Here is a 144,179-nt window from a genome sequence, read left to right on the forward strand (position 1 = left end):
ATTTTGGTAACATCACTTCCTCTGTATATATTTTGAATGATAGCATCATGTATCTGTGACACACACACATGTTAATTTATTAATTTGTTTTGAAAGTGTTAATGAGGCAATTCCTTACTTTCCCAAGACTTGTGGACTATAGATTAGGAAACCCTGGCTGTCCTCTTAGTGGCATGTGATTGTCTCCCAATTGTGACTTCTCTTCTTCCCCACTGTGTGGCAATCATTGGTGGACCCTGAGCTCCATCCCTCTACAATTTAGCCAACTCTGAACTTCACCCTCCCCTGGAACTAACAGTTATGTGAGCCAGTAAATTTCCTCATGTTTAAGCGGTTTGAGGTGGAATTTCTGATCTAAAGCTAAAGGGATCCCAACTGATGTAGTAATGCAGAATTAGAATGTAAGGAAATAAGAGGGTTTTTCTTTACTTTTTTCTTTCCAACTTTTAGGTTCAGGGGGTACATGTGCAGGTTTGTTACATGGGTAAATTGCATGTCGTTGGTGTTTGGTGTGCAAATTCTTTCATCACCCATGTAGTTTGCATAGTACTTGATTAATAGTTTTTCTATCCTCACCCTCCTCACACCCTTCACCCTCTAGGCCCCAGTGTCTATTTTTACCCTTCTTTGTGTCCATGTGTACTCAATGTTTCGCTCCCACTTATGAGACCATGTGGTATTTTGGTTCCTAATCTTAGGATAATGGCCTCTATTTGCATTCATGTTATTGCAAAGGACATGATTTTGTTCTTTTTAATGTCTGCATGGTACTCCATGGTGTATATGTGCCACATTTTCTTCGTCCAGTCTACTGCTGATGATGGGCATCTAGATTGATTTCATGTCTTTGCTGTTGTGAATAGTGCTGCGATAAACATAAACGTGCATGTGTCTTTATGGTAGAGTGATTTATATTCCTTTGAATACATACATGCCCAGTAATGGGATTCCTGGGTCAAGTAGCAGTTCTGAGTTTTTTGAGAAATCTCCAAACTGCTTTCCACTGTGACTGACCTCATTTACATTTCAACCACCATTGTATAAGCATTTCCTTTTCCCTGCAGCGGCACCAGCATCTGTTATTTTTTGACTTTTTAATAATAGTCATTCTGATTGGTGTGAGATGATATCTCACTGTGGTTTTGATTTGCATTTCTCTAACGATTAGAGATGTTGAACAGTTTTTCATATGTTTACTGGCCATGTGTATGTCTTCTTTTGAGAAGTGTCTGTTCATGGTCCTTTGTCCATCTTTTAATAGGGTTTGTTTTTTGCTTGATGATTTGATAAGATTTTTATGTTGGGTATTTATAAGTTGAACACCAAGATACTGCTAAATAGGCTAGTCTCTCAACCTGGCGTTTAGAAACTGCATAAATTTAGGAGTCAGAGGACCACCTGGGTTTTAGTTTCTACTTTGCCACTCCCTACCTATATCACTAGACCTAAATTTCCTGAACAATAAAAACAAGGAGGTTACCCTCAATAAACCGTAATTTACTTTTTATCTCAGATATTCTTTAATTTTGGAACCCATGTAAAATATCTGGTTAAATTTAATTAGGAGTTAAGAAGGTGAGGATTTTGCAGAACAGGCATCTCAGATCTTTAATGTATTTATTATGGTTTCATAGTCTAGTAGCCCCAAGATGTTCTGTTTCTGCAACTTTTCTGTAAATAGCACTGGCAAAGTCTTTTAACAGTGTTTTAGAAACTTTTTCTGACCAGGCACGGTGGCTCACGCCTGTAATCCCAGCACCTTGGGAGGCCAAGACAGGTGGATTGGAATTCAAGACCAGCCTGGTCAACATGGTGAAACCCTATCTCTACTAAAAATACAAAAATTAGCTGGGTGTGATGGTGGGCATCTGAAATCTCAGCTACTCGGGAGGCTGAGGCAGGAGAGTTGCTTGAACTCAGGAGGCAGAGGTTGCAGTGAGCCAAGATTGCACCACTGTACTCCAGCCTGGGCCCAGACTCTGTCTCAAAAAAAAAAAAAAAAGAAAAACTTTTTCTCTCAGGTGCTTAAAACAAGTAGTTTTTTTTTTTTTTTTTTTTAAACTCTCAGATCTCCCTCCCTCCCTTCCTTTTTCTTCCTTTTTTAAAACTCAGATCTTCCTCCCTCCCTTTTTCTTCCTTTTTTTTATTGTGGAAAATTTCTAATATATGTAGAAGTATAGATAGTGTAATGAACCCTCATATACTCATCGTCTAACCTCAGTAATTATCAACATTTTGACAGCCTTAAAACCAGTAGCTTTAAAGTGCTTGCATTTGACTCTTCTAGATAAGAGACTTTTTTCCTGCTGAACTCTAGACTTAAGCTAGGCATCTCTTGCTTCAGTGTTTCAGTTGCCTGCATGTTTGTTTAAGGTACTGTTCTTTTTAGCATCATAAGAAGGTATAGCACTGTGAAAACTAGTCTTTATATTAGCAGTTCTGGCCAAACGATTATGAATATTTAGGCATTCATATTTGTACATATCAAGGTAGGATGAGTTATATTGTGCTAACAATCTACCCCAAAACCTCAGTGGCTTAAAACAGTCACAAGACTTGTTGATTGACTGCGGCTTCTGTTCTGCCTCACCAAGCTGAAAGAGCAGTTACTGTCTTGATTGTTGCCAGCACCATCGTAGAAGGAAAGAGAGCAGGGCAAATTGTGTGCGGTCTCCTAAAGCTTCTGCCTGGAAGTGAATCATGGCATTTCTGCTCATGTTTGACCAAAACAAGTCATATGACTAACCTGTATTTCTAGGGGACAGAAAAGTTCAGACTCATCTTGTGTTGGTGAAAAGAACCAGAAATGTTTGGTAGGCAACACTAATGACTATCACAGTATTGTGAGAAATATAAAATTTCACCTGTCTTTCAACTTGATGTATAACAGCTAAGGCTTCAAGAATTGTTTACCCTCATTCGACGAGTGTAGGTAATAGTATTAAAGTTACCCTCATTATTTTCTTAGCTGTTATTTTAAAGCCAATTTTAGACTCGTTAATTAGAAGTCCTCAGAGAGGGAATACCAATTTCTAGATTGGATCCCAAATTCTTTCTAGGAGGTACAGACTTTTCCCTTCTCCAAGGTGATACAGTCAGTATACCAGAGAAGGGGCAGAATAGTTACAGCTTCTTTACTTCTTATTATAGGAAGACCTTGCCCATCGCTGTCCCTCTTCCTTTTTAAAGTAGGATTTTGATTCAGTTGTGACATGAGTAAAATCCCTGGTCAGACTCTTGGATGTTTCAAGTGGGGTTTGGGATTCCAGATCAGATCTCTTTGTTGATGTCTTTTGGGCTGGGATTTGTAGATTGTGACCATCCACTGTGAGAGACATAGTCGTAGCACTGGCCATATTTCTATCACATTCCAGAGGAATCTGCCTGACCCCCACAATTCCTGCTCAGAGGTGTTCTTGGTCATATTTTATACCCTCAGAAGTGAGCACCAGACTCACGGCAGCCAGGTCAGAAGCACCTGCTGTGATATGACCTGGCTTGAAAAGATATGTAGGCCGGCCACTCTGCCCTCTTCCTGAGAATTTAACTTCCCAGTCTAAGACAGAGGCCCTGAGTCTAACACAGTGCATGGGAGAGTAAAAAAGCCATTATCACTCATAGGCAGTTTGAGGAAATCAGAGGAAAAAAGTGAGGGCGGAGAAAAAGGAGAGAGCAGAGTTGACTGGGGATGAAAAGAGAAAGAAGAAGCTCTTGGAGTGTTGTCCTCATGGAGTCCTTGAGAGACACTAACCCTTCTGCTGGGGTCCTTGGTGGGGCCTTGTGTTCTGCCAGAGCTACTGCATTTTTGCTTCCTTCTGTGATGCCTTACTCTATGGTTGTTTCTGCCCTGTTTGGCTTGGGATTCCTGGTTTCCTTGCATGCATGCTATAGGATAGGATTGGGTGTTGGTACTAGTTTCATGCAGAGGCTTAGTGTAAGAGTAGCTGAAGCAAGGAAGAGGTACTTCTCTCTCATGTCTAAATCTGGACTTACACAGCTCATATATGAGGCTGGGGGCTGGTATGGTGACTCCATGGTTTTCTGGGATCTTAGTTCTAGCTTTCTTATTTGCTGACTCAGGGGTTGGTCTTCATCCTCATGGTCTCAAACGAAACTTCAACTATCATATTCATGTTCCATGCAGTGGGATGGAGGAAGGGTGAAAGAAGGGTCATGCTGCAGTCCTTTTTAGACACTTGTGTGAAGTTACACTCAAGGCTTCCTCTCATGTATCAACTAGAACCTCCAACTAGTCATTCCAAGGGTAACTTGGAAATAATATATCTTTATTCTGGTGGTCCACGTACCTAGCAAAAATTGGGGGTTCTGTAACTGCTGAAAGGGACATGAATATTGGGGGATGTCTTGCAGTGTGCTTCATATATGTTTTAAAAATTTTTTTGATATAAATTTAGGGTCACTGCCAATTTTTATTTTAAAAATAGGGATTTGGGGAGAATTATCTCGAATCTGTACAGCAGTTTTTATATTTTAACAATATCAAATCATCTAATCGCTATTTCTTAGATCCCTCTCTTTAGATATTTTAAAATTTTTCTCAGTAATATTTTTTATTTTTCAATGAAGTTGTCTTACTGCTAAGTTTATTCCTACAATTTTGTGGGTTTTGTGCTATTATGAAAGGATGTTTTAAGTTGCATTTCTAATTGTTTGCGGCTAATCTGTAGAAATGCAATTGATTAGATTATGTTGATCTTTTACTTTGCATGCTTATTAAATTTAATTTTTTTTAGATTTCTAAGAATTTTGCCCATAAATAACCATGTAATTTATAAATAGAGATAGTTTTATTTCTCCCATGCTTCCTGTATCTTAAAAGTAAACTCCCTGTTGCTTGAGGCCACCTCTGTGCCTTGGTATGAAAAGAGTGTAAAACACCACTCAGAATCTTCTTGTTTGATTTAATGCCTGTTTGTACCTGAGTTTCTGCTGTACTGATTATTTCAGCCAAACTAAACAAAGATTCACTTTGTTTCTTCATTTAATAAACGTTAGTGTCTATTATGTACTCTAGGTGTGGTACTAGGTATTGTAGACACAAAAGAAAGACACGAAAATGAAATACGTGATCTTTTCCCTCAAGGAGCTCACAGTTTGGCAGAGAGACAAATGAGTAAGTAAAAATAATATAGTATGATAAATGCAGTAATAAAGATCAACATTCAGGGTATAAAGTGTACATATACTACTAGAATGATGGAAAAGGAGGACTAGCTTTCTGCATCTTCCAGCTGTCTTATTTCTTCAAGACAGGAAATAACTAAGCACTAGCTATCACAGGAGCACTGTAAGTCCAAATGCAGGTGTTCTTTCTTACAGGAGCTTTCCAGTTCTTCCTTATTAGTGAACAGAGTAAAAGCTTTCTCTAAACAAATCCCTAAACCTACCACAGTAGAGAGCAATCACATATGTATAATGCTTTATGTTTTAGAAAACTCTTCTCATTACAAACCTAGTTTTCCAGAAATCCAGTTACCCAGTTTTGTCAGACTAAGATATCTTTTGGCATTTTTAAAATAGCAGTCTGTGTTTATTGACCGGTTTGCCACTGGTGGTGTGTTTTACTTTATATCTTATCCCTCTTTACTTTTTTTCTGCCTTTGTCTTTAGAAAGTTGGTCTTTGATTGATATTTTGGTGCTTTAGAGGATAGGTTCGCTAAGCTTAGATTGAAATGGAATTTTAATGCAAAAAAGAATTAGGTCAGTTAAATCTCTGTCAGTTTATGCAGAATATATGGGATAACATGAGATTAATAGAGCATTGTTTCTGCAGCCCATCTCTTGGGATGTGGAAATAGCTTTGCTTTTTAGACCTCTTGTTTGAGGGGGTGTTTTTGCTCTTGGATAATTTTGTCTGGAGCACCTTGCTGCCCTTGAGCCTCTTCTGTGTGTGCTGTCATAGTATGTGTTAAATGTGTGAACTGAAAGCACTGCTATGCGTGATAGTTTACTTAGATAAATTGTAGCTCTAAATTTTATGTTTTAATTCTTCACTGTCTTGGCATCATAGATGTTGTTGGACAGTCCAAAAAAAGGAAGTTTTCCTATAAGATAATTATTTTTTAATGGAGGTTGGGCACAACATTTCATCAGAAGCATATTTCATCAGAAGCATTTGGGAGAAAACAGTGACCAGGAGACAGAGTGAATTAAAAAAAATATATTGACTGTAATCATCTGCCCACTCTTTGCTTAGTATTAATATCGTTAGATTCTTTACATTGAAGACATATATTTTAACACTGACATCCCAAATAATAATTCATGTTTTCATTATTTAAAAATGAAGTTAATCCCTAGGATTTGGTTATTCTTCAGTATACATTTGATCCTTTCAGATCGAGGTGGAAAATAGTTCTGAAAACCATTTTTCTGAAATGAGTGGAACACAGATCATTTCAATTTTTTTTTATTTTTATTGTTCCTGGAACAATGAAGATACACTTTCATGGATCACAGAGTGTTCAGATTTCAAGGAATAGCACAGCTATATAATTTGTGAGGCCATTTCAGACAGGGAAAGCAACACCTGTGCAGACATGAAAGTCAGAGAAAGCGCGACATAATTGGGCAACTGGGAATGGTTGGATATGAGTGAAGAGCAGGGCATGGGAAAGAGGTCCAGAGTGGAGCCAGGGTGTGGTCGCAGCTGTGATGGGCAGAGTTCCAGAGGCCTCTGCCTAGAAGGCCCTTCTGCAGGATCTTCCCGTGTCTGGCTCCCTGCTCTTCCAGGCTCCTTCTCGTTGCCTTGCCTCAAAGAAGCCTTTCCTGATCACCTAGGATAAAGTAGCCACCAGTCACTTGCTAACAAGCCAACTCCTCTTTTTGTTTGTTTATGGAGCATTCCTTACTGGCTATCAGTTTTTGTTTATTGTCTGTGTCCTAGTGCTTCACTACAGTTCCATGAGAGCAGCGACCTTGTCTGTCCTGTTTATTGCTGTAGATCTAGAGCCCAGCATAAAACTGGCATTTAATAAAGGTTTGTGATGTGAATATAAGTGGATTTTTTTTTTTTATTATGGATTTTGAATTTTAGTCTGTGGGCTAATTGTTCTCAGTCATGTAGTTCTCTAAACCCTTTTACACTTTTAGAAATTACTGAAGACCCCAAAGAGTTTGTTTTGTAGGTTTATATGTATTGATATTTACCGTGTTAAAGATAACCTAGACATTTAAAAATAATTCACTTAAAATAATAGACTTGTGATATGTTAATGTAAACTTTTTTATGAAAAATAACTTTTACAAAACAAAAAAAGTGAGAAGTGTGGCATTATCTGACATTTGTGCAAATCCCGTTAATGTCTGACTTCTCATAGGTGGATTCTCATAGGTGGATACCTTCTGTTTTCCATTCAGTCTGTTGATACTGCATATCATGTAGACTCTGGACCTCAGCCACATACTTAGGAGGGAATGAGAGTAAACAGGCAAATGGTGACTTGGCATAGTATAAAAATAGTCTTGACCTTGCAGACCTCTTGAACGGGTCTTGATGACCCCTTGAGTTGGATAGGGTGGGGGGTCTTTGTACTACATTTTCAGAACTGCTGCTGTAGGTGGATGATTTTCAAACTTTATAGTAGCAGGAGTATATTTTCAAATATCTCCTAACAAGTTCCAATGCGTAGAACAGATAAAGGTGGAGCTGTTTTGGTTAAAGTGCATATGTGGTGGGAGTAGGGATTCGGGAGCAGGGGAAGTTCCCTGGAACCATGCTTTCCCTTTCTTTCTGTTTTTTGGCTGAGCTACTAAATTGGCCATGGGATTAATACCTTTACGGCAGGAATACTGTGTGAGAGAAAGTGAAGCAGTTGAACATACTGCAGAGAGTTTCCACCCTGTGCCATAGTTTAACTTTCAGTTATTTAATAGCTTTTTAATATTTTATATGTCAGTAGAAAACTTGCTGTAATTTGCAGCAACCTTATAGAAATATTTATGTAATCAAATATTATCTAACTCAGGTTTTTAAAAGACAGTTTGCTCTCTTTGTCCATTTGAGAGTATGTAAAATAAAATTCAGTCAAGGTCCAATACATAATCAGACAAACATAAGGATGTGGAGGAAGTTTAATATTGGGAATTGGTCATCTAATTGTATGTGCCAAATGGAGGAGGAATTCTCATGGTCTTGTGAGTGGAGGGAATGGCAGCTGGCCAGAGGCTGCCTAGAGCTTGGACTGTGTGGTAGGCAGCACCACCACCAGCTGATGGTAATACATTGTTGTGATAAATGCAGTGTTTAACTGCCTTGGGAAACATTCTCAGCTCAGTCTATTTTGTTTCTGTGTGAAACTGTTTCTAATCTTTTTTGTCTCCAAAAAAGGATCCTGACAAAAGTTTCCCATAAAGCTTTTTCTTTTCTTTTTAACACAGTAATCCTATCTCTAAGTTTTGTAGGCTTTGCCCTTTGGGAGTTTTATCTGACAGGCAACGTGAAGTGGCCTCATTACCATCATTATTTATTACCTGTATCATTAAAAAAAGAGATCATTTATTGTATATAATTATATTACAGTGTTTATATAAAATATGAATTCTAGCTTTGTTGTCTGCCTTTTAAGAGAAGGAAAAATTGAGAGATAAAGAGAAAAGTAATGAAAATAATTACAAGGCTGCAAAATACTGTCTTAGGTTTGGACTTAAATATTTTTAAGATGTGATTTAATAATTTCACACATGATTCTTATGAAAAGATAGAAAACCTGTTTTAATGAGTTAAAAATAGGGTACATCTCCATAAAAGATAGAAGGAGATATAGTTGGACAATTTGCCTTCTGGATTAGGTTTAAAATTCAAAAGAACTTTGATACTAATTAAATTCAAATTATCTTCAGAAATGTGAAAGATAATTCTGCTAATTTAACCATTTTTTCAGTAAAGGCTTCACTCTAAGCCTATTATGTTTATTTTTATATTTCTTTAATTTTTTGAATAAACAGCATCATAAGTTTCCAATTAATATTAAAGTGTGCCCCAATTTCTTTTGAAGTAGATGGAGTCATGTAGTATTAACATATCTGGGCCAGGCACAGTGGCTCACGCCTGTAATCCCAGCACTTTGGGAGGCCAAGGCATGGATCACCAGACATCAGGAGTTCAAGACCAGCCTGGCCAACGTGATGAAACTGTGTCTACTAAAAATACAAAAAATTAGCTGGGCGTGATGGCAGGTTCCTGTAATCCCAGCTCCTCGAGAGGCTGAGGCAGGAGAATTGCTTGAATCCAGGAGGTGGAGGTTGCAGTGAACTGAGATCACACCATTGCACTCCAGCCTGGGCAACAAGAGTGAAACTCTTGTCTCAAAAAAAAAAAAAAAAAAAATTCTGGAAGCAGCTCTCCATCGTACCTCAAACCAAGAGAGGAGGGAAGTACCCATAGTTTCTTAAAATTTTATGTTTAATAAAAATTAATTAGTGGTATGTTATAGGGAAGTAAGAAATGTTTTAGTAATAGCTATCTTGTTTAAGATCGCAGCTCCTATCCACCAGGCACTCGTGGTCCTCCCTACCTGACTACTCAATTTTTTCTTTCTTTCCATTGCAATACCTTCTGTGCTATAATCTAGTTTACTTATGTTTATTATTTCCTGTCTTCGACTCTCCTCCTACAGAAGTGCTTTGAATGCGTTGATCTTTGTTTAGTTTACTGATATGTACTTAGTGCCTAGAACGTATTTGTTAATTCAATGAATTATTTTTCCCTTGGCTTCTAGAAGTAGATGTACATTTCTTTTAGGGAAAAATACTCAGCAGACTATTTAAAACTTTAAGAGGCTTCTGTTTTTGGCAGCGTGGCAGAATAGAGGTTAAAAAAAAAGGTCCCACATTATGAAATGTTAAAAATACTGGACTTAATATTCAAAATATCTTTTAAGTGCATTGTTGAGCTGACAAGAAGTAAGGAAACTTTCCAGAGACCCAGAACAAGACATCTTGAATCCAGGGAGGTAAGTTAGTAGTGATACTGGCTGCCGTGCTAAGGGTTCTGGTATTTGTAAATCCTTGGAGACCTAGAACTTTGGCTTTTGGAGGGTGGCCACAGGGTACCAGACGATGTCTAGGGATCAAGCAGTTGCTAAGTAAGATCCAGAGACCTTTGTGTAACGCTGAAACTCCCTGAAAGGTGTCAGTGGGTAAACTAGGAAAAAACAAAAAACCTGTCCCTCAGGGGTTGGAAAAGTATGGGGTAGGTAGAATAGGAACAAGGTTGCCTGTTTCAGCTTTTCACCAGAAGGGTAGAATAACCTTCCCTGAAAAATTGTAACTGCACTTCCACTGTAAACTGGATTTGGGGTCGGAGTTCATACTACCTTAATGGTGCGGAGAAGGGGAAACAAAGCCAAGAATTTAGTGAAAAGTAGTCTCAGGTCTCAGGACTTCGAATCAAATGAAATCCTCGCTGGAGAAATATGGGAACACAGGCCTCAGAGAATTGACACAGGTAAAGTTTCTTCCTAGAAATGCATTCACAATTTAAAAAGCCAAAAACACTTTAAATAAACCATGAGTTAATCAGAAGAGCAAGGAGACCATGTAATGAGGCATTCAAACATGGCAGATATTGTAGTCGTCAGATATGGAATATAAGGTAAAGGCTTAATATGTTTAGAGAGTGTAAAAATATGTCTAAAGAGCAAAAGACTGTCAAAAATAATTAGGCAAGTTGAATTCAGCAATATATAAAGGAAATACTGTATATTGAACAAAGGGTTTATTCCAGGAAGGTGAGCTTGGTTCTGCATTAGAAGGACTATTAATGTAATTATCCACACAAGCAGTTTAAAGTTAAAAAAACTATATCATCCTAAAATATGCAGAAAAAGAATTTATTAAAATTCATCTCTCTTTTATGGTAAAAACTCATAACAAACTAAGAACAGAAGGGAAATTCTGTAACCTGACAAAGGGCATCTGTGAAAAACCTACAGCAAACATAGTATTTGATAGAGAAACATTAATGGCATTCCTTTGAAAAGCAGCAGCAATATAAAGATGCCCACTGTTACGCTGCCTCTTCACGATTGCCCTGGAGATACGAGTTAGTGCAGTAAAGCAACAAAGAGCTACAAGGCTATGAGGAATGAACAGAATGATCATTCCTTAGAGTGAATATAAATACCTTCATAGAAAATTCAGGAGTTTATTAAGTTGCTAAATATATGATTGATATAGTAAAATTTAAGGACTGATACCCAGAATCTGCAAGGAATGCCAATTAATCAGCAAGAAGATCAGTATGGTAAAGTCAGTTCTATTACTCCAAACTAGCAGCATGCAATAATAAATGTAATAAAAATATTTCTCAATAGTAAAAAAAAAAGCCACGTAGGAATAAATAGAAAAAGAGAGGGCAAGACCTTTAACTAGAAAGGTATAGAAATATATCGAAAGACATTAAGAAGACCTAAATAAATGTGAGGACATACCGTGTTCATAGAGAGAAAGATGGTTTCCTATAAACATATCAGTTAATCTGTCTTTAATATATGAATTTATCGCTGTTTTAAAAAACACCCAGCAGGGTATGGTTTTGTTTGTTTTTGTGGAATTTGACCAGTTAATTCAAAAATTTATTTGGAAATACAAAGGGTCAAGAATGGCTAAGACATTCCTGAAGCAAGTACTTGTCTTACAAGATTTTAAGGCAGTGTAAAACTTTAATCATTGAGATGGTGTAATATTTGGACAAGCATAGACAAATAGATAATGGAAGGAAATTAAGGCATAAACCACTAAGTACATGGAAACCTAATACATGACAGAGCTAATGTTACAAATCAAGGAAATGGAATACTCTTTAAATGGTGTTGAGATTATTAGCCACATTTTAAAAAATGGTAACACTGTATTAGAAATAAACAATTTCAGATGGATTAAAGACTAGATTGTGAAAGGCAAAACTTAAGCCTTCAGATGAAAATATTAGAGAGTATTTTAGACCTCAGGCTTTGGAAACCGAAAGCACAATTGTTGAAGGAAAAGGTTTATTAATTTGGCTGTACTAAAATTAAGATCTCGTGGGTTTTTTGTACACGAAAAGGAGAGCGTAAAGACTAGTCACAAACACGCAAGTAGAAGATATTTCTCATACAAAGGACAAGGATTTTTAAAGTCACAGTAATGCACACACCCTTTTGTCAGTACCCATACATACGTAAGTGTGAAAACAGTTAACGGCAAAAGAAAGCAAGAACTGTTTCTTAGGAGAAAAATGAATAGCCAGTGTTGTTTTCAGGGAAATACAAATTAAAGCTACATTGACAAAATTGTAAAAATTGGACATTGTCAAGTATACCACCGCACTACTCCATGGCAGAGGTTGGCAAACTTTTCTGTAAAGGGCCAGATAGTAAGTATTTTAAGTATTTTAGCCTTTGCAGGCCATACAGTCTCTGTAAAGGCCAACAACTTTGATGTTGTAGTGCAGAAGCAGCTGAAAAACCATACATAAATGAATGAGAGTGTCTGCATTCCCATAAAATTTTATTTACAAAAATACTAGTTTGCCAGCCCTTGCTCTATGACACCACAGTTAGTGAACTACATCAATATGGATGAGTCTTAAAAACATAATGTTGGATTTAAAAGGTCGCAGAAGAATACATTATAATATGATTTAATATATGTAAATTGCAGAGGTAGACAAGGTAAAGGATACAGGTTTGTGGGTTTCATCATAGTTGCTGGGACATGACTAATTTTGAATTCTGGCCTTGATGTTTATAGTCTATGTGACGCTGGCCAAATTACCTAACTTTTTAAAGTGTCAGTTTTCCTGTCTGTAAGATGGGGCACGTGATAGTACCTGGCTTACTGGATTGTTGGGAGGATTGTTAGACAGTGCCCATCAAAGTGCTCAGCACACAGTAAGTGCTTGGTAATTGTTGTTATGCTTTTATTCTCCTCTTTAATTTATATCTCTATTAAAAGAAATATAGCCATTATTGCTTTGGAAACTCTGTTTTTTGTTTTTTTTTTTTTGTCTGACCTGCGTTGCATATGGCTAATGAGAAGTACTAAGACTTGAAATATCCTCACCTGAAGTCTCGAGTAATGTTTGATTTCTTTTGCTTAGCACAGGTTGTAAAAACCTTCTAGTGTTTTAGTGTTGTGTTTAAATCTCCACGTTCATGGTAGCTTGCTGAATACTTGGCAGAAACAGCTTCCAGTGTCACGTAATCTTTCTCTGTGGCAGTTAGCATCATCCCGGACTCCTTTTTCAGAGCTCTGTCCTCCTTTGTATTGGCACCACTCTTCACATTCCGTGAGTTCTCAGACCTTCCAGTCCTCTAGTATGATCCACCCCTCAAACTTCTGACTCTTCAGCTTCCTCAACTGAAAACGAAGATAAAACCCACTTGAAAGGGTTGTTATTACGATAAAATTCTCTCTGTAATGCCTAATCATCCACCGAGGAACCTTGTAACCATAGATCCTGACTCATTTATGCCGGAGTGAGGTGTGGTGTGAAAACAAACAAAACTTTATGAGTAGTTCCTTCCCCATTTGAGCAGCAGTGATGGGTGAATGTAATGCAAGCCGCACATTGCAGGCATTCAGACAGCTCCCCCCTCCATTTCCTGTCTGTGGCTACTCTTCTCTAGGCTCTTCTCTCACACCACCAAGAATCATTTATTACAGGTATTTATATTGACCATTTCCTCCCTGAAGACAGTGACATTGTATAACTCATCTTTGTTCTCATATGGTCTGGTAAAATGCTTGGCATATAGTAGGGCACTTACCAAATTTGTTAACTGAACAAATGTCTACTATATGCCTTGATTTTGTTCACAGAACACCAGTGTATGCAGTATTTGGCCTGCCAAAGTAAGATGTTAAATCCACTGATAATCCTAATTTAGCTTTTAGCTCTCTGAAACAAGTTTAAAAGTTACTTCTTTGTTTTAACATCGTATTCCGAGAAATTCTAACATATATAAAAGTAGACAGAACAGTGAAACGAGTCCCCTTAAACCTGTATCCATCCTCCACATTCAGCAAACACATTTTCCCACTTGTGCTCCACCTCTCAATCTACCCTCACTCCCCTGCTCTCAAGCCCAAGTATTTTAAAGCAGTAGAGATCATCATGTCATTTTACCTCTAACCTCCTTCAGTACAGATCCTTTAAAATGAGAACATTTTGAATATGACCACAATGCTGCTATCATTCCTAATTAACAGTGATTTTTTAGTAGCATCTATAACCCAGTTCATAATGGTATTTCCTCAGTGGTCCCTGAAGTTTCTTTTTAAGTTGATTTGTAGATTCAGAACTCAAACAAGATCAACATAGTACATTTAGTTTTTTTAAAAAAAGCTTTCCTTAAAAAGAAATAAAACAATACCTATTTTAAAAATTATTTCTCTCCTTGTCTCTTCTTCTTTTCTTTGTGATAACTCTTTCTTCAGGTTAGGGTTCTTTGTAATGAAACCATAAACTTTGCTCTAGCAGGTAAAGGTGTCATCTGTTAAGACTGCTTTGCTGTTCTTTTTTTTTTTTTTTGATAGCCAAGCACTTAACATGTATAGAGAGCACTACTGCAGTTAACAGCACAGCAAAATGCAAAACTGTTAACTGTTTTCTGATCTTTCTTGTTTCAATGAGATAGCATTATGTGCAGTACCGTTAGGAAAATAATTTTACATCATTTTCATTCATCATAATTTTACATTATTTACATTAAATGCAGTCTAAACCTGTAAAATAATCTTGTATTCATTAAAGAGTATATGTTCTTTGGTATATTTAAATAGTTTAAATATATCTGTAAAATTTTTTAGTTATTCCTCTTGAATTTATGGTTAGGGTCTCAAGAAGGAAGTTTGAGACTAGACTAATGTGTGTTTGAAAAAGACTGCTCCTGGATGAACTTAATTTTTAAATTCTCTAAAGCTCAAATGGAGAAATGACATCTGCAAAAAATTTATCTTTTCATTACATTATAGGTAATAAAGACAAACATGTGTAACTGTTTAGTGTATTTAAAAGGAAAGGAGAGATAGCCCAAGTGATTAGAGGGTTTAGTAGAATACAGTTTTGAGAATTAGAATTTTAAAAAATAATGCAGAAGAAATGTTTGAGTTATTGATGTGAATTAAATAGCAGGTTTATTTCAGAGGATTTTTTTTCCAACAGTTTACTTAACTTTCCTATTACATTGTTAAGATGTCAACTTAATTGTACTGTACTGGTTTTGTTTGTTTGTTTGTTCTGAGAGCAGGAACCAAATCCTATAATCAGCCCCCTAAAGAGCTGAAACAAATATCAAGAAAAGACACTAGAGATTATCCCCTGGAATGGATCTTAACTGATAGCAATGCAGAAGCAGTCTGAGACTACAGGGCAGACCGAATTGAAGGAGAGAGGCAGAGAATAGCTTTTCACAGGAAAATCAGCAGGCAAGAATACAGAACAACCAGTAACGCTATAAACTAAGAGAAGCTAAATGACATTAGGGAGAGACTAGTAAGAGAGAAACCAAGTTAGAAAAAACAGCACCTCAAAAACTGATACACCAAATTACTGATTAGTTAAAGGAAAAAGGAAGGGTATGGTTGTTTTGTGGTGTGTGATACCTGTGATAAATCTGTAAGGTAGAATTTGTGACTAACCAGAACACTGTCTTTCTGTAACATGCTAATAAATGAAAAGGTGTTTTGTTTTGTTTTTTCAATGGTAACTAAATATTTCAGGCTATTATTAGGGCCAAAAGTCTAAAATCTGCCCTAACTCAAGTTTTGGTTTTTATTTGGTCTGTTTAGCAAATCTGAAAACTTTCTAGATCTCAAAAGTTGCTTGTCAGTAACCAAGTAACATCAGACAGTGTATTAAGGAAAGTAGTTCTCAAAGGAACCTTCATGCATACAAATGTAAAAAAAAAATTTCATCTAAGGGTACTACTGTCCTTTGAGATTTTTTTCTTCTTTTTCTCCTCACAGATGATCCAGTTGTGGAGGAGGAAAAGTATGGCACTGAGCTCTGGGGAATGCATGGAAAAAAAAAAGAAAATTGGGAAAAGGGAGTGACAACAGAGATTTCCATTTAGTCTGCAAATTGTTTTTGGTCTTTCTCATCCGTAGTGCAGCGCCAAGAGACTGTGGGATCATACAGTCTTGTTTGTTATCCAAACTGGCAGTGGCAGTACTGATGACAACAGTGTAGTAACTGTCTGCGCTCAGTAGTGTCGTTGGCAAACTTCTAGTGAATTCTTTATCCACTCTGGTGGGCCACCTCATGGAGTATACATGTTGTCTTTGCTTTTTAACTTGATCTATGGACGAACACTTGTTTGTGGGTAACATTTAAGAATCTCTGTTTAAAGTTTAGAAAGTAAAAGGTTTTTTGAAATAAAAAATGTAAAGCCTATACAAAAGTACCATTAGCAGACGATAAGGAATAAGCCATGAAGCCACCTCTCCCCTATGTCTTGTCTTATTTTTCTGTTTTGACTGATTTCCTTCTGTGTTTGTTAGCATTAGGTTTGGCAGCATGGAAAAGGTCCCTGTATTTCCTCTTCCCCCACAAAAAAGGTGCTTTAAACAAGGTAGAGGTTTTTTCCTCTCAGGAAATGGCAGCTATGTGGTCACCAAAGACCCAGCTCCTTTTATCTTTCTGTTTTGCATTCTTTAGCTTATGAATTGCCTTCTCAGGGGTATCTCCTGGTTGCAAAGAAGGTCCTTGCAGCTCCATCTGTTGTGTTTGTTTTCCAGGCAGCAGAATCAAGGAGGGGTGAGGGCAAAAGGGCCCTTCTCGCCGTGAAGTTGGTCCCTTTAAAAATCTTTCCCATATTCCCACCCAGTGATTTCTGATATTGGCCACCCTAATCTTCAAGGCAGGCCAGAAGATGTAAATTGTCACTTTTAGTAATACAGCAGTTTGATTTGTAAAAAAAAGAAGAGGAAAATATTGAATGAACAACTAGCAGTCTGCCACAATTTAGATCTTTTATATAAAATAATTTCTGATATAGTTGAAGTCCTTCCCTCCCTCCCTCCTCAGAAACAACCACTAGTAAGAATTTGGTAAATTATTCTCGTGCATATTATTTTCTACAGTGTTTGTGTCCATAAGCAGTCTGTTTTATTTTAATATGTTTTAAAGCTGTATATTAATGGAACATACTGTACATATTCTGCAAATTGCTTTTGTCTCATTCAACATTGTTTACTGATAGTGATGCACATAATTCTAGTTTGTTTTTCTTGCTATATAGTAATCTATTATATAGTTCATGTGTACATTTAGGTTGTTACTTTTTTTTTTTTTTTTTTGCCGTTGTAAACAATCCTGCAGTCATTTCTCTTTATACTCATGTGTAAGAGTTTCTCCAGGGACTGCAGCTAGAAGTGAAATTAGTGAGTGAGAGGGTAGTGCTTTCTTCAGCTTTATGAGATATTTATGAGATAATATTGCCAGATTGCTCTACAAAGTGGCTGTGCCAAATTACACTTGGAACAACAGTGTTTGAGTGTCCCATTTCCTTGTTTCTTACTAGTTGTGTTTTTGCCGGTTTGATGAGGTCACATTCATTTTCCTGAGTACTACGGAGATTGAGCATATTTTTATATCTTGTCTTATATGTTCTGTGTTTATGATTCTTTGTCTGTGATTTGCCCATACATATCTTTTGGCCATTTTTCAATTGTGTGTGTCTTTGTTGTTTTATTTATTTATTTATTTTTTAGAGACAAAGTCTCGCTCTGTTGCCCAGGCTGGAGTGCAGTAGTGGGATCCCAGCTCACTGTAGCCTCAGCCTTCCAGGCCCAAGTGATCCCCCGACCTCAGCCTCCCAAATAACTGGGACTACAGGTGCATGTCAACACACCTGGCTAATTTTTTTTTTTTTTTTTTCACTTTTTGCTTTTTGTAGAGATGGGGTCTTCCTATGTTGCCCACGCTGGTCTCGAACTTCTGGGTTCAAGTGATCCTCCTGCCTTGGCCTCCTACAGTGCTGGGATTATAGACGTGAACCACCGCAATTGGCCTGTTGTTTGTTTTGGTTTGTAGAAGTTTTTAATACATTTGGATACTAATCTTTTGTTCATTATCTGTATTATGAATATTTCTTCCCAGGCTTTCGCATATCTTACGATGTCTTTGGTTATATCAAAAATTTTAATTTTTATGTAGTAGAAATTATTCATTCTTTTGTGGTTTGTGCTTTTTGAATATTGCTTAAGAAATTCTTCTGATGTAATGATATGACAGTAGTTGCCTGTAGTTTAGAGTGTTAGAGATTTATGCCTTTAAGCCTTTAAAATGTTTTTTTTGTATGGTATGAGGTAGGAATTTTACTTTTACATATGAATGAACATTTACTGAATAGCCCCCCCTTTCACATGGATTTATAGTGCCATCTCTGTCATATATGAAGTTTGCATATTCATGTGGGTCTGATTCTGGGCTGTCTTCTGTTTCATTGGTCTTTTCATCTGTGTCTGCCTGCGTATCACACTGATGTAGTTACCATATCTTGATGTATGGTAGACAGAGTTCTCTCACCTTGTTGTTCAAAATTGTAATGGCTTTCTTGGCTTTCCTCTTCCATGTAATTCTGGGATCTACTTTTAAAGTTCTATTTAAAAAACTATATTGAGATTTTGATTGGAACTATAGTAAGTTCACAGATTAATATAAGGATAGTTTTTTCTTTACTATAGAAAACCTTCCACACGTAAGGATAATATTCCTTAATTTTTTGATAGATCTTTCTAAGCAATTTTCTTCTTTTTCTTTTATTATTATTATTATTTTTTTTCGTTAAGAGACAGGATCTCTGTCACAGAGGCTGGAGTGCAGTGGCATAGTGACAGCTCACTGCAGCTTCGACTTCCTAGGGTCAAGCAATTTTCCCCCCTCAACCTCCCAAGTAGCTGGGACTACAAGCATGTGCCACCGTGCCTGGCTAACTTCTGTATTTTTTGTAGAGACAGGGTCTCCCTGTGTTGCCCAGGCTGGTCTCGAACTCCTGGACTCAAACAGTACTCCTGCCTCAGCCTCCAAAATGTTGGGATTACAGGCATGAGCCAAAGCACCTGGCTTAACAATTTTCTGGTTGTTATTGGTACAGAAGACTTTAATCGAATTTTGTATGTTCATCTTGTATCCAGCAACCTTGCTGAATTGTCTTTATTTTCTTGGATTTTCTTTTATTTTTTGTTCGTTTTCTTCTTTCTGATTCTAAATCTTTTTTTTTTTTTTTCTTATTGTACTGTGCTAGATAGGGTCTCTAGTACATTTTTGACAGGAAGAAGTAATAGAAGACATTTATCTTTGTCTTTTTCCTAACTTTAACAGTGAGTAGTTTTTTTAACTGTAGATTTGGGGCAGATATCTTTTGTCAAGTTAACCAAATTCTTATTTCTAGTTTTCCATGAGTTCTTTCGTTTTAAGTGTCATAAAGGACTGCTGAGTTTTACTATTTTATATAATATGTAAGTTGTTTACAGCTATATATTATAGTTCCTCTTACCTACACCTCCTTTCTTTGTTCTAATCTTGTCATCTTTCACATCTTCATATAAGTTGTACAACACAGAATTATAACTTTTGTTTTAATTGGTTATACAACTTTTAAGAAATGAAGAGGGAAGAAATCAGGCTTTTATATTTATTCATATATTTACTGTTTCTGGTGTTCTTCGTTCTTTCTCACAGATCTGAGTTTCCATCTTGTGTCATTTCCCTTTTACCTGAAGAACTTCCTTTAGCATTTCTTATGGTACACATCTGTGAGAGATAATTTCTTTTGACATTTCTTTACTTGAAAATGTCTTCGATATGTATAATGAGAAGTCATCCTTTTTTTTTTTCCTGTACATAATTTTTTTTTCCCTGTGGATGCTTTGAATATTTTCTCTCTATCTTTGGTTTTCAGCAGTTTAAACAAGATGTGCTGTGGTTGTGGTTTTCTTTGTATTTATCTGCTTAGGTTTCACTGGACTTAGACTTGCAATTTTGTTCTTCCCCAAATGTGGCCATTATCAAGGTTTTTTTTTTCCATGTATTTTTCTTTGTCCTGTTTCCTCTGTTCTCTCCTTCTGCAACTCTGATTTCACATATGTTAAATTTTATGCTATACCACAGCTCACTGAGGCTCTGTTCATTAAAGATTTTTCTTTCCTCTTCAGATGGGATAATTTCTTTTGATCTGCCTTTAAATTGACTAACCCTGTATTCTGTTGTTTATAATCTGCTGTAATCCCATCAAGTGAATTTCCCATTTCAGACTTTATATTTTTGTGTTTTACGTGATTCTGTGTGGTTCTTCTTTTATAGTTTTAATTTGTTTGATAAGAGTTTCCTCTGTTCATTATTAATTTCTTGAACATATTTATAGTAGGTACATTGTAGTCCTTGCCAACTGATTTCCACATCTGGGTCATCATCTGTTCAATAGCATTGACTGCTTTTTTTGACTCAACTTTTCTGTTTATTTTCATGCCTAGTAATTTTTTGTAGACTGGATATTGTGGATAATATGGTTTTTTTTTTGTTTGTTTTTGTTTTTGACCCTCAGTTCTTTCTTCTCTTAATGAATATTGATTCCTTGCTGGCTAGATTTAAACTCCGAACTCTGCCTCCCTAGCATTGGGCAACATCATGGATACCTCTGTTCAGTTCTTTCAGCCATCTAAATGTTCCTTTTCTTTGGAGCCTCTGGAGTCTGCCCTGTGTTGTATGATTCAAAGTCCAACTAACGATGGTAGTGAAGTTTACATACATATTTTAGGGTTCTTACTTTTCTAGTATTTCCTCCCTCACTTTCCAGTTGCCTGCTAGTTCCAGACCTCATCCTTTGATGCTTCAAGCCAATTTGATTGTGACTTCCTTCTTGAGTTTCAGTAACTCTGCACAGTGGAGGCTGGTAACTGCCGTTATTTGTGAGTAGGTTAGTCTAGAATAAGCTCCTCTGCTTTTCTGTGTGTAAGTCTCTCATGCTTTCACTTTCAGCTTTTCTGAATCCTTATGTTTTTGGTGTTTGTTTCGTAAATAGCATTTAGCTTGTTTTTTTTTTTAATCCAATTTGACAATTTAGATATATGTAGTCATTTTGTCTTAATTTTAATAACTGATGTTTTGGGTTTTATTTCTACCATTTGTGCTGTCTATAGGTGTGGTTTCTCTATTATTTTAAATTCCTTTCTCATTTAAAGTGATTGATTTTCTATTTCCTCCTTTTTCAACTTTGATTTTTAACTTACACATTCTGTTTTTTTTTAATTCATTGTTACCTTTTAATTGTCAACATATTTGCTCTTTAAAAAAGCTAAAATTAATCTTTCTACCCTATCCCTAAATACAAGGACCTTAAAATGCTTTCATTTCAATTGCCTTTCTTCCTTCTCACATGATACTGTTTTCTGGCATTTTTATTTATTTACTAAATAATTATTGAACTCTTCTATCTTGTGCCAAGTACTGTTCCAGATGATGTAGTAATAACATTAAACAACATAAAGCTCCTGTCATTTTGCAGCTTACAAGATAATTAATAAATTAATTAAGATACATTTTGATGTAAGTTAGTAGTTGGTGCTACAGTGGAAAGTAAAGCATTAGGAAAAAATAAAGAATAACATTGGGGGTGGAGATGCTGTCTTGTAGATGAGTTTCTGCTCTCTTCAGACATTTCGTAACATCTTTAGGGCTCAAGTATGAAAAACATAATTCCCATGCTGGGCATGTTTACAATCTAACCAAAGAGTCCTGGGGAAAAGATACAGATATGGAAGCCACTGGCACATGGCGGGTGAAGCTGTGCCACTGATGAACTTCCCAGGGAGGATGTGTATAGTGTTAGGGGGCTTGAGAACAGATCCGGAGAAGTGTGGGGAGCCAATAAAGAAGACTTCAAAGCGTGGTCAGAAAAGTAGAACAAGAAATGACCCTGGGAGCCAAGAGAAGAGGCTTTATTTTATTTATAGCCTGTCTATGCTAAAAATAATTTAAGACGGCTAAGATATCAAGTAGAATGAAGCTGAGAAAGAGACTTGTGTTGCTGGGTAGGACATTACAGTGACTTGATTAACAGATGGTTTCGCTGAAGTGAAGACTTGCCTTAGGGATAGAGAATAAAGATTTCTTGTGCAGAAGATGGTAAAGGAAGGAAGAACGAATAGAATGATAATTGGAGAGGTTGGTGTTATATCAAAAACATACAGAAAATCTTAGAGATTTGGGGGATTCCATGACCAGAAAATAACATGGGCCCCTGGCCTGGAAGAAGTTCCTGCTGAATCCTTTACTTCCCAGACACTGTTCCCCTGGTAGGCAATGTATTTTCCTGTGTCTGAGTTCAGAGTGGGGAAAAGATGCATATTTTTCTGAAACTCTAACGCAGTGTTCTGTTGTAATGATCTGGCATTCATCTTCGTGCGATTAAAAATTAAAATATGAGAAGAAATTAATGACTTACCTGGCCTTTGCTCTTCATACTCCTTAGCATGACAGTTAAGATTTCCTTTGTTCTGAACACACCCCTTTAGTTATATCTCCCAATTAATTCTTCTGTTTGCTGTTCCCCAGACACTCCCTGCAATTTCTTGCCTCCCTATTTTAACTCACACTATTTTGTTGACTTGAGATATTATTTTGCCTTTTCCTAACTCATACCAATTCTCCAGTCATTCTCCCCACCAGTTTCTCTTTTTTGTGCACTATAGCCCATCACAACTCTTGGCATCTTTTGCAAAGATTTAAGTTGTGAAATGACATGCAAACTCACTTTATTATCTCTCCTTCTATATTGCAAGCTCATTGAGGATAGGGACTGAACATTTTTTATGTTTGTGTGCATCAGACTGCTTAGTGTAGTGTTTTGTACATATTGGAGAAAGTTTGAGTGAATTAGGGATATGTGATTCTGTGATAGACTAAGTAATGCCATGTCTGAGATGAGCAGGTCGTATACCAGGTTCTAGTTTGTAGCTCTTAAAGTTTATGTTGAAGTTCTGCTTCTTTGCAGTCTCCTGTAAAAGTAGAGTCCTTAATTTAGGCCCTCCACTGATTTGTATCTTCATTTTTTTCTTGACAGGATATATACCTATATAAATCAGTAATTGTAGTTGTAGATTGGTGTATCAGGATGCTTTTCACTGTAGTAGCAGAATACCCACTGTAGTAGCAGTTAAATCAGTGAGGGCTTTATCATCTTGCATAACAAGAAGTTCAGACGTGGGGAGGTCTGGTCTTAGGATTGGTCTGGCTCCATGAAATCATGAGCGTCCGGTGTGCTCTCCATTTTTTCAATTTGTCATCCTCAGCATGTCAGTGATGGCATGTTGGTGATGACTTCCTTCATGGCCTCAAGATGGTTACATTACTTCTAAGCATACACTACTTCTGTACTCTCCAACAATAACCAAAGGTTGAAAAGTGTAGTTTCTCCTTCAACATCTCTATGAGAGATATAACTTTTTCTGAATGCTTCCTAGCAGACCTCCCTTTGGGTCCCATCAGTCAGGATTTGGTCACTTGTATTAGCTAGAGGAATGGAATGACCGTGGTTGGCTTGGGCCAGTCAGGAATAGGTGACCTAGCAGAGAATAATCACTTGAATTCAGCTGGGGGTCCAATGCAATGAAAAATGTCAGGATGGGATAAGGAACAGTGTCTCCCACAGTGCTGTGTAGGTGTCTTTGGCCTTCCCACCTGGAAAGTTAAGATCCTCACAGTTTTCTAAGAGGGAGAGAGATAATTTTGTATTTCCACTGAGCTTGGCATTGGATCTCAGTAATAATTTATTTATTAACTCACTCATTCATGTAATATACATTAAACACATTTTGTGCCACGTACTGTGCTCAGTTTTGGGGAAGTAGCTGAATAAGGCATGATCCTGGCATCAAGTGGTAGCTGCCTATAGTTAAGTGTAACAGGGTGGCTGACTAAGGGGGGAGAATAGAGTTATTCTGAGACAAACTGATTTTAGGACGTTTATTTTTCAACAGGAGATGTGGGACATGTGGATTTGGGATATGAATTCATTTGAAAAACCACTTTGGGGTAAGTTGATAGTTGGGAGTGAATGACTTTAGGGCTCTCCTTCCCTTACATTAGGGTTTGATCTTACAGCCAGCTTCTTAGGTTTTAAAAATTATGTTGATTGGACTTTATGCCTCATAACAAACAAGAGAATGGCTTGTGCTAAAATCCCAGTTTAGTAATTTGAGAAACGTAACAATAAAGCATAGTCCCAATACTAATTAATTAGTATACACACTTCTGATTAGGGAGGTCAATCTGAAGGCTAAATGAGGACCAGGTTCAGAAATTGAAAATACTTGTTTTATAGGATTTAACCTGCTTGAACTTACCCAGTAATCCTGTCATGTGATCTGGAAATCATTCCCAGAGCCAGTGTTGAAGATACAGGGTGAAAGTTTGTCTATGAGCTTTGCTTTGCAGTGTTCCAAATGACCATTTGAGTTCTTGTTGCATAAGTATACATGAGAAAGGCTCTCCATTGTTTATTTAATCTGAGAAGGTGCCTCTAGAAATAATACCATTTAAAATTTACCAAGTGTGTACTGTCATGTATGAATGTGTTGTTCATTTTCTCATTTAGTTTAGTGCAATGGGACTATAAGGAAGATATGTTTTTCTCATTTAAAGGAATGAAGAGGCTCAGGTTTTTGCAAATATAGTAACATTGCGAGGAGTCACATAACTAATAAGTGTTGGAACTGAAATTTGAACTCATATTTAAATTTCAGCATTTGGCCTAATAGTCACTTACTTCTGTCTTAATATGCTGATTTTGTGTGGGTTCCCAAGACCCACCCCAGGTTCAGTGATTGGCTAGAAGGACTCACACGATCCAGCATACAGTTGTACTAACAGCTAAGATTTATTACAGCACAGGAAAAAGGTGCACGGGGTGAAGTTCAGAGGAAAACAGGCACAGGCTTCCAAGACTCCTCTCCATGTGGCGTCACACAGGATGTACATAATTCCTCCAGCAATGAATCGTGACAACATGTGTGAAATGTTATCTACTAGGGAACCTCATTAGAGAGTCAGTGCCCAAGATTTTTGTTGAGGCTGGTCATGTAGGCATCTTCTGCCTAGCACATACCAAAATTCCAGATTCCCAGAAGGAAAGCAGGTGTTTATACAAACAATGTTGTTTCTAAAGTTTAGGCACAGTGAATCACACTTATCTTTTAGGGAAAGTTTTATATCAGTGTAGGGAACTGTTCACCATTCAAGCGTCCACATGCCAGCCAAGGGCCAATCTCGACAACCAAGTCCTTCTAAGGATAGCAGTCTTACGCCTGTTAACTTTTTTCCTCTATGCTGATTTATTCATTTGAAGAAGTTGTGATTATGATCATTCAGCTTCTGACAAGTAATGAGAAAAGTAGGTATGATGACAAACTAAATTCTTTAATGGAATCTGTTTTGTGGAGGGTGGAGAGGTCCCAGTTGCCACTGATTTTCTGGAAGGATGCACGCAACATAAAGTTGTTCTCATGACTCAGGTTTATTACAGCAAAGGATACAATGCAGGAAGAAGGTAAATGGTAGAGAGGGTAGGCATAGGCTTGCAAGTCCTCTCTCTGAGAATCACAGGGACATGCTTTTCTCTCCAGCAGTGAGTGATAGAGACACATGCAAGATGTCTCTAGCCAGAGAAGCACACAAGTGTTACAGTCCAGAGTTCTTACAGGGAGCTAGTCACATAAGCACATTCCTACCATATGACCAGCTCTGGTAACTGATACTTGGGACCCCACACCAGACACCAGGTACACATCATAAATCTTAATGATTACTTTAAAACAATGCTGACAGCCTGGTACATCGTGACTCACTGCCTGGAGCACACACAAAAAGATCATTAACAAGTGACTGTGAACAATCCAGGAACATAGTTCTCAGAGTTTGGCTAGGGTCATTGCCGTGACTCCAGGAATCCGCTAGAGATTAGCACGACCTAAGTAAAATGGACCTCCTGTGTTAACTCTATTCACACAGTTGAAATACTGTTGGATTTGTTGAATGCAATATTTAATGCTAGATATAGTCTTTATAATATGATATTCTAAACGTAGAAACAATAATTGATAGTAAAATAGCTGACCAATTTTATTTCTCTGAGAAGTTTGTAGATTTTTTTAAAATTAGGGATTTATAGGTTCTTTTCTTTTAGGGTGACTTTTGGATTTCCTATTTTTGTCCACAACTATTTGTATTATATAATGATATGTGTTATGTTGAAGGGTAATACAAAAATATTAACTTAAAGACAGTTATTTCAAAATTAACCTTCACTTTGTGAAGGTCTTCCTTGTGATTGGCTTTACAACACAATGGGATCCTTTTTTACAGAATTTCCAGATTCGCAGAAATACCAGTTTTGCAGAAAGCACATCAGCCATGTTTTTTTTTTTTTTAAAAAGAATGTCTGATTCTAGGATATGGAGTCAATCTTTGCTGCTTTATTTATTGCTAGTTGAAACCTGCTTTATGTTATACAAAAACAACAAGGAGGATGGGGACAATCCCATGCTTAAAAATGGGACATTTTGAGTTAACATAGTTAAATAGATTCCTTTACTTTTCCTTATTGCAGAACTTTACAGACCCTTTAGTAGGACAATATGCAATGTGAATCTACCAGGACAAATAGAGTATAAACTGTATCCTCGTCTTACTTGACTCTGGAATCTCTTTAGTGAGAACTGTCTCAGTTATTGGTCCTGCAATAACAGTGTTCTTTAGAACAAAATGGACCAGAGGGAAAGAATGTCTTAAGGACAGGGAAAGTCCATTAGAGGGTTTTAGGTCAAAGAGAGCCAGAAACAAAATAACTGTAGAAAAAACTTACTTTAAACAAACAAAACCTTGTATCATATGCTGCTTTCTGGTAAAACCTTTTCAGAAACTTCCCTATCTTGATGTTTCTTTTCCTGTCAGGTTTCCTTAGTTGATATTTCTCTTTTGTAATGTGAATGACATGTCTCTTACATTGGTGTTTTAACTGTGATTAGATGTGGGTCATTACCTTCATGCTTGTACCACCTGTAGTACCTGATGCAGTATCAAGAACATCATTTGCCAAGACTTAATAAATATCTGGAGAGCATGAAATGAGTTGTGACTCAAAAATACAGGCATGTCCATGTTATTGTGCTTTGTTTTATTGTACTTCACAGATACTACTTTTTTTCCCCCCCCAACAAATGGAAAGTTTGTGGCAACCCTACACAGAAAAAGTCCATAGGCACCATTTTCCAACAGTATGTGCTCACTTTGTGTCTTTATGTCACATTTTGGTAATTCTTAGAGTATTTCAGAGGTTTTCATTATTATATCTTTTGTGGTGATTTTTGATTAGTGATCTTTGTTGTCATTATTGTAATTGTTTTGAAGTGCCACAAACTTGTGCCCATACAAGACGGCAAGTTTAATCAATAAATGTGACTGCTTTTCTGACTGCTCCACCGACCTCGACCAGCCGTTTGCCTGTCTCTCTCCCTCTCCTCGGATCTCCCTGTTCCCTAAGATACAACACATATACCACCACACTCTGCTAAGCAACAGTATTGAAAGGATGCAAATTAATAACCCTTCAGTGGCCTCTAAGCATTCAAGTGAAAGGAAGAGTTATGTGTCTCTCACTTAAATCAAAAGCTAGAAAAGATTACACTTAGTGAGGAAGGCATGTCAAAAGCAGAGATAGGCCAAAAGCTGGGCTTCTTGCGCCATATAATTTGAAAAGTTCTGAATGGCAAGGAAGAGTTCTTGAAGGAAGCTACGCCAGTGAACACACAAATGATAAGAAAGCAGAACAGCTTTATTGCTGATAAGACAGTTTTAGTAGTCTGCATAGATCAAACCAACCACAATGTTCCCTTAAGCCAAGCCTAATCAAGAACAAGGCCTTAACTCTTCAATTCTGTGAAGGGTGAGAGAGGTGAGGAAGCTGCAGAAGAAAAGTTTGAAGCTAGCAGAGATTGGTTCAGGAGGTTTAAGGAAAGAAGCCATCTCCACAACGTAAAAATGAGTGCTGATGTAGAAGCTGCAGCAAGTTATCCAGAAGATCTAACTAAGACCGTTGGTGAAGGTGGCTACACTAAACAACAGATTTTCAGTGCAGACAAAACAGCCTTCTATTGGAAGAAGATGCCATCTAAGACTTTCATAGGTAGAGAGGAGAAGTCAGTGCCTGACTTTAAAGCGTCAAAAAACAGACTGACTTTGTTAGTAGGTGATAGTGCAACTAGTAACTTTAAGTTGAAGCCGATGTTCAGTTACCATTTTGAAAATTCTGGAGCCCTTAAGAATTACAGTAAATATCCTCTGCCTCTGCTCTATATATGGAACAACAAAGGCTGGATGACAGCACATCTGTTTACAACATGGTTTATTAAATAATTTAATTCCACTGTTGAGACTTGCTGCTTAATAAAAAAGATTCCTTTCAAAATATTACTTTTCATTGAGAATGCACCTAATTACCTAAGAGCTGTGATGGAAATGTACGATGAGATTAATGTTTTCATGCCTGCAAATACAACATTTATTCTGCAGCCCATGAATCAAAGAGTAATTCTGACTGTCAAGTCTTATTTAAGAAATACATTTCATAAGGCCATAGCTGCTGGGTCTGACCCTCAGACCCTTACCAAGCGACACACTCAGACACAGGTATCCAGTGAAAGAGCAGGCTGGGGGACTGGGGCTGCTCATGGATCCCAGGGAGGGTGTTGTAAGGAGTTGTAGCAGCCGTGGCCATGATAAACTGGTGCTGCAGGCATTTATTTAGTACAGATTTATTGACAAAGGCCTTGAGTCAACATACCTGTGGGTAATTAACATGGTGTCATCCCCCCCCAGAGCAGTCCTGCACTCAGATGATTAAAGGCAAGGTTCCAAGGCCTAAGTAAACTAACTTATCTAGATCAGTTTCTTTACATCTCCTTGTTATCTAACCTAAGCTTTCAGGCACAGGGTAAGAGAATCTGGCTGCCTTCAGCCAAATCCTTTTCCGAAGCTTTTATAAAATCTCCCGGCCTTCCAAGAAGGTTTGCATCTTTATACAATTTTTCCCACCACATTGACCAACACATAGCTGCCACAGACAGTGATTCCTCTGGTGGATCTGAGCAAAGTAACAGAAAAGAGTTTCACTGTTCTAGATGCCATTAAGAACATTTCTGGTTCATGGTAGGAGGTCAAAACATTGACAGGAGTTTGGAAGAAGTCCAGTTCAACTGCAGGTGTGGTGGCAATAGCAAGAGAACTAGAATCAGAAGTGGAGCCTGAAGATGTGGCTGAATTGCTGCAATCTTAAGATAAAACTTGAATGGATGAGTAGTTACTTATGGATGGGGAAAGAAAGTAGTTTCTTGAGACAGAATCTACGCCTTGTGAAGATGCTATGAACATAGTTGAAATGACAACAAAGGATTTAGAATACTCCATAAACCTAACTAGATAAAGCAATGGCAAGGGGTTTGAAAGAATTGACTTCAATTTCGAAAAAAGTTCTACTCTGGGTAAGATGCCATCAAACAGCATTGCATGCTATAGAGAAATCTTTCATGAAAGGGAGAGTTGACGTGGCAAAGTTCATTTTTATCTTATTTTAAGAAATTGTGACAGCCACTCCAACAGCAACCACCCTGAACAGTCAGCAGCCATCAACACTAAGGCAAGACCCTCCACCAGCAAAAAAGTTACGATTCACTGAAGGCAAAGATGATTGGTAGTATTTTTTAGCAGTAAAATTTTTAAATTAAGGTATATATATTACTTTTAAAGACAGTGCTGTTGTGTACTTACACTACTATATAGTATCAACGTAACTTTTATTTGTACTGGGAATCCAAAATATTTGTGACTCATTTTACTGAATATTTGCTTTATTTTGGTAGTCAGGAACCAAACCTGCAATATACCCGAGGTATACCTGTAGTGAAACTTTGTTTTTTTAAGGAACAACAATATAGTAGACATAAAAGTTAGGTGCTATGCATTTATTTTTAGTAATGATATCATTTTGAGAAACATTTTTGGAATTTTATTTTAAACTTCTCTTAGACTTCTCTTGAGTTCGGCTCTTTTTCCCATCAACATTAACTTACTTCTTGTGATCTTTATGCTTGTTTGATTTGTAGAATTGTTCCACCATAAATATTTAAATACTTCTAACTACTAGATTTCTTTCTTTCTTTCTTTCTTTTTTTTTGGTCAGATGAAATCTTGCCCTTGTCTCCTAGGGTGTAGTTCTATGGCGTGATCTCGGCTCACTGCAACCTCCACCTTCTGGGTTCAAGCAATTCTGCTGCCTCAGTCTCCCGAGTAACTGGGATTACAGGCGCCTGCCACCACGCCCGGCTAAGTTTTGTGTTTTAAGTAGAGACAGGGTTTCACCATGTTGGCCAGACTGGTCTCAAACTCCTGACCTTGGGTGATCCGCCCACCTCGGCCTCCCAATGTGCTAGGATTACAGGCGTGAGCCACCATTCCTGGCCTTAACTACTAGATTTCTTTTGCAATATTTGTATTATTATTTTAAGTAATTAAATGATCAATCATAGCTACTGCATTTTTTTTTTTTTTTTTGCCTTATTAAAACTTACCCTTTAAGATCAGGAATAAAACAAGGATGCCTGTTGTCACTTTGCTTGTTCAATATGATGTTAATACTAGAAATCTTCGCAAGGTAGCAGAATTTAAATTCAATAAATAAAAGCAGAGGTGCATTTCTATAAATCAACAATAAATAAAGTGATACCGTTTCAGGTAGGAAAAAATACAAAGTATCTAACCAGTATTTTGTAACAAAATTTGTGTTAAACCTTTAAAAGAAAATTATAAAATTTTATTGGAAGATGTTAAGAAAGGTATAAATAAATGGAGAGAGAGAATATTTTTATAAATTTGGCGGTGCTATTAGAAAGATAGCAGAGCTCTCCAGTTATTTATATTTTTATATCAATCTAGTCAGAATCATGACAACTTTTCTTGTTGGGTTGAAAAGTTGATTCTAAAATTTTTGAGGAAGACTTAACAGGTCAGGAGTAGCCAAGGCACTCCTGAAAACGTTGTGATAGGTGAGAAGAATTATTTTCACCATATATGAAGAATTAGTATAAAACTATAAAAGTTAAGATGACAGTATGGTATAGGGAGAGGTAGAGCAATAGAAGAGAATATGGAAACCCACAAACTTGGCTTGTGACAAAGTTGGTATTGCACTCCTTTAAAGACAGCTTTTCATAAATAGTTCTTGACAACTGGTTATCCCCATAGGAGGGAATGACATTGAATCCGTACTTACATGGGAAAAGCAAACCTTTAACATTTTTAGATATTAAAACATTGTTTGTAATGATTTCTAGATAGAGAAGATTTTCTTAAAACACAGAAAATATGAACCATAAAAGATGCTGCTTTTTTTGTTTTTACAGATGGGGGTCTTGCTATGTTGCCTAAGTTGCTCTTGAACTTCTGGCCTCAAGCAGTCCTCCCAACTTGGCTTCCCAAAGCGTTGAGACTATAGGCATTAGCTGCCATACCCAAACAAAGATACTTCTTTTTTATTAACATTGGGAAAAGGGCTGGGGACGGTGGCTCATACCTATAATCCCAGCACTTCGGGAGGCTGAGGCGGGAGGATTGCTTGAGCCCAGGAGTATGAGACCAGCCTGGCCAATATGGGGAAACCCTCTCTCTACAAAAGAAAAAATACAAAAATTAGGTGGGCATGATGGCGTGTGCCTGTAGTCCTAGCTCGGGAGGCTGAAGTAGGAAGGATTCATTGAGCCCAGGAGGTTGAGGCTTCAGTGAGCCATGATTGTGCCACTGCACTCCAACCTGGGCAATAGAGGGAGACCCTGTCTCCAAAACCATGGGAAAAGATATTGCAGTACATTTAACTCACACAAGGCTACATTAGGATCTTCACAAGCTAACAAGAAAAACACAAAACAACACATCTAGTAGAGTAGTGGACCAAACTTCAGTAGGCACATTAGAGAAGAGGAAATGGAATGATCAGTAATGTCAGAGATGGTGGGGAAATGCAAATTAAAACTATATTAAGATACCAATTACATCAGATTGTCAAAAATAAAAATGTCTGACAGTAAGTGTTGTCAGTGATATAACACATCCACCACATCCAGTGATATAACAGTTCACATCTGGTGGGTGGTTTCAGCCACCCTGGGAAAACAAATTAGTGGTATCTGATCATATTGAAAATATGCATACTGTGTGACCTAACAGCCATACATATATACTTTAGATCAGGGGTTGGTGTGATGACTCATGAGTTAAGAATGGTTTTTAGCATTTTTAAGTGGTTGGGAAAAAATAATATTTTGTGATTTATAATGTGAAAATTATATGAAATTCAAGTTTTGGTGTCCAAAAATAAGCTTGGAATATTGTCACACTCATTTATATACCTCTTACAGATGCTTTCATGGTGCAACACTAGAGTTAAGTGGTTGCAACAGACATTGCATGGCTCAAAAAGCCTAAAATCTTTATCATCTGGCCCTTTGCAGAAAAACTGACCTCTTCTCTAAATAAATAGTCTTGCACGTACGTACTAGTAAACATGTTCAGGAATGGTCATAGCAGTATTGCTTGTAATAATGGAAACCTAGAAAGAACCCAAATGTCCGTTAAGAGTAGAGTAGAGAAATATGGTTTGCTAAGCCAGTGGAATACTATTCAGTAGTGAAATGGAATTGGATGCATGAATGGATCCAAGCATACGGGTGAATCTCAGAAACAGTGTTAGAAAAAAGCAAGTCAGGTTTTTCCACTTATAAGCAGTTCAGAAACAGTGAAGTATAAACAAGGGATTGTTAAAGATACTCGTGAGGTTAAATTATCAGGACAAGGAAGGACCGTAAGTTAAGAATAGGGATTGCCTTTGAAGAGTTGGGGAAAGGTGGGATTTGAGAGGGAATTTTAAAAGTCATGTTCTTATTATTAACCTAGGTGCTGGTGATGTGTGTTGTATTGTGATCATTTATTTCTGTGACACATTTTATATGTCCTCTTTTGATATTTTATAAGTTTTTGTGATCTGGGGCATTAAAAAGTATCTTTTCAAATAGTATAGTCTGTCTCATAATATATAATTATGACCCACAGAGGGGAAGCTCATCAGCAGACTAGAAGCTGCTTTTTACCTATAGCCCCCTCTTCCCTGGTTCCCCAAGCATTCTGGTTGTATCAGGAACCCAGTTCAGATTTTCTTAAGCAGAAAAGGGAACTAATAGGAGGATTCCTTGGTGGGTCACCGAAGCCAAGGAAGAGTCAGGGACTTGGTCACTCTCAGGGCGCTTGGCCTCGTTCTTTTTAGCTGCAAGTGGCCTTCTGCACGTCGGGGGCAGTGTGACTGAGTGCAGTCCTAGAGCACAGCCTTCCAGGTCTGCAACTCAAGAGGCCAAGGAGTCAGGTCCTGTGGTTAGCCTGGCTAGGTCATTTAACTATACTGTGGCCAGACAACTGGATCTGTTACCAGAAGAAACCCTTGAAGGAGGGGAGGAGAGGTTAAGGGTCAGAATCATGAGCCAGGGAGCCACCTTTGTTTGTAACTGTTACATATGTATTAAGTGTAAAGCAATATGTGTGGCATTTTGTCACACCTTTGTGTGGATATTAGGGCTGTTTTGCCATTAACACTAAGATGCCGTGATGTTGCCTAAGACATGACACTGAGACATGGCTGAGGTGGGAAGAGGGGTTAGAAATGTCTGTTGAGCGTATTACCTGTTAAAAATCAAAATACAGCATGATCAGCTCTCCTACCACTTTACAGTCACACCCGTCTCCTTCCCTTCTTCCCATAAGGACATTTAAGGCATTAAGTACTTGAGTTTAAATAGATGTTACAAACTTGGTTTAAAACATAACATGTATCTGGCCAGGCACGGTGGCTCACGCCTGTAATCCCAGCGCTTTGGGAGGCTGAGGTGGGCGGATCACGAGGTCAGATTGAGACTATCCTGGCTAACACAGTGAAACCCAGTCTCTACTAAAAATAACAAAAAATTAGCCGGGCGTGTTGGTGGGCGCCTGTAGTCCTAACTACTCGGGAGGCTGAGGCAGGAGAATGGCGTGAACCCGGGAGGCGGAGCTTGCAGTGAGCTGAGATCACGCCACTGCACTCCAGCCTGGGCGACAGAGTGAGACTTCGTCTCAAAAAAAAAAAAAAAAAAACGTAAAACATAAAACAAATCTACTATTCTGAATGATTGGAAGGGCATTTAACCCACTGATGTTTAATTGAGATGCAAATTTGTAGGTAGTTTGTATCTTCTGCTTTTCTGTTTGCCAGGTTCTTTGCTTTGAACATACATTACTTTACAAACAGGAAAAATATAAACTTTTAAAGGTATTGCTGGAAGTCAGTTTATCGTCTTAAAAACTAACATTGCACTCAAGACACTAAACACTGTATTCCCTAAATTGAAACATTTGAGCCAATATATTTAGTAGGAGTTTATTTACATCATGACTACCCAAAATGATAAGCTTGTTCTTCTGACCTCTAAACTTGAGATAACACCTGGGAAATAACTACAGAAAGAGAATATCCAGGTTTTAATGAAATTTTGTCGACATCAATCTGGGCAGGAATTTTGGATTGTTTTTTTTTGCTAATTTTTGTTAAATGCTTACGTTGAATAAGAAGATTCTAAGACCTGAAAATTGGTTCTCCTTTTTCTTTGTCTAGTGAATGAGGCTTCTCAGTGCTAAATTTTGATCAGTAATCACTTGACAACTCAAAAACTGTGGCAGAAGTGTTGGCCTGAACACTTTATAGGAAGCTGGGAATATAAATTGAAGCCTACGGGACTGGAGCCATACTCACTTTGGCTAGTAGGGTTAGGCCAGAATAGCTGCTACTTGGTTTTGACAATTTCGGCTTCAGTTGTCTTTCCACAGATTCACTTTTTTATTGCTATAAGGTAGGATCCAAGTTTATTTTTTTAGTTATATGGAAAGCCACTTGTCCCTGCATCAATTTTCTTTGTAGTAGCATGTTTTTAGTTTTCTTTTTTTTTTTTTTTTGAGACGGAGTCTCGCTCTGTCGCCCAGGCTGGAGTGCAGTGGCCGGATCTCAGCTCACTGCAAGCTCCGCCTCCCGGGTTCACGCCATTCTCCTGCCTCAGCCTCCTGAGTAGCTGGGACTACAGGCGCCCGCCACCTCGCCCGGCTAGTTTTTTGTCTTTTTAGTAGAGACGAGGTTTCACCGTGTTAGCCAGGATGGTCTCGATCTCCTGACCTCGTGATCCACCCGTCTCGGCCTCCCAAAGTGCAGGGATTACAGGCTTGAGCCACCGCGCCCGGCCATCTTTTTAGTTTTCACACTTGTATGAATTTGTCTTGGGGTACCATATGGTTTTAAGTACTTCTGCTTTATAATTAAATCTAGTCCAGGCCAGGTGCAGTGACTCACACCAGTAATCCCAGCATTTGGGAGGCCGAGGCGGGCGTATCACTTCAGGTGAGGCGTTCGAGACCAGCCTGGTCAACATGGTGAAACTTCGTCTCTACTAAAAATACAAAAAGAGCTGGGCATTGTGGCATACGCCTGTAAACCCAGCTACTTGGGAGGCTAAGGCAGGATAATTGCTTGAACCCAAGAGGCAAAGGTTGCAGTGAGCCAGGATCCCACCACCGCACTCCAGCCTGGGTGACAAAGCAAGACTCTGTCTCAAAATAGATAAATAAGTAAATGAACAAATAAATAAATAAATCTACTCCCCAGAGCCTCATTTGGGTTTTGATCAGAATTATATTGAATTTATAGATTAATTTTGGGAAGAACCTGGTATTCATTTTCTCATCTATTTATTAGTTAGTTGTTCTTTTGTATCCTTCAATAAAGCTCCACAGTTTTCTTCACCTGTTGTACCTATTGGGTTTTTATAGCTATTTCGAATGTGGTTGTTTTGTTTTGTTTTGTTTTGAGATGGAGTCTCGCTCTGTTGCCCAGGTTGGAGTGCAGTGGCGCAGTCTCAACTCACTGCAAGCTCTGCCTCCCGGGTTCACGCCATCCTCCTGCCTCAGCCTCCCGAGTAGCTAGGACTACAGGTGCCCGCCACCATGCCCAGCTAATTTTTTATATTTTTAGTGGAGACGGGGTTTCACTGTATTGGCCAGGATGGTCTCGATCTCCTGATCTCGTGATCCCCCTGCCTCGGCCTCCCAAAGTGCTGGGATTACAGGCGTGAGCCACCATGCCCAGCCAATTTATTTTATATATTCTAGTTAGTTATTACTACCATATAGGAGCATGACTGATGTTATATGTTCATCTGTATTCATCTGTCTTGATGAAATCAATAATTAGCTCTAATGGTTTATCTATTGATTTCTTAAATAATTTCTATGTAGAAATCGTACCATCTGCAGATGATAATTTTGGCTTTTTTCCCCCTAAGCCTTATTTCACTTTCTTGTCTGTTGCTTGGACCTTTAGTATGATGTCAAACTGAAGTGAGGATACATAACTTGCCTTGTTTTAACTGAAGCTCCATCATTAAATATGATGTTTATTGTAGATTAAAGAATTCCCTGTCTAGTTCTAGTTTGCTGTTGAAGTTTTCTGTTGCTGAGTAATGAACTACCTAAAAGTTTAATGGCTTTAAGCAATGAAGTTATCTCATATTTTCTTTGGATCAGGAATGGAAGAGCAGTATGTTAGTGCATTTTTACAGTGCTGTGAAGAACTACCTGAGACTGGATAATTTATGAAGAAAAGAGGTTTAATTGACTCACAGTTCCACAGGCTTACCAGGAAGCATGACTAGGAGGCCTCAGGAAACTTACAATCATGGCAGAAGGTGAAGGGGAAGCAAGCATGTCTTACCGTGGGGGAGCAGGAGAAAGAAAGAGATGGGGGAAGTCCCACACACTTGTAAACCCTCAGATCTCCTAAGAACTCACTCATTATCACAAGAACAGCAAGGGGAAAATCTGCCCCCATGATCCAGTTACCTCCCTCCAGGTCCCTTCGCCAACACTGGGGATTACAATTCAACATGAGATTTAGGTGGGGACACAGAGCCAAACTATATCAAGCAGCTTAGCAGGATATTGGCTCAGGATCTTTCATGAGGTTGTACTCAAGCTGTCAGCTGGAGCTGCTGTCATCTGAAGGCTTGCCTGGGGCTGCTTTAAAAGGGGTCCCACTTGCCTGCCTGGCAGCATAATGTTGGTTGTAAGCAGGAGGCTTCAGTTTCTTACTATGTGGACCTCTCCATGGGAATGCTTAAGCATCCTTCTGACATGGCACTGTCTTTCCCCAGAGTGTGATCAGAGAGAGAGCTAGGGGAGGCCATAGAGTGTTTAATGACTCAGTCTTCACTTCCATCATATTCTGTTGGTTAGAATCAAGTCACTAGTAGTCCAGCCCACACTCTAGGAGGAAATTAAATGACACAAAAACTATTTTGTGTGTTTCTTTTAGTCTGTTTGCCCTCACAGAGTAGCATAAGTCAAGCGCTTCTGTCTGAAAATCTTTACCTCAGGCCTCTCCTTTGAGTCCCCGAGTGTGTATCCAAGCAGCCATGGTGGCATCTCTCATTGAAGGTTCAAAGGCAGCTCATACTCAACATGTCCAAGATCACACTTCCCATCTTCTCCCCTCCAAAAATTGGTCCTTTTTCACTGGTCCCCATTTCCATGATTGACACCATTCTCTATCCAGTTGTACAAGCTAGGATTGAGTTTGTCCCGTCATATCTCTTGAATCTTCCCACTTTTATCATCTCCAGCTTCATCTCACATCACAGTTTCCTTTTCTTTTTCTTCAGTTCACTAGCTTTTCAGTGTTGGGCTCCTTTCTGCTATAGAGCCTTTACTATTCACTGCCTATAATGCTTATTTTCCCTCAAACCATGTCTTTCTGAGGGAAGCCTTTTTGACAAAATCAAATCTATTATAGATGTGTGTAGAGCTGTGTACCTTCTTTCAAAGCAGTTATCACAATTAGAATTTCACATTTATATGATTGATTAATGTCTGCTTCCCTGGAGCCAACTCTGAACTTCATAAGATCAGGGAGTGTGTGCATTTTGTTCACCCTTGTATTCCCTGCATTTGACACATTCCCTACATTTACTGTTTGGGTGATTGAATGAGTTAATAAGTGAATGAATACATTGTTAGATTATAGTTCTGTTTGAGAAATAGAGCAAATAAAATATAAAAATAATAAAATAATCTGGACTCTATTGTGTTAGAGGATAACACTTGTCTTTTTAAGTCTTTTAGTTTTCTTGGCAGAAACTTTAGCTGTTAGTTAAATGAATAGATTTGTTGAAGGGTCTCATATGTAATACTTCTGTCTGGTTAGTATGATGTAAAACTAGTGATCCTGGCTCTGGGTGACTGGGAGAATGCTGTATTCTCAGGAGAGAGGAGTAAAGCATGGATCCAAGAGAATTAAGTTTTGTTTTCTTAGAAAGTTACTATCGAGCTGAGATTATCTCAAAATTTCTGCAGAGCTTTGGTTAGAAATATGAGGGGTAGGAGAAAATCATTTGGCCCTAGAAAATACTGATTAATCTTCGGGAAAATTTGGCATATGATATTAAGAACAGGATCAGGGTTGGGCGTGGTGATGCATGCCTATAATCCCAGCACTTTGGGAGGCCGAGGCGGGTGGATCACTTGAGACTAGGAATTCCAGAGCAGCCTGGGTAACAAAGTGAGAACCTGTCTCTTACTAAAATAAGAAGAAGAAGAAAAGGAAGGAAGGAAAAAAGGAAGGGAGGGAGGAAAGAAAAGAAGAGAAAGAAAAGAAAGAAGAAGAAAAGAATTGGATCAGAAGTTTACTGATATGCAAATGGGCCCTGACTTAAGATTTTTTGTCTTCACAAGAGTGTAAAACCATCAGAATTTATAGGTAATGTATGGTATTCAGTAAATTGCATAAGATATTCAATACTTTATTGTAAAATTAGCTTTGTGTTAGATGATTTTGCACAACTATAGGCTAATGCAAGTGTTGTAAGCACATTTAAGGTAGGCTAGGCTAAGCTATAATGTTCTGTTGGTTAGTTGTATTAAAGGCATTTTCGACTTTTGACTTAAAATGTTTTCAACTTATGATGGGTTTATTGGTACATAACCCCATCATAAGTCAGGAAGCATCTGAAATTAATCACTATACTTTGATATTAACTCTACTTTTATAACTTTAAAAATAAGTAGTTAAATGCATTTCAAATGGAAGGTTTTAACTTACTGTGGTTGGAACAAAATAAACAACTTTAAGTTACTTCCAAAATGAATTCTGGTATGCATCTTTTGAGAAAACATAAAACAGTTTCTCTCTTTGTAAAACTGGCATTATTTCTTTGAGATATCCTCTCCCCCATGTTTGTTTATTTTTAAGTTGATTGAGATTGAATTTATATACGGTAAAATTCTTTTTAGGTTCAGTTTTATAAGTTTGCACAGTGGACACAGTTGTATGATTGCCACCCCAAGGAAGTTATGGAATGTTTTCATTGCCACAAATTCATTTATGGGCAATCCCCTATTCCTTTTTCAGCCCTTGGCAGCCACTGTTCTGATTTATTGCTGGTTGCTGGGTGGTGTTTCATTGTGTAAATATAGTGCAATTTGTTTATCCATTCATCAGATGATGGACATTTGGATTGTTTCCAGATATTGATGATTATAAGTAAGCTGCTATAAAGATTTGCATACAGGGCTTTGTGTGGATATATTTTCCTTTCTTCTGAGTGAACACGAATGGGATTACAGATTCTTATGGGGAGAAACTCAACTGTTTTTCAGAGAGCCTGTACCATTTTGCATTCCCACTGGCACTGTATTAGAGTTCCAGTTGCTCCAATTCCTTTCCAGCACGTGTTATTTTTCTTTCTTCTTTTAGCTCTTTTCATCAGTTCATAGTGGTGTTTCATTGTGGTTATAATTTAATGTTGAACTTCTTTTCATGTTCTCATTTGCCATCTGAAAAAAGTGTTTGGCTTTTTTGGTAAAGTGACAATTCAGACCTTTTGCCCATTTTGTTGGATTGTTTGTTTTCTTATTGTGTTCTGACAAATTTTTTATATATTCTGGATACAAGTCATCTATTAGATATGTAATTTATAAATATTTCTCTCAAATTTGTGACTTTATTTTCTTTCAAAGAAAAATTGGAATTTTTAACTTAATCAATAAAAGTATATCACCTGAGCGTAAACAGATATTTTCTTAATGGTGTCTTTTGAAGATTAATTAGGAAGTCCAGTTTTGTTTTTTTTTTTAATGGTTTGTGCTTTTTTGTTCTATCTAGGGAATCTTTGCCTAAGCCAAGGTCTCAAAAGGTTTTTATTCTATGTTCTATTCCAGATCTAGTTCAAAAATTTGAGTTAATATATATATGTGGTATAGGATATGGGCCAATATTTGTGGGGTTTTTTGTATATGGATATCTAATTGTTCTGGGACCATTGAAATAACTATTAACAATGGACTGTATATGTGTGGGTCTTTTGTAGAGAGCAGGGCTTGGCTTAGTGCTAAGGTTAGCACTCACTGGTGCACTGTTGTCACCAACAATGTTGTTTGTTGTGACAGACAGTGCTTTGGCTGTGCCAAAGATTCCCAGATGATGTTGTCAGTCTTCTCCTCTTGGAAGAGTGGGAAATTGCTCAGGTGAAGGCAACACCAGCAGTCTCTGAAAAATGTGGGACGTTCATTCTTCAAACTTCTTTTGTTTCCTGAACCTTATTAAAGGTCTCTGGGCCAAATGTAAAATTCCTTTTCAGGGCCTCCTAGATTATGGCTCATCTTTTTGAACAAGGAGGTCATGTTAATATCAGTTATTAATGGCTATCATGGACCTAAAAATATGATTTATGACTTAACAATGCATTCATAATTTTGCATCATAACTTTTTATAAAGAAACTGCCCCCATCCCTTTACCTTGAAGAAAAAAACTTCAAAATGTAATTTTAAAAGTCTGATTTTGTAATATATTAATTTTTTCTAGTGATGAAAAATACTGTACCAAAAATATAAAATTGGCCTTGAATTTCTTGGATCAAATAATGAAGTCTGAAGACATTTTTAGTATATTACTTTGGGGTTTGACGTCCTATCATCTCTTAAAGGGCGGAAATTTGTTGTTGGACAGTTCAGCTCTGACTTTTCTCCCCACCTGCTGATTTGTTCTGCGACTGAGCTTTGTGTGCCTTTTGGAACAAGGACTTGGTTTTCTTTGTATCCTTCATTTCAAGGACAGTGAAGGACACACAAAAGTTGCTTAGTAAGTGGAGAATAAGGAATAACTTTACAATAATGGTGGCAATAAAGGTAGCAATTCTTTCCTTAAATACAGTGTACTAGCTTTCATTAAACAAATTGAAATAATAATTATTTAATTATATATGAAAACTAGAATCTTACCTGCAGTGCGTCATGCAAATTAACAATCTTTTAAACAACTCTTTAGAAAGAAAAATTATCTGCCATATTTAAATAAATGTTTTTTCATTCTTTTACATCTTATATATTTGGCAACATACTTGGAACTTTATCTTCAATTTTCTAAAGACATAAGTAGCTTTATTTTTTTTTCTTGAACATAAACAATAGAGTAAAAAAAATTCAAGTTCCTTACATGTTATTTGCTCTTCACCAGATTTCTTCCTGATACAGTTATGCTGTTTTAAATGAATCTCAAAGAAACATCTCTTGTGCCGTTTTGTCTTTTTCTTTCCTTCTTCATTTAGAAGATGTTTTCTAAGAGTTTTCTCTGAAGCTTGTAGAGCTGAGCAAGCCTTCTATGACCTTATTCTCTTGCGGGGAACAGTAATAGAAACCGCAAATTACCAGTGGCTTCGTCCTAAGAGCCAAACCCTGTGGACATTCTTTCTTTGTTATCTCAGCCTCATAGAGGGTCTAACATGGCTTGTCCATACTCCTTCCTTCCTCTGACTTCTCATGTCTCTCTCAGAGGGGTCTGTCTTCTGCAGTATGTGGAAAGTGATGGGTTTCCTGGAGTTTCAGCCCCTTTTTTTCTCTGCCTTCTTCGTTGGCCACCTCGTCCCCTCTGCCGACCCCGGCTGCTGCTTATGTATGTATGTTTAACAAACCTGCCTTTTCACATCAGACTCAGTTACTCCCCTGACTGCCTGTTGACACCTCGACTTGAGGCCCCTCACATTCAGTGTGAACTAACTCAACTCTTGATTTAGTCCGTATTTCCTTTCATTATTGTATTACCATCATCCATCTAGCTAGTTATCTTGGCCTTAAATCTGGGAATCCTTTTTTTGCCTCTCCTTTATCTTCCTTTCTCCTCATACCCCATGTAGAATGTGCCAGACACCCCTCTTCTCCCAAACACTTCCCCTTCACTGCACTTCACCTTCAATCTTAAAAGCTAATTGTGCACCCTTGCAAAACTTAAGTAGAAGTAGATGAAAAGTTATATTTACATTTAACTATTCTGCAGGCATTTTTTAAAAATAGGATTTTAGAGACCATAAAACCACATTTGAAATTCAGATATTGCACCAGCAATCAGGCTGCTTTGCCAGTGATCAAAAGAGGCAGCTTTTCATATGAAATAACACAAAATATAAATGTATGTATATAGTTTATCTGGTGAGAACTGTTGTTCCTTGACATTGTACACTCTAATGCTTTAGGTTCTCCCCTCACCTCAGTTACCATAGTTATCAGTAGTTGCTCACTACAGGTGACCCAGTATCAGGTATTGAGTAAGCATGATTTTCAGGTAAGAACATGACAGTAGCATCCTTGTTTTCATCTTGCAGTCGGGGAGTATTGGTTTGGTGAAAGGAGGAATATGGCAAGTGATCAAAGTCCCTAGAGAGATGAGCATAAATAATGACTTTACATTTATAAGTATCACTTAGTGTTTTCTCAGGTTACTCTCTAGCAACCTTGTGAAGTAGGCAAGAACTGCTGTATGTATTTCTTGGATAAACTACAGGCCTGCCCTGAATTGTTCACGTAAGTGCATCTCTGATGGCCACCATGGAACTTGTTGCATAAAGTTGTCCTTGTAAGAAGCTGCTACCTTGCCCACACTCTGGTCCATCCAGGGCGTCTGCATTTGTAGCTTTCAGCATGGACACAGTGCGAACTCTTGTTTCCTCACTCCACTTCGTAGGAATGCACTTGGTTTATATTTCCCCTGGTCTTCAGTGACACAGGCTTTGAGCCTCAGAGTCAGCTGCTGAGCGGGAGATTCTCTACCTCTCTAGATCTCTCAGGCTGCTTCAGCATGCTCCAGGATGAATTCCTTATGCTTAAGACGCCTATGCTCAAACTATCCCAAATGACTTTTCAAAATTGTTAACAGTTCCTCTAGTCATTTTCTCATCATGGTATAGCATGATAAAGGGAGATAGCAGGGTGGGAAATGGAAACTAAAAACAGGGAAGTGTATAAAATTGTCAGAGCCAAGACTAAATGTCAGATCTTATGACATATACTTTTCTTTCCCATTTTACTTTCCACGAATCTGTTTCCTGAATGATTGGTGACTGTTGCAGTTTTAGATTGAGATTCAGTGTAAAAGAGGAATGAGAGTTAGCTTGGGAAGCTACTGTAGTGCAGGCTCCAAGGAGAACTCTTATTAATTCTTGAGCCTGGGTACTGAATGCGGACAGTTGAAATGCACTTGGAATCACTAGTTGCCTAATCCCCTATGGTAATTAATAGCTTAACTTTTGCCTTAACACATAATGTAGCAATTGAGTAGAAAGGTAGTTAAGACCCAGGTGTTTGATGAGTGTGAAATAGTAGCTCACTGTTGTTTTAATTTGCATTTCCTAATTGTAGGGAATTGAGCACTTTTCTACGTGTTTGTTGGCTGTTAGTTTTCCGTTCTGCAAAGTACCTGTTTATATCATTTACCTGTTTTCCTATTGGATTGTTGTATATTGATTTGTAGGAATTATTTATGTAGTCCTGATACTCTTTATATATTTTATAAGCATTTTTCCAAGTCTGATTTTCAAACATAGTCTTCATAGTGAAATTTCTTATTCTTAAATTAATAATTTATAGTATTTAATGTTTATAATATTAAATTAATTTTATAATTCACTTTTGAGGTTCTGAATTTTTAAGTTAATCTTTTTTCCTTTCTTTATAGGGTATGAATGTGATTTCTGATGAAACTGGATTGGAATAATTTTCATCTTTGTATATTTATATATATATTTTTAAATTTTGCATTTGACTTAAAGTGCCATGAGAAAATTTGCATACTGCAAGGTGGTCCTAGCCACCTCCTTGATTTGGGTACTCTTGGATATGTTCCTGCTGCTTTACTTCAGTGAATGCAACAAATGTGATGAAAAAAAGGAGAGAGGACTTCCTGCTGGGGATGGTAAGTGACATTTTATAATACGGCTGTTTTAATCAGTATATCACTGGTTTTTACTCACTAATTTGGGTAATATAAAATTTTAACTTTTTTAGATTAACAGATGTCCCTGACTTCCTGTAGGAGATACGATGATCATATTGATAGTTCTCAAATGGGTTCATCCAACACTTAAAAGCATTAAAGTATCGTGTATAGAATTGCTAAATTCGACTTTTGTGTTCAATATTCAGTGTAGTTAATTTCTTACAAGTTACTTTATGTTACTTAATAATGTGGGTATCTCATAGTTGGGCATATCAAAGTTTTACAGAAGATTAGTCTAATGCTGAGTGGAGCATTAAAATTGCATTATAAGGTATCAAAAGAGATTACTCCAGCCCTCCCATCTCAGTCCTAAGGGGAAGAAGTTCTTATAGATAGATGTGATCTGGAGAGGTTTTTGTTGTTGTTGTTAATGTTGTAGATAGCTCCAGTTAGTACTTCTAGGGAGAACTTTTAAAAAGATTGGGTGATAGACTAGAGGCTGGAGTGAGATCATTGCAATATCTAGTATGGAAAGGAAAGAAAATATACAAATATAAAGGAGGGAGGGATTAGGTAGTACTGATATTTTTGTCAGAAGACTTTGGAAAATTCAGTTTTAAACTCCTTTTATTCAACAAACAAATTCTTTTTTTTTTTTTTTTTTCATTTTTAACCATAATGAAAATGACTGCATTGCAGGAGTCAGTAATGCAGTTGTTGTGGGCTCTGAACTCTGTGATTAGTTATAGAATACATGGCTGTACAGCAGTTCTACTATTTTTAGAAATTATATACAAATAATTACTCTTTCAACATGTTTTAAGCATATAGCCACATTTAAATTTTTTGCACTTTTATAATGAGAAGGGCCTTTGATCCCCCAAAACTTACAATAGAAAAAAATATTAATTTGTATTGTTAACTGTACCAACTTAACTGTAATTGTTATATGTGGGCTTACATAACTGGTTCTATTTATATCTTCCTGGGAAATCTGCCTAAAATTAGGCTCAGTTGCTAGCACTGAATTCCAGTAATGCCTAGGCTAATTCTTAACTTAAATTTTCACTTTTTTGAAAGGTTTTAATACATTTTTCATCCAAAGTCAGCCTGTTAGTTTGTATACTTACTTTATAGCTCTGCTGTTTAGTATCTGTTGGGTGACAAAATGTTGCCTCCTTAACTGTTGCTAGAGCTGTACTCATGCCGTCTATATTTTTTTTTTTTTTTTTTTTTTTGAGACGGAGTCTCACTGTGTCTCCCAGGCTGGAGTGCAGTGGCGCGATCTCGGCTCACTGCAAGCTCCGCCCCCCGGGTTCACGCCATTCTCCCGCCTCAGCCTCCCAAGTAGCTGGGACTACAGGCGCCCGCTACCGCGCCCGGCTAGTTTTTTTTTTTTTTTTTTTTTAGTAGAGACGGGGTTTCACCATGTTAGCCAGGATAGTCTCGATCTCCTGACCTTGTGATCCACCCGCCTCGGCCTCCCAAAGTGCTGGGATTACAGGCTTGAGCCACCGCGCCCGGCCTGCCGTCTATATTTAAATCAAAGAACAGGTATTACCATTCATCAGTCAGAAACTTGAGTATTCTTTTCCCAAACAGAATGGAATAAATTTCCCCTCACCCTACCTTAATTCATTGCTATTTATAATAAACTCCTGGTGTTCTATCTTAAATGTAAAGACTTGACAGTGAGAAAGAATAGGCTCTGTAGCATGTGAAGATTCACTTGAATGTTTTTTTGACTTTTATATGTGCTGGGCAAGTTACTAGGTTTTGTTGATACACAGTTGAACAAAAAAATAAGACAAAATTCCTCCCTTCAGGGAACTCACAGTCTAATGGAAGAGAAATAACAATAGTAAATACCAGTATACTAAATATCACTTTAGGAATATGCACAAGAGTAGAAAGGAAAGAATGCCTTGGGGTGTCTGAGAAGCTGCAGTAAGGAAGTATGTTCCAGCTGAGTATCAGCTTGAGCAGGTGTTTGTTAGGTCTGTTGGGAGAGGGGAAGACCTTCCAAGCAAAGGAAAGAAGGATGTGCAAGATTAGCAAGTGAGAACAGAGTTGATAGGAGAACAAGAGCACAGGATGAAGCTTGGGAGATGGCAGAGGCCATGTCACACAAGGCCTTTTATGGCATTGTAGGGATTTTGGACTTCATCTGTAGACAGCGGCATGGTGCTGAAGCATTTTAAACAAGGGAGTAAGGCCTGATTGGACCTGGACTTCTGGAAGAATGCTTTAGTGGTCATGTGACTGATGGACTGGAAGAGAACGAGGCAGGTAGCAGATACCAGTCTGAGACTGTTGTGAGAATTTGGAAAAGAGCTTGGAACAGACACTAAAATGACATTGGAGACGGAGAGGAAATGAATATATATGAAAAGTATTTAAGTAGTGGAATTTACATAACCTGGGGAGCCATTGAATATAGGGAATAAGAGAAAGAGAAAAGTCTAAGGTGGCTTTCATGTCTCCATGGTTGGAAGAATTGATGTTCCTCAGAAGAGGAGCAGCTTTGATAAAAAGGTGGATGCATGAAGTTGAATTTGGAATTTTTTTTTTCATTTTTCTTATTTATTTATTTATGAATGAGATGGAGTGTCGCTCTGTCACCAAGGCTGGAGTGCAGTGGCACAATCTTGGCCCACTGCAACATCTGCCTCCTGGATTCAAGCAATTCTCCTGCCTCAGCCTCTTGAGTAGCTTGGGTTACAGGCGCATGCCACCACACCCAGCTAATTTTTGTATTTTTAGCAGAGACGGGGTTTCACCATGTTGGCCAGGCTGTTCTCGAACTCCTGACCTCAGGTGATCCACCTGCCTCGGCCTCCCAAAGGGCTGGGATTACAGGTATGAACAACTGCACCCAACCTCAGTTTGGAATATATAACTTTGAGGAACTGGTAGAGATGTTCTGCAGTAGAGGATGGTCAAGATGGAGAAAACAGATGGGAATTTAAGCCTTGTCTATACATGAGGCTGTGCACGGTATGTGTAGAGTTGGAAGACACAGACTCCCTGTTGGAGAGCCCCTCCTAGAGGGTCACTGAAGGAAGAGAAGGCTTCCCAAGAAGTCGGAGTAGAATGAAAAGCCCCAAGGAGTAGGTCATAGAAGCCCAGTCAAGGGTGGTGTTTGCTCAGAGATTTTACCTGAGATAAAGTGTTTCTGATAGGTTTGGTATAGGGCTTCTCGTGACCCTAGCAAGTGTCATTTCAGGGATGGTAACTGTGGAAGTCAGTGGATTCTGGATTCGATATACCAGAGAAACAGTAGGGATATGGCTGTTCTTTAGGAAGCTTCAGCATGAAGGGAAGCGTGTAGTATACAGTAGTTATAAGAGAGAAATGGAGCCGAAGTTGGTTTTCTATGTATTTATTATTATTTGTATATGTTCAGGAAGAGGTTTAAACTATAGGGGAAAGGAGGGATACTTGAAAGAACAAATTCTCAGCAGATGAGACAGTGTGGTATCAGAATCGTGAAAAGGATTCTCCTCAAAGAGCATTCACAGATTATTATAATTTTGACAACCACTAGTGGCGTAAGTTTCAAAGAAAAAGACTGGGTTTTGTACAGAAGTACAAGCTAAAGGAGCAATAATCTGAAAGTAGCAATGTAGAGGTATGAGATGGCATCATTGCCTCTGGAGGAAAGGAGAATGAATCATTCTCCCAGAAACAGTTGGTTAATGGACTCTGGAGGAGAGCTAGACTTCAGTTAAGTCTGAAGATGGAGCCTGTGTGTTGTGGAGACCAGACAGTGGAGAGGCTTTACAACAGCCTGGGGGTGTCAGGGTGTTCAGGGCACAGACTGAGAAGGACGTCCCAGTGTGAGAGAAGGGCTGAGCAGCCGGAGGGAAAGTACATAGCTAAGGGGAGATAATCTTTGAGGTCCATGGTAGTCTTAAGGGGAGAAATGATTAGGGGAAGAGCACAGTTGATGCTAATAAGCAACAGTTTGAAAAATCTGCTTTGATGTGAAGTTTCAGTGCAACAGGTGCTGAGAGGTCCTAAGTCTTCAGAGCCCAGAAGTTATTAAGGTTCTGCTAGTGAAAAATTGCTGTGGTGAATTTGAAGAGATGTTTACTAAAGAGGATCAGGGAGAGGGGATGGGTAATGGCACCAAGGATGCCAACTTTCTAGTGGAATTAACATGTGCATGACCTCAGAGTTTCCCTCTTTTTTTTTTTTTTTTTTTTAAGACGGAGTCTTACTCTGTCACCCAGGCTGGAGTGTGATGGCACGATCTCGGCTCACTGCAACCTCTGCCTCCTGGGTTCAAGCGATTCTCCTGCCCCAGTCTCCCGAGTTGCTGGGATTACAGGCAACCGCCACCACGCCCAGCTAATTTTTGTATTTTTAGTAGAGTCGTGGTTTCACCATGTTGGCCAGGCTGGTCTTGAACTCCTGACCTCAGTTGATCTGCCTGCTTCGGCCTCCCAAAGTGCTGGGATTACAGGTGTGAGCCACCATGCCTGGCATCGAAGTCTCTCTTGATAGAACACATAGGGCCTCCTGGATCTTTGTTTTGAAACAACCAAAACAAAACAACAACAAAAAGCACTGAGCATTGTAACACTCCAGAGTGACTGTTTCAATATTGGAAGCACCTAATTTCTGAATGTTCTACTTTACAGCTCTGATTTCGGTGAAATTTAGCAAATTCTACTCTCTCTGGTGTGAAAAAAAGTTTCCTAGGTTTGAATAGAATGGATTGATTTCATTGTGATAGTACTGAAGGCTTCCTGTAACGTTGTTGTTGATATGCTGTACTTAAAGAGTTTTCTAAGATTCTTCTATTTACCTGTTACTTGCCTGCTTCAAGGAATAGTGGGCCAGACTTTGGTGATTCCAGAGGGGTTTGTTTTTTTCTGAGTAGTTCTCTTATAGGTCTATACTTGTATTTTATACCTAAGGCTATCTGAAAATAGCAGAGTTCTCCTGCTGCTAGAGTTAGATTGGGCTCCCTTGAAAGAATATGAGTGGTGGGGATTATGGCCTAGGAATATTTTTACTACTCTTCTGCTTACCAGAATTAGCTCATTTATCCACTTTATGGATTTGGGTGTTATATAGAGTGTTCAGTGTTTTTAAAGATGCAGTTTCAAGTAGTGATTGATTCTTCCTGTCAGTACTGCATTTTTAGATCATTAAAATATTAATTATTTAACTTTTCATGTACTTATGCTGAAATTATTTCAACTGTTGAACATTAGGAAGCCTTGGAGAACATGGTTTATAGAAAAAACTTCCAATGGTTAAAAACTTTAAAATATTACTAGTAAAGGCTATAATAATTTCATAACAAATTTTTAAGTGTTGATATTTATATATGCAGCACAGGTAAATTGAACATGAAATTGGAAATTGACAAGGATGTTGAAGTAGCAGAAAGTTACCAGTGAAAGTTATAGATGATATTTTGATGTTTAAAAAATCAGTGTGCTGCATTTTATTGCATCTTACGTACCTTTGTTTATAGAATATTCTGTATACCACTGTAAAAGTGATAACATTCTAGTTACCATTGTGAGCCACATTCCAATTTCAGAGATGTTAAAATGTAGGAGGAAACATTTTGAAATAGTGAAATATAGTGCATAAAGACAGTAAAGATGTTAATTGTATAGTAAGATCAGAAAATAGTTTGGGAAAAATGATTTTAGCCTTTTATTAGTATATTTACCCCCCAAAAAGAAGTCATATAACTTTATACCTCTTTACTTTCATGAGAGAAACACACATAAGAAATTTGAAAAATACCTTAAAGTGTATTCAAAGGCATGCCAGTGGTTTATGTATGTTAATCTTATTTGGAGACTTTCAGAGTGAACCTCTGGTTTTCTTGGTAAATACCTTTTCTAAATCATGATACTTATCTACAGTGTCATGTAAATAAAACTTAACTGAAGTATATAATAAAATATGTTTGTTCTCACATAATACTTTGGAATGACACCTTTGCCCCTCCCTTGTCAAAGTGATTCGATTCTTAGAAATGAGCTGCATGTAGAATTTTATGCAAAGATATTTTATTTAGTTCATGAAATGACATCCAAACTCATTTCAGTTTCTTTCTAATAAAATTTTCACAGAACTAACTTTTAATATACATAGAAGACTGGCAGTAGAGTACATGGAAACTTAATGCTTACCATCTTTTTAGTTGCTTTCTAATACTGTAAATGCATTAATAATAGCATATATTCACTAACCACATGCATTTCATCCAAACTCATTTGCCAAGAAAATTCGTTTAATGACAAATTTAATTCTGTAGGATATTGTAATTTCTTATTAATAATTAGAGTATTGTGGATTCTCTAAGTCATGCAGTAGACATATAACTTTTGATTAATGGTAATTTTAAATGTGGCTCTGAAACTTCATATGTAACAGTAGGTTAGAGTACATAATGCAGGTACTGTGTTAGATTTTCAGATTATTAATAAATATCAGGTGATGAAATGTGCAAAATATTTCATCAGCAGGATTGTATATGCTGTACATTTTTGCCTGATCCTTTAAGATCACAAGACCGACTTTAAGTTTCTGGTTATATAGTTTCATATGTAATAAGCAATTAAGTTTATGTTTTGTAGTATTTATAGTAATAATTTCTCCAGTCGTCCTTAATGCCCCTCCTCCACCTTGAAAATTCTCAAACAGAAACAAAAGTAGAGAGAATAGAAAATTATGGCTGGGCACGGTGGCTCACACCTGTAATCCCAGCCCTTTGGGAGGCGAGGTGGGTGGATCACCTGAGGTCAGGAGTTCAAGACCAGTCTGGCCAACATGGTGGAAACCCATTTCTACTGAAAATACAAAAATTAGCCAGATATGGTGGTGCACGTATGTAATCCCACCTACTGGAGAGGCTGAGACAGGAGGATCACTTGAATCTGAGAGGCAAAGGTTGCAGTGAGCCAGGATTGTACCACTGCACTCTAGTCTGGGTGACAGAGTGAGACTCTGTCTCAAAAAACAAACAAACAAAATTTAAACTCTCATAGATCCATCATCTGGCCTCAAGAGTTGTCAACTCATGGCTAGTTTTGTGGCATGGATACCTCTTTCTCTTTGTCTCCCTCCGACCTGTTTTGTTGTTGAAGAAGAAATTGAGGTATTTCTCATTTCCAGTTTCCTGCAGTCTGGATTTGCATCCCTTTAATGGTGCATGCCATGTGCCTTTGCCTCACATATTTCCTGTGAATTAGGTCTAGAGGCTTCATCAGGTTGAGGATCTTTTTCCCCCTAGTAAAAACACAGATGGTATATATATACATTAATACTCTTCATTTAAAAATTGAGCAGCATGAAAACGTTTCTGTTTTCATTTTTCTGTAACGCATTATTTTGTACTAACATAGGGCATGGGTAACAGAAGGATATTTATAATCAGGGCCACTAGATGTCTCCCACCTACTCTTTATGTTTTCTGTGCCATCCACAAAAGATCTTTGTCACCTTCAGACCTCTGCTGGTTCCTTTTGACCCCTGATATACCAGTCCCAAAATCTGTTGGTTGTTCTTTACTTTCGGAGGAGACTGGCAAGTAGAAATGACTACACGAGTTTTACAATTTATGATTTTTAAAGCTTTAAAGGCTTATTTTGTATGGAGCATTACACTTCTGTATTTGTATTATAGTTTTTACTACACTTGTTGATGATTTTTGTCATTGAGAATTTTAAAAAATTCTACCAACCATTATATTTAAGGAGCTTACTTACTGGGCAAATATTAGGCAGGACTTGTTTTTAAAAACTTGTTTTTACTTGAGTTTCCTTTAATTTTTAAAGTGATTTGTTCCTCATAAAAACACAGTTTATCCTGAGAACAGGGGAAAACTAATGCACACTTTTTTCATCATCATTCTCTGAAATCTGTTTTTAAATTCTGGACATGGTTGAGGACACAATGAATAGTTTCACATCCTGCAGCTCTGGTATTGGTTGGTGGCTTTGTACCACTGGCTGAAACAATCACCTAAAGTCAACTTTACTAGCTAGTCCTGTTCTTGCACAGATGAAGCCTGACTGAAGAGAGATGGCTTTTCTGCGCCTTGATGCCACTATTTTTGTTTAGAAATGTTTTGAGGATGCCTAAAAAAACATTCTACAAGAGAATAAAACTTTAGATTTTAAAATAAGTAATGCATAAAATGTATTTTCATCCCGTTTTTGGCCCCACCCCATTCTTTAGCCATCCCTTTTAGATGAGAAGTTTTTAACATAGCACCTTCCAAATTTAATGTATCCCAGAACCTGTTTTTCTTGGATATTTATTAACATCTCAAAAGCATATAATAAGGAACAAAGCTTGGGAAGTGCTCATCAGGCACATTGCTCTTTTTATGTCTATATCAAGAGATAACATTACTTTTGATGAGAATACTTGTTCTAATGAGATAGGTTTGACAATCATTATAATGAGAGATAGTAATTGGTTAGAGACATAAGAACCCTGGATGAAATAATGTGATCGTCAAGAGTAGTAAATAACCACTACAGAGAGATTCAGAAAAGCTACAGGCAAGAGAAGCCATTTTAGTTGGGCATGGGAAGGCAAATAGGAATTTGGTGTTGCAGCGATGGAAGTGGGAACGGGATGTGAGCAAAGGCATGGAAGCAGGAAAATGTGAGACACGTTGGAAGGAAGGCAGTGGGTGGCTGTTTGACCAGAAGATGAAGTACTGTGGGGTGGGAGAAGAAGGCCTAGCAGGTGATAGGTTTGGAAAATTAGGTTCAATTCCACATTACAGAGGTTGGACTCTAGGAGGCCATAGGAATAACAGTGAAGTCTGCACTTTAGGGAAGTCATTGTGGGAGTAGCTTTTGAGATGGGAGCCAACACCATGCAGTGACTCAGGTGAGTGGGGCAAGGTGAGGAAGTCTTGAATCAGGACACTGGTGTGGAGGTGGAAGACAAGACAGCCCCTTGGAAGGGTTAACAGCCTTGGAGAGGGTGGGCCCAGAAAGGGGTCTGGTTGTTGAGGGCACAGTTCAAACACAAATGTTATTAAATAGAATCATGAATCAATCAATTGCTATGAAATTAATGTTAGTTAAGTTTCCTCCTATTCTTAGTTCTAGAGCCAGTACAAAAGCCTCATGAAGGTCCTGGAGAAATGGGGAAACCAGTCGTCATTCCTAAAGAGGATCAAGAAAAGATGAAAGAGATGTTTAAAATCAATCAGTTCAATTTAATGGCAAGTGAGATGATTGCACTCAACAGATCTTTACCAGATGTTAGGTTAGAAGGGTAAGTACCTATTGTGGTCCTGATAGTATGTGAATGAAAAGTATGTTCTGAATTTTCAGTAAATTGCATTTGAGTGCTGATTGTTCTTAAGGCAAATGTTATATCACTATGTTACTACGTACCCCACTTAGAAAATAATTAAATGCTGATAGAAATAATATCTGAAGCTTCTACTGATTATTAGCACTATGTATTTCAGGCATTGGAAGATAATTATTTATCTTAATGGATTAGTAGGGGATTTTAAACTTTATTATTACCAAAATACTCACATACTCAACTTTTTACAAAAGATTTAAGTTGTATGTAACTTGAAACAGTGAAAAAAACAGTCATAAGTGCACAGTTCACTGAATTTTTGCTATGTATACACCTGTGTAACCATCAGCCAAATCAAGACATAGAATGATCCCATCACCCTTGAAAATCTCCTTATGTTTTTTGTAGTCAGTACTTCCATCCCCAGAGGCAGCCATTATATTGACCTCTCTAAACATAGAGTAGTTTTGTCTCTTTTTGAACTTTTTGTAATGGATCCACACCATTTTTTGTGCCTTTAAAATTCATATTGTTGCATATATCAGAAGTTTATTCTTTTCTACTGTAGTATAGTGATTTGTAATATGAATATGCCATCGTTTATTTATACATTGATAGACCTTTGGATTATTTCTACTTTTTGACCACTATAAATAAAACTGTTGTGACATTCTTATTCATGTCTTTTGGAGGACTTAAGTGCCTGTTACTGTTTGCTATATACTAGAGAAAGGAATAGATTATGCATTTATATAGCATTAGCATGTGTTACCAGACATTTTCCCAAAATATTTATACCAATTTACACTCCTATCCGCAATATACAAATTAGATGTCTAGTTGTGCCATAAGAAGAAGGTAATACAAGGTACTAGAGTACAATAGGCCGAGTTAAAAGCAAGCAAACTACAGAAAATAGGTAGAGTAAGTGAACATATACATTCTGTGCTGAGGCCCCCTGCACTCCTTGCTCCCATTGATGCTGGCAGCCAAGGTTGCCTCCTCCAGAGAAGAGACTGGAAGATCTTTCTCATCAGAATTGGATAGCCCTAGAGAGAAGGGTAAGTACCTAGTGTGGTCCTGAGAGTATGTGAATGAAAAGTATGTTCATTCCAAGAAATCGCATTTTAGTGCTGATTGACTTGGGAAAGTTTCCAACTTAATGGCACAGCCTGATCACCCTTATGGAAATGCATAGTCAGTGAGTCCTACTCACGTGTTTAGGCCTCACATTCAGCCTCTTGGTCTTGCATTCTTAGTAACAAATAGATAAGCAAAGAATACTAGACATCTCAGGAAGCCCTCAACAAACAGAAAAAAGCAACTTTGAGGGAAGAAAAACTATTAAGGTAGAACACGTTAAGAGAAATAACTAATAACCTCAACAAAATAGAGAATATAGTACAACCATAAAATAAGAATAGGATACTATTCAAAAGATACACTGAGAGAACCAGAAAGAGCTTTTGAAAATGAAAAAATAGGCCGGGCGCGGTGGCTCAAGCCTGTAATCCCAGCACTTTGGGAGGCCGAGACGGGCGAATCACAAGGTCAGGAGATCGAGACCATCCTGGCTAACCCGGTGAAACCCCGTCTCTACTAAAAAGTACAAAAAACCAGCCGGGCGAGGTGGCGGGCGCCTGTAGTCCCAGCTACTCAGGAGACTGAGGCAGGAGAATGGCGTAAACCCGGGAGGCGGAGCTTGTAGTGAGCTGAGATCTGGCCACTGCACTCCAACCTGGGCAACAGAGTGAGACTCCGTCTCAAAAAAAAAAAAAAAAGAAAATGAAAAAATGAAAATAAAAATGCAACAAAGAGATGGACAACAGTAAAATTATATGAACATTGAAATGACAATCAGGAAATCCAATATTTTAATAATAGGAGTCTCAAAAAGAATTTTAAAAATAGGGAAGAGAAAATTTATCCACAAAATTTTCCATAACTGAACTGCACAAATTTTCAAATTGGAAGAGCCCACCAACTTTTTGTGACAATAGATGAAGATAGACTGCACTCCAAGACATTGTGACTTTCAGAACACTGAGGATTTCAACTCCCAAGGGGGAAAAAGAAAGACCTTTTACAGGTTTCTTAAGAGGCGAAAGCAGGTCACAATCAAAGGGTTATTAATCAGAATGCCTTCAAACTTCTCAGCAGCAACTCTAGAAACAAAGGAGCAAAATTCTAAAGGAAAATAATTTCTAATCTAAAATGTTATATTCAGCCAAACTTGCAATAAAGTGCACCGGTTAAATGAGGATATTTTTGGACATACAAGATCTCAGAACATTGAACTGCCAAGCATCCATTCTCAGGAAGTTACTAGAGATAGGACACTACCATTTAAAACCTTAGTTTTAAATAAACTAAGGACAAGAAAGACATAGAATGTAAAAAACAGGAGATTCAGCTTGTGTGAGAAATGGTGAGAATGACCAGAAGATGATGAAGGGAGAGCCTGAGTGAGAGTTGCACAGGCAGAAGCGACCGGCCCAGACGGAGCCAGTGAGAAAATTCCCAGAAGAGACTTCAAGAAGATGCCATTGAAGTTACACCTGATATGGCTGAATGTCTACAGTAGATTTAGACAATTGATGGAAAGTTTGGGATTAAAATACATAGAAAACCATAGTAAGAAAAAAAATTAAATGGGCACTACCTTCAGGGAAAACTTTAAAAAACTTGTTCAGAGAAAACAAAAGTAATCATAGTTTACTACTACATGGCTTAGCCATGAATAAGTCATGATAAGGTAACTGTTGAATACTGTGCATGTAAAAATTAAACAAAGGAGATGAAGAGTATCTCTTTATCCAGCAAGTTGATTAAGTGGAGATCCGTCAAAAGAAGCTTAATTTGTAAAGATTTTTCACAAACTCTTTGCTTTCCTGAAAATTTAAACATTGTTGAAGAAGACTGTAGACTCTCCACAGTCTACAGTTTAAATGATGCTTGTATTATAAACAACCTTACACTTCGTTCAAGAGCCTCAACTATTATTGTTTCTAGTAGAATCGTTTTTGTCATTTTAATAACTCCCCTAAGTATATCACCACTCTCAACACATGTTATTAAACATTTATGTGTTTTTGTCTTGATGTGGTTTTTGAAGATACTTTTATTAATGAGTACCTTCTAAGTGCATTGTAAGTCACCAGGTTTTGGACATTGAACAGCTTTATGATATTAGGAACAGTGTTGAAATGGTGTGATACAAATGCTTATGCACCAACTTTCACACCTGATGATCAAGACTCCTCAGACCCGACAAAGTCCACTTTTGTGAAAGCTGCCAGTACATAGTCCTTCTGGCCAACCGCTGGGTCTCTGTGGGACTGGGCTGCCTAGGAGGTAGCGCAGAGTCACTACTACCACTGAGTAGCCTTTTTATGTCTTCATTCCATCTCTGGACTGATACCCTTTTTTTAAAAAAAAAGTTTTAGAATTTTTATTATGGAAAATTTCAAATGTATACAAAAATAGAGATAATAATGTAATGAACCCTCATGTATTCACCACTCAGCCTCAGCAATTCCTAACAGTTTTGTCTTATGAATTCTTATACCCTCTGAGATGTCCCCCAACAATCTTTGCCTCCTGGGATTCACACCTCTTTGTAGTCTCCATGTTGCACTAAGATTGGTCTGTTGAGCAATAGAACATGGTGCAAGTAAAATGAAGTATCTCCTTCAATATTATGTTATCAAATATGCTGTGGCTTCCACATTGGTCTTTACTCTTGCTGTGATCATTTGCTCTGGGATAAGCCCCTGACACAATAGCAGCAGCCCTATGTTGACACCTGTGTGGTTTATGGCTTTTTGTGAACAACCAGGTAAGTAAGATTAGAAGCATATTCTCTAACCCCAAGCAAAGACAAAACATTTCTAAATGTTTTGGTATGTAGCTCTGAAAGATAAGGACTCATAGAAAAGAAAAATAAAAATCATGATACCATTTTCACCCCTAAAATAACATAAACAATGATCCCTTCATATCATAAAATACTCAGTTAATATTCAGACTTCCCTAGTTATGACATACATATTTCTTTTTTTATAGTGTAGGTGTCAGGATCAAAATTGCAGCTGGTGGATATTCTCTTAAGTCTCTTTTATAAAGTCTGTAGGTTCCTTCTCTATCTTTTTTCCTTACAGTTTATTATTTGAAGAATCCAGGTAGAATACCTCACATCTTTTCTCAGCCTACATTTTGCTGACTGCATCACTGTGGTGTCATTGAACATGTTCTTCAGTTCCCTGTCCTGTGAATTGGTAGTTAGACCTAAAGGCATATTGTACCAATATCCTTAAAGTCAAGTAAATTGTGTGCTTGTGGTATTAAAGGTGTGAGATCTGGCCCATAATATGCATTGTTATTGGACAGGTTCATTACATGTTTCATTTGTCTATTTTCTCTTTTTGTAGCTCATGTTAGCTAGGAATTAAGTGCATTGAGGAAGAAAATACGTTATCAAAGTTGACAGTGTGAATGCTGCGTATCAAAACTTGTGGAATGAAGCTAATTCCATGCTTAGGTGATAATATGTACCATTAAATACATATGACTTTTTTAAAAAAGAAGATGGAAAATTACTGAACTAACCATCTTAAGAAATTAGAAAAGGAACAAATTAGAATAAGTAGAAGAAAGAGTGGAAACTTAAAGCTTGGAAACTTAGGAAATAAAAACGTACAGTAGAGGAACAGCAAAGTCAAAAGTTCATGGGAAAAAAAATGTTAAAATGGACTAATCAAGAAAATAAGGAGAGTCACAAATCCATATAAGGAGTGAAAGCTGGTGTCATTACAGATCCAGACCTTAGAAGATAATATATCACAAAGATGAGAAATTATAAAGTAGAATACAAACATCAAGTATAGAGGCTCAACAAAGCTAAAAGTTCTTTGGAAAAAAATAAAATAATAAAATCAAAAAACGCCTTCCTAAATAGCAGATAATGGTATGAAAAAGACAGCATCCCTGCACATCTTGCAGACATTTGAAAGATTATACGTAGATTTTATGAGGTTTTTTAAATAGTCAAACTCATAGAGGCAGGGTGTAGAATGGTAGTTGCCAGGGTCCAGTGGCAGGGGAGAAAGGAGATGCTGATTAGTGTTTCAGTTATGCAAGATGAATAAGGACTAGATATCTGCTATACGGTATTGTGCCTGTAGATAACAATACTGCATTGTACCCTTAAAAACCTAGATCTCATGGTAAGTGTTCTTACCACAATGACATAAAGATAAGATTATAAGTGAATATTATAAATAACATCCCAATTTTTAAAAATTTAGATGAACTTACTAGTTCCTAGAAAAATATAACTTAGTAAAACTGACATCAAAGTAGAAAATATAAGTGTTATAGCTATTAAGTATTAAGTTATAGCTATTAAGTGTTATAATATTAATATAAGCTATTAAATTAATTATTTAAAATCATTACACACGGCTGGGCACGGTGGCTCACACCTGTAATCCCAGCACTTTGGGAGGCTGAGGCAGGCAGATCATGAGGTCAGGAGATCAAGACTATCCTGGTTAACATGGTGAAACCCGGTCTCTACTAAAACTGCAAATTAGCCAGGCGTGGTGGCACATGCCTGTAGTCCCACTTACTCAGGAGGCTGGGGCAGGAGAATGGCGTGAGCCTGGGAGGTGGAGCTTGTAGTGAGCCCAGGTCACGCCACTGCACTCCAGCCTGTGTGACAGAGCAAGACTCCATCTCAAAGGAAAAAAAAAAATCGTTACACACAGACACTCACAAAGTCAGACATAAACACAGACTTCCAGGCATAGATGGCTTTGCCAATGAAAACGAAGCAACATATCAAACTTATTTCATGAAATCAGCATGATGTTGATATGAAAATCCAACAAGGTTATTACAACAAAGAAATATTACAGACCAGTAATCTCGATATAGATGCAGATTTACAAGTGAAATCCAGCAATATAAATAATACATTAAAAATCAATTGGTTTATTCCAGGCATGTGAAGTTGGTTTAGGATCATTTAGATTCACCACATTTATAGGAAAACAGGTGGTAAGTTGTGTGATCATTTCATTAGATACAGGAAAAACATTTGATAAAATTTGTCACTGTCATGATAAAACCCCTTAGCAAACTAGGAATAGAAGGGAACTTCTTTAATCTGACAAGATGTTTCTAGAAAAACAAAACCCTCCCAGCAAATATCTATATTTAATAATAATTTTGAAAGCTTTCCCTTTGAGATCTGGAACATGACACAGATGCCTGTTAACACCACTTCTGTTCAGTGTCGTACTGGAGGTCTTAACCAGTGTAAGGAGGCAAGCAAAATAAGTAACTGTTACAAGGATTGGAAAAGAGGAATTAAAATTTATTAAAATGTATTAATTTAAGAAGTTCATTAAAATTTTATTATTTGCAGTTGACATGATTGTGTATAACAAAAATCCAAAAGAATTAGAGGATTAGAATCAAAAAGTGTTTAGAGACTGGGCACGGTGATTCACACCTGTAACCCTAGCACTTTGGGCACCTGAAGCAGGAAGATTGCTTGAGTCCAGGAATTCAAGACCAGCCTGAGCAACATGATGAGACCCCCATCTCTACAAAAAAATTATATAAACAGCTGGACACAGTGGTTCATAGCTGTAGTCCCAGCTACTCAGGAGGCTGAGGCAGAAGGATGTCTTGAGCTCGGGAGTTCGAGGTTGCAGTGAACCATGATTATGCCACACTGCATTCCAGCCTCGGTGACAGTGTGAGACTGTGTCTCAAAAAAAAAAAAAAAAGTGTATTCAGCAAGGTTGAAGATTTTAAGGTTAATATTAAAAAGAAAAATAAATTGCATTTCTGTATGTTATTTTCTTACAAAAGCTAGGAAATAAAACAATTTTAAATAATACTTATAATGCAATCTGAAAATATCAGATATCCAAGAAAGGCTCTTCAGAGTAAACTCTAAAGCAAAGAAAAATTAAATACCTAAATAAATGGAGAACTATCCCACATTCATGGGGTCGGACTCCTTAATATAAAGATGTTGGTTCTTTCCACATTCATTAGTAGATTTAATGCAGTTCCAGTCATAACCACGTTTGCATATGTAATTTGACCAGTTGATTCTCAAATGTGACTGGAAACGCAAAGACCTGGAAGAGCTAGACATTCTTATAGAACTATTAAGATTTCTTAGAAAACTATAGTAATTAAGATAATGTGGTATTGTTGCAAGGATAGACAAGCAGATCAGTGGAACACAATAGCGAGTTCATGACCAGTCCAATACATACTTGAACACTTGGTTTAGGACAAAGGTGGCACTATGTGGCAGTAGGAGAAGGATGATCTTCTAAAAAATGAACAAATGAATGATGCTGGGCCAACTTGATATAATTCAAGACAAAACTGAAACTGCATCTTTACCTCACACCATACAGAAAAATCAATTTTATATGTATTACCTGAAATAAATGTGAAGGCAAACCAGCAAAGCCCTAAAAGTTCACATAGGAGAAAATAGATCTTTGTGATCTTGGCATAGGAAAGGACTTTGTTTTAGGTGTATTTCTACTAGATGGCTGGACTTTTTTCTTTTAAATGACAGCCTACCATTTATTTATTTAATTTTTTGCTTCTCTCGTGCTCATGTTCATAGGCAGCCTACCATTGAATGGACTCTCACTATGTATGTACACGCATATATATTTTTGAGAAACAGGGTCTTGCTCTGTTGCCCAGGCTGGAGTGCAGTGGTGCAGTCACAGCTGGCTGCAGCCTCAACCTCTTGGGCTCAAACGGTCATCCCACCTCAGCCTCTCGAGTAACAAGGACTACAGGTACATACCACTACACTTGGCTAATTTTTTAAATGTTTTGTAGAGATGGGGGTCTCACCATGTTGCCCAGGCTGGAACTTTGTGTTTTAAATTTAATATTTGGTTTTTAATAGATGACTTTTGTATATATTATGACTTGATCTACATGTATTATGACTTGATATATTTGAACTTCTTTTATGTTGAACCATATGAAACTGATATTCAACCACTTTTGACCCATGAAAATGACAGTTTCATAAACTTTGACCTAATAAATCTTGCTTTCTGTTTAGTATCTTTTTCCTTTTTTCCCTCTTTTCCTGCTTTTCTAATTGATACAGTTTCAACTGGTAAAGTTTTACCATTCATGTTTTTCTGTCTCTTGGTTTGGAAGCTGTATACTTTTCCTTTATTAGTAAGACCTATGTATCTTGTAATTGTGAAGGTGTAGATTTATCTTTATGTATCTACATGTTCAGTGCACATAGTGTACTTTTGATGTGAGCACTGATATTATTCTTCAATTGTGGGACATTCCTAGCTGTAATCTCAAATACTGCTGCTTCATTATTTCCTCCAGTCTGTTCTTTTGGAGCTACTTATATGCATATACTAGAGCTTCTCAATCTATACTCTTATTTTTTCTCTGTTTGTTCCTTTTCAAATTGTCTCTAGGTAAATTTCTCATTAATATCTTGATAATGGCAAAGTCCAAGTCTGGCTCTGCCATTTACTGGCTATGTGGTTTAGGACAAGTTGCCTGACTTTTCTATACCTCAGGTCCTTATCTCTAAGATAAGGAGAATTACAAGGGTGGTTGTGAGGATTTGTAAAGTGCTTTGCACGCTTCCTGCAATCTAGGATACAGAGAAGGCCTCTGTTCAAGGAGTGAGCTCCACGTCCCTATTTGATTCTCAGGAGAAGCTGACTCCAAAGGGACTTTTCCATCTCCACTTTTTTTTCTTTATTTTACTAGTCATTTCCTGACTTCCAAAGCAGATTCACAATGAAATGCCAAGTGGTAAATATTAGATAGTATTTTCTTAAGCCTCAGCTGTGCTGGACAGAGGTAGTCAGCTGCTTTCCATTCCTGCTCCCCTATGTGGAAGGAATGATGCTGTGGGATGGCCCCTGGAGTGCAGCTTTTTCACCACCTTTTGGAATCCAGAGAAACCTTGCTTATGTTCTAAGACATGGGCTTAACTGGTGTGTAGCTGGCTGTGTCCAGATCATCCTGTCTGCCAATAACTTCTACTGCCTTGTACAGTCTCTGAGGGCATGTTTCCTGAAGGAAACTGGAGGGAAGAATGACATTATTACACTGTTCAGAAGAGTTAAATAGAACCAACAGTCCCTGAATAACTTTTCTCATGTGTAATCTTAGGGAAGGAAGTGTAAGACAGATTCCAAATCATCTAGTAAGCCAATTCCATCCTATATAGTTAGTCTTAGATATTTAAAAAGTAATTTAAATAGCATTTATTGAATGCTTTATTATATACCAGTATTATACACATTGTCATATTTAAACAGATGGGCAAAGTAGTAGTAATGTGCTCAGTTTACAAATGGGGAAACTTGGACTTAGGGAAATTAAATGATTTGTCCAAAGTACAGTTAGTAAGTGACACAAGTGAAATTTGAATCTGGGTCTCAGGGTCAAAATATGTGCTCTGAATCACTGTGCTTTGCTCTTACTTTTATGGGTAGATCTTAGTTGATCTTCTCTGAATGAGAGTATACAGAGAAGTAATTTTGTAACATTGCCAAACACTGCCTGGCAGGTAGCCAGACATTTTATGAAATATGAATTGTCATTGATAAATGCTAGTGACAGATGAAATTTAATGGAGGAAAAAGAATACATTGAAAATCATAGCTTGAAGGGACATGGAGGAGAGCATCGGATTATACATGCATAGTCACCTTGGTGTAGAAATTTCTTGAAAATTCTTTTCTTGGCTCTTCTTTCAAACTGTAGTTCTTGACATATATATGGATGATTGATGAGCATTACAAGTTTTATCATAAGTTGTGGATTCAGCTTGTAGTTCTGTTACTAGCTGCTATCATGAACAATCTACTTTATTACTTTAAGCCTCAGTTTCCTCATCTGTAAAATTTGGAGAGTAATAACTCTGTCTTAGGGTTGTTACAAGCATACATGGGATAATATATTTAATCCTCTTAATGCAGTTTCAGGAACTTAATAAAAAGTCAGCAGGACCTTTTCAGGCCAGTGCCCGGAGATAAGATAAATAGAGTAGGACTTTTTTAGTAATGGGGTCTCACTTTGTTGCCCAGGCTGGTCTCAAACTCCTGGGCTCAAGTGATCCTCCTGCCACAGCCTTGCAAAGTGCTGGGATTGTAGACATGAGCCACTGCATCCAGCCAGAGTAGGACTATAACAATAGAAAAATATTAGTAATAGTAAATACCAAGCGACTTCTGTAGCTCTATATTTCTGAATTGTTAGGTACACTTATGTGTTATTTAATGACTGGGGTATGTTCTGAGAAATAGGTCATTAGACAATTTTGTCATCGTGTAAACATTATAGAGTGTACTTACACAAACCTAGATGGTCCAGCCTACTACACACCTAGGCTATACGGTATAGCCTATTACTCCCAGTCTGTAAACCTGCATAGTATATTTCTGTACTGAATGCTGTAGGCAGTTGTGTAGTACAATAGTGCTTGTGTATGTAAACGTAGAAAAGATACAGTATAAATATGGTATAAAAGATGAAAAATGGTACACGTGTATAGGGCACTTACCATGAATGGAGCTTGCAGAAGTGGAACTTGCTCTGGGTGAGTGAGTGCTGAGTGGATGTGAAGGCCTAAGACTTTACTGTATACACTGCTGTAGACTTTATCAACACTGTACACTTAGGCTCTACTAAATGTACTTTGCATATTAAGTAATTATGCTAGTATATTGATGGTGGCCACAATGACACTAGGCCATAGGTATTTTTCAGCTCCATTATAATGATATGGGACTACCATCATATATGTGGTCTGTTGTTGTGGGGGTGCTGTTGAAGTTCAGTGGGGTGAATGCCCTGGTTATCCACCACAGTCCACTGGCAGCCGCACAGTTTGAGGGAGAGGAAAACAAATGGAAGCACACTGGAACTGGGGAGGGAAGTATCTTCCTCCTGCATTGTCCCTCCAGCACCTTCTACCTACAGAGCTTAAGTATGCATCATGCATACTGCAAAGGAGAAATGCTTATAGGAGCCGGTTCCATTATCACAGTGCAGGTAATAAAAGGTGTATTTCGAACTAAGAGGCAATACATTGATAATGGGCACACTACATGGCAATGATGAGTCATCTCCAAGAGCTAATGTATTATGTGTTTGTGGATGCTTGCGCTTTAAAAATTGTTTTAATTTATAAGATGGTAAACATTAATAGCCATAATCCACATAAACAAAAGCCCTTTGGGGTCCTCAATTTCTAAGTGTGTAAAGGGATTATAAGTCAAAAAGTTTGAGAACTGTTGCTTTATATTACTCCGTTTAAGTAATGTTGAAAAAGTCAGGCAAAGCTCATCAGTAGTACTAGAAGTCTTGTAGAGTGGTTACCTTGGAGAGGGGCACAAAGGAATCCTTTGGGATATTGGTAATGGTCTGTTTCTTCATCTGCGTGCTGACTGCTTGATGCTTTCATTGTGGAAATTCATTCAGCTGTACACTTATGATTTGTCAACTTTTTGCATGTATATATTTCAATAGAAAGTTTAAGACTATTCCATTTCTTCCTAACCTATACCTTGCTGTTAAACCTATATGTGACTTTTAGAAATTAGCATAAACTGGCCAGGCGCGGTGGCTCATGCCTGTAATCCCAACACTTTGGGAGGCTGAGGTGGGTGGATCACAAGGTCAGGAGATGGAGACCATCCTGGCTAACACGGTGAAACCCTGTCTCTACTAAAAATGCAAAAAATTAGCCGAGCGTGGTGGCGGGTGCCTGTAGTTCCAGCTACTCAGGAGGCTGAGGCAGGAGAATGGCGTGAACCCGGGAGGCAGAGCTTGCAGTGAACCGAGATCACGCCACTGCACTCCAGCCTGGGCGACAGAGCGAGACTCAGTCTCAAAAAAAAAAAGAAATTAGCACTTACACTGGCTGGTTTTCATAACTGAGGATAAAAGTCTCACTTGGGCCAGTGTGGAAGAAAGCTGCTTCCTGAACATGGTCTGTGGCCTTTCTCCTCATCCTCAGCTCTGTGTTGTATGAACCAGTCCCCCTACCCACCTCAAACCCTGAAACACAAAAGGACAGGTGGTTTCTTGATTGGAAAAGCTTAGCTAGAATGCTAAAAGGCTCTTTGGTTCTTCTCAAGTACCTTGTGGCTCTTCCAGGTTAGGGGTGTGTGTTTGTGTGTTTTTGTACCTGTTCTGAGGTTAATTATGGTTGTTTAATATTTTCTCTATGTTTTCTCATTTGCTTTGAGAGAATATTAACCTTTATGAACTCATTATGGCCTCTGATTAACCATTTGATTTAAAAAAATTATTTCATTTTTATCATCTGTCCTTCTGGCTCGTAATATTGCTTCTCCCTCTGATTCTTCCATCCAATTTCTTTCTAGTGTTCTTATATTCTTATAATCTTACTTCCTTCCCATACAGTTTTAGAATTTATTCTTTAACATATCATACAAATAGTAAATTTGGGTTATCACTTCTCTTCTGCAGAACCTGTTGTCTCCACATTTTTCTGTCTTCCTTTCTGTTTCCTAGCCATAGACATGGCTAACAGTACCATTTGTACACTATACATCTTTCGTGCATCACTTGATTTTATTATTTTACTTTATTTTGGTAAGGTAGCAACTACATGGCCACTTTGGCTGTTTCCTGCTTCCCAATTCTACCATAATAATAAGTAGGATTCACTTGGGAAAAGAGATTGTATGTGGCATAATAAGATTCAGCTAAATAATATAAGAAACTCTTTTTCTGACTCCCTTTTACCCATACATAGGCCATTCCTGACTTCAGAGTCTTATTCCAGGAGTCTGTGCATCAGGAATTCAACATATAGCTTGCTCAGCTATGATGTACCTGAAACTAGTACTAATTATAATACATAAATATTGTAGCCACCATTTATAACAGAGTTTTGATGGGAAACTATTTTCAGAAGTATTATTAGTACTGCTGAGAACACATCTTTTCCCCTCTCGCCTAGTCTTCTTTAGTCTAGACTTGGAAGGAGGGAGCTGCAGACAGGGTGGCAGGCTGTGTGGGCCTTCTTGTGGTTGTTAGAGTGAACATAGGGAGTGGGCAGTGAAGTGGAAATGAGGCTGTGGGTAGAGAGGAGGTTACTGGTAGTAGGAGATGGAGACCATCCTGTGAAAGGGGTCTTGGGAGTGGTGAAGAGGGAGAGAGGGGCTGCAGTGGAATATATCGAAGGACAGGAACAGCTACTTGTTGCTCCTTCTCTCCTGGGAGAGAGAAAGGACAAGGGCTGATGGGGCCCCTATGGTGACTACTTCTTTCAACCCTTTTACCTTGTCATCTTTTTACCCTTCCTTTTTCCTTTTCTTCCAGCTGCCAGCCGGCAGCCCTAGGGTAGAGTGTTCAATAAGAAGAGTTATTTCAGCAGCTTCAGAAGAGGAGTCTTATTTGTGTTTTCTTCATTTCCTCCCCATCCTTCCCTTTCTCCACTCCCACTGACAGGCGATTACAGTTGAGACTGGGGAGTGGAAAGTTTGAGGAGCTTGAGAGAGAGCAGGGAATAAAGGAAGAAAGAGGAGGGTGGAGCAACTGTTAGAATTGGGGATACCTGGGAGAGAATTACATACGCACTGTTTAGAGCGGGCTTATGTTCTAAAGCACATCTCTTGATCTCAGGTTACCTACTGCTGTTACTTTCTCTAATAGGCTGTTATCTAGTAATTTTATGTAGCTAACAAGGTTGAAAAAGAGACCATGTGGCCTAACAAAGTGCTAGAAACATACAATTATTGTGTGGATTTCGTGTGTATATCTTTTGAGTGTGTTTGGTATTTCTGATGATTGCATGCTCAGGCATAAATAGTCTTTACTGAACGAGGTACATGTTGATATTTAATTATGGAGGTGGCAGCAGCAAGAATTGGAGCAGCAGGGCATGGGCTGTGGAGTCTTCAGTCAGATTCTGCTGCCTCCTCGCTATCCCTGCCCTGTTTCTCATCTGTGAAATGTGGCTGCACGTATCTGTCTTACAGAATGACTAGGAAGATTAAGAGCCTGGTACATGATAGGTACTCACTAAATATTTATCAGGCATATTTTTGTTTAGGTTATTAAACTATGTAAACTCCAGTGGTTCTGATTTTTTGTCTAATAGGGTCCTTGAAGTACAGTCAGTTTTGGGTAGATAGCTTTATTTCATTCTCTATTAAAGTGAATCACCTGAAAACATTCATCAGGAGGAAGTACCTAATTTTAAGAATATAAATGACATCTTTGAAATAATTTTAATCTAAATATATCATTTTAAATAGGTGCTATTTATTAAACACGTAACATTAACCAAGACTTAAATAAAAAGGTACCAAGGATCCCACCCCTAGAGCAAACTGCTTTTATTGTTCTATCACGCCTTCTAGTCCAGATTCCTTTATTATGCAATCTTAACAGTCACTTTTTATAAAGGCATTTGCTTTGTCTCTAGGTGTAAAACAAAGGTGTATCCAGATAATCTTCCTACAACAAGTGTGGTGATTGTTTTCCACAATGAGGCTTGGAGCACACTTCTGCGAACTGTCCATAGTGTCATTAATCGCTCACCAAGACACATGATAGAAGAAATTGTTCTAGTAGATGATGCCAGTGAAAGAGGTAAATTTTAAATTTTAATGCCAATAATTTGCTACACCTTTTGTCACTAACGGTTAAAGCTAGTTGCTATAATTTTTAACCTAATAATTTTATACAAAATTCTAACTTATCCCAAAAATACAGCATTTGGATTCATTCACATATGTAAAAAAGTACACTCTTGTGAGACTTAAAATATTTAATTAACATTTGATGTGTGTTGCATCTTAATCTTGTTTCAAAAGGAAATAATGCTATATAACATAAACTATTATGCAGGACAGTGAAAAAACTCTCATCGTTTTGTTAGGATTTTCTCTGTGGGAAGCTGCAGGACTGAGTCAGTAGAGAGAGACTGGATTCTGCTTACATCCATGAATGGAGAAATGTAGCTCCATGTTTAGTAGGAAATATCTCTGACAGCAAGATGGAGCCTTAGCTGGGTGAACCTTTGTTCTCCAGATTTTTCTTAGGTTTCCCTATTTTCTCCATTTCTAAGTTTCAGGAATGATCTATAGCTAGGTACATAAAAGGATGAGGAAGGATGAAAAGGTAGGATGTAATATGACTGTCATAATAAATCTCTACAGACTGTTGCCTACATGTCCTTCTAGGAATCTCAGAATTTTTCACAAGCCTAAAATATCCCAAACTATAGCATGAAATACTCTTTGGGAAAGGACATATTAATTAAAGGTGCCTGGGTCAATATTATATATTCTGAATCCTTACTAGAGATTTCACACTACAGAGTACCATATAGAAAAGGCTCCGCTTAGTCCATCAGTAAAGAAACTAGCTTAACTTAGATACCCAGCATGTCCTAATTTTCTTATTCATATCTCATCTCTTTAGGAATCACTGGTGTCATGTGTTCCACCAATGTTCCTGTGTTCACATGAGAAAAATTTAGAGCTACAGAAAATAATTTCCTACTTCTTTTCTTCATCAGCCTTAAATGATCTACCGTTTTAACCTCTCTTGCTAGTATCTTCGACTTTCTTGCCTATTCTCCCATTGCATCTATGATTTAATTATCATACTTTCTCCTTCCTGTGCCCACACTGAATACATGCATTTAATAGAAATTAAGTTTATTCATGTCAAATATCAATTATTTGGAGTAATTAGTGCAATAAAAACTATTTAAATCTTATTACTTTGCCAGATTATACAGATGCAAATGAAGAATAAGATAAATCCTACCTTTTAAATTAGCCTATATCTTACATTTTTAATCAAATTAAAGAGATAGTTTATAATCACACAAGACATTTAAATAGTATAATACATGACATAATTACATGTCAAAAGGAATAAGAGCTGTTAAGAATACCACACGTAAAGAAATAATTGTTGACAACAGAATTATAAACCTCGTGTGGATAATCTATTTGCTAGGAATTAATCCCTCTGTAAGAAAATTAACCTAAGTTAATATAAGGAGGAATATATACAAACATTTATCCTGCAAATGACTTGTGCTTGGTTTACTTATATGTTAATATTTGCTGGATTAAATATATTCTTCCAGAAGAGATACTTAACCTGAGATAAAATGGATTATTTTTTCATTTCCTCCTTTGTTTTTCTCTCGTTCTGTGAATGCCCAAGAAGGCTGTGTAGAATAATAAATTTTTATAGGATATGACCTAATTTAAAAGGTGCAGAGTCCCACAACAAGTGACAGAGAAACTCACCTATACCAGTTCTGTCTTTCCTTCCCCTCATGCAGACCTCACCTAACACCCCAGTCTGTGTACATCTGTGAGAGGAAACTGGTGTGAGCAGGTGTCTACCTCACTGCTCCACCTGAGGCTTAGTCTCTAGGCGGGGTCCTGGAGTGCCGCTCCAGAGTCCCTGCTGAGGGGTGTGTTTCTCCTTTATCTTCCTGCCTTGGAAGCCTCAAATATCCAGGTTACCATTTCTGATATCTGGGAGACACTAGATCTTTGTTTTTGTGGTTATAATTTGCAGTCTTGCTTTCCAGGTTGAGAATCATCTAATGTGTTTTTCTTTGGCTCCATTGTTTAAGTCGTAATTGTTAGACCCAGAAACCAGAGCAAGCTCTTTGCTTTTATGTAACTCTTTAAATCTGCCTTTTTTTTCCTATTCATGAGACACATCCAAGGCACCATCATTTCTCACCCGGATGTGGAAATAGGCTAACAAGTCAAACTAATGTCCCCATATACTCTTACCCCCTCCCATCTAGATGTTCATCATGGTGCCTCCAGAGTGAGCTTTTTTAAAGCATGCAAATCTGATCATTTCGCTTCCATGATTTAAACCCCTCCACTAAGGCCTGTATGACCTGGCCACACCTGGCAACTCCAGTCACACCTTGAACCATTCCCATACTTATTCCCTCTGTCCAGTTTTCTTCTTTCAGTTTGTTAAAGAGTATCATCCTTCTTCCTATCTCAGGGCCTTCGCTTGTACTGATTCTGTTCCCTCTCCCTGGAACATTGTTCTGTAGGGAACATTCGTCTCCACCATCTATCTCCCCAGCATTGTCAACATTGAATCATCCATCCATCAGAGTTCAGCTCAGATGTGATATATTTAGAGAGGCCTTTCTTGACCTCTCCAGACCTGTCATGTCTCTCTGAAAACATCTCATAACACTCTACCCCTCTGCAGCTCTAACCAGGGTTTGAATTATTTATTTGTCTGTTTAATAGGTATCTTCCCCCAGTAGACTGTATACTTTGTCAGGTCTGTTGGCTCACCATTATCACCTCACTTCCCACAGTGCCTGTACATAACAACAGTCTAGAATTACATAATGAATGGGTGAAAGAATAATGTACGCTGGTACATTTAATCTTCACATTTACTTCTTTTCTGTGCAAACTTCCTAATTGGGTTGTATAGCATAGATAGTGTGCCCGTGGCCTCTGAATACTTGATTTCAGGTTAACCTGCTGAGTAACTCTATTAAAGAAGTATGAAGTAGGTGCTGTAATTATTTGTTTTATTGATGAGGAAAATAAGGCTTAGCGTGGTAGATGAGTATCCAAGCCTTGTATAAATCCAGAGCCTGACCTCTTAACTGCTGTGTACCTCACTTCTGATTGCTTCTGGTGCAACTTTACTGTTACAGGATCTGTAATAAAGTCAGAATTTGGACGAATCCCTAGTTTATTTCAGAAGTTATGTAATTTTCATCTCAGAAAGTTATCTTAAGACTTAGAATTTATGTAATGTTTCTAATCTGAGAAGACTATTATTTTTTCATTTTATACAAAAAGCAGAGGTTTATATTTAGTAGAGGTTAGGCATCAGATTTATTAGACTCTGATTTCCTTATTCTTCCCTACTACTCTTTAGAGTTTTGGCTAATATTTCTCAGACATTGCTGTGAACAGTGAAATTTTTCCCTGATGTTCACACTCTCTGACAATCTCATACCCTGAGAAATGCATAGGGATCCATTTATAGGCCAATAGTTATAAAGATGTCCTAATAAGAAGATTCTCCCTTGTTTTTGATGTAATAGTAGCTTCTAACTATAATCTCTTAACTCATGGCTTCATTTTTGTAAAATGAGACTTGGATAGTTCCTAATTCCCCACCCAGCCCTGAGTCCATAATTCTATATTGACTGAAAAGAAGACACCTATATCCTAATGTTATTGTGTGAAAGCCACAAAGATGTCAAACAAAGATGCCAAGAAAATTTGTGGAAGAGCAAATTTTATGAGTTACCAGACCACAGAATCATGCATCTTTTTAAAAATTTTGTTCATAAACAAGATAGTATAGCTTTCAAAGACATGTGGGACTTGGGGACTAGATTGCTTTAGTTCTGAAGAAACATTTTAAACTAATATTTTTGGAAAAACTTGTTGGGAGACACATTGTTTATGACACATCCAGTCTTGATTGATCTAAGGTACTAGATTATATCTTATACTCTACTGCATGAAATTCTATCAAATTCTGGATACAAAGTATTTTAAATTTGCGCTTGATCAGGTGCTTCCACAGACTTGAATTGTTCTCTCTATAGAGTTCCCTTCTAGGATTCTCTTGTTGTAGATAAAAAGATGGGCTTTAAAGTCAGCCTGACCTGGGTTTGAATCTTGGATCCATCCCTTAACAAGCTGTATCACCTTAATCAAATTCATGTAATATGCTGAGCCTTAGATTTTCATTTCTAAAGTACGCATAATAACACTTAACCTCATAGGGTCGTTGTGAGCATTAAATGAGATAAAATATATAATGAGACTAGTATTACATATGTTAACATTGTACTAAACAGACACAAAATGTTAATAGGTACTACAAAATGTTGCTCTTCTCTGGGATTGGCACTACCCTTACCTTTTTACTCAGAATCAAGTTAGATCCTTCTGACCCTAAGACTTGGTTCATAAAATCACAGTGATATCTTTCAGATAACTTTTTAGCTCAAATATTAGAAAATATATTAGCAGAAATGGGAAAGATCAGTGTTTTGGTGTAGTGGGACACACAGGCCTTTCTCTTTTACAGCTTTTATATCCCTGATTGTTTCATTATTGAGTCATTTTGTCTTGTTGAGTCAAACAGGCAAGAATCATTTTACTCCCATTTGTCTTTTCCACCTCACTATGCAGGAAGCCTTTTGGATCTCCACTTTTAGTATTTAATTAATAGATGTAAGGATAATCTCTCTAGGGGTCCCAGTAGTTTCATCTCAAATATTTTCTTCCCTGGAGAGATTATCCTCATACTTACTGTATGGTGACTAGTTGGAAAGGCATTTGGCCATATTACCACTAATAGCTTCTCTAGCATAAATTCTGTAAACCTACCTGATCTGAACAATATTTTCTCTTTGCTTTGAGGAAGTTGCACCTTTTCTGCTTTTTAAAGTCAGTTGTGAACTTTGGAGGAAAGGTTTGCCTTATCCTATATGCTTGCCTGTGTCCTGAGGAGCATAACCTCTTATCTGAACTCTCCAGGATAGCTATTGATTTCATACACCCACATACTCTCCCTTTCCCCTTTTGCCCCCTTTTTCTCTTATCTTCTTCAATTGCCCTTTCCTTTTTAAACTTCTTTTCTTAACACCTAACTGTCGGTTTAAGGATCTCTATTTGGCCTTGCAGTTAACAGTCCAGCATTTCTTTTCCAAGCGTTACCTCACTTTCTGCCTCCTGATTTAAAAAAAAAAAAAAAAAAATGTGTCGTCAAAGACTGTGGTAATCAACAAGACAATTTGTTTCTGCTTTCACAATTTTCTGAACTCTACATATTACATATTCTGTGTCTTCTCTCTGTTGAGGTCTGGATTTAATGCTTTCTTTGTATTGCTGATCCTTAAGCATGATTAGAAAAAGAACTGAGTCTGACAGAGTTACTTAGTGAAACATAGGAGCATTCCTATCCTTGGTTAAGTCTGAGCCCAAAGGCACTCTCCTAATTCTGCATGTAATAAAATAGAGGCAGCTCTAGTCCATTCTCTCGGGGAATATAAAGGCTTCCTTTAGCAAAATGGGTTTGTGAGTCAGGGAGCCTTACTGAGAGTGTTCAGTAAGGGTATGTTGAATAAATATTCCAAATCAAAATTACTTTAATCTGAATAGTGCCAGGCCACACCTGTTTTCATGTTTTGTTTTGTTCATTTTCCAGACTTTTTGAAAAGGCCTTTAGAGAGTTATGTGAAAAAACTAAAAGTACCAGTTCATGTAATTCGAATGGAACAACGTTCTGGATTGATTAGAGCTAGATTAAAAGGAGCTGCTGTGTCTAAAGGCCAAGTGATCACCTTCCTGGATGCCCATTGTGAGTGTACAGTGGGATGGCTGGAGCCTCTCTTGGCCAGGATCAAACATGACAGGTAATTTTCTGGTGTCTGTAAGTTTGTTTTTAGTGCATTTGTCCTAAACTATCTGGTTAATTGCCAAATTCTATGTTTTTAAATAAATATAAAAGTAATTTCCTCCCAAGTTTGCTTTAAAATATCTGTGTAAAGGACTCTAAAGAAAATATCTAGAAGACCACATTCTGAAGCCTGGCATGAATGTTTGCAAACTGTCGTGCTAATAGGGAGTGATTAGGAAGCATGTCGTTGGAATGTATACTATATGCTCTGTTCACCAAGCTGGAGCAGAACAGATAGATGGTGAACTTGGGGAAGACAGCATAAAACCCTTCACTTGTCCTTGCTCTCTAAAGCTAACACTGGAGCAGGCAGATCCTCTCAACTTGTAGTGCAGCAAGAAGTAGAAGAGAATGGAGAGAAGCACATTGTGTCCTGAAATGCTTAATTTTATATGGAAAGCACCATAATCTTGGATAACACAGGAAGAACAGTGGTGTAATGAACACCTATGGTTATAGTTTTTCATGTTACACATTTTTCAAATAACTCCTTATTTCTGGCTTAGTTCTTGTGCATCAGGAGAGAACTTGACTTCAGTCTGCTACATCTATGTTGGTTGAATTTCTGTTTGTCATTGTAATTTGAGGTAGAGACTATCCTTGTTAACCTTTAAGTTTAGATTTTAGTGGAGTGAACTTTTACTAATCAAGTGGAGCACGGTGGGAGCTAAAGCCACAGCATCTATTCTATTTGATAGCAAATGCTGGATCTACTTTTTTTTCCCATTCAAAGATGAATAAATAGGAAAACTCAGCATTGGGCCAATCAATGGGAAAGTAGAGCAGCTTTAGAAAAAAAAACATTCCCTGAAGAATCAAAAGAATAGCATATCCCTGTAAATTCTTTTCTTTAAATAATAGACGACTGTTTTAGGGAATATTTGCTTGCCTGAAGATAATACATAACCCATAGAGAGAAAGCAAGGTGAGGTGATGACAGAAGTATGGAAGGGAATCAGCTGAAATAGCAACCACAGTGACTTCCCATTTGGGCTGTATGGTGGACTTGATATTCTGAATAACTTTTCCAACTGAAAAAGCTGGATAAAAGGCCAGACAAATTTTAAATGCATCATTGAGTTGGCACAAAAGTAAGAAATTTGCAGATCTTGAAAAGAAGTGAGAGCAAATGTGCAGTCCAAACACTAAAGCCAGCTTTCACTGGTAGGGTTTCTGCTGAACTTTGGGGACACTAAGCTTCTGCCTTGAGAGACAAATAAGATGGAAGGATAAGAGACAAAACCTAGGAGCTGCCTCAGGTGAGAAGGTTAATAGCAAACACCTGTATAAAGCTGGGATCTTGAAATCTGTATCTTAGTATAAGGCAAGAATGAAAAATAAATCCCACCACATCAGAGAAAACTTGCTGTCTCAACCTTGGTATGCAGTGGCAGAGGGGAAACAAATCTTCCCTAAGAATTTGTAAACAATATAGAAAAGGAATGAACAAAACTCTTTTTATGAGGCTGGTATAACTGTGATATGAAAACCAGAAAATACTACAAGGAAAATTACAGAGCAAACCTGTTCATGAATGCTAGTGCGAAAATCTCACAATACCAGCAAACTGAACCAGCAATACACACACACACACACATATGTAAAAAACATATCATGATATCATGCCTGCTTGGTTTAGCATGATATTACAAAACTAATTCATTTAATACATCCCGTTAATGTATTTTTAAAACTGTGATTACAAACTTACTAAACACCTCTGATCACTCCTATAGATACTGAAAAAGGGTTCACTGAAATTTAACATGAATTTATTATTAGAAAATACTTAGCAAACTATTACACAGTGGAAGTTTAATCCAAGAAAGGACAGCTTTAAAAAAAAAAAAAAAAAAGCCTTTGCAAGCAGAAATCATGTTAATGGAGAAATGTTGAAAGCATTTTTTAAAAAGATGTGGAACAAGATGTTAATGCCCTCAATCACTTCAAGACTTCAGGTATTATTAGAAGTCTTTCATAGGTTTTGCTGTACTACAATAAATAAAGAACATTTATTTATTGGAAAAAGGAAAAGCATTGTTGTCAATTGTATATGTGTTTGTGAAGAAAATGAATCTGTACATAAAATAATAGAAACAATAAGAATTCAGCAATGTTGCCAAACATGAGATTACTATAGAAAAGTTCAGGCTGGTGCAGTGGCTCACGCCTGTAATCCCAGCTCTTTGGGAGACCAAGGTGGGCAGATCATTTGAACCCAGGAGTTTGAGACCAGCCTGGCCAACATGGCGAAACCCCATCTCTACTAAAATTACAAAAAATTAGCCATTCATGGTGGCTCATGCCTATAATCCCAACTGCTTGGGAGGCTGAGGCGGGAGGATCACTTGAACTCAGGAAGTCAAGGCTGCAGTGAGCCAGGATTGCACCACTGCCCTCTAGCCTGGGCAACAGGAGTGAGACTCCATCTCCAAACAAAGAAAATTTTATTTCACACCAACAAGGAATACTTAGAAAATATAATGTAAAAAGAAAAGATACCATTTGTAATAGCAATGGAAGTCATAGACTACACGTAGGAATATGTTTACCAAGATTGACTGAAATTCACAAAAAAATCTTGAGAGAGAGGTGATGTTCATGGATAGGAAACTCAATATCATAAGAGTATCAGTTCTACCCAAATTCATATATAAATTCAGTGCATTTCCAGTTGAAATCTCCACAGAATTTTGTTTGAGAGACTGTACAGGCTGATTCTAGCATTAATATGGAACTGTAAAAAGAAAAAAAAATAGTTGGGATGCTTCTGAAGAAGAATCAGATCTAAGGGGGCTTACCCTACTAGGCATCAAGACTTATTTTAAAGCTGTGTTAATTACAGTGGTATATTGATGCAGGAATTCACAAAGAGACTAGTGAAACAGGGTAGGGTCTAGAAACCCGCTCATTTTTGTATGTAATCTTCATTTATGACAGAACAGGCACTCATAGTTATGGCAGAAGAAAAAGGGACCATTACATAAATAGTGGTGGAACAATTGGTTATCCATAGAAGAAATAAATGAAGTTGGATACTTGCTGTATATCATAGTTAAAATCAGTCCCTTGAGGATTAAAGACTTAAATATAAAAAACAAAAATATGCTTCTTTTTAAGACAATATAGGAGTATGAATGAAAAGGGGAGGGATTATCAACCAGTAAATAATTATGATGCTAGTTTGATGGGAGATTGAGCATGAAACTTTTCACCATTGCCTGTAACATTATAGAATGTATTTTTATTTTAAAAACACTTAGGCCCAGGTGCAGTGGTTCATGCTTGTAATCCCGGTACTTTGAGAGGCTGAAGTAGGAGGACCCCTTGAGCCCAGGAGTTAAAGACCAGCCTGGGCAACATAGGGAGACCTCGTCTCTACCAAAAAAAAAAAAATTCTTTTAATTAGTTGAGTGTGGTGTTATGTACCTGAGGTCCCAGCTCCTCAGGAGGCTGAGGTGGGAAGATCATTTGAGGAGGTCGAGGCTGCAGTGGGCCCTGATTGCACTACTGCATTCCAGCCTGGGTGACAGAGTGATACCCTGTCACAAGGGGGAAAAAAAGTAAAAACACTCTACAGTTGTTCTATAGTTGGCATTAAACAGGAATGTTTTGAAGGATTTTTAAACTTGCTTTTATGACATCAGGAGAACAGTGGTGTGTCCTATCATCGATGTGATCAGCGATGATACTTTTGAGTACATGGCAGGCTCTGATATGACCTATGGTGGGTTCAACTGGAAGCTCAATTTTCGCTGGTATCCTGTTCCCCAAAGAGAAATGGACAGAAGGAAAGGTGATCGGACTCTTCCTGTCAGGTAATTAATTTGTCAGACATTTTCTCTAAAGTGTCATTGGCAGAAGGTTGTGGAGCTCTGGGAATCATATCAAATGGATCAGTGTATTTTGAGAAACATGAAGCATTCGTATACCTTATGGTAGTTAAGAGCCATCTTTCACATATGGGAGTGTTATAAAGAAGGATTTCTCCTCTAATAAAATTAGACATTTTTACTTATTCTGTAAATCTAGTGCACATGAGAAATGATGACATGCATGTTTTTTCATTCCTTTATGAACATTCTGCAAATGTGTAAGTCACATCTATTCTTTAATTCAGTTATTAAGGATAATACTACTTAGCTTAATTAATTGTGTCAGTATGTGAAACTATTACCTAAAACTGGGTCCCTGCATTAAAATGTGCGATTTTAAATTCAGACTTGTACCATCTGGATGCGTTATTGACTGGTAAAGTTAGAAAAGCTTGTATCAAACATAAAAATAGCTAGAATTGACACAAAGTATAAAAAAATTCATTAATCCATTTATTTTCTGATTTTTTTTCTCTACTTGGTCATATATAGATTTTTTTTTTTTTCAGGATGGAATAAAAATCCTCATGCTCTTTTTAGAACATGAAATTGAGACCTTTGAGCTCTTCTGAGCCATCCTAAAATTTATCCCAATTATATCAACCTGCTACTTCTGTATTAAGAGTTCCTTCAGAACCAGGCTTCAGCCGTCTTCTGTTTTTGGGCCTCCTGCATCTGCCTTCCCTTGAATTCAAGTCCAGTTCTGGCAACACTGAAGAGATTTTCCACTGACTGTGTGCTATTTTCCTTAGCCTGAGTTCTTAGTAGTGCAAGGGACTTTTCTTCTCTTTAGCTGTTAGTGCAATTCACTATCTAAATCAGGGGTTCCTAAACATTTCAAAGATGACAAACTTTTTTGAAAATCTGGTAAAAGCTATGGGTCTTCTCTAATGGAGAAAAATGCACATGTACATACAGAAGATTTAATACACAAAAAACTCAGGTCAAGAAACCCCTGTATTAAATGATAATTCTGAATTTTGGGCTGTTTCTTTTAAACCCTTTTCTCATTCTTTTTTTCTTCTAAAATCAAAATAAGTCCAAACCTTTTTTTGAAACCGCTATTTCCTCTGGAAAGGCAATGAGTACATTTTAGGGTTCATCTTAAAATACAGTTTTCGTGGTATCTTCGGTCCTTGTAACTTAATTATTTTTTCTCCTGGTTGGAGTTCACTTTTTCTCCATACTTGTTCTTTATAAAAATCAAATGGGCTGATATTCATTTATTTAAATCTTCCTTCATTTCTTAATCATTTTTCTGCTTAATTTCACGTCCCCACTCCTTTTGCCTACCTGAGCCCATTTTGATGAATTAGGCTCCTCTTTTGCAGAAAATATACCATACAGTCAGGAAGGAACATATGGATTTTATTCTATATTTTGTCTCCTGTCCTTAAAGATTTCTTGTGGGTATTGGGAAAAGACCTCGTTGTTTCCATCCTGTTTATCTTATGTGTTTAAAATATTTGCCACCCTTTAGAATGTGGCATGGTAACTCTAACCTGAATCTGCTTGGTTAATACAGTCAACTGCCTTGAAGTTACTAGGATCCATGGAGTGGGTGCACAGTCAGATGGAGAGGATTGTGAGGAATAGCTTTAATTTAAGGAGTTTGAGATCTAAACTCAGTTAGGACCTGAGGACCAAGCCAAGAAAGACAGAAAGTACTCTTAGAACTGTGACAGAGAGGGATGTCTGGGCAGAAGCATGACACAGCAAGTCTAGCAGTCAGCATGACCACGGTACAGGTCATGTCTGAAGACCAAATAACAGCATAAAACACAGAAAACCCCTAAGGCCTATGAAAGTTTATGAAGAGTGTGAGAATAAGTACTTACTCAGTAGTTATAAATGGTTATGAAACTGCTTTTAAAAACAAAAGCTGATTGTAAATTTTAAATTGCTAATGGTATAGCGTTATTGAATTTCAGAACACCTACCATGGCAGGAGGCCTTTTTTCAATAGACAGAGATTACTTTCAGGAAATTGGAACATATGATGCTGGAATGGATATTTGGGGAGGAGAAAACCTTGAAATTTCCTTTAGGGTAAGTTCCCTTCAAAAAAATTAATCTTTTATTTAACCTCAAATATAGATGTGCTTTGATTATTCGTGTATCTCTACATAAAAAATAAAAATTGAATTTAATACAAGTTTAATGTAACTTCAGAACCTTCGGTTCATAAAAAAGACTGATATTAAAGGTTCATTATAAACTATTGAAGCAAATAATTTAGTTACCTTTGAAGTCCAGCTATAAAACTTACACAAGATTCCCTAGTTGTTTTTAATTTTTATTTTCAAGGAAGTAATTTAAGCTCTAAAAACTAATATGTAGTTTGAATATGCTACTTTGGTACTTTACTCTCAAAAACATAAATTTCACATTTTGTAATATGCTTTTTATTTTAGTGTGAAAACTTTTTTATATAAAACCTAGTCACTTTACCAGCTTTATATTTTTCAATAAAAAGAAAAACGCAAAAGAATTCTAAAATGACTCTAAATTGATTTAACCCAGTCTACATATAAAGTCTTTGCATTTCATGTTCACTAGAATCAACATATCATTTAAATGGCATTGCATATTTTTTACAAGAACCAACTTTAGACACATAACTTATTATAGTGGAAGTCACACTGACGTGTACTGTAATCTGAACCAGTGAGCTCACTTTGTTCCCAGTGAATCGCTTTGCCTTCTTGTCAAAGAGAGGGTTGGACTCTAGATCATCTTGGAGATCCTATCCAGCTCTAACACTTTATGATCCTGGGAAAACTTGAAGGTAGGAACACTGAATATTTAACAAAATCAGAACTTTCCAAAATGTTATTTTAATTGTAAAGAGTTATGAGAGTTTTAACTTGTTTGGGGGAATATATTTTGAAAGGAACAGAAGGATTTCATTAAATTAAGGATGTAAACACATACTTGATCATCTTTCTTTTACCCCTTTTTTTGTTTTTACTGTTCTAACAAAGACAACAAAACATGCTTTTACTCTCTCACTGAAGAACTTACGATGGATGTGGTTTAGATTCCTAGGTTCGGTTTCATGTACAAGCCGTGACACAGGTTTGGAGAGGGGTGAACAGATGAGAATCTGGCTGGCTACTCCATGGTCAGGTTTTGTTTGGTGGTTGTTTTTAACCATGAATCACATTAATACATTATATACTCTGTACACACAAAACATAAAATTTAAACATTTTGTGAAACAGTATGTCCTTGTTAACAAGTATGGGTTGCAATTCATCAATTTGAATTTATGATTCTCTTAGGAATAATGGTCTGCAGTTAGAAGAATACTGCTCTAGATCTCATGTCTTTTCTGTATTTAGCCTGTAACCTATGTTTTCTTTATTTTAGTCTTCAACTTTTGGTTTGATCAGAACCTAAATTAGAGAAATATTTCTCTTGAGGAAGCACTGACTTTGTAACCTAACCCTACAGCCAGAGCCCACCATGTGCCCCTGATTTTGTGGAATTCCAACTGTGGAACCCAATGGATGTCAACGCTTTTTTTTTAAACTATCAATGTCATGTATGGTCTTAGCTGTTATTTTCAGATTTGGTAGTATGGAGGTACTTTGGAAGCTTTTTACCAGTAACTACAATATGTTCCATTTAAGTTTAAACAAAAGCCAAACCCCTATTTAACTGAAAAGAAAAATGCTATGGGAAAACTAAGGTGAACATTTCCTGATTACTCAGCTACATCTTATGGTCATCTCTGCTGTTTTCAGATTTGGCAATGTGGAGGAACTTTGGAAATTGTTACATGCTCACATGTTGGACATGTGTTTCGGAAAGCTACACCTTACACGTTTCCAGGAGGCACAGGGCAGATTATCAATAAAAATAACAGACGACTTGCAGAAGTGTGGATGGATGAATTCAAGAATTTCTTCTATATAATTTCTCCAGGTTAGCATTGTTTTGCATTAGAAATACCAGACTGTACCTTTCTTGACCCTGATCCTGGAGGAGAAGTAAGAAGGGTGGAAGTGAAGCTTTGAGCAGAGGTAAACACCTACCTCATAAGGTTATTGTAAGGAATGAATGAAATCACACACAGTATAGAAAGTGCTTGGCAGAATGCCTAGAATAATATATAATTAACAGTAATAAATTATCCAGGTCAGTGTTGCTAGCCCAGATTTTACAGATGTTCTATTTTTTTAAAAAACCTAACCGCAACATTTAATTTATTCCTGTGAAGTTTCATCTTGTTAAATTTTCAGCCATTTTTCTAGCTTGCATGACTTTTTCTTGATTCTTGGAGTTTTCATTCAACATAACAAAACCACTGTTTTTGCAGTGGGTCATAAGCATTCTCTATAAGCAGGCCCTCGATGCTGTCATAGGAGGCTTTCATCAAGTATCACAAGGCCACCGAGAGCCCAAAACATGCCACCACAAGGGCCTTCTTTCCAGGAACTTTGCTACTCAGAGTTTTGTAGGAACAGTTGTTCCATCAGCTATAAGTCGGCCTGACATTGTTACTTAGTCCATCCTTATTTTTCAGTTACTGCAAGACTGTCAAGTGGCAGAGCGCACAATTCAGTGAGTTGTGTGAGAGAAGCCTGACTGCAAACAATTGCTCTGTTTAATATTTGAGCAAAATAGACCTTGATTTTTTTGGTCTATTTTCTCACATAAATGTAATTTTTCTCTGAAAAATTAAAACACATTTAATGTCTTTTCCTTGCTTTATACTTTTGGTGGATTCATGGTGTCTCACTTGGTATAGTTACATATCACCCAACTGATACCACTGTTCTCATTCATCTGGCTTATTAGATTCAACAATAAACATGTGTTACCTGAAACAGCACTAATAATTCAGAGTCAATTATTTCTTTCAACAGGTGTTACAAAGGTAGATTATGGAGATATATCATCAAGAGTTGGTCTAAGACACAAACTACAATGCAAACCTTTTTCTTGGTACCTAGAGAATATATATCCTGATTCTCAAATTCCACGTCACTATTTCTCATTGGGAGAGGTAAGAAATAAATATATATTCTATGTGGTTATTATGTTCTTACTTTTTTATACTAAAAAAAAATAGAAGTTAAACTTCCAATAAGGAAAGTCTAAACAACATTCTTTTTCCCATTCCTCCTCCCTAAAAGTTGATTTCCACTGAGTTGATGCATCTGGAGATAAGCTGTGTACTCTGGAGTCTGTTTTTCCCTAATCTGTGTATAGTGATGTGTTTCCTAAACAGACTGTACCATCTGCAATTGTGAATCTGTAAAATTTGTACATATATATTTAAAAAAAAAGACTTCTGTGCAGGTCCTTGTGAACTTGTAATTATAAGATGGCTTTTAGAAAAAAACATGAAGCCAAGTAGGGAAAAAATCCAACCTTTTTGCCATAGAAATCAATAGAAGGACAAGATTTCCTTTTATAAATCACAGCAGCAAATGATGATATGTGTAGACAGGGCCACAACCAGGCCTATCCCAGGATTAAAGCTCAGGAAAAGTGGCCTCCCACTCTGAAGAAGATTGTCACTTCTTCAGTCCTTTCATTCATTCAACAAATATTTGAGTAGCTAGTATATGACAAGTACTATTTTAAGTACTAGGAATACAGCAATAAGTAAAGCAGAGATCCTGTTCTTATTGATCTTACAGTCCACGAGTGAGACAGATTATGAAAGGCACACAGTATGTCAGGTGGTAATAAGGGCAGAAGGGGTAGAGAATGACTGGCAAGTGAGCGTGGGTAGTAGTACTGTTTTATGTAAGGAAGTTGAAAGAATAAAGAAGTTGAAAGAGTCCTGTCAAGGTGATTTTGAGCAGAGATCTGAAGAAAGTGAATGAGCAGGTTGTACGAATTTTTAGGGGAAGAGTATTCTGGGCACAAGAAAGAACAAGTGTAAAGGTTTCTGTTTTTTGTTTTTTATTTTTTTGAGATGGAGTCTCGCTCTGTCACCCAGGCTGGAGTGCAATGGCGCTGTCTCGGCTCACTGCAAGCTCCACCTCCCGGTTCATACCATTCTCCTGCCTCAGCCTCCTGAGCAGCTAGGACCACAGGTGCCCGCCACCATGCCTGGCTAATTTTTTGTATTTTTAGTAGAGACGGGGGTTTCACTCTGTTAGCAAGGATGGTCTCGATCTCCTGACCTCGTGATCCACCCGCCTCAGCTTCCCAAAGTGTTGGGATTACAGGCGTGAGCCACCGCGCCCGGCCTAAAGGTTTCTAAGATGACGATGTACTAGTGCGTTCCAGAAACAGCAGGGAGACCAGTTGTCTGGAATAAAGTGAACAAAGTGGAGAGTAGTAGAAGGTAAGGTCAAAGACATAGTGAGGTTCAAATCATATAAAGCTTGTAGGTTATAGTGAGAAGTTTGCATTTTGCATTTTATTCTTAATCAAATGGAAGCCATCGAGAGATACCAGCAAACTTCCATTAGAAAAGGATCACATTGTCTGCTATGTGGAGAAAAACTATATGGAAACAGGAGTAGAGCTGGTGTACTGTTGGAAGGAAGAGAGTAAAGGATTATGTAAGGTTTCTATCAAGCTTGAGACACTGTAGAGCTGCCATTACTGAGATGGGAAAGCCTACAGGAAGAGCAGATGCTCAAGGGAATCAACAGTGTAGTTTGGGACACATTAAATTTGAGATCCAAGTGAAGATATGAATTGGTCTTTACATTGAAGAATACTCAGTTTGGGGCCGAGCGCGGTGGCTCACGCCTGTAATCCCAGCACTTTGGCAGGCCGAGGCGGGCGGATCACAAGGTCAGGAGATCGAGACCATCCTGGCGAACACGGCGAAACCCCGTTTCTACTAAAAATACAAAAAATTAGCCGGGCGTGGTGGCGGACTACAGGGTCGCAGCTATTCGAGAGGCTGAGGCTGAGGCAGGAGAATGGTGTGAACCCGGGAGGTGGAGGTTGCAGTGAGCCAAGATCGCGCCACTGCACTCCAGCCTGGGCGACAGAACCAGACTTTGTCTCAAAAAAAAAAAAAAGAATACTCAGTTTGGGGGAGAGGTTGTGATAGAGATGTAAACTTAAAGATTGTCAGCATATAGGATGGTTTTTAAAGCCATGAAACTGTATGAGGTCATCTGAGGAGGAGAAAATGTTAAGTATGAGAGAGAAGACCAAGGACAATGCCAGAGGGAATGCCACAGTTTAGAAATGATGGAGATGAGAAGGAATCAGCAACAAAGATTGAGAAGGATTAGGCATTGAAATAGGAGAACCTAGAGAGTGGTGTCTCCAAGACTAAGGGAAAGATGATGTTTCAGGAAAGAGGAAGTGATCAGCTGTATGGAATACTGCAGAGAAGTTGAGGAAGATGAGTACTTAGAATTGGTGATTGCATTTGGCTAGGGAAATGTTATCAGTAGCCTATCTCACAGTGTTGAGTTTCCCATGGATGTCGTTAAAAACCGTGTTTTTAAGAGAGAATGGAAGAAGCAACATAGATGAATGTTTACAAGTCTTGCAAGAAATTTTGTTGTAAAAGAAGAGAAATGGGTGGTAGCTGGAAGAGAATATGGGCTTAAAGGGGTTTTTATTTGTTTATTAAGATAAAACTGTGCTGATATGAGCAACCGAAAAGAGAAAATTTACAGATGCAAAAGAAAGAGCCAACTTAACACCCATTAGGATGGCCACTATCAAAAAAAAAACAGACAGTGACACATGTTAGCAAGGATACTGAAAAATTGGAACCCTTGTGCATTGTTGGTGTGAATGTAAAATGATACAACTGCTATTTAAAAACAGTATGGAGGTTTCTCAAAAAAATGCTCAAAAAAGAGAACTACGATATTATCCAGCAATTCTACCTCAGGGTATGTATCCAAAGGAAATGAACGCAGGGTCTGAAGAGTTATTTTTACTTATATGTTTATAACAGCACTATTCACAATAGCCAAGAAGTGGAAGCGCCCCACGTGTCTGTTCATTCTGGTCCAGCTACCAATGCCTAGGCATTGTCCAAAATTGGGTCAGTTCAAAGGAAAAAACTCCTCATTCTTGGTTCTAAAGACAAGCTACAGAGTGACTGCTATAAATCTTGATAGAACATACAATGGAATATTATTCAGTCTTAAAAAAGGAAGGAAATTCTGATACATGCTACAACATGGATGAACCTTGAGGACATTACGTTAAGCATAATAAGACAGTCACCAAAAGAGAAATACTGTATGATTCAGGCAGCTAGAATAGTCAAACTCATAGAAACAGAAAGTAGAATGGAGGTTACCAGGGCTGCGGGAAGGGGGTAAAGAAGAGTTACTTCATGGGTATAGAGTTTCACATTTGTAAGATGAAGAAGTTCTGGAGATTCATTTCACAACAGCATGAGTATATTTAACAGTACTAAACTGTACACTTGAAAACAGTTTAGATGTTAAATTTTATGTTATGTGTTTATGTACCAGAATAGAAAGAAAGAAGGGGTCTGTTGTTATAGGAGTCGTGTATTTGGATGGATAGGAGGTGAAATCTGTACACAAGTAGAGGGTGTTGGTTGGGGGTGGGAAGAAGAGAGGTCATCTTTTGTCATAGGAAGGAAGATAGGGGAATGGGAACAAGTGCAGGGCAGCTGTAGGTTTGGAGGTGGAAACTGGCAGTTTGTGGTGGAAGTGTGAGGACCTTCTCATCTGGTGGCTTGTTTCCTCAGATTATGGGCTGAGAGTGAGGAAGCTGTTGGTGAGGGGGAATTGGGGAAAGAGAAAAGGATGTAAAACAGAAATATAAGATAAGGGAAAGCAAGTAGATCCCCGAAGGAAGCCAGATGGTGGCGAGTTGGTGAAGCCTTCTGGCCTGGTGTTTTTTCCAGTGCCAGGACAGGCACAGACTTCTGCATTTATCCTTAACCATTACTAAGGCTATTTCAGGATTGACTTGAGCTCCCTACCCCTGAACTTCGTTGTGATTTAAGGAATTTGTTTTCAAACAAGTGAGGACTACATTGAGTTTCTTGAGCCCTTCATTCTCACCGATGCCTCGTTAATGGGAATGTGTTTTCCTTTGCTATAACCTCGTACTGGTCAAAGAAGGCCCAGGGTGAGTGGTGCGCCAGGGAAAGATTTCTAGCAGTCATTCTGCAGCTTGTCTTTAGAACCAAAAATGAGTTGTGGTTTTGTTTTTTTTGTTTTTTTTTTTTGTTTTTATTTTGAGCTGACCCAATTTTGGACAACGCCTAGGCATTGTTAGCTGGGCCACAGTTTGGGCGTGTGACAAAGAAACACTTGTCTGCTCCATGGTAGATGGCTGCCAAGGCAAGCTTGCGTCTTACCTGCCTCTTGCCAGCTGGCTTCTGGGCAAGTCACAGCATTTACCCTCTGTGGCCTGCTTGTTGTCGCCTTATTAACTTAGCAGCTGGTCTTAAGCCTTGTACGCCCTTAATCCCAGGCCACATCCTCCAGGTTAAAAGTGTCATTTCTAGATTGGAGGTCATTCTTGAGAGTACCCACCATAGTGCAGCCAGGGATCTTACGCTTCTGATCACAGCTTCACCCATGTGAGCCTTCCTTTACTACCAACAGTAATTTAGCCTTTTATAGATCTCTTGCCATGCTTCAAGGGTCCAGGGAAACCTGAAATCATAGGATTTTTGAGCAGAAAGGGAAGTCAGAAAATGTAAATATGACTATGGTAATAGATATAATTCAGAGCCTCTGGCTTCAGCTAACTCTGACTTTTGTAGTTCCTGTAGAACCTGAATAAGTGTGTTTCATTGTGGTATCTGATAGCTGTTAACCCAGGAGCTGAGTATTCTAAACAACAACAACAAGTAAACAATCTAGACCTTTACTGGTTTAGTCAGTTTTAGGGGCTGACCAATTGCTTTTCCAGGCAGATCTAATAATCCTAACATTTACTGAGCATGTACTTTATGTCAAGCACAAATCTGAATGCTTTATGAATATTAAAGCACAGTACTGTAGAATTGTGCTGTTATTCCCACTTCACAGATAAGTAAATTGAGACAAAAATAAATAGTTTAAAAAACACGGCTAACCTCACAACCATCTGGTTTGAGAGCCTGTGCTGTTAACCCTTAATGTCGGTATTCTTTCTCATATTTAACCAATACTTCCCTTGCAGCAGAGAGTGGAAAAGTGAATCTAAATTCACTAATACTAGATTATAAAAATGCTTTAACAAAGCTCTTACATTGTCCACTCTAATGAGATAAGATACTGATTCTGGAGGAGACTAATAGTAGAAACAAAGAAGGTTAAGCTCTCACCCTTGCCTGGTTTCCCACGAATGAGTGCATTCACAATAATTTTCAATTTCTCATGTCAAAAATAGTATTTTTAAAGTAACAGGTGCAGCTAAGTTGCCACTTCTGAAATGGGGTTAAAGAGTTGCTGGGTCTGTGGATAAAGGAAAGAAAACCAACAGTTACTGTGTGCCTACTATGTGTCTGTATGTATTATCTCAATTAGAGCACTTAACAAACCCGAGAGAGAGAGATTTATCCCTGCTTTACCAATGAGAAAGGGTTCTTATAGCAGTGTTTTCAGTTCTATGTTGTAAATAATATTGATGTCTGATGTCCCCAAGGTGCTCAATTAGAAAGGTGAGGTACTGGGGAGAAGAAGGTAGATTTTGAGGTCAAATATGTTTGGGTAATACTATTTTACATCTTACATCCATCTGTACCACCATTCCCCACTCCTACCAAGAGTCATGGTATATTAAAAGGCTTTGAGAAGTCCTTCAACAAAGAAACCTATTTAAATTTTATTTATCTGGTATTTCCCAAACATATCTGATCATAAAACACCTTTTTTAGTGGGGCATCTTGCAAGATGCTGTTCTTCAGATTGTGGTTTTTGGAATCACAATCTTAGAGTAAATAACCTGCTCAAGGTCTCATGGCTAGTCAGGAATGAAGCCCCATCTGCATGTCCCCGAAACCTAAACTCTCACCTCTACAACTCTTTGAAAGTGTGGATATTCACACACTGTAAGTCAGACATTGCTATGATTCAAGTAGAAAAGTTTGTTTCTAACAGCTCCTCACCCTTTATGATACTCTCAGTCTGTACATTGTTTCTAGATTGTTTTGGCTTGACCCAGTGGCGTGCCTGGCCACGCAAGGAAAAATGTGTTAATCAGCCATACACAATTCCTATGAAGAGTACCATTAACCCACTGATCTTTCCCCTTGAAATAACTAAATCTCCTAGGATTTACACTGTTTCAGAAAGTACAAACCAAACTTGGGCACTTTCCACATGACTTTCATAGGGTGGCCAAGGGTGTGAGAACGGGGGTTTATTAGCATGTTGTGCAACTTTTCCCATCATTGACAAGTAGCTCCTCACAAATGGTGAATGATTTTCTCCTGTGTGTCAGGATCTAGACCTGCACATCCAATGTGTCAGCTACACTGAATTTAATTAAAATTAGGCCATGCCTGGTGGCTCACGCCTGTAATGCCAGCACTTTGGGAAGCCGAAGTGGGTGGATCACTTGAGATCAGGAATTCAAGACCAGCCTGGCCAACATGCTGAAACCCCATATCTACTAAAAATACGAAAAATTAGCTGGGTGTGGTGGCACACATCTGTAGTCTCAGCTACTCGGGAGGCTGAGGCACAAGAATTGCTTGAACTCTGGGGGTGGAGGTTGCAGTGAGCAAAGATCGTGCCACTGCACTCCAGCCTGGGTGACAGAGCAAGAGACTGTTTCAAAATATAAAATAATATAAAATAAATGAAAATAAATTTAATTAAAATTAAATACAATTTAAAGCCCGGTTCTTCAGTCACAATAGCCACGTTTGAAGTGCTCAATATCCACACATGCCTAGTGGCTACCATATTAGCACAAATATAGACATTTTCATCATCTCAGAAAGTTGTACTGGATGGTGCCGGAGACATTAACATCTGATGTTTTAAAATAGCCACACGGCCAGGCGTCGGTGGCTCATGTCTGTAAGCCCAGCACCTTGGGAGGCCGAGGTAGGTGGATCACGAGGTCAGCATTTCAAGACCAGCCTGGCCAAGATAGTGAAATCCTGCTTCTACTTTAAAAAAAAAAAAAAAAAAATTAGCCAGGCGTGGTGATAGGCGCCTGTAATCCCAGCTACTCGGGAGGCTGAGGCAGAGAATTGCTTGAACCCAGGAGGCAGGGGTTGCACTGAGCCAACGTCGCACCATTGCACTGCAGCCTGGGCGACAGAGTGAGACTCTGTCTCAAAAATAAAATAGATAAGATAAAAAATAAAATAGCCGACCCAGGAGGTTACCCATCTGTCTGTATCATATACTGCTACCCTGTCATTTCACTCATTTCTCCTTCCTAGGTCCTAAGTTGAGGTGACCATATTTGCCTTGTCAAATCCAATGTTTTCAAATCTTGTAACCAATGTATGCCCCCTCTAATTCTCTCTACTCTGAAATAATTTGGAATTATCATAATTCATAAGGAGGTACCATATCAAATTCCCAAGCCACCCTGTCAGTAGATACCTTCCTACCTGGTTAAGGAGAATATCAGGACCATATTGATATTCAGGAGTATCTACTTCAACCAAGAAAAGCTCCCTTCTTTTCCTGTATCAAATCTGCCTTTTATTTAAGGGTTCCTGATAATTTAGAATCTCAGTTGCCATTAGATGTTCTGATGACTACTGAATATGTTACCAAACAATGCTCACTTCTTGCTTTTCTCTTTCCAAGATAGTCAAGAGGTGACTTGAAAGGAGTGAACTAAAAGGAATTGGTAGTGTAATAAGACCACTAAGCAGTTAGCTGTAGACTTGTGTGTACACCAAGAGATGGGATAAAATCCTCTGAAGAGTGGGAGACTCCAGAAAAAATCTGGCCCATTCGTTCCTTAGATTGAACTTCAAAATACCCCTTATCAGAAGGTTGTCACTATTTTTAGAAGTCCAACAAATAACACATTTGTGTAGAACATCCTTACAAGCTGGTCCTCAATTCTTGAATGTATTTTTTCTTCCTTCTGTATTTTCCAAATTCTGCTGTTTTAAAATTTTTTTCAAATGTCAGATTTTGAATAACCAACCGAAATACCTATTTTCATCCCAGATAAACTTGAAACAAGTATGTGTTGTCACCATTTCTGCCCTCCACGTCTCATTAGAAAGCTGATAATTGGTTATAGCCTTTTATGGAATTACAATTTTGAGCATTTATTCAGCATCCCTAGAAAATATTTGTTCCTCATTTTCCCCTTCTCCAAAGGCTCTTCAAACTTAACTCCCAGCAAACAAACCTATTAGGTGGTCCTCTCCCTCCTAGAATCCTAAAGGACAAAACTTACCCCATAGTCATCGTAATTTTCCATGTCCTTGAGAAAAACATCTTACATGCCTCATAGATGAGGTAGTCCACATGTATCACTACACAGAAGAGAAGAATATTCTCTGAAAACTCTATATTCTCTAGCCAGGCAGTATATAAAAGGACCCACCTGGAGAGCAGATGTCCCTTCAGCTACAAAGAAGCCACATATTTGTTGAGCCAAACAGAGTCCTCTGTCCTCTAATGTGAAATTCACTTAGGGACTCAAACATCATAGCTGTGCTCTTTCAGGAGTGTAATCTCCAGTTTCTCCCCTGTACATTGGAGGACTGCCTCCAGGCCCCACCACGAGCCTGAATCTGGGTCTCTGACCACGCCATCCACCTCACCTGGGCCTCACTGACCACATGTTCATGCAGTTTAGTTGCTCTTCAGTCTTTTTTTTTCCCATTATTATTATTATTTTTAATTTTACTTTAAGTTCTAGGGTACATGTGCACAACGTGCAGGTTTGTTAACATATGTATACGTGTACCATGTTGGTGTGCTGCACCCATTAACTCGTCATTTACATTAGGTGATCAATTAATACCAGATGATGATGGCTACCTCACTTGAAAATTAATTTAATTCAGATTGGGCCAATCACAGTGACCCATGCCATCCCTAATGCCATCCCTCCCCCCACCCTCCCCGCACCCCGCGACAGGCCCCAGTGTGTGATGTTCCCCTTCCTGTGTCCAAATGTTCTCATTGTTCAGTTCCCACCTATGAGTGAGAACATGCGGTGTTTGGTTTTTTGTCCTTGCGGTAGTTGCTCTTCACTCTAACAGCTAATGGGAAGCAGTGGTTTCCAGTCCTTGGAGAAACTCCACTTTGAACATCTAATGGTCAGTAGTAACCCCAAGGGATAGAGGCCCAGATCTTGCATGTTGGGAATTAGTTGTAGGAATCTTGTTAAGGGTGGTATAAGCTGTTATGTACAAATCTCTTACAACAGTGCCTAGCACAGAAGCACAATGAATTTACTGTAATTATTAGCAGGATCACTTATAGAAATAAACTAGCTAAGTTTATTTATTATAAGATACTTAAAACATGATAGGAAAGCCTATTAAATTTCAGGAGAGTTTCATTTTTAAAAAATTTTATTTATAATTATAAAACAGAGGCAGGGTCTCATCATGTTGGCCAGGCAGGTCTCAAACTCTTGCGCTCAAGTGATCCTCCTGCTTCGGCCTCCCAAAGTGCTGGGATTCTACATGCATGAGCCACCAAGCCCCACCATGAATTGCATTTTTTAATTTGTTTTGAATTTTGGTAAAAGGCAATTATTTAAACAAATGGCCATTCCATATGAGAGCAAGAGAAGCTGAAGATAATGGTGTTAATCTAATAATTCCTGTGGCATTTATCATCTTTCTTTAGCAACCTTTGCATCTGCATTTGGGGGAAGAAATAGAGGAAAACAAAATTGGAGAGTTTATAATTTTTATCAAAAGTATAAGGAAATGATTATGTGAATGTATGAGATAAAGACTCACCTTGTCACAATATGAACTATTTTTTTTTTTAACAGGGCCTTGCTGTGTCACTTAAGTTGAAGTGCAGTGGCAGTCATAGCTCACTGCAGCATTGAACTCTTGGGCTCAAGTGATCCTCCCACCTCAGCCTCCCAAATAACTGGGACTACAGGCGTGAGCCACTGTGCCTAAGTTTTTTTATTTTTATTTTTTGTAGAGACACGGTCTTGCCATGTTGCCCAGGCTGGTCTCGAACTCCTTGTCTCAGGCGATCCTACTGTCTTGGCCTCTTCAAGTGCTCAGGTTATAGACATGGGTCACTGTGATTGGCCCAATCTGAATTAAATTATTTTTCAAGTGAGGCAGCCATCATCATCTGGTATTAACTGATCACCTACCAGGATTAAGGAAGGTGTGCTTTATGCAAATTGGTATTTAACCATAAAATCTTTTACACAACCTATTTATATTGTGTAAACATATACCTCATAAACAACCTATTTATGAGGTAATAGGTTTCACAATTAAAATAATGGATAAAAAATGATGATGTAAATTATATGGTAAAAGAACTCCTGGAAACTGATATGATGTATTGGACCCCGAGAAAAAAACATTTTGAAATTTCTAGCTTGAATAATTGGACAAGTTGTAGAAATACTAATAAAAATAGGAATATCAGGAAAATGGGAAATTTTTGGAGGAATGATAATGAGGTTTGTTTCAGGTAGCAATTCTCAAGAGGGGATGAGGTGGGGACCTATTCAAATGTGAAGATGATTCAGTGTTCATATTAGAAAATAGAAAAATTCTGTTTTGAATGAGCCGAGTTTGAGATTTTGGTGGAACAGCAAGATGGATGTGACTAGTGGTAAAGTAACAGTGCAGATTATTACAGTCTCTGAGCCTGCTCATGCTGGACTCTGAATTAGGTGCCTGGATACGTTGCCTTACATAACATCAGCATAGAACTGACATTACCCCCCAGTTCCTGATCTCAAAAGGTTTAGGTAACTTGTATTTAAACCTGAGTCTTGTATGTCAGAACCCTAGTTTTTATTCCTGGCTGCCTGGGAATATTGGAATAATATGCAGACTGTGTATTTGTTTATAGAAGTAACTGGCTTTTTTGTGGTTTTAACTTTACCCCTACTTTATCTATCACACAAAATTAGTTACCTTTTTAAAAAAGTCTACGTGACAGATGTGGTTTCTCTTCTGGCTTAACCTGCTGACAATACCATACGTGGGAATAGATTGAAGACTTTCAGATGTCTGTTAATTTACCACATGCTTTTAAAACTGCAACAGTTTAGAGGAAACAAAATAACCAGGAGCATTACCTAAAATATCCCTCCTAATTCTGATGACTAACTTAAATTCCTTTTACGTAATCCACAAATGTCTAGTAAAAGAGTAGAGTTTGTACCACACTACGCTTCAGCTTCCAGGAAAGACAAATTCCAAGCTCTTTGACTAGAGTCACCTTAGTCTCTCCTAAGTCAGAGTAGTTATCAGAATTAATGTTCCTGTCTTCATTGATAATAGTGTCCTCAGGGAGTTAATTGCTTTAAATCATTAACCAAAGTAGAGTTTTTTGAAGTCAATACGAATTTGAAAGGAATAACTTGAAAAAAATGAAAAAAAAAATTTTAAGGATTTTCCCCCCATAAACACAGAAATTGCATAAACAGTTTGTAAGACCTTTCTAGACAAATGAATTTTAGATAGCCAGACAGTGATAGGCTGATAGGCCAATAGGCCATTTCAGAGTAGTGCCAGGAAAAGTTTAGGTTGGTTTTTAGTGTATCTGTGTGTTTGTCTGTCTAATTAACTTCTCCAACTCCTGATATTTTCATTATTCATTGTCCCATAGATACGAAATGTGGAAACAAATCAGTGTCTAGATAACATGGCTAGAAAAGAGAATGAAAAAGTTGGAATTTTTAATTGCCATGGTATGGGGGGTAATCAGGTGAGTATCTTAGAAAACTCTTAAAAGGGATAATTTTCAGATTTGTTTTTACTTTGCCTTTTTTATCCCATGACATCATTCAGGAAATATTTTCCTTCCTTTAAAGAGAAAATAATAAAGACTTTTAGGTGAAGGAAGCTTTCAATCCAGTGACTTTTTTTTTTTTAATGAAACATTTGTGAAAGGCCCATTGTGAGAACTGTATTTACATTGCTGAGCACAAAATTTATTTTGCCCTTTTTATTCAAACAGATGACAACCCTTGGCAATACATTCAGTGTATACAGAGAGCTCAAGGTCATTTTCGCTTCACCTTGTAAGCAAGAAAATTAGTAACATAACATCAGTGTAAATTAGTGGTAGCTTTTCTGAGTCACTTTATTCTTCATTACTTAAGTACATAAATCACGTACCTTGAAATACTTGTATTTTCCCTGACAGGTAATTGGGCATTTAAAATGCTGACTAATTTATTTTTTCTGTTTATGTGTGTGCATTTTTATTTCCAGGTTTTCTCTTATACTGCCAACAAAGAAATTAGAACAGATGACCTTTGCTTGGATGTTTCCAAACTTAATGGCCCAGTTACAATGCTCAAATGCCACCACCTAAAAGGCAACCAACTCTGGGAGTATGACCCAGTGGTAAGTTATTTATGCAGTTGCCTATAGTAATAAAATTATGTGTGTCACTGGGTATATTTATATACTTTATAGCTAAAGGAATGAATTCTTGAGGACCTTGAATATGGATCAAACTTGTCTTATACACTAAATATTGACAGGTGGGAAAAATAAGTAAAATAAACATGTTTTAATTCTCCCTAATAGTTAAATTTTAGTCTTATAAAATCACAGTTGCCTCCAATCCCTGGGTCCTTGTTTGTTGAGTAGCCACCGTTCCTTCTGTATGTCTTCAAGTTCTATAGTCTAGTTTGGGAGAAATGAGGCAGAAAGTAGGCTTTTAAAATTACTTAATTAAACACTTAAGTGAAAGATAAGTTTTAATTAATAAAGTTCTCTGGCTTGTGGTGATTTCTCAGTGACATACATAACAGAACCTTTCATATTTATCTTTCCTTTTGTCTGGAACCTTTCTCTCCACCCACCATCAAATGAGCTCACATGGAAGTACTTAAAAGGTATTAGTTCAATTAGAGCATCCATGGTAAACTTACCTCTTTCCACCTATTTGCCTAATTTTTCAACTTATGCTTTTGCCTTGTGGTTCTGGAACCAGCACCAACATCTTTAATATCTCTTTCTCTGGTTCTTTTTATTTTGGCTTAACTTCTCCAAGGCATTTAGTGCCGCTAAACAGATTTTTTTTTTTTTTTTTGAGACAGGGTCTTGCTCTGTTACCCAGGCTGGAATGCAGTGGTACAATCACAGCTCACACAACCTCCATCTCCCAGGCTCGAGCTATCCTCCCACCTCAGCCTCCAGAGGAGGTAGGACCCAGGCACATACCATCATGCCCAGCTAATTTTTGTAATTTTGTAGAGACGGAGTTTCACCATGTTGTCGCAGCCTGGTCTTGAACTCTTGGACTCAAGCGATCCACCTGCCTCAGCTTCTCCAAGTTCTGGGATTACAAGCATGAGCTATCATGCCTGGCCTGATATTTTCTCATTTTTTTTTTTTTTTGAGATGGAATCTCATTCTTGTCGCCCAGGCTGGAGTGCAGTGGTGTGATCTCAGCTCATGCAACCTCCACCTTCCCGGTTCAAGCTATTCTCCTGCCTCAGCCTCCTGAATAGCTGGGATTACAGGCGTCCACCACCATGCCCAGCTAATTTTTGTACTTTTAGTAGAGACGGGGTTTCACCATGTTGGCCAGGCTGGTCTTGAACTCCTGACCTCGGGTGATCTGCCTGCCTCAGCCTCCCAAAGTGCTGGGATTATAGGCATGAGCCACTGCACCCAGCCTGACCTGATATTTTCATATCCTCTTATCCCTTGGCCGTAAGATGCACTACTGTTTATGTTCTTCTCTTAGTTTGCTCTCTGTTCCTTTTGTTGGCCTGGCTCTCTCTCCTTCTTCATCCTAGTCCTTAAATGGAAATGTTGTCCAAAGTTACTGACTTTGGCCATCTTTCTTCCCTATACTGTGTCATACACCAACCATGGTCTACTTTAATCATCAATATGCTGTTCTGTGAACATACCTTATACTTTCCTAATTCACAGCTAAGATAATGTGCTTCCCTCTGCCTGACAAACCTTACCCATTCTTAAGAATCCAGCTTTGACGTCACTTCCATGAATCCTAGCCTGAAATTAACTCTGCCAATCCTAACTTAATTAATCATCTCTGACCTCTATAAAGCTGTACTTCTTTGTAGTTATTTATCTAGCAATCGTTTCTCCACTATTAGATTGTTAGATCCGAGAGGACAGAGATCATCTTTTATAAATCCTGGGTCCCCTTTCACAATGTCAGACTATAGAAAAAATAATATTACCTATAATAATAGCTCAGTTAATATGGCCATTGGAAATGGCCTGAATGTGCTATTCCAGGGTTTCCCATGGTATGTGCTACTGCCATTTTGGGTGTGACTGCCCCATGCATTGCAGGGTGTGTAGCATCTCTGGCTCCAGACAGTAAGTGCTAGTAGCACCCCATAGCCATTGTGACAACCACAAAATTTTAAAAATGAAAAACCTCTTACTTTTATTGGAAAATGACAGTATATTAATTAGGCAGTATTTTTAAAAATGTATTTATTATAGCTAAAACAAAGAGGGATTTATTTTTCTTACATAAGTCTAGAGGTAAGTAAATTCAGTGGCATAGTGATGTCAGGGATAACATTGTTGTAATATTCTTAGATTTTCCTTGTGGCCACAAGATGGTTGCTGCAGCTCTGTCACATCCCAACTCCAGGCAGAAGCGGGAGGGGAAGGGGAATGGGACACTACCACTGTTGTTGCTCTTTATTAGCGTTACTCTTTATTAGCAAAGTAAAAGGTTTTTCTGGAACCCCCTTAGCAGGCTCTACTTATGTCTTATGGACCAGAACTTCATTCCATGGTGACCCCTAGCTGCAAAGGAAGCTGGGAAAGCAAGTCTTTGGTTTTCTAGTCGTTAGAGTGTGAGATGGCCAAGAGAGATACAGGGATTGGGAAGGACTGTTGGCTAGCCAACCTACACAGTCTACCACAACAGTATTCCAAAAGTAAATGATGAGACAGGTAAAAAGCTGGAGATAGAGTATTTAGAAAGAGCCAGTTATGAGTGTGAAGTTTTAAAACTGGTAGATCACTTTGCAAGGTTTTTTCCCGCTGAGATAAAACATTAATACTGGGAGTTGATTTCTCCCAGAAGCAGACTCCAAGATAAAGTTGAGCATTCAGGATGTTTATTAGGGAGCACTTTTTGGGTCAATACCTGTAAAAGGAATACCTCCCTCTCCCTGGGCAGAGGGAGAAGTTGAATTGCAGTGCAGGTCCAACAGCCTGAGCAGACTGCAGGGGAAGCACTGGAGGGGAACAGCCCATCAGAATCATCCTGCCTCCATCCATTGAAAACACAACAGTCTAGAAAAATAACAGAATACTATGTCAATTATCTGTAATCTAAAATCATGAATTCTTAGATTTCAAAGTAACCCTAGAAATTAAACCCAGGATACTTTTTATACAAGTAGAAATTGAAACTCAGAATTAATTTCCCAAGGTCCCCAAGCAGCCAGATAGTATGACTAGATCTCAAATCTGGAATTTTTGATTCTAGATCCAGGTTTCTTTGTACAGTCCCACACTATTTTCAATAGTTTTGAGTCTTCCTTATATTACATATTACATAAAATTTATAATAAGGCACTGGGCTCTTTTGCTTTGACTGCTTATAGCTGTCCTTTCTGGAATAAAATGCAGATTTTAGACCTAGTTGCATCTAGAGATTAGGAGTAGGTTCTAGGATGCAGGCAATGATTAATTATAGCTTTTATCCTCTTCTTCAAAGGTGTACAGTTAGATGCTTGTCACCTGCTTGTCCTGATGCCTTAGTCCAGCTCTCTCTGGATGGAGACTAGCTAGTGTTGCCTGAGTCCTCTGAGGAGTGCTTGATGACAGCATCCTACCCACAGGGTTCCAACCCACAAGGCTGTGTGCCTGCTGTCAGCAGCCAGAGTTGTATCTGGAACAGGGTTCTACACCAGAGTCTAGGCTTCCTGGGGGTGCTTCTTACCTTCCAAGTTACGGGGATTCTGTCCTGATGTCGAACAGTTAAATACTCAGCACAGAGCAATAACCTATGTCTTTGTAATGGGTTTATTTTAATGAATCTAGATGAGTGAAATGCACATTTTTAGAAATTGGGTTGAAAGAGACCAACTCTCCCAACTAAATTTTTCGTTGTGCTTAATTGGGGTTTTTTGTTTTTAGTAATAGTGACCATGGGCCTGATGAGGGAGGCCACTGGGGTAAGCTTTGCGGGAACTCCCAGAATGTTTGAGAGTTTCTCTTGTTTTGGTCTTTCCTGAGACTGAAGGCATTGGCAGCAATGTGCACACTGAGCTGCAGCGCTCTGGCTGCTGCATTGTGTCCATGACTGCTCAGGATGTTGCTAGGATGTTGTGTTTTCCAATAATAAGCATTACGCTATAAATGCAAATTACTATTGTATGTAAATGTCATTGTACCATTTATCAAGCATTTACTCTGGGATAGGCAGCACTTTATGTACATTATCTCAGTGTTTCCTCATGAAACCCGGTGAGGTATTTTTGTCCCCTTGGAAACTGGGTCTCAAAGAGTTTAAGTTTTTGCTCAGAAGCATATAGTTGGTGTGTGACAAATCTGGAAATCACCCCAGGAATGTCTGACTGCAAAGCCCCTCCTCTCAATAAACTACACAAAGTCTGCATTTTAAAAAAAAAAAAGAAAAAGAAAAAAAAATTCCCACAGCCTTGCTGACTCTTCCAGGTTCTAGTCTTAGAATCCTGAACCTAAAGACATTGTCAACAGTGACATCTGCAAAGGTAGACTGTCATCTGCCAGGTCCTGCTTTGACCACTACACGGAAGAATAAATGGCTGGAAGCCGAAGTAGTATACAATTATTAGATTTTGTTTTCATTTCTAACAGGTGCAAAAAAGGCCTCATGAAAATGAAATGTTTCAGATAAAAGAACTACATTAAAATAGAGCCATGAGTAAAAGAATCAGATAACTATGTGTTAAACATTTTACATTTCCTTCGAGTTAATTTGCATTCGTAGAGTAATGCTTAATGCACATTCCTGTATACAACTACTTTGAAGTCCTTAACATGACCAGAGCATATTATCACAATCATTGATGTGGATCATTGTCAACTATCTATCTGTTAATTCTTACCTGCCCTGCCCTTTCAAAATTATCCTAATAACATGTTGCAGCATCAAATCTAGAACTTAAATAAGTAAAATATATAGCTATGTCTGTTAACTATTTATTAAGAATCTCCTTGGTAGATGAGGCACTATGTACTTTATCTTCATTATCTATGTAGTTTCCCAAAATCTGCTCAAAATATGGAATGTGAACCTAATTTTTAAAATGAGAAACCTCAAGTTACCCAGGCTATGAACTCAACTCCACATTCCTGTGCTTTTCTTTCTGTACCACACCATCTCCTTTAACCACCAGGATAGCCTCTGGGTTTGCTGTGGACATAGGCATAAGATTGACTTTATTAAATCTCAGCTGTCTCAACATTTTTACGATTTTGAGTTATCAGAAACACCTGAGTTTCTAAAAACTTGAGCTTTGAAATCACAGAATTAACTTGAACAGCCTCATCATAGAGAAATGAAACAATTTTGAAATAGCTGTTTGAAAATAGGTTGAGAATCCTAAATTAGGAACCACTAATTTGGTCTTTTTTTGTTGTTTAGGAAACTGAAGCACAAAAAAAGAGAAGCTTCTCATAGTGTTACAGAGCTTATGCCAGAATTAGGACTTAGAATTTAGGTCATCTTGCAGCAAGTCAAGTGTACCCTACTGGACCCCAGTGCCTTTCTCCCTCCCTCATACCTCTTTATCGACCTACCTGCCTATCTACCTATCTCTTCTTCTTCTCTCTCTCTATATCCATCCATCCACCTACCTACTTTTTCTCCATTGTCTTTTAAATAATTTATATTACCCAAAAAAACTGCTTTTCTACAGAGGAATTTAATAATCACCAAAACTGATGCTTGAGGTGTTTTGTTTTCTTCCACTCTCATGTTAAGATTTTTTCTGTTACTTTCAGAAATTAACCCTGCAGCATGTGAACAGTAATCAGTGCCTGGATAAAGCCACAGAAGAGGATAGCCAGGTGCCCAGCATTAGAGACTGCAATGGAAGTCGGTCCCAGCAGTGGCTTCTTCGAAACGTCACCCTGCCAGAAATATTCTGAGACCAAATTTACCAAAAAAAAAACACGAAAAAAATAAGGATTGACTGGGCTACCTCAGCATACATTTCTGCCACATTCTTAAGTAGCAAAAAAGGAAAAGTGCTTTCCTCCTCTGCAGGATGTAAGGTTTATCAGCCATTAAAACTTAGACTTCTCTAGCTTTTCACTAGCTGTGAACCAGCCTTCCTGTCCATGGACGTGAAACTGCATAGTAATGAGACTGTGCACACTGATGTTTACAAGACTGAAAGAGTCTTTCTCCGAAAATCATGGTAAAGAATATTGAGACAATGAAAAAAATCAACAAAATAGGCTTTCTTTCTGGAGAACTGTACCTTTTATGGTTTGCTTGCACATCAGTAATTTCTGCTGAACGTGCTGTCATAATGAAGAGATTTCCAAGATTTTTTTTCCTGATTAGAACTGGTAGCCAGTATATTAAATATTGATATAAAAATAAAAGAACTGGAACCAGATTCGGAATCACGAAAACAACATTTTTACAACAACAAAAAAACTATATTAAACAGGGTTTAAAGGAAATTAAAACAGAACTATGAGAAGTACAATTTGTTATAGTATAGTATCAAATTTCTATCTAGATTTTATACCTCAGTGGGGAAAAATAACTGATTCCAATGACATTCATTTTGTTTTCATCTGTGATAGTCATGGATGCTTTTATTTTCCTTGGGGTGCTGAAATTGAGCTGAAAAAAAAAAAGGCTCTTTGAATATAGTTTTACTTTCTCTCTACAGTTTTTTTTGTTTGGTTTGTGGGCTGTTGGAATTGTAATTTTTAATTGCCTTCTAAAAAATGGAAATTTAACAATGTCTGATCTCAACTGAACAAATTAGATGTTTCAGTCGCTCCTGGGTCAGCCGGCTTATAGATTGACACGTGCACACACACACACATTTCTTACCACATTTCCAACTTCTTGACCCAACTGATTATGCTAAATACCCAAGATTCGTACTACTGTACCACAGATTTGTTTTCACAGCAATAAATCTTCAGTTCTTTGTTTATGATTCCACTTAACAAAAGGCCTGCAGAAGTGATTTATTATTTGGGTATTTGGAGATAATATATTTGATGGTTTTTTGGAAAACCTTTTTCACTCCATACTCAGATATGCTTCATTGTCAAGTGCATATTTAGATTAGATTATTGAATTGTAATGTTTATCTGCTGCTTTTTTTAAAATAAAATTTGACTGAAAATGTTTAATTGGCATTTTTTAATGACTTAGCCAAAGAAGTGCAGCTATTATTCCATATTAATAGGCTTGCATTTCTTTTCCTAAATTTTAGGCTACATCAGTTTTATTTTTCTCTGATTTTTTTTTATACCACAGAATCACCTGAGTGTCAGTTAAAAGTTGTCAATTAAAAGGTAACCTTTTAATCTCATAGGAGGAATCTCATTAAGACATTTTTCCTGATATGTAGAGCAGTCTGTTGGCAAAAATGCATATATTTTCTTTCATATTTGTAAAATTATATTTAATGGATTTCTTTTCTTTGATTATCAAGGACTTTCACTGCAGGCAGTGCTATTTCTTGTGCCTACGAATGTTTCCGAAAGTCGCATCACTAATTATATTTGCGAGGTTGAGTGTACACAAAGTTTCTCATATCCTGTTCAAGTTAATCAACATCAAGCACATGGGGATGCTTTAGGGTGAGGCTATAGTACAAAATGCATAAACCAAGTCCCCAGGAAATTTGAAAGGAAGCAGGTGCTGGATGGATTTTTTTTTTTTCCTTTTCCATGAGCTGTGTTAACTCTATCTCCAGTAGGCCTAATGCTTGAATAAGCAAGATGTCTAATCAATAAATTATTTTCATGCTCAGAATTTCAGGTTTTTGTACTCCAGCATAGCTTGGTCTTATTTCTTACTGTATGAAAGCTTAACAGCAATGTGATTTAAGGTTTTGTTTTGTTTTTTAAGTGGGAGATGTAAGTGATTTAATTCATGGGTACTTTTAGAACCTGATAGATATTCCCATTGCCTTTATTTTTCTAATTAAAGAATTCCTAAATACTTTGAAAATACAAAATATTCCTGTATAGTTGTGCCTTACATTGGTTTTATTTGAAAGAGTGGATCCCTGTTTGTCATAATTATTTGTAATTTGGCAGATGCTTATCACTCTATTATAAATCAAATTGGGAAGAAAAGAATGAAAAAGAAAACAATGACTGGGTACTGGCTCATACCTGTAATTTTAGCATTTTGGGAAGCTGAGATGGTGGGACCACTTGAGGGCAGGAGTTTGAGGTTGCAGTGAGCTATGATGGTGCCACTGCACTCCAGCCTGGGCAACATAGAAGAAACCATGTCTCTAAAAAAAAAAAAAGAAGAAAAGATAAAATGAAGGATGAAAAAATGGGATTATTATTTAACCAGTGAGGAATTCTTAAATGTGACAATTAAGGATAATTTGAATCTCACAAATCTATTCATGCCAGTCCCAGTCTATTTTAATATATCTCTCTGTCTTAATTGGCATTCTTGAGAAATAGTGCTGCCATTGAACATTGGGAATATTCATCCATTCTGCGGATGGAGGACATCATGCAGGCCATGTCCTCATTGCTCCCATTCTGCGTTTAGCTGAAAAACAGAGGTTCCTCTTTGTAAGGATTTGATGCTCTTCTTATCTTTCAAGAAGTATAGCAAGAACAAATTTAACTCTATAGTTACCTGTTCCTCAAAGGAAAAAGAAACTTAGAAGGTAGTGTTTCTGAGGTCATAACTGTGAGGGGTTGTATACAAAGAATGAGTCACTTTTTAAGCCATTTGGAAAATTAGATCTGTTTCTAATTAGATGACATTTTCTCCATTCTCTGATTTCTTGAAGATTGCCAAGCATTTGCTTGATAATCTACCAGGACTGATAATTTTGCAGAATATGAGGCAAATATATGAAACTCAGTTGTGTATCTCTACCCTAGCAACAAACACTTGAAAATTCAACGTTGAAATATGCCATTTGTAATAGCATCAGAGAAGTCAAACTTCTAAGTAGGAAGAAAGTTAACAAAAGATGTGCAAGACCTCTACTCTGAAAACTACAAAACAGTGCTGGGAAGAATTATAGAGCACCAAAATAAATAGATATTCTATGCTCATGGATTGAAGTACTGCATAATGGTAAGATGACAGTTCCCCACAAATTGATATCTAGATTCAATGAAATCAAAATCCCACAAGGCTATCTTGTAGAAATTGGCAACTACATATATGAAAATGCAACAGACTCTTAAGTAGCCAAGATAATTTTGAAGAAGAAAAATAAAATTGGAGCACTTGTACTACCCAATGTCAAGACTTGCTCTAAAGCTACAACAGTTAAGAGAGTATGGTACTAGAGTTAGGATAAACAACAAATAGATCAATAGACATGTCCAGAAATAGACTCACATATATATTGTTATAGGCTTTTCAGCAAAAACAAGCTATTCAATAGAAAAAGGAAAGATTTTTCAGTTGGAGTTGAAGTAACTGGATGTCTGGTAAAAAGCAATGTTGATGCCTTCTTCATACTGTGTACAATTTATTCGAAATGGATTATAGAACTAAATGTGAATGGCAAAACAATACATCTTGTAAAAGGAAACACAGACTATCTTCATGACATTGGGGTAGACAAGGATATCTTAGGCGAAGATATCTCAGGAAGGTTAAACAAAAAAACTGACAAATTTCATCAAAATTAGATACTTCTCATCAAAAAGATACTTTTAAAGTGAAAAGGCAAGCCACAGCCTAAGAGAAAATATTCACAATACACAGAACTAACAAAGGAAAGCAAAGAACATTTTAAACCATTGTAACATCTACCCAGTTTAACAATGAGTGAATTGAATACATACTTCACAGAAGCTCTCCAGATACAGGGGTAGCATAGGAAGTGGCACTCAAACATCAGCCATCAGGGAATGTAGAATGAAACCACAATGAAATACCACTGCATACCCGCCAAATGGTGAGAATGTGGAACAACTGATAGAAGTCCAAGATGGTTTAATCACCTCAGGAAACAGTTTGCCGGTTGCTTATAAAGGTAAACATAATGCCTACCCTGTGACTTAGTGATTCCACTTTTAAAGATCTACCCAAGATAAATGAGGGTATGTTTTTACAATAAGACTTGTACAAGAATAGCAGTTTTATTTCTAATATCTCCAATCTGACACTACCCAAATAACTGTCAACAAGCTAATAATCAAGTAATGGTATATTTATACATTGGATACTAGTCTGCCATTAAAAGAATGGGCTGGGCTTAATGGCTAACACCTGTGATCCTAACAATTTGGGAGGCCAAGGCGGGATCACTTGAGCCCAGGAGTTCAAGACCATCCTGGGCAAGATGGCAAGACACCATCTCTACAGAAAATTTTAAAAATCAGCTGGGCATGGTGGTACACGCCTATAGTCCCACCTACTCAGCAGGCTGAAGTAGGAGGATCCTTTGAGCCCAGGCGTTCAAGCCTGCAGTGAGTTGTGATCATGCCACTGCACTCTAGCCTGAGTGACAGACTGAGACCTTGTCTCTAAAAATAATAAAAATGGTATACTGGCAAAACAATGTAGGTAAATCTTTAAATCATTGTTGAACAAAAGAAGCTAGACATATTCCATTTATATGAAGCTCAAAAACAAATATGGAATGGTTATCTTTGGGGGTGAGTATAGACTGAAGAAGAGCATAGGAGAACTTTCTGGAATGATGGAATGTTCTATATCTCGATTGCAGTAGTAGTAACATATACATATATATGTATGTGTGTATATATTTTAAAATATAGTGAGCTGTATACTTGGGATATATGCATTTTGCTGTATGTAAAGTATGCCTCAATAAAGTGCTGGGGAAAGTGATGAAGGTATTCACCCTGCTGGCATCAAGGTTTTCTGAAAAGTCCTGCACTGCTACAAAACATCCAAAGGCTGAATAAGTTACCACAAATATACTTTAAAGTGGAATACTGAACTTACCGGAAAATACAGAAAATTCCTAAAGACCAGACAAATTTGAAAAATGATAAACATGAACTTCGATGATAATTGTAACTTAAGTATGAAAGCCCTTCCTCTTCTGAGAACAAAGTATAATGCCTAGAGTTTGGGGGCCTGAACAAAGTTGGGTAATTAAACCAAAGATACAGCTGGGCATGGTGGCTCACGCTTGTAATCCCAGCAGTTTGGGAGGCCGAGGTGGGTAGATCACCCGAGGTCAGGAGTTCGAATCTAGCCTGGCCAACATGGTGAAACCCCATGTCTACTAAAAATACAAAAATTAGCTGGGCATGGTGGCACACGCCTGTAATCCCAGCTACTCAGGAGGCTGAGACAGGAGAATGGCTTGAACTCGGGAGGCAAAGGTTGTAGTGAGTCAAGATCACACCACTACACTCCAGCCTGGGTGACAGAGTGAGACTCTGTCTCAACAAAAACAACCAACCAAAAATCCCTGCATCTTCAGTTGGAATATTAATAGGTGTTGACACCTACAAGTGAAGGGTGGATAGGGAAGTCAGCCTCTTGAAACCAAAGGGTAATCTGACTGACTCGGCCCCTTTTCCAGGTAGTACATGAGATGATGGTGCCGCCTCTGTAATCATAGGCCTCCTTTCACGTAGATCAGGGATTTAATGCCACATTCATGAAGTCCGCAGATCAAGAAAATAAAGTGAGTCTTAAGATTTATACCACTTCCTGAAAACCATCAGAATAAAACAAGTCTTGGCAGGGCACAGTGGCTCACACACCTTTAATCCCGGCACTTTGGGAAACCAAGGTGAGTGGATCACTTGTGGCCAGGAGTTTGAGACCAGCCTGGCTAACATGGCGAAATCCCATCTCTACTAAAATACAAAAATTATGTGGTGTGGTGGTGCCCCTGTAGTCCTATCTACTTGGGAGGCTGAGGCATGAGAATTACTTGAATCTGGGAGGCGGGGGTTGCAGTGAGCCGAGATTGCAACACTGCACTCCAGCCTGGACAGAAGAGCAAGATTCTGTCTTAAAAGAATAAAGTCCTTTGAAAAAAAAAAAAACTGTCAATCCTGACCCCCATACTCCCACTAACTAAATTCAGATACGAAATTACTATCAAAAAGAGGAAGTAAGCCATCATGTGTGAATATTAACAAAAATTGATTCTAGCTTCTGGCAATGAAAGACTAGCTTGTATCAGACTAAAGCTTAGTAATAATTTGGAACGAAATATTATTTAGAGTGATGCCCCAGGTAAGTGAACAGAAACTGTAGGGCATTTGATCCCTGTTAAAAAGGTGTTCACTGGGTAAGATCTCAGCTTTTTCCCAGAGAGTGTCCACCATGCACTCAGCACACTGAAGGTAGAGTTCATGCAGATGGTGACGAATAATATTAGGCTGAGGAGTCAGATATTATTTGAGAGCAAACAGGCTGGAAATTGAAGAAGGAAATCCTAGACTGCAAGGAATCGGAAAAAGAAGTCCCCAAATCTACATACAAACTTCCCTCAGATGGTTGGCTGATTACATTTGTGTGCACAGAATGAAACTCCAAGATGGTCACAGAAAACCACCAAAAGGCAGAAAGATCTGAGCAGCGGTCTCAGCAGTTGCCCAGCACCACAAACACAGATTGAAGTTCAAATTTGGAGGGGCTTGATAAACACTTAACTTTATGTTGAAATCCAAGAAGGGCATGTATAAAAATTAAGACCATGTCTAAGACCTTAGGGCTGTTTCTAGAGCCAACTACAAAATGGAAATCGACCACATCTAATAAAGTGGCTATTTTATTGACTATTTTTGAAAATAGTCAATAAAAAAAGCAGACCCACTGGTGACCTAGATGTTGGAATTGGCAGACAGATTCTTCAGTGTTTTAAAAATGTATACAGAGAAATGTGGATATAATAAGTAAAACGATGGGAAGTTTCGGAAGAGGCCTGGAAACTAGGGGGAAAAAAATCCTAAAACCAAAAAGTATCTAAAATCAAAAATTCATTGGATGGGATTTACAGCAAATTGGACACACACAAGAAAGGATCAGTGAACTTGAGCACAGGTCAATAAAAAATGTCCAAACTGAACCACAGAGAAAAAAGATAAAGGGATTAAAAAAAAAAACCAAAAAAAAAAAAAACCAAAAAACAGCCTTGATGATCAAATACATGCATTGACCTGGAAGGAGAGAAGAGAGTGGCGGCTCTGAAGGAGACTTGTTTTCTCGATTCTGTGGTTGCTGGCAATTCTTGGCTTGTCAGATGCCTCACTGCAATCTCTGCCATTGTCTTCACTTGGCATTACTCTCTGCATGTTTTTGTGTCTTTCTTGTCTGCCTTCTCTTATAAGGACACTAGTTATATTGAATGTATAGCCCAGTCTAATCCGTTATGACCTTATCTTAACTGGATCTGCATAGACTGCAGTGAACCGAATTGTGTCCACTGGTAAGAAAGACATGTTAAGTCCTACCCACTAATACATCAGAATGTGACATTATTTGGAAGTCAGGTCTTTACAGAGGTAAGCAAATTAAAATGAGATCATTACAGTGAACCCTAGCCCAGTATGACTGATGTCCTTATTAAAGGGGAAATGACGGCCGGGTGCAGTGGCTCACGCCTGTAATCCCAGCACTTTGGGAGGCTGAGGCGGGTGGATCACGAGGACAGTAGATGGAGACCATCCCGGCTAACACAGTGAAACCCCGTCTCTACTAAAAATGCAAAAAACCTAGCCGGGCGAGGTGGCGGGCGCCTGTAGTCCCAGCTACTCGGGGCGGGGGCTGAGGCAGGAGAATGGCGTGAACCCAGGAGGCAGAGCTTGCAGTGAGCCTGAGATCGCGCCACTGCACTCCAGCCTGGGCGACGGAGGGAGACTCCGTCTCAGGAAAAAAAAAAGGGGGAGAGGGTGGCGCGGAAATGACACAGACACATGGAGAAGGAAGATGATGTGCAGATACGGAGAAACGCCATCCGCAAACCAAAGGGTGTCTGAATCTACCACAACCTAGGAGAGGCATGAAGCAGATAACCCCTCACAATCCTCAGAAAGAACCAACCCTGCCAACACCTTGATTTTAGGCATCTAACCTCCAAAACAGTCAAAAATTGTTGTTTAAACCATTCAATTTATAGTACTTTGTTACAACAGCCCCAGGAAATTAATATAAGTCATATTTCTAAACTGAGTCTCATGCTGATATTCTGAATAGATGAAATTCGGATACACTATTCAACCTAATACATCTACTAAACGTTTAAAGAAGAATTAACAACAATCATTCACAAACTCTTACAAAAAGAAGAGGGAACAGTTCTCAATTTGTTCTGTGAAGCCAGCATTACCCTGATACGAAAACCAGACAGACGTAACAAGGGAAAATAAAACAAGCTAAAGACCAATATTTCTGATGAATATACAGGTATACCTCATCTTACTGCACTTTGCAGATACTGTGTTTTTTATAAATTGAAGGTTTGTGGCAACCCAGCATCAAGCAAGTCTCACCGTGCCATTTGTCCAACAGCGTGTGCTAACTTCATGTCTCTGTGTCACGTTTTGGTAATTCTTGCAATATTTCAAACTTTTTTATTAGAATATCTGTTAAGGGGTTCAGTGGTATTTGATGATACTATTGTAATTGTTTGGGGGCATCACAGACTACACCTGTATGAGAGGATGAACTTAAATGATAAATTATGTGTGCATGTATGTGTGCGTGCATGTGGACTGTTACACTCATTGGTCCTTCTGCTGTCTCTCTCCCTCTCCTCAGCCCTCTTTATTCTCCGGGACACAACAATTTTGAAATAAGGCCAATTAATAATCATACAATGGTGCCAATTAATAATCGTACAATGGCCTCTTAAGTGTTAGAGTGAAAAAAAGAGTCACATATCTCTCATTTTAAATTGAAAGCTAGAAATGATTAAGCTTAGTGAGGAAGCCATGTTGAAAGCTGAGATAGTCCAAAAACTAGGCCTCTTGCACCAGTTAGCCAAGTTGTAAATGCAAAATAAAAGTGCCTGGAGGATAAAAATGCTGCTCCAGTGAACACACAAATGATAAGAAAGCAAAACACCCTTATTGCTGATAGGGAGGAATTTTTAATGGTTTTAATGGTCTGGATAGAAGATCAAACCAACTACAACATTTCCTTAAGCAAAATCCTAATTCAGAGCATAGCCATAGCTGTCTCCAATTCTATGAAGACAGAGCAGAGAGGAAGCTGCAGAAGTAAAGTTTGAAAATAAAGAGGTTGTTCATGAGGTATAAAGAAAGAAGACATCTCCATAACATAAAAGTGTAAGGTGAAGCATCAAGTGCTAATACAGAAGCTGCAGCAAATTATCCAGAAAATCTAAGATCATTGAGGAAGGTGGCTATACTAAACAACAGATTTTCAATGTAGACAAAACAGCCTTCTGTTGATTGTAGGCATCTAGCCTAAAATGGAAGAAGTTGCCATCTAGGACTTTGATGGGTAGAGAGGAGAAGTCAATACCTGTCTTCAAAGGACAGACTGACTCTTTTGTTAGGCGCTATTGCAGCTGTTGACTTTAAGTTGAAGCCAATGCTCATTCACCATTCCAGAAATCCTTGTGCCCTTAAGAATTATGTTAAATCTACTCTGACTGTGTTCTACAAGTAGAACAACAAAGCCTGGATGACAGCATATCTGTTTATAGCACGGTTTACTAAATATTTTAAGCCCACTGTTGAGAACTACTACTCAGAAAAAAAGATTCCTTTCAAAACATTACTGCTCATTGACAGTACACCTACAGCTCTGATGGAGATGTACAAGGTTAATATTTTCATTCCTGCTAACACAACATTCATTCTGCAGCCCATGGCCAAGGATTAATTCAGACTTTCAAGTCTTATTATTTAAGAAATAAGATTTCATAAGGCTATAGCTGTCATGGATAGTGATTTCTCTGAAAGACCTGGGCAAAGCAAATCTGAAAAGGATCCACCATTCTAAATTCCATTAAGAACATTCATGATTCATGAGAGGGGGTCAAATACCAACACGAACAGGAGTTTGGAAGAAGTTGATTCCAACCTTCATGGCTAACTTTGAGGGATCCAAAACGTTAGTAGAGGAAGTAACCGCAGATGTAGAAATAGCAAGAAAACTAGAATTATCCTGAAGATGTGTCTGAATACTGCAATCTCATCATAAACTTGAATGGATGAGGAGTTACTTCTTACGGATGAGCAAAGAAAATGTTTTCTTGAGATGAAATCCTCCTGGTGAAAATGCTGTGAACATAGTTGAAATGACAACAAAAGATTTGGAATATTCCATAAAGTTAGTTGACAAAGCAGAGGCAGGGTTTAAGAAAAACAACCCCAATTTTGAAAGAACTTCTACTGTGGGTAAGATGCTATCATACAGCATCAGAAAAATCTTCTGTGAAAGGAAGGCTCAATCAATGTAGCAAATTTCATTGTTATCTTATTTTAAGAAATTTCTACAACCACCCAACCTTCAGCAACCACCACCTTGATTAGTCAACAGCCATCAACATTGAGGCAAGACTCCACTAGCAAAAAGATTAGGACTCACTAAAGTCTCAGGTGAACATTAGCATTAAAAAATGCTAAAAAGCAGTAAAGTATTTTTAATTAAGAATGTACATTGTTTTGGTTTTAGACATAATGCTATTGCACACTTAGTAGGCTACAGTATAGTGTAAATGTAACTTTTATATGCGTTGAGAAACAAAAACTTTGTGTGACTCACTTTATTGCAATATTCACTTTATTGCCGTGGTCTGGAACTGAACCTACACTATCTCTGAGGTATGCCTGTAGATGCAAATAGCCGCTACAGGATACTAGTAAACCAAATGCAGCAGCATATTAAAAGAATTATACACCATGATGAAGTGGTATTTATCCTATGGATGCAAAGTTGTTTTAACATTTGAAAATCAATCCATATGATACACCATGTTAACAGAATAAAGAACAAAAGCCACATGATCATCTTAATAGAGAACAGGAAATCCAACACCCTTTTATCGTTAAAACAACCAAACAAAACTGGGACTAAAAGGGAACTTCCTCAATTTGATAAAGGACCCCAATGAAAAGTCCCCAGCTATCATCATATTTAATGGTGAAAGACTGGATGCTTTTCCTGTAAGATCAGGAACATGCAAGGATGTCTATTCTTGCCACATCTATTCAACATTAATATTATACTGAAAGTGCTAGCCAGAACAACTAGTCAAGAAAACGCACCCAGATTGAAGAGGAAGAAATAAAACTATTTTTGCAGATGACATCATTTTGTATCTAGAAAATCTCAGGGAACTCACTAAAAAACTATCAGAACTAATAAATGAGTTCAGCAAGGTTGCAGGACAAAAGATCAATATACTAAACTCATTTGTATTTATATACACCATCAATTAACAGTTCAAAAATGAAATTTTTAAAATTCCATTTAAAATAGTATCAAAAAATAAAATAGGAACAAATCTAATTAAAAAGTGCAAGAGAGGGACAAATGGCCAACTAGATGCAGCCAGGAAGAGCATCCTCCACTAAGAGAGATCAAAATATAGAGTAAACCATCATACTTTGAACAGATCTTTGGGGAGAAAGCACTGAGAGTCAAATGGAGAGATGATGCAGACATCAGGGCTGAAGAGAGAGGAAGCTCGGAACCCTGCATGGGGTTGCCAAGCTCTGGAACTTATTCCTGGCCCTGAACAACTCCTAAGAAAGGGTTGGATGAAGTAACTGCAGACAAGCCCATTCTCATTACAGATCTCCAAGATCCTAGCTGCAGGAGACCCTATGACCCCCATGGACATATGAGTTGGCAGGGGAAACTGCCTGGAGAGTCAGCAGAGATAGAATTTGAGCCTCTTTGCATGGGGACGGCTGTAACAAAACATGGCCATAGATGGTCATCCCCCAAGGCTCTACATATTTCTCTATGAGACTGTAACCTTTGTTGACTACTGAACCTGGAGAGAGCAGGGCTGTCTTTCCTGCATGACCAGGGCATATCTGACCTGTGCACCCACCTGTCCACTGACCGATCCCAGAGTCCCTTTCTGGCCACTCCCATAGGAGCGGGCACACAGCACAGCCTACTCTGCCCCAACAGAGGGTTTTCGCTAGCAACTACCACTACAGCATTTTTGTTGGCATCCTGGGAGGACCTGGAGCGCCCCCAGCTCCTGCATGGCTGGTGCTCAACCTTGAGGGGCCAGACAACAAGGCCATGGACCCGCTCCTAATCTCCCAGGGTTAGAGCACGCAGCCCAGTACTGAACAGAGATCTGTGGCCGAAACTTAAGTGAAGGAAGAACCCTCACTCTCAGTGCTGGGAAGAGTGAGGCAGGGGTTCATGGGCTGACACAGGAGCTGGGTGTGCCTGCTTCTGCTGGGCCAATCTGGGAGGGGTGTGGCCTGTCTGGCAGCCACAGCCTCTCCGCAGGGAAGCCTCGTGGCCCTGAATGCCTAACAGCCCAGCAATCTGGGTGCAGAAGGCTTGGGACAAAAGCTGGTCAGGCCAAATTCTGGGACACTCATCAGAAGGAGACCTATTGGTGTGTGATGTGAGGACATCCTGTGTCCAAGTGTCCTCATTGTTCAATTCCCGCCTATGAGTGAGAACATATCATGTTTGGTTTTCTGTCCTTGCAGTAGTTTGCTCAGAATGATGGTTTCTAGCTTCATCCATGTCTCTACAAAGGACATGAACTCATCCTTTTTTAAGGCTGCATAGTATTCCATGATTTATATGTGCCCCATTTTCGTAATCCAGTGTATCATTGATGGACATGTGGGTTGGTTCCAAGTCTTTGCTATTGTGAATACTGCCGCAAGTCCCACTGCTGACTGTTGGCAAAAAAAAACAAAAAAACAAACAAAAAAAAAACCCCCGAGGGTTTCTAGCTTCATCCATGTCCCTACAAAGGACGTGAACTCATCCTTTTTTATGGCTGCATAGTATTCCATGGTGTATATGTGCCACATTTTCTTAATCCAGTCTATCACTAATGGACATTTGGGTTGGTTCCAAGTCTTTGCTATTGCGAATACTGCCGCAAATCCCACTGCTGACTACTGGCAAAAAAAAACCTAGACATGGGCACCACACCAGCTGCACACCCACAACAACACTGCCCTGCCAAGAGATGCTCCACCCTTGACCTACTGCATCAACAGACCACCCACAGACCACAGATATACCCCACAACCTGCTCTCACTCTGCCAAGCACACAGGACTTCAGTGGGCCTCCAGAGAGCTGTGGGTCTCCCGGTGACCTAACCTTTGGCTTGGACCACCTCAAAGGGAGGGAGGAGCACAGCTCACCAGAGCCCCCTTTGAGGCTAAGGAAAGGCAGGCATGGCACCAGTGATTGGAGGGGGCTTCCTTAAGAGCCAGGAATGGACTTGGTGAGGGGATCGTCTCTCTCCCAACCCTGTTTGCCCCACCAGAGAGCACTGCTGCCAATGCACTGAAATACACTGAGAGGCACATGGCTCAGCTAGAGTCTATCTACAAGCCCTTACTCTTTTTCTCTTTTTTAAAATTATTATACTTTAAGTTCTAGGGTACATGTGCACAACGTGCAGGTTTGTTACATATGCATACATGTGCCATGTTGGTGTGCTGCACCCATTAACTTGTCATTTACATTAGGTATTTCTCCTAATACTATCTCCCCCTCCTCCCACCCCACAACAGGCCCCAGTGTGTGATGTTCCCCATCCTGTGTCCAAGTATCCTTATTGTTCAATTCCCACCTATGAATGAGAACATGTGGTATTTACTTTTCTGTGCTTGCAACAGTTTGCTGAGAATGATGGTTTCTAGCTTCATCCATGTCCCTACAAAGGATACGAGCTCATCCTTTTTTATGGCTGCGTAGTATTCCATGGTGTATATGTGCCACATTTTCTTAATCCAGTCTGTCATTGATGGACATTTGGGTTGATTCCAAGTCTTTGCTATTGTGAATAGTGCTGCAATAAACATATGTGTGCATGTGTCTTTACAGTAGCATGATTTATACTCCTCTGGGTATATACCCAGTAATGGGATCACTAGGTCAAATGGTATTTCTAGTTCTAGATCCTTGAGGAATCACTACACTGTCTTCCACAATGGTTGACTAGTTTACAGTCCCACCAACAGTGTAAAAGTGTTCCTATTTTTCCACATCCTCTCCAGCACCTGTTGTTTCCTGACCTTTTAATGACTGCCATTCTAACTGGTATGAGATGGTATCTCATTGTGGTTTTCATCTGCATTTCTCTAATGGCCAGTGATGATGAGCATTTTTTCATGTGTCCGTTGGCTGCATAAATGTCTTCTTTTGAGAAGTGTCTGTTCATATCCTTCACCCAGTTTTTGATGGGGTTGTTTGATTTTTTTCTTGTAAATTTATATAAGTTATTTGTGGATTCTGGATATTAGCCCATTGTCAGATGGGTAGATTGCAAAAATTTTCTCCCATTCTGTAGGTTGCCTGTTCACTCTGATGGTAGTTTCTTTTGCTGCGCAGAAGCTCTTTAGTTTAATTAGATCCCATTTGTCAATTTTGGCTTTTGTTGCAATTGCTTTTGGTATTTTAGTCATGAAGTCCTTGCCCATGCCTATGTCCTGAATGGTATTACCTAGGTTTTCTTCTAGGGTTTTTATGGTTTTAGGTCTAACGTTTAAGTCTTTAATCCATCTTGAAATAATTTTTGTATAAGGTGTAAAGGAAGGATACAGTTTCAGCTTTCTACATATGGCTAGCCAGTTTTCCCAGCACCATTTATTAAACAGGGAATCATTTCCCCATTTCTTGTTTTTGTCAGGTTTGTCAAAGATCAGATGGTTGTAGATGTGTGGTATTATTTCTGAGGGCTCTGTTCTGTTCCATTGGTCAATATCTCTGTTTTGTTACCAGTACCATGCTGTTTTGGTTGCTGTAGCCTTGTAGTATAGTTTGAAGTCAGGTAGCGTGATGCCTTCAGCTTTGTTCTTTGGGCTTAGGATTGTCTTGGTAATGTGGGCTCTTTTTTGGTTCCATATGAACTTTAAAGTAGTTTCTTTTTTTTCCAATTCTGTGGAGAAAGTTATTGGTAGCTTGATATGGATGTACAAGCCCTTACTGTTAAGCCTCATCTACTGATTGCAGCCTGAACTACATCACCAAAAATTCTTCCCACTTTCATTGCCTGTGAAACCCAATGCAGGGTTCTAGCAACAAGTAAAAATCCTGTATAGAGCCTTGGCCCTCTGAAAGCATCCAGAAACAAAGCCGATCAACTATAGTCAACTTACACCACAGTCAAACCCTCAAGGGAAATAAAGAACATAAAAAGCCCCATAAAAATGACAGCAACTTCAAAAGATAAAGGAACACCAGCCCTCACAGATGAGAGGGAACTAGCACAAGAACTCCGGCAATTCTAAAAGCCAGAGTAGTTTCTTACCTCCAAACAATTGCACAAGCTCCCCAGCAGTGGCTCTTAACCAGACTGAAATGGCTGAAATGACAGATATAGAATTCACAATCTGGATAGCAAGGAAGCTTAAAAAAAAGAAAAGAAAGAAAGTTGAAGCTAAAAAAAAGAAAAAAGAAAAAAAAAAAAAAAAAACAGGAAAAAGTTGAAACCCAATCCAAGGAGAACAGTAAAACAATATAAGAGTTGAAAGATGGTATAACCTTTTTAAGAAAGAACCAAACTGAAATTCTGGAATTGAAAAATTGACTACAGGAATTTCAGAATACAATTGGAAGCATTAATAACAAAATAGATGAAGCTGAGGAAAGAGTCTCACAGCTCAAAGACTGCTCCTTCAAATAAGCTCAGGTAGACAAAAATAAAGAAGAAATGAACCTTTAGAAATGAACAAAACTTCTGAGAAATATGGGATAATAAAAAGGGACCAAACTTATGACTAACTGGCATTCCTGAAAGGGAAAAAAGAATAATCAACTTGGAACACATGTTTGAGGATATTGCCCATGAAAACTTCCCCAAGCTTGCTACAGAGGTCAACATGCAACTTCAATAAATTTAGAGAACCCCTGCAAGACGCTATATAAGATGACCTTCCCTGAATACATAGTTATCAGATTCTCCAAGGTCAACACGACAGAAAAAATCTTACAGGCAGCTATAGAGAAGGAACAGGTCATTTACAAAGGGAACCCCTTCAGGCGAACAGTGGATATTCCAGCAGAAACCTTACAAACCAGAAGAGTTGGGAGCCTCTTTTCAGTATTCTGAAAGAAAAGAAATTCCAACCAAGAATTTCATATCTTACCAAACTAAGCTTCCTAAATGAATGAGAAATAAAACCATTTTCAGACACACAAATTCAAAGGGAATTCATTATCACTAGACCTGTCTTATAAGAGGTCCTTAAGAAGTGCTAAACATGAAAGCGAAAGAACAATACCTGCTGCCACAAAAACACACTTGAGTACATAGCCCACAAACACTATAAAGCAACTACACAAGCAAGCCTATATAACAACCAGCTAACAACAATAACAAGATCAAATCTTCATATATCTATATTAACCTTTAATGTAAACAGACTAAATTCCCCAGTTAAAAGGCATAGAGTGGCAAATTGGATAAAAGAAAAAGACCCAGGTGTCTGTTGTCTTTAAGAGACCCATCTCACATGTAACAACACCCATAGGCTCAAATTAAAAGAATGGAGAAAGGTCTATCATGCAAACAAAACAAAAAAGAGCAGGAGTTGCTATTATATCAGAAACACAGACTTGAAGCCAGCAGTGATAAAAAAGGACAAAGAAGGGCATTACCTAGTGATAAAGGGTTCAATTCAGCAGTACTTAACACATGACAGTGGAGCACCTAGATTCATAACAAGTTCTTATAGACCTATGAAGAGACTTACCCACATAATAATAGTGGGAAAACCAAAAACCTAACTGACAGCATTAGACAGATCATTGAGGCAGAACACTAATGAAGATATTCTGGAATTAAACTCAATACTTGACGAGTTGGATCTAATAGACATCTGGAAAATACTCTATCCAACAACCACAGAATATACATTCTCCTCATCTGCACACAGAATATACTCCAAGATTGACTACACGCCATAAAGCAAGTGTCAATAAATTTTTAAAAAATGAAATCATACCAACCACACACTTAGACCACAGTGCAATAAAAACAGAAGTCAAGGGGGGTGCGCCCAAGATGGCCAAATAGGAACAGCTCCAGCCTCCAGCTCCCAGCATGAGCGACACAGAAGATGGGTGATTTCTGCATTTTCAACTGAGGTACTATGTTCATCTCACTGGGGCATGTTGGACAGTTGGTGCTGGTCCACAGGTGCAGCCCGACCAGCGAAAGCTGAAGCAGGGCGAGGCATGGCCTCACCTGGGAAGTGCAAAGGGGAAGGGAATTCCTTTTACTAGCCAAAGGAAATTGAGACACACAACACCGGGAAAATCGGGTAACTCCCACCCTAATACTGCGCTTTACCAAGGGTCTTAGCAAATGGCACACCAGGAGATTATATCCCACACCTGGCCCAGAGGGTCCCACACCCATGGAGCCTCCCTCATTGCTAGCACAGCAGTCTGAGATCTAACTGCAAGGCAGCAGCAAGGCTGGGGGAAGGGTGCCCGCCACTGCTGAGGCTTAAGTAGGTAAACAAAGCCCCTGGGAAGCTCAAATTGTGTGGAGCCCACCACAGCTCAAGGAGGCCAGCCTGCCTCTGAAGACTCCTCCCTCTGACAGGCTGGCTCAGCCAAATGGGGTGCTGGCAGAAGCCTCGGCAGAGGTAAATGCCCCCGGCCTGGACAGCTTCTGAAGAGAGCAGTGGGATCTCCCAGCATGGAGGCTGGAGATCTGAGAATGGACAGACTGCCTGCCCTCGCGGGTCCCTGACCCCTGAGTAGCCTTAACTGGGAGACATCCCCCACTAGGTGCAGACCGACACCACACTCTCACACGGGCGGGTATACCCCCATCACTGCTTTCAGACAAGAATCAGACAGCAACACTCGCTGTTCAAGCAATATTCTATCTTCTGCAGCCTCCGCTGCTGATACCCAAGCAAACAGGGTCTGGAGTGGACTCAAGCAAACTCCAACAGACTCCACAGCTGAGGGTCCTGACTGTTAGAAGGAAAACTAACAAACAGAAAGGACACCCACACCAAAACCCCATCAGTACGCATCATCAAAGACCAAAGGCAGATAAAACCAAAGATGGGGAAAAGCAGTGAAAGAAGTGCTGAAATTAAAAAATCAGAGCACATCTCCCTCCAGAGGAAAGCAGCTCATCACCAATTAATGGAACAAAACTAGACGGAGAATGACTCCTTTGACTTAGTTGAGGGAAGAAGGCTTCAGTCGATCAAACTTCAGAGCTAAAGGAAGAACTACATAACCAGCACAAAGAAACTAAAAACCTTTGAAAAAAGAAACGGATGAATGGATAACTAGAATAATCACGGTGAGAAGACCTTAAAAGAATCCATTAGCATGAAACCGCGACACGAGAACTATGACAAACGCACGTCAAAGCACTGGCGACCACCAAGCGTTAAGCGATATCAGCAACCGGAAAAATCAAACACGAAACAGCAATATAGCTGCATGCATATTATAAAGAAATCACCGCGCGAAGAAAAATGTATTTTGCGTGAAAAGACCAAATCTACATTTAATTGGTGTGCCTAAAAGCGACGGGAAAGGGAACTGTTGGAAAAACACTCCTGCAGGATATCATCCAGGGAGAACTTCCCTTAACCTAGTAAGGGCAGGCCAACATTCAAATTCAGGAAATACAGAGAACGCCACAAAGATACCTCGAGAAGAGCAACTCCAAGACATGTAATTGCTGATTCCACCAAAGTTGAAAATGAAGGAATAAATGTTTAGGCAGCCAGAGAGAAAGGTCGCAATACCCACAAAGGGAAGCTCCACTGTGGCTAACAGCAGATCCCTCAGCAGAAACTCTCCAAGCCAGAAGAGAGGGGGCCAATATTCAACATTCTTAAAGAAAAATTTTCTAAACCCAGAATTTCATATCCAGCCAAACTAGTTTCATAAGTGAAGGAGAAATAAAAATCCTTTACTATCAAACAAATGTTTAGAGATTGCCCAACACCAGGCCTGCCCTACAAGAGATCCCCCTGAAGGAAGCACTAAACATGGACAGGAACAACAGGTACCAGCCATTGCAAAACATGCCCAAATGTAAAGTCCATCGAGCAAGCAGGAAGAAACTGCATCAACTAACGAAAATAACCGCTAATATCACAATGACTGACTGCCCATTACAATATTAACATTAAAAGTAAAATGGCCTAAAATGGTCCAAATTAAAAGACATAGACTGGCAAATCGATAAAGTGTCAAGACCCATCAGTTTGTTGTATTCAGGAGACCCATCCTACATGCAGAGACACACATAGGGATCAAAATAAAGGATGAGGAAGATCTAACAAGGGGAAATGGAAAAACAAAAAGCAGGGGTTGCAATCCTAGTCTCTGATAAAACAGACTTTAAACCATCAAAGGTCAAAAGAGACAAAGAAGGCCATTACATAATGGTAAAGGGATCAATTCATAAGGAAGAGCTAACTATGCTAAATATATATGCACCCAATACAGGAGCACCCAGATTCATAAAGCAAGTCCTTAGAGACTTATAAAGAGACTTAGACTCCCATACAATAATAATGGGAGACTTTAACACCCCACTGTCAACATTAGACAGATCAATGAGACAGAAAGTTAACAAGGATATCCAGGAATTGAACTCAACTCTGCACCAAACAGACCTAATAGACATCTACAGAACTCTCCACCCCAAATCAATAGAATGTACATTCTTCTCAACACCACATCGCACTTATTCCAAAATTGACCACATAGTTGGAAGTAAAGCACTACTCAGCAAATTTAAAAGAACAGAAATTATAACAAACTGTCTCTCAGACCACAGTGCAATCAAATTAGAACTCAGGACTAAGAAATTCAATCAGAACCGCTCAACTACATGGAAACTGAACAACCTGCTCCTGAATGACTACCGGGTACATAATGAAATGAAGGCAGAAATAAAGATGTTCTTTGAAACCAATGAGAAGATACAACGTACCAGAATCTCTGAGACACATTTAAAGCACTGTGTAGTGGGAAATTTATAGCACTAAATGCCCACAAGAGAAAGCAGGAAAGATCTAAAATTGACACCCTAACATCATGATTAAAAGAACTAGAGAAGCAAGAGCAAACACATTCAAAAGCTAGCAGAAGGCAAGAAATAACTAAGATCAGAGCAGAACTGAAGGAGATAGACACACAAAAATCCCTCCAAAAAATCAATGAATCCAGGAGCTGGTTTTTTGAAAAGATCAACAAAACTGATATACCACTAGCAAGACTAATAAAGAAGAAAAGAGAGAAGAATCAAATAGATGCAATAAAAAACGATAAAGGGGATATCACCACCATCTCCACAGAAATACAAACTACCATCAGAGAATACTATAAACACCTCTACGCAAATAAACTAGAAAACCTAGAAGAAATGGATAATTTCCTGGACACTTCCACTCTCCCAAGACTAAATCAGGAAGAAGTTAAATCCCTGAATAGACCAATAGCAGGCTCTGAAATTGAGGCAATAATTAATAGCCTACCAACCAAAAAAAGTCCAGGACCAGACGGATTCACAGTCAAATTGTACCAGAGGTACAAGGAGGAGTTGGTACCATTCCTTCTGAAACTATTCCAATCAATAGAAAAAGAGGGAATCCTCCCTAACTCATTTTACAAGGCCAACATCATCCTGATACCAAAGCCTGACAGAGATACAACAAAAAAAGAGAATTTTAGACCAATATCCCTGATGAATATTGATGCAAAAATCGTCAATAACATACTACTGGCAAACCGAATCCAGCAGCACTTCAAACTTATCCACCACTTGATCAAGTGGGCTTCATCCCTGGGATGCAAGGCTGGTTCAACATCACATAAAATCAATAAACATAATGCAGCATATAAACAGAACCAAAGACAAAATACATGATTATCTCAATAGATGCAGAAAAGGCCTTTTGACAAATTCAGCAACCCTTCATGCTAAAAACTCTAATAAATTGATTATTGATGCAATGTATCTCAAAATAATAAGAGCTATTTATGACAAACCCACAGCCAATATCATACTGAATGTGCAAAAAGCAAGGGAAGCATTCCCTTTGAAAACTGGCACAAGACGGGATACCCTCTCTCACCTCCCTATTCAACATAGTGTTGGAAGTTCTGGCCTAGGGCAATCAGGCAGAGAAAGAAATCAAGGGCATTCCAGTTAGGAAAGAAGAAATTGTCCCCTATTTGCAGATGACATGGTTGTACATATTTGAAAACCCATTGTCTCAGCCCAAAATCTCATAAGCTGATAAGCAACTTCAGCAAAGTCTCAGGATACAAAATCAATGTGCAAAAATCATAAGCATTCTTATACACCAGTAACAGATAAACAGAGAGCCAAATCATGAACGAACTCCCATTTCATAGCTTCAAAGAATAAAATACCTAGGAATCCAACTGAAAGGGATGTAAAGGACCTGCTAAGGAGAACTACAAACCACTGCTCAATGCAAAATAAAAGAGGACACAAAACAAATGGAAGAACATACCATGTGCTCATGGATAGGAAAAGTCAATATTGTGAACATGGCCATGTACTGCCCAAAAGGTAATTTATAGATTCAATACCATCCCCATTAAATACCAATTGCACTTTCTTCACAGAATTGGAAAAACTGCTTTAAAGAAGTTCACATGAGACAAAAAGACCCTGTATTGTAAAGACAATCCTAAGCCAAAGAACAAAGCTGGAGGCATCTATGCTACCCTGACTTCAAACTATGCTGCAAAGGCTACAGTAGCAAAACAGTATGGTACTGGTAACAAAATAAAGATATAGACCAATGGAACAGAACAGAGCCCTCAGAATAATGCCACACAATCTACAGCCATCTGATCTCTGATAAAACCACAATGACAAAAACAAAGAAATGGGGAAAGTTTCCCTATTTAATAAATAGTGCTGGGAAAATTGGCTAGCCATAAGTAGAAAGCTGAAACTGGATCCTTTCCTTACTCCATATACAAAAATTAATTCAAGATGGATTAGAGACTTAAATGTTAGACCTAAAACCATAAAACCCTAAGAAGAAAACCTAGGTAATACCATTCAGGACATAGAGGCATGGGCAAGGACTTCATGTCTAAAACACCAAAGCAATGGCAACAAAAGCCAAAAGAATGACAAATGGGATCCAATTAAACTAAAGAGTTTCTGCACAGCAAAGAAACTACCATCCGAATTGAACAGGCAACCACGAATGGGAGAAAATTTTTTGCAATCTACTCATCGACAAAAGGACTAATATCCAGAACCTATAAAGAACTCGATAAAATTTACAAGAAAAAAACCAACTCCAAATGTCAAAAGTGGGCAAGGATATGAACAGTCACTTCTCAAAGCAAGAACATTCATACAGCCAACGACGCGAAAAATGTTCATCATCACTCACCATCAGAAATGCAAATCAAAACCACAATGAGATACCATCTGACACCAGCTAGAATGGCAATCATTAAAAAATCAAGGAAACAACAGGTGCTGGAGAGGGATGTAGAAATAGGAACACTTTTACACTATTGGTGGGACTGTAAACTAGTTCAACCATTGTGCAAAACAGTGTGGTGACTCCTCAAGGATCTAGAACTAGAAATACCATTTGACCCAGCCATCCCATTGCTGGGTATATACCCAAAGGATTATAAGTCATGCTGCTATAAAGACACATGCACACATGTTTATTGTGGCACTATTCACAATAGCAAAGACTTGGAATCAACCCAAATGTCCATCAAGATAGACTGGATTAAGAAAACGTGGCACATATACACCATGGAATACTATGCAGTGATCAAAAAGGATGAGTTCGTTCCTTTGTAGGGACATGGATGCAGCTGGAAACCATCATTCTCAGCAAACTATCACAAGAACAGAAAACCAAATACCACATGTTCTCACTCATAGGTGGGAATTGAACAATGAGATCACTTGGACACAGGAAGGGGATCATCACACACTGGGTCCTATTGTGGGGAGGGCGGGGGGAGAGGAATAGCATTAGGAGATATACCTAATGTAAATGACGAGTTAATGGGTGCAGCACACCAACATGGCACATGTATGCATATGTAACAAACCTGCATGTTGTGCACATGTACCCTAGAACTTAAAGTATAATAAAAAAATAGAAGTTAATGCCAAGATCTCTCAAAACTACATAATTACATGGAAATTAAACATTGCTCCTGAATGACTTTTGGGTAAAGAATAAAATTAAGGCAGAAATCAAAAAACAATTTTGAAACTAATGGAAATAGAGATGCAACACAGTAGAATCTTTGGGATATACCTAAAGCAGCGTTAAAAGAAAAGTTTATAGTGCCAAATGCCTAAAACAAAAAGTTGGAAACATCTCAAATTAACAATGTAACACCACACCTAGAGGAACTAGATAAACAAGACAGAACCAACACCAAAATAAGCAGAAGAAAAGAAATAACTAAAATCCGAGCAGAACTGAAAGAAATTTAGATGCAAAAATCCATACAAAAGATCAGGGAAACCAAAAATTGTTTTTTTGAAAGAATAAACAAGATAGACCACTAGCTAGATTAGCAAAGAAAAAAAAGAGAAGATCCAAATAAGCACAACTGGAAATGACAAAGGTTACAACTGACCCCACAGAAATAAGAAAAACTCCTCAGAGATTTTATGAACACTTCTATGTAAACAACTAGAAAAATCTATATGAAATGGATAATGTCCTGGAAACACATAACCTCCCAAGATTGAACCAGGAAGAAATTGAAACCCTGAACAGACCAATAATGAGTTCCAAAATTGAATCAGTAAGAATAATAATAATAAAACTTGCCAACCAAAACAAACAAACAAACAAACAAACAAACAAAAACCCTGGACCAGATGGATTCACAGCCTAACTCTACCAGATGCACAAAGAAGAGCTGGTACCTTTCCTACTGAAACTATTCAAAAAAAAAAAAAAATCAAAGTAGAGGGACTCCTCCCTAACTTATTCTATGAAGCAAGCATCATTCTGATACCAAAACCTGGCAGAGAGATGATGAAGAAAGAAAACTTCTGGCCAATGTCCCTGATAAATATAGACACAAAAAATCCTCAACAAAATACTAGCAAAATGAATTCAGCAGCACATCAAAAAGTTAATTCACCACAATCAAGTAGGCTTCATTTCTGGGACGCAAGTTTGGTTCGACATATGCAATCAGTAAATGTGATTCACCACATAAACAGAATTGGAAACAAAAACAATATGATCATCTGAATAGACACAGAAAAAGATTCTGATAAAATTCAACATCCCTTCATGTTAAAAACCCTCAACAAAGTAGGCATTGAAGAAATACCTCAAAATAATAAGAGCCATCTATGACAAACCCACAGCCAACATCATACTAAATGGGCAAAAGTTGGAAGCATTTCTCTTGAGAACTGGAACAAGACAAGGACGCCCACTTTCACCACTCCTATTTAATATAGTACTTGAAGTTCTAGCAGAGCAATCAGGCAAGAGAGAGAAATAAAAGGCATCCAAATAGGAAAAGAAGAAGTCAAACTATCTCTTCACTGATGATATGATTCTATGCCTAGAAAACCCTAAAGACTCCACCAGAAGGCTCCTGGAACTGATAAATGACTTTAGTAAAGTTTCAGGATACAAAATCAATGTACAAAAATCAGTAGCATTTCTGTATACCAATAATGTTCAAGCTGAGAGCCAAATCAAGAACACAATCCCATTTATAATAGCAACGAAAATAAAATACCTAGAAATACAGTAACTAAGGAGATGAAAGATCTGTACAATGAGAATTATAAAATGCTGCTGAAAGAAATCAGAGATGACACAAACAGAAAAACATTTCATGCTCATGGATAGGAAGAATCAATGTCATTAAAATGGCCATACTGCTCAAAGACATCTACAGATTCAATACTATTCCTATCAAACTACCAACAACATTTTTCACAAATTTAGAAAATCTATTCTAAAATTCACATGGAACCAGAAAAGAGCCCGAATAGCCAAAGCAATCCTAAGCAAAAATAACAAAGCTGGAAGCATCACATTATCTGACTTCAAACTACACTTCAAGGCTACCGTAACCTAAACAGCCTGGTGTTGGTACAAAAACGGACACATAGACTAATGGAACAGAATAGAGGACTCAGAAATAAGGGCACATACCTACAACCATCTGATCTTCAATAATGTTGACAAAAATAAGCAATGGGGAAAAGAATCCCTATTCAATAAATGGTGGTGTGATAGATAACTGGCTAGCCATATGGAGAAGAATGAAACTGGATCCCTACCTATTGCCATATACAGAGATTAACTCAAGATGGATTAAAAACTTAAATGTTAGACCTCAAACTATTAAAATCCTAGAAGAAAACCTAGGAAATACCTTTCTTGATGTTGGCTTTGGCAAAAGATTTATGGCCAAGTCCTCAAAAGCAAGTGCAACAAAAACAAAAACTGACAAGTGGGACATAACTCAACTAAAGAGCTGCAGCACAGCAAGACAAACTATCAGCAGAATAAACAGACAACCTACAGACTAGGAGAAAATATTCACAAACTATGTATCCAACAGAGAGGCCTTATATCCAGAATCTATAAGGAACTTAAACAATTCAGCAAGCAAAGAACAAATAACCACATTAAAAAGTGGCCAAAGGACATGAACAGACACTTCTCAAAAGACATACAAATGGCCAAGAAACATGAAAAAAAAAAAGCTTAACATCACTAATCCTCGGTGAAATGCAAACCAAAACCACCATGAGATACCATCTCACACCAGTAACAATGGCCTTTGTTTAAAAGTCTGAAAACAACAAATGCCAGTGAGGATATGGGGAAAAGGAAACACACACTTCCAGTGGGAATGTAAATGACATGGTTTGGCTCTGTGTTCCCACCCAAATTTCAACTTATAGTTCCCATAATTCCCACATGTTGTGGGAGGGACCCGGTGGAAGATGACTGAATTATGGGGGCGGATCTTTCCCATGCTGTTCTTATGATAGCAAATAAGTCTCACAAGATCTGACGGTATCATAAGGGAGTTTCCCTGCACAAGCTCTCTTTGCCTATCACCATCCATGTAAGATATGACTTGCTCCTCCTCATCTTCTGCCATGATTGTGAGGCCTCCCCAGCCATGTGTAACTGTGAATCCAATTAAACCTCTTTCTTTTGTAAATTGCCCAGTCTCGGGTATGTCTTTATCAGCAGTGTGAAAACAGACTAATAAAGTAAGTTAGTCCAGCCACTGTGGAGAACAATTTGGAGATTTCCTAAGAACCAAGAGTTGAACTACCATTTGATTTAGCAATTCCATTACTGGGTAAATAGTCAAAAGAAAGTAAGCTGTTCTACCAAAAAAATAAGTTTACCAGTATGTTTATTGCAGTGTGGTTCACAAGAGCAATGACATGGATTCACCCCAGGTGCCTATCAACTCTGGATTGAGTAAAGAAAATGTGGTACATATATAACATGGAATACGATGCAGCCATAAAAAAGAAAATCAAGTCCTTTGCAGCAACATGGGATGAAGGTGGAGGCCATTATCCTAAGCAAACTATTGCTGAAACAGAAAACCAAATCTACATGTTCTCACTTATAAGTGGGAATACACATCAAGTACACATGGACATAAAGATGAGAGCAATAGATGCTGGGAAATACAAGAAGTGAGAGGGAGGGACGGAAGCAAGGGCTGAAAAACTACCTATTGGGTACTATGCTCACTCCCTCGGAGATAGATTCATTCACACCAAACCTCAGCATCACACAATATACCTTTGTAACAAAATTGCATATGTACCCCCGAACCTGTAATAAAAGTTGAAGAAAAAAATACCAAAAAAGTGAAGACTTACTGAGAACTAAAAACATCACTGAAAGAAATTAAAGAAGATCTAAATAAACACACGCTCGTAAATTAAAAAGCCTAATATTAAGATACTTGTTATAAGTTTAAGTTTGTTTAATATACCTGCCGTCTCAGCATCCATTTTTTTTTTTAATTTTTTTTTTTTAAGATGGAGTCTCACTCTGTCACCCAGGCTGGAGTGCAGTGGCATGATCTTGGAGCAACCTCCACCTCCTGAATTCATACCATCTCCTGCCTCAGCCTCCCGAGTAGCTGGGACTACAGGCGCCTGCCACTACACCCAGCTAATTTTTTGTATTTTTAGTAGAGATGGGGTTTCACCGTGTTAGCCAGAATGGTTTTGATCCTGACATTGTGGTCCACCCGCCTTGGCCTCCCAAAGTGCTGGGATTACAGGCTTGAGCCACCGCGCCCAGCCTCAGCATCCATTTTTAGGGCTGATGTAAGTTATTTGAAACCCAGTTGTACTCCATCACCTTTGGCTTTTAAAATTTTTCCTCCCTGTGTGGTTGTTTCCAGTATAGCCTGCTTGTTCCTCATCCTACTGACTCAAAACCCAACACAGCTCACAGCTGCTGGCCACAATAAATCCTAATGGTCAACACCAGAATCACAAAAATAAGTTCCCCATTCAGCAGGTTTTTGTTAACTAGTCAGTCTACAACTCCTGAGAGAAAGCCTAAAGGTTAATGCCTATGGAACTTAATAAAGGTATAGTACAACCAGTCCTCCTCCCACTTTCTCCTCTCCCATCCTCCCTGCCTGCTCCCTTCTGCACTGCATCCCTTGTTGGCTCCAGACGTCCCAACACTTTTCATAGGCACCCCTAACCTCTTTGGGACCTGTGAGTAATAAATTTCTTCTGTTTCACGAACTTTGGTTTCACTTTCTCATTGCGTCTCACCTGACAGACACACTTGAACCTAATTATCCCCCCAGTCAGGGATCTCTTAAAGGGTGGCTATCTTAGCTTATAGTCACTCTCAAGAGAGAGACCTCAAGACCAAATTAGAAAAAAACAAAAACAAACAAACAAAAAAACCATAATAATAGAACTCACAACAATGGTACTACTCCCTGTCCTGTTTGGGGTCAGGTTCCAGCTCATGCTGAGGTCCGAAGGAAGCAGATAGATGAGCAGACAGCTGAAAGAACACTGCGGGGGACAGGGCGGGCATAGGCAGGTGAAAGGTTATTTATTCAGCAGCTCTCTCATCAGCAGCTCACTCACACTAGCTCTCTCACACTGTTCGCCTTGTCTCGGCTGCTTAGTCCAGTGGCTCCCACACACAGCTGCATGTCTGTCTCTCCCTTCAGGGTCAGCAGCTTAACTCTTTCTCTGTCTCTCTGTCTCTCTCTCTCTGTCTCTCTCTCTCTCTCTGGGTACAAGTGAGCCAAGCTGTGTCCTGGCTCCCTCCTGTCCATCTGCAAAGACGGACAGCTCTGGCTCCGTCTCTCCTTCTCTGGGCACAAGCACACCTGTACAATGTCAGCAGGTCAGTAATACCTTTTACAGACAATAGTGGCTTAGAGCCAAATGATAAGCCTTCTTATGTTATGGCTACAAGGCTGTGATAACAAGTGGAGCTATACACCTGTGCTGGAAACTCACTGAGTCACTCTGGATGTTTACCTCAGCCTATCCATGACCAAGGCACAGCCATGTTCTTTACACTCCCCAAATTGATCTGAAAATTTAATACAATCCCTATCAAAATCTCAAGTGTCTTTTTTTGTGTGTAAATTGACAAGCTGATTCTAAAATCCATATGGAAAATCAATGTACACAGAATAGCCAAAACAATTTTGAAAAAAAGAACATTGGAGTACTCACACCCTAAGATTTACAACCTTACTACAAAACTACAATAATGGAGAAAGTGTGGTACTGGTGTACGGATAGTCATATATATCAACTGAACAGAATTCAGTCTAGAAATAACCCTTATATTTAGGTCAATTGATTTTCAACAAGAGTGCCAAGAAAACATAATGGAATGATAGTCTTTTCAACAAATGGTGGTGGGACAACTGAGTATCTGCCTGCAAAAGGAAGGTGGACCCCTATATCACACCATATGTAAAAAGTAACTCAAAATGAATCAAAGACCTAAATATAAGAGCTAAAAATATAAAACTTAGAAGAAAACATGCATGATCTTCATGACCTTGGATTAGACAATGGCTTCATAGACATGAAACCAAAAGCACCAGCAAAAGTAGGGAAAAAAATAAGTTGGACTTCTCCAAAACTTAAAAGTTTTGTGCCTCTAAGGATGCAATTAAGACAGTGAAAAGATGACTCACAAAGTGGAACAAACTATTGGTTAATTATGTATCTTATAAGAAGAAACTTATATCCAAGGCCAGCCATGGTGGTTCACACCTGTAATCCTGACACTTTGGGAGGATGAGGTAGGAAGATCACTTGAGGCCAGGAATTCAAGACCAGCCTGGGCAACATAGCAAGACCCCCATCTCTACAATTTTTTTTTTTAATAGCTGGGTGTGGTGGTGCATACCTGTAGCCCAGCCACTTGAGAGGTTGAGGTGGGTGGATTGCTTGAGCCCAGGGGTTTAAGGCTGCAGTGAGCTGTGATTGTGCTACTGCACATCAGCCTCAGCAACGGAGCATGACACAGTCTCTAAAATATCAGCCTGTGCAGACAGAGCAGCCCCAGGAGTCTGAGCTCCTGCCTCATAGGCTGTAAAGAACTTTTCACTTTCTGTCCTCAGTTTGAGCCTTTGCCAGATTTCAAAACAGCAGGCCAACATTGCACTGTAGTTCCTATAGGGGGGTTTGTGAAAGGAGGGAGTGGGACATGGTCTCAATTCATAATTATGCCATTTAAATGACCAAAGTTAGGGAGTCAGCTGTGAGAGGAGACTGGCATTGTGGAAAGAACACAGGCTTTGAAGCCAGATAGCTATAGGTTCAAATCCAAATATCTAAGCCTCAGTCTTGTCCTCTCTAAAATGCCTACCTCACTGGGGAATCACAATATCTTGATAGAGATAACATTAACAAATGATTTTTTCCCTTCTGCTGTTCTCATCATTTCCTTCTGCTAGGGCTAGTGTCAGGAGCAGGGGAGCAACTGTCCCTAGCTGTCTGCCAGACCAGACCAAGGACCCTCTGCAGCTGGGCAGCTGGAAGTGGATCCAGTGCAGAAGCATGTAAATCTGATTCCACTTAACCAATACATGACTCAGCTCAACTCTAGCAAAGAGACGTTTAAAACTGCAAAAGAAACAAGACAGTATTGACTCTTCAGCAATTCCACTGTTACTAAGCCCAGGCCACTTGGCTTCACCCTACACACTGAGTGTGCCTTCCAAGGAAGACAGACTCACATACCACAGGCAGCCACAGGAATAAAAAGCTGGCGTGGGACAGAAAATTCTCCACACCACAGCCAGAGTGACTGTTTTGATACTTTTGTCAGCTCATGCTGCTCCTCTGCTCAAAACCAGCCTTTCTGGCCCACTCACATTGAAATGCAAGTCCTCGCCATGGCCTGTAAGGCCCACATGACATGGCTCCTGTGTGCTGCTCAGCCCTGCCTCAGGCCCTTTCTGTCCCTTCATGATGCCTGGGCACACTGCCCTGCAGGAGAAAAGTCTCATCCAGTCTCATGATGGCAGACTCAAAATTTCTAGATATGATATTACCAGATAGAATTCAACATTTTATTAAAACAACAATTTACGGCCGGGCGCAGTGGCTCAAGCCTGTAATCCCAGCACTTTGGGAGGCCGAGGCGGGCGGATCACAAGGTCAGGAGATCGAGACCATCCTGGCTAACACCGTGAAACCCTGTCTCTACTTAAAAAATACAAAAAACTAGCCGGGCATGGTGGCGGGTGTCTGTAGTCCCAGCTACTCGGGAGGCTGAGGCAAGAGAATGGCGTAAACCCAGGGGGCGGAGCTTGCAGTGAGCTGAGATCCCGTCACTGCACTCCAGCCTGGGGCACACAGTAAGACTCTGTCTCAAAAAAAAAAAAAAAAAAAAAAAAGCAATTTACTTCAAGTTGGGATTATCTCAAAATGTAGCTAAGGTTCAATAGAAAATCTATGAATATATTGGACCAACAGATGTGGGATAAAACATTAGTAACTTGTTTCAAAAGCATATGTTTAACATATATCTTTAAAAAGTTATTGCGCTTTAATTTTACTTCAACAGCTAAAACTATATTTAATGACAAAACCCTAGAGACTTTGCTATTTAAATCAAAAACAAAACGAGGATGCCTGCTATCACCATTACCGCTTGCCAGTGTTCAGGAAGTTAAGCAGTAATGCACTCCTGGCAATGCATTAGGACACGAGACAGAAAGGAGAGGCAAAAAAGTGTCATCAAGATCAACAGTTTGTTATCATTCTTTGCAGATGATGGTCATTTATCTGTTCATTAAACCACCAAATATACCCTTGAGCCACCTCTATGTCTCACACTGCTCCAGGACTCAGAATGCCAAACTCCCTGCCCTTGTGAGCTGACATGGCAGGGGGAAGAAAATAAATAAAAAGCAAGCTAACAATGAAGAATATGCCCTGAAGAAAAATAAACCAACTGACAGAGTGACAGAGCAGACAGGGCCATTCTGGAGCAGGTGGACAGCCTACCTCAAGAGGGGATGTTTGACCAAAAGGCACAAAAGAGCAAGCCGTGGAGCCAGTGGGCAGTATTCCAGGTGGGGGAACGGTGAGGATCAAAGCCCTGAGACCAGCAGATTGGCACGCAGGAGGACTAACAGGGCAGTGTGGCCAGGCGTTGTGAGGGGACAGAAAGGGCCTGAGGCAGGACTGAGCAGCACGCAGGAGCCACATCACATGGGCCTTACAGGCCGTGACGAGGACTTGTATTTCAATGTGAGCGGGTCAGAAAGGCTGGTTTTGAGCAGAGGAGCAGAATGAGCTGACAAAAATCTCAAAAAAGTCACTCTGGCTGTTGTGTGGATAATTTTCTATTAGGACTAAGAGTGGCAACTGGGGTCCAGTAAGGAGTATGTTTTAAGAACCCAGTGAGTGACAAGAATTGGGAGACAGTAACAGCATGGGGTTGTGGATTTTTAATATAAAACCAACAGACTTGAGGATGCGTGGGATGTGGGATGTGAGAGAAACAAAAGAGTCAAGGACAATGTTTCGCCTTTTGGCCTGAGGAACAGGTAGTGATCATTGCAGTCAGAGAACCATGGTGGAGGAGGCCGTAGGGTCAGGAGGTCTGTGCACCTTACCTTCCAAATGGGCACATGATGTTAAAATAAAATGTTTTGAGTAATCAGAACATAGATAATTGTGTTCCAGGATGGATCATACAGAGCCACACCCATATCTGATTTGGATGTTGAAATTTGAGAATTTTGAAATGATGAGACTTAGATGAGATTTTTCAACTTAATGAGACCTTGGGGAACCTTGGGATGGGATGAATGTATTTTGTATGTGGGATAGTTGCAAATCTTTAGGAGTCAGAGGGCAAATTATTGTAGGTAGAATAATGATTTCCAAAGATGGCCATGTCCTAATCCTTGGAAACAGTATGTTAGCACAGGCGAATTAAGGTTACAGATGGAAATATGGTTGCTAATCACCTGACCTTAAGATGGGAATATTATCCTGGATTATCCCACGGTTATCCCTTGGTTGCAATGTAATTCCAATGCCCTTAAATGTGAAGGAGGGAGGCAACATCTCTGTCAGTGTCAGAGAGTTGTGATGTAAGAAAGACTCCACTGGCCTTTGCTGGCTTTGAAGATGGAAAGAGGCCACCAGTCAAAGGAAGTAAGCAGCTTACAAGCTGGAAAAGTCGAGAAAACAGATTATCCTCTTAAACTTCCAGAAAGGAAAACAGCTATACCGACACCTTGATTTTAGCCCAGTAAAACCCACTTTGAACTTCTGACCTTCAGAATTGTAAGATAATAGGCTTTTGTCTTTAAGCCACTAGTTGGTACTACTTTGTTACAGCAACATTAGGAAACTAATACAATGTTGGATTACACTGATTGATTTTAAAATATTGAACTATGCTTGCATCCCTGAAATAAACCTCACTTAGTCATGGTATATAATTCTTTTATATGTTGAATTGTGTTTGCTAATATTTTGTTAAGCATTTTTGCATCTATATTTGTGAGCAATATTGGTCTGTAGTTTACATTTTTGTACTATCATTGTGTGGTTTGGTAGCAGTTTAATGTTGACTTCATAAAATGGGCTAAGAAGCGTTCCCTTCTCTTCTATTTTCTGGAAAAGAATTATAAACTTAGTATAGAATTCTTCAAGTGTTTGGTAGAATTATCCAGTTAAACCATTGGGAGGTGCACATTTCTTTTACAGTATTTGTAAACTAAAAATTTATCTAAATTGTTACAGGACAGTTTAAGTGATCTATTTCATATTTAGTGAGTTTGGTTAGTTTGTACTTTTCAAGGAATTGGTCCACTTCATCTAAGTTGTTGAATTTTTGTGTATAAAGTTGTATGTAGTACTCCCTTATCATCCTTTTGATGTCTTCAAGATCTGTAATGATATCCCATTTCACTCCTGATAACTTCTGATTTATCTTATTTCTTTTCTTTATTTATCAGTCTTACTAGAAGTTTGTCAATATTATTGACCTTTTCAACAAATCCATTTTGGTTTCATTGATTCTTTTCTATTATTTTTTGTTTTCAATTCCATTTATGTCTACCCTTACTTTCATTATTCCCTTCCTTTTCCTTGCTTTGAGCTTATTTCAGTCTAGGTTCTCAAGGTAAGAGCTTACATTATTGATTTGAGATGTTCCTCTCTTCTTATGTACATGTTTAGTGCCATAAATTTCCTTCTCAGCACTACCTTGGTTGTGCCTCACATTTTGATATGTTGTATTTTCAATGCTACTCAGTTCAATTTCTTTAATTGCCCTTGAGATTTCTTCTTTGTGTGTGTATTATTTTTTATTTTTATTTTTTAATTTTTTAATTATACTTTAAGTTCTAGGGTACATGTGCACAATGTGCAGGTTTGTTACATATGTATATGTGTGCCATGTTGGTGTGCTGTACCCATTAACTCGTCATTTACATTAGGTATATCTCCTAATGCTATCCCTCCCCCTGTCCCCTCCCCAAAATAGGCCCCGGTGTGTGATGTTCCCCTTCCTGTGTCCAAGTGATCTCATTGTTCAATTCCCACCTATGAGTGAGAACATGTGGTGTTTGGTTTTCTGTTCTTGTGAGAGTTTGCTGAGAATGATGGTTTCCAGCTGCATCCATGTCCCTACAAAGGACACAAACTCATCCTTTTTTAGAGCTGCATAGTATTCCATGGTGTATATGTGCCATGTTTTCTGAATCCAGTCTGCCACTGATGGACATGTGGATTGATTCCAAGTCTTTGCTATTGTGAATAGTGCTGCAATAAACATATATGTGCATGTGTCTTTATAGCAGCATGATTTAAAATCCTTTTGGAGTATTTTCCCCAGTAATGGGATGGCTAGGTCAAATGGTATTTTAGTTCCTAGATCGAGAATCACCACACTGTTTTCCACAATGGTTGAACTAGTTTACAGTCCACCAACAGTGTAAAAGTGTTCCTATTTCCTCCACATCCTCTCCAGCACCTGTTCTTTTACACCAGTTTTTTTAGTTGCCATTTCTAGCTGGTGTCAGATGGTATCTCATTGTGGTTTTTGATTTGCATTTCTCTGATGGCAGTGATGATGAGGCATTTTTTCATGTGTCTGTTGGCTGTATGAATGTCTTCTTTTGAGGAAGTGTCTGTTCATATCCTTTGCCACTTTTGATGGAGTTGTTTTTTTTTTCTTGTAAATTTGTTTGAGTTCTTTGTAAGTTCTGGATATTAGCCCTTTGTCAGATGGTAGATTGCAAAAATTTTCTCCCATTGTGTGGAGTTGCCCATTCCACTCTGATGATAGTTTTCTTTTGCTGTGCAGAAACTCTTTAGTTTAATTAGATCTGTTTAGTTTAATTAGACAAAATTTGTCGAATTTTGTCTTTTGTTGCCATTGCTTTTGGTGTTTTTAGACGGCAGTCCTTACCCATGCCTATGTCTGAATGCATTATTACCTAGAGTTTTTTTCTTCTAAGGGTTTTATGGTTTTTAGGTCTAACATTTAAGTCTCTAATCCATCTTGAATTAATTTTTTGTATATGGAGTAAGGAAAGGATCCAGTTTCAACTTTCTACTTATTTAGCCAATTTTCCCCAGCACCATTTATTCAATGGGGAATCCTTTCCCCATTTCTTGTTTTTGTCAGGTTTAATCCAAAGATCAGATGGCTGTAGATTGTATGGCATTATTTCTGAGGGCTCTGTTCTGTTCCATTGGTCTATATCTCTGTTTTGGTACCAGTACCATACTGTTTTGGTTACTGTAGCCTTGTAGTATAGTTTGAGGGTCAAGGTAGCATGATGCCTCCAGCTTTGTTCTTTTGGCTCCCAGGTTGTCTTGGCAATGCAGGGTCTGTTTTGGTTCCATATGAACTTTAAGCAGTTTTTCAATTCTGTGAAGAAAGTCATTGGCAGCTTAATGGGGTGGCATTTGAATCTATAAAATTACCTTGGGCAGTATGGCCATATTCAAAATATTGATTCTTCCTATCCATGAGCAAGGTATGTTCTTCCATTTGTTTGTGTCCTCTTTTATTTCACTGAGCAGTGGTTTGTGGATTCTCCTTGAAGGTCCTTTACATCCCTTTCAGTTGGATTCCTAGGTATTTTTATTCTCTTGAAGCTATTGTGAATGGGAGTTCATTCATGATTTGGCTTTCTGTTTGTATTTTGGTATATAAGAATGCTTGTGATTTTACTTTTATTGATTTTAATATCCTGAGACTTTGCTGAAGTTGCTTATCAGCAAGGAGATTTTGGTACAGAGACAATGGGGTTTTCTAAAATATGCTTCAATCATGTCATGTGCAAACCCAGGGACAATTTGACTTCTTCTTTCCTAACTGAATACCCTTGATTTCTTTCTCTTGCCTGATTGCCTAGCCAGAACTTCCAACACTATGTTGAATAGGAGTGGTGAGAGAGGTATCCCTGTCTTGTGCCAGTTTTCAAGGGGAATGCTTCCGTTTTGCACATTCAGTATATTGGCTGTGGGTTTGTCATAAATAGCTCTTATTGAGATGCGTTCCATCAACACGAATTTATTGAGAGTTTTTAGCATAAAGGAGCTTGTTGAATTTTGTCAAAGACCTTTCTGCATCTGAGATAATGCGTGTGGTTTTGTCTTTGGTTCTGTTTATATGCTGGATTACATTTATTGGTTGCATATGTTAGACCAACCTTGCATTCAGGGATGAAACCCCACTTGATCATGGTGGATAGCTTTTGATGTGTGCTGCTGATTCAGTTTGCCAGTATTTTATTGATTTCTGCATCAATGTTTATCAGGGATATTGGTCTAAAATTCTCTTTTGTTGTATCTCTGCCGGAGCTTTGGTATCAAGGATGATGTTGGCCTTGTAAAATGAGTTAAGGAGATTCCTCTTTTCTATTGATTGGGACTAGTTTCAGAAGGGTGTACCAGCTCCTCCTTGGCCTCTGGTAGAATTTGGCTGTGAATCCATCTGGTCCTGGACTTTTTTTGGTTGGTAGAGGCTATTAATTATTGCCTCAATTTCAGAGCCTGCTATTGGTCTACCATTCAGGGATTTAACTTCTTCCTGATTTAGTCTTGGGGAGAGTGGAAGTGTCAGGAATTATCCATTTCTTCTAGGTTTTCCTAGTTTATTTCGTAGAGGTGTTTATATTGTTCTCTGATGGTAGTTTGTATTTCTGTGGGGATGGTGGTGATATCCCTTAATCGAATTGCAATACGTCTATTTGATTCTTCTCTCTTTACTTTCTTCTTTATTAGTCTTTGCTAGCGGTCTATCAGTTTTGTTGATCTTTTCAAAACCAGCTCCTGGATTAAAATTTGATTTTTGGAGGGATTTTTGTGTGTCTATCTCCTTCAGTTCTGCTCTGATCTTGGATTATTTCTTGCCTTCTGCCTAGCTTTTGAATGTGTTTGCTCTCTCTTGCTTCTCTAGTTCTTTTAATCATGATGTTAGGGTGTCAATTTGAATCTTTCCTGCTTTCTCTTGTGGGCATTTGGTGCTATAGAAATTTCCCTCTACACACTGCTTTAAATGTGTCCCAGAGATTCTGGTATCTTTGTTCTCATTGTTTCAAAGAACATCTTTATTTTCTGCCTTCATTTCTTTATGTGCCCAGTATTGGTCATTCAGGAACAGGTTGTTCAGTTTCCCATGTAGTTGAGAGTTTGTGATTGAGGTTTCTTAGTCCACGGGTTCTAGTTTGATTGCACTGTAGTCTGAGAGACAGTTTGTTATAATTTCTGTTCTTTTAAATTTTGCTGAGGTAGTGCTTTACTTTAACTATGTGAACCATTTTGGAATAAGTACGATGTGGTGCTGAGAAAGAATGTATATTCTGATTTGGGGTGGAAGTTCGGGTGGAGTTCTGTAGTGTCTATTAGGTCCCCTTGGTGCAGAGTTGAGTTCAGTTCCTGAATATCCTTGCTAACTTTTCTGTCTGTGATCTGTCTAATGTTGACAGTCAGGGTGTTAAAGTCTCCCATTATTGTGTATGGGAGTCTAGAGTCTCTTTATAAGTCTCTAAGGACTTTACTTTATGAATCCTGGAATTGCTCCCTGTAATTGGGGTGCATATATATTTAGGATAGTTAGCTCTTCCTGATGAATTGATCCCTTTACCTTTGTGTAATGGCCTTCTTTGTCTCTTTTGATCTTTGATGGTTTTAAAGTCTGTTGTTTTTATCAGAGACTAGGATTCTGCTTTTTTTGTTTTCCATTGCTTGGTAGATCTTCCTCCATCCCTTTATTTTGAGCTATGTGTGTCTCTGTACGTGAGATGGGTCTGCAGAATACAGCAAATGACGGGTCTTGACTCTTTATCCGGTTTACTCCAGTCTGTGTCTTTTAATTGGACCCCTTTAGTCCATTTACAATTAAGGTTAATATTTTTATGTGTTAACTTGATCCTGTCATTAAAATAGCTGGTTATTTTGCTCGTTAGTTGATGCAGTTTCTTCCTAGCATCAATGGACTTTACATTTTGGCATTTTTTTGCAATGGCTGGTACCTGTTGTTCCTGTCCATGTTTAGTGCTTCCTTCAGGATCTCTTGTAGGGCAGGCCTGGTGTTGACAAAATCTCTAAGCATTTGCTTGTCTGTAAAGGATTTTATTTCTCCTTCACTTATGAAACTAGTTTGGCTGGATATGAAATTCTGGGTTGAAAATTCTTTTCTTTAAGAATGTTGAATATTGGCCCCCACTCTCTTCTGGCTTGGAGAATTTCTGCCGAGGGATCTGCTGTTAGTCTAATGGGCTTCCCTTTGTGGGTAACCCGACCTTTCTCTCTGGCTGCCCTTAACATTTATTCCTTCATTTCAACTTTGGTGAATCTGACAATTACATGTCTTGGAGTTGCTCTTCTCGAGGAGTATCTTTGTGGCGTTCTCTGTATTTCCTGAATTTGAATGTTGGCCTGCCTTACTAGGTTGGGGAAGTTCTCCTGGATGATATCCTGCAGAGTGTTTTCCAACTTGGTTCCCTTTTCCCCGTCACTTTTAGGCACACCAATTAAATGTAGATTTGGTCTTTTCACATAATCCCATATTTCTTCTTTGTTGATTTCTTTTTCTCTTTTTTCTGTACACTTCTCTTCTTGCTTCATTTCAATCATTTGATCTTCAGTTGCTGATACTCTTTCTTCCACTTGATCGAGTCTGTTACTGAAGCTTGTGCATTTGTCATGTAGTTCTCGTGTCATGGTTTTCATCTCTGTCAGTTCTTTTAAGGTCTTCTCTGCATTGATTATTCTAGTTATCCATTCATCCATTCTTTTTTCAAGGTTTGTAGTTTCTTTGTGCTGGTTATGTAGTTCTTCCTTTAGCTCTGAGAAGTTTGATCGACTGAAGCCTTCTTCCCTCAACTCGTCAAAGTCATTCTCCGTCTAGTTTTGTTCCATTAGTGGTGATGAGCTGCTTTCCTCTGGAGGGGGAGATGTGCTCTGATTTTTTGAATTTCCAGCTTTTCTGCACTGCTTTCTCCCCATCTTTGTGGTTTTATCTGCCTTTGGTCTTTGATGATGGTGACGTACTGATGGGGTTTTGGTGTGGGTGTCCTTTCTGTTTGTAGGTTTTCCTTCTAACAGTCAGGACCCTCAGCTGTAGGTCTGTTGGAGTTTGCTTGAGGTCCACTTCAGACCCTATTTGCCTGGGTATTTAGCCCACGGATTATTTAGAAGCAGAGGCTGCAGAAGACAGAATATTGCTGAATAGCGAGTGTTGCTGTCTGATTCTTGAGTCAGGACCCTCAGTTGTAGGTCTGTTGGAGTTTGCTTGAGGTCCACTCAAGACCCTGTTTGCCTGGGTATCAGCAGTGGAGGCTGCAGAAGATAGAATATTGCTGAACAGCAAGTGTTGCTGTCTGATTCTTGCTCTGGAAGCTTCGTCAGGGGTGTACCCTGCCATGTGAGGTGTGAGGTGTCGGTCTGCACCTAGTGGGTGATGTCTCCCAGTTAGGCTACTCAGGGGTCAGGGACCCACTTGAGCAGGCAGTCTTTCCGTTCTCAGATCTCAGCCTCCATGCTGGGAGAACCACTGCTCTCTTCAAGGCTGTCAGACAGGGACTTTTACATCTGCAGAGGTTTCTGCTGCTTTTTGTTTAGCTATGCCCTGTCCCCAAAGGAGGAGTCTACAGAGGCAGGCCAGCCTCCTTGAGCTGTGGTGGGCTCCACCCTATTCAAGCTTCCTGGCAACTTTGTTTACCTACTTAAGCCTCAGCAATGGCGGGTGCCCCTCCCCCAGCCTCGCTGCCACCTTGCAGTTAGATCTCTGACTGCTGTGCTAGCAATGAGGGAGGCTCCATGGGCATAGGATCCTCTGGGCCAGGTGTGGGATATAATCTCCTGGTGTGCTGTTTTCTAAGACCCTTGGTAAAGGGCAGTATTAGGGTAGGAGTTACCTGATTTTCCAAGTGTTGTGTGTCTCAATTTCCCTTGGCTAGGAAAAGGAATTCCCTTCCTCCTTGCACTTCCCAGGTGAGGTGATGCCTCGCTCTGCTTCAGCTCTCGCTGGTCGGGCTGCACCCGCAGACCAGCATCAACTGTCCAGCACGCCCCAGTGAGATGAACCTGGTACCTCAGTTGAAAATGCAGAAATCACCCATCTTCTGTGTTGCTCACGCTGGGAGCTGGAGGCTGGAGCTGTTCCTATTTGGCCATCTTCGAGATTTCTTCTTTAGCCCATGGATTATTTAGAAGTATGTTGTTTAGTTTCCAAATGCTTCGTGATTTTCCTATTTTTTTCTGTTATTGATTTGCAATTTAAACCCATTATGGTGAAGGAACACAAGCTATTTTGTTTCAGTTCTTTTAAATGCGTTGAGGTTTGCAAAATAATAAGAGCCATCTGGAACAAACCCACAGCCAACATCATACTGAATGCGCAAAACCTGGAAGCATTCCCCTTGAAAATCAGCACAAGACAAGGATGACTTCTCTCACCATTCATATTCAACATAGTATTGGAAGTCCTAGCCAGAGCAATCAGGCAAGAGAAAGAAATAAAGGGCATTCAAATAGGAAGAGAAGAAATCAAGCTATCCCTGTTTGCAGACAACACGATCCTATATCTGGAAAACCCCATAGTCTCAGCCCAAAAGCTCCTTAAGCTGATAAACAACTTTAGCAAAGTCTTAGGATACAAAATCAATGTATAAAAATCACTAAGTTTTCCTATATATCAACAGCAGTCAAGCCAAGAGCCAAATCAGGAACTCAACCTCATTCACAATTGTCATAAAAAGAATAAAATGCCTAAGAATACAGCTAACCAGGGAAGTGAAAGATGTCTACAATGAGAACTACAAGACACTGCTAAAAGAAATCAGAGATGACACAAACAAATGGAGAAATATTCCATGCTCATGGATAGGAAGAATTGATATCATTAAAATATCCATTCTGCCCAAAGAAATTTATAGATTCAATGCTATTCCTAATAAACTATGATAACATTCTTCATAGAACTAGGGAAAACTATTTTAATATTCATATGGAACCAAAAAATAGCCAAAATAGTCAAGCAATCTGAAGCAAAAAGAACAAAGCTGGAGACATCACGCCACCTGACTTGGAACTACACTTCAGGGCTACAGTAACCAAAACAGGGTGTTACGGGTATAAAAACAGACATGTAGACCAATGGAACAGAACGGAGAGCCCAGAAATAAGACCACCAACCTACAACTATATAATCTTTGAAAAAGCTGACAAAACAAGCAATAGGAATAGGACTCCCTAGTCAATAAATGGTGCCAGGATAACTGGCTAGCCATATGCAGAAGATTGAAACTGGTCCCCTTCCTTACACCATATACAAAGTTAACTCAAGATGGATTAAAGACTTAAAGGTAAAACCCAAAAGACAAACTAGGCAATACCATTCTGAACATAGGAATGAGCAAAAATTTCATGACAAAGATGCTGAAAGCAATTGCAACAAAAGCAAAAATTGGCAAATGGGATCTAATTAAGCTAAAGAGCTTCTGCACAGTAAAGGAAATTATCAGCAAAATAAACAGACAACTTACAGAATGGAAGAAAATTTTCGCAACTATGCATCTGACAAAGGCCTAATATCTAGCTTCTATAAGGAACTTAAATTTACAATAAACAAGCCCATTAAAAAGTGGGCAAAATACATGAACAGACACTTTTCAAAAAAGACATACATGTGACCAACAAGCATATGAAAAAAAAGCTCAGCATCACTGATTATTAGAGAAATGCAAATCAAAACCACAATGAGATAACATCTCACATTAGTTAGAATGGATATTAATAAAAAGTGAAAAATAACAGGTGCTGGCAAGGTTGTGGAGAAAAAGGAATGCTTATACACTGCTGGTGGGAGTGTAAATTAGTTCATTGTGGAAAAAAGTGTGGCAATTCCTCAAAGACCTAAAAACAGAAATACCAGTTGACCTGGCAATGCCATTACTGTGTATATACCCAAAGGAATATAAATAGTTCTATCATGAAGACACATGCATGCATATGCAGCACTATTCACAATAACAAAGACATAGAATCAACAACCCACCTAAATGCCCATCAATGGTCGACTGAATAAAGAAAATGTTGTACATATACACCGTGGAAAACTATGCAGCCATAAAAAAGAATGAGACAATGTCCTTTGCAGGAACACAGATGGAACTGGAGGCAATTATCTTTAGCAAATTATTACAGGGAAAGAAAACTAAATACCACACATTCTCACTTATAAGTGGGAGCTAACTTATGAGAACACATAGATACATAAAGGGGAACAATAGACACTGGGACCTATCTGAATACAAAGGGTGGGAGGAGGGAGGGGGATCAGGAAAAATAACTAATGGGTACTAGGCTTAATACTTGGGTGACGAAATAATCTGACACAAGTTTACCTATGTAACAAACCTTCACATGTACTCCTGAACTTAGAATAAAAGTTAAAAAAAAAAAAAAAAGGAAATAAATGTGTTGAGGTTTTATGGCCCAGGATATATCTATCTTGATAAATATTCCATGGGCACTTGAAAAGAGTGTGTAATCTGCAAAGTGTTCTATAAATGTCAATTAGATTCTGCTGGTTGATGATGATGTTGAATTCTCTTATATCCTTGTTAATTTTCTAATTGTTCTAT

At 38.4% G+C, this 144,179-nt stretch overlaps 1 protein-coding gene across 1 annotated transcript; it reads left to right on the plus strand.

Annotated features, from left to right (window-relative positions):
* Positions 1-21,300: 21,300 nt before the first annotated feature.
* On the plus strand, positions 21,301-103,372 carry GALNT1 (polypeptide N-acetylgalactosaminyltransferase 1). Its single transcript, XM_003914303.5, has 12 exons — positions 21,301-24,041; positions 44,178-44,414; positions 53,537-53,711; positions 68,257-68,423; positions 74,028-74,235; positions 77,927-78,097; positions 80,086-80,203; positions 81,904-82,084; positions 83,029-83,168; positions 94,837-94,935; positions 95,445-95,579; positions 101,178-103,372. Exons 2-12 carry the CDS (start codon positions 44,276-44,278, stop codon positions 101,322-101,324), a joined length of 1,680 nt encoding a protein of 559 aa, XP_003914352.2. The 5' UTR covers positions 21,301-24,041; positions 44,178-44,275; the 3' UTR covers positions 101,325-103,372.
* Positions 103,373-144,179: the final 40,807 nt, after the last annotated feature.

Source organism: Papio anubis, chromosome 19 (assembly GCF_008728515.1).
Source record: "Papio anubis isolate 15944 chromosome 19, Panubis1.0, whole genome shotgun sequence".
In the NCBI taxonomy this organism is placed as follows: Eukaryota; Metazoa; Chordata; class Mammalia; order Primates; family Cercopithecidae; genus Papio; species Papio anubis.

Coding starts and splice junctions, on each gene's coding strand:
- GALNT1 (XM_003914303.5), top strand. CDS start 44,276: ATGAGAAAATTTGCATACTGCAAGGTGGTCCTAGCCACCTCCTTGATT. Junction 82,085..83,028: donor CTTCTATATAATTTCTCCAG/GTTAGCATTGTT, acceptor TTCTTTCAACAG/GTGTTACAAAGGTAGATTAT. Junction 83,169..94,836: donor ACTATTTCTCATTGGGAGAG/GTAAGAAATAAA, acceptor ATTGTCCCATAG/ATACGAAATGTGGAAACAAA.